Source organism: Pongo abelii, chromosome 11 (assembly GCF_028885655.2).
Source record: "Pongo abelii isolate AG06213 chromosome 11, NHGRI_mPonAbe1-v2.0_pri, whole genome shotgun sequence".
Taxonomy (NCBI): domain Eukaryota; kingdom Metazoa; phylum Chordata; class Mammalia; order Primates; family Hominidae; genus Pongo; species Pongo abelii.
Genome location: NC_071996.2, coordinates 102,794,311 through 102,923,114, shown reverse-complemented (window position 1 = coordinate 102,923,114; position 128,804 = coordinate 102,794,311). Strand labels below are relative to the sequence as shown.

The 128,804-nt window shown below is 39.9% G+C and overlaps 1 protein-coding gene across 8 annotated transcripts; it reads left to right on the top strand.

The window, feature by feature from the left end:
• Positions 1-25,425: 25,425 nt before the first annotated feature.
• Positions 25,426-117,905, top strand: FTCDNL1 (formiminotransferase cyclodeaminase N-terminal like). 8 transcript variants are annotated; one of them, XM_009237945.4, is made up of 6 exons: positions 25,426-25,838; positions 27,610-27,731; positions 30,404-30,499; positions 32,058-32,210; positions 57,056-57,241; positions 67,009-68,533. In XM_009237945.4, exons 2-6 carry the CDS (start codon positions 27,617-27,619, stop codon positions 67,443-67,445), a joined length of 987 nt encoding a protein of 328 aa, XP_009236220.3. In that variant the 5' UTR covers positions 25,426-25,838; positions 27,610-27,616; the 3' UTR covers positions 67,446-68,533. The 8 variants fall into 8 exon arrangements, with proteins under 8 accessions (XP_009236220.3, XP_009236219.3, XP_024099248.2 ...); XM_009237944.4 differs by having other exon boundaries at positions 25,426-25,857; XM_024243480.3 differs by lacking the exons at positions 57,056-57,241; positions 67,009-68,533 and adding an exon at positions 117,609-117,905.
• Positions 117,906-128,804: the final 10,899 nt, after the last annotated feature.

Genomic DNA, 128,804 nt, shown 5'->3' with positions numbered 1-128,804 from the left:
ATGATCCGCCCGCCTCGGCCTCCCAAAGTGCTGGGATTACAGGCGTGAGCCACCGCAGCTGGCCTGTTAAATCTTTTAGAAAGGCAAATTAGAGCAGAGAACCCCTACCCCCACATCTATTACAACCTGGTGCCCCATCACCTGGGTCCAGGGACCATCTTCATTAAAAGTTGTCCTTTGTGCCTTTCTACTCCAAACTCACAGATTTACAGATTTAAGAGATGGGGCCCTGGAATCTCTATTTTTAAAATAATTTCCGGGGTTATTCTTAGGCACAGTAAAGTTAAAAAAAAAAAAAAATTAAGCCACTGATCTAGCTCTGCCTCCTAAGATAGCTAAGGAACTGATCCTTTCTGTGCATATACGATGTGTCTAATATCGTGCTCCATTTTATTCTTACATAAGCATATTATAGCCAGTCAGGAACAAAATGACTTTAAACACTTGCCCCCAGGCATGGGTGTAGGAGCATGACCGAAGTTCTATACTCATAGTTGTTTATTTTTTGAGACGGAGTTTCACTCTTGTTGCCCAGGCTGGAGTGCAGTGGCACAATCTTGGCTCACAGCAGCCTCCATCTCCCAGGTTCCAGTGATTCTCCTGCTTCAGCCTCCCAAGTAGCTGAGATTACGGGCACCCACTACCACACCTGGCTAAATTGTTTTTTATTATTATTTTTAGTAGAGACAGGGTTTCACCATGTTGTCCAGGTTGGCCTCTAACTCCTGACCTCAGGTGATCTGCCTGCCTCGGCCTCCCAGTGTGCTGGGATTACAGGTGTGAGCCACCATGCCCAACCTCACAAGGGGTTTTTAAGGAAAAAAAAACCTTCTAAGTTGTTTAACAAGAATTTACATTAAAATAACATAAGCTATTGATTGGCTATACATCATCCTGGTATTACAAATTCCAGGAGCAGAAACGTAAAGACAATGGATGAAGCAGCTAGTCAGGAACAAAATGACTTGAAACAAATGCCCTCAGGCATGGGTTTGGGAATGGGGATTGGAATGACTGAACTCCTATTCTTCTCTCTGGGCCTGATAAATTGTGCATTCCTGACATGGCGTAGACTGCTTTGAACTATTTTTCTTTTTCTCAGTACATTCATTGCAATAAAAAATATAAATATTGCAGGAGCACAGGGAACTTTATCCCAAAATATGGCACCCTGGTATGATGAGTATTTTGAATTAAAGTGCCTTAGAAATCAACAGACTCTGGAAAAGACTTTTCTCCTATCTACATGAAGACCAGAGGGACTCACTAAGGAGAACAATTGTTTTTTCTTTCTCTCCCCATTATTTCTTTATTGCCAAAAAGATGACCAAGAATGTAACCACACCTGAACACATTTTTTCATAATACCTGTCTCTCAAGTTAATCTCTACTCCTAGATCATTCATTCTCCCTAATAATCAGTTATCATCCCTCAACAGAATTTCCTATATTCCCCATCTTCCCTCTCCTTTAAAATAAGGCTATATAGGTATTTGGGTTCCACTGGAATATGGGGTAATTACTCTGTGGTTCTCCTCCATGTGAACATTAATAAATTTGTAGGCCTTTTCTCCAATCAATCTGCCTTTTGTCAGTTTATTTTTAAGCAAATCTTTTAAGGTCAAAGAAGTGTTTCCTTTGCCCCTACAGGATTATAGAAAACATTTTGTGTTTCAGTGGAAAACTGCATTGTCTCTAGCATGCCCTTCTGGGTTACTATTGGATTCTAGCCTTGTTCATTGTCATTGAGTTGTTTTGCAGCTCTCTGTAGACTATTATTCATAGGTTTGTAGATCTGTCCTGTCTGTTAGTGACCATGGCTGAAATTTTAAAATTGAAAACTGACTTAAAACTTACCAGTTCATGTCAAAGTGCTGTTCTCTTCCCAGTGGGTACAAATTATTGATTTGAAATAAAAGTAGACAAACAAACAGAAAAGACTAACAAACCAGATATTCTGTCACCTCTCACCCAACAGAGACAAGATCTCCATAAACTTTTTATTTGTTTACAGAGATCACCAAATAATCTGACAATAAAACCAAATTCCCAATGGGAAATAATTTATTAGCCATATAGAAACCAAAACTAAAGTCACCCTGTAGCAAAATTTAAATGAGAAAAACAGAATCTGTTAAAGCTTAATGGGTTCTTCTTGCCCAGTGCACAGGTAAAGCCAATACACTGAGACAGTGGTGTTGCAGCAAAGAAAGAGTTTAATTATCACAAGGCAGCCAAACAAAAGAATGGGAGATAATTTTCAAGTTTGCCTCTGAGAATTTGTGGGCTACGGTTTTTCAAGGATGGTTTGGCAGGCAGGGGGCTAGGGAATGGGGAACGCTGAATTGTTGGGTAGGGGATGAAATTGCAGGAGTGTAAAAACTATCTTCTTGTGCTGAGTCAGTTCCTGGGTGGGAGTCACAAAACCAGTTGAGTCAGTTTATTGGTATGGGTTATCAATCTGGGTGGCACCGGTTGGTCTATCATAGTGTAAGGTCTGAAAAATGCCTCAAACACCAATCTTAGGTTTTACCTTAGTGATGTTATCTACAGGAGTAATTGGGGAAGTTACAAACCTTGTGACCTCCAGCTACATGACTCCTGAGCAGTAAGCAGTTATGAAAAGACAAATTATGAAACAATGCCTTGTTAGAGTAAAACTACATACATCTTAGCAGAGGAAACAATGCCTGGCTGGAGTTTAACTATGCCTACATCCTAATAGAATTCAGGCCTCTACCATAATTCTAACCTTGTGGCTAATTTTAGTTTTACAAAGGCAGTTTTCGTCCCCAAGCAAGGAGGGGGTTACTTTCTTTTTTATTATTATTGTTATTATTATTATTATTTTTAGGTAGAGACAGGGTCTTGCCATGTTGCCCAGGCTGGTCTCAAATTCCTAGGCTCAAGGGAACCTCCCACCTCAGCCTCCCAAAGTGCCGGGATTACAGGTGTGAGACACTACACCCAGCCAAAAGGGTTAGTCTTGGTAAAAGACTGTTATCATCTTTGTTTTAAAGTTAAACCGTAAACTGAATTCTTCCCATAGTTAGCTTGGCCTATGCCCCGAAATGAGCAAGGACAGTTAGCTTGTGAGCTTAGAAGCAAGATGGAGTCAGCTATGTTAGATATCTCTGTCATAATTTTTGCAAGACCTCATCTCTTTAAAAAAATAAAACCTCTGTAAGGAGCTCTATTCTGACTGGCTTATAGAAATAACTGAGTTCTTATATAAATTGAATATTCCTAAAATTCCAGAAAATAAAGAAATTGAACTTCTAATACTTTTAGTATGCTAGATTTAAGAAGTATTTTTTACTGCAACTAACTAGGAAATGTTTTAAGAAGTCAAATTTGATTGGGTGCGGTGGCTCACACCCGTAATCCCAGCACTTTGGGAGGCCGAGGCAGGCAGATCATGAGGTCAAGAGATGGAGACCATCCTGGCCAACATGGTGAAACCCCATCTCTTCTAAAAATATAAAAATTAGCCGGGCGTGGTGGTGCGTGCCTGTAATCTCAGCTACTCAGGAGGCTGAGGCAGGAGAATTGCTTGAACCCAGGAGGCAGAGGTTGCGGTGAGCCGAGATTGTGCCACTACACTCCAGCCTGGCTAACGAGCGAAACTATGTCTCAAAAAAAAAACAAACAAACAAACAAAAAAAACCAAGTCAAAGTCACATAATTTAGGTAAATCTTTGCTAAGCAAGGCTAGTTTAATATTTTTGGTTTAATAAAAAAAACAGCTATCTTCTATGATTTATCAGTGTTAAGTACAATATAAGCATCAATTTTTATTCTACTTGGGTGTATTCTTTCTAAACTTGTACAGGTTTACTGTTCAAATAAGCTAGCACTACTTCTACTTAATAAAGTTATAAAAAATGTATATGTATTTAACCAAATTGACTCATTGCTCTAACAAAATTTTATTTTAGCAGTGATTATGTTTCATAGTATGTCAACTTGGAGATAATTTCCAAGATCTATTGATAACTTAAAACCTTAGGCTGATGTTAAATTGAATTAATTAATGGCTATTCGTTGAATGCCTAGATAATTTGTAAGTAAGATTGAATACTATAACATTGATTATTATCTATTTTTTTACTTGTTAATTGTTTATTTATCAAGAGAGAAATTATTTCTCAGCCCACATAGTCATGTTTCATAGTTCAGGAACACATGTCAGTGACAAACTTCTAGGTAATTTAACTCAAAGAAATTCTTCATATTCCAGAATTATTTTGTATTATAAAAGATACCAGCCTTCCTTATCTCCTTAAAATCTTTCATGGAATCATAATTTTTGTAGAAATGTGCACATGTTTCCTTTCTTGGTTCAACCACAGCAAACTTATATAGAGAGCCCCAACCCCCAGGAATACAATGCTCCAACAATATGAAATTGCAGATGTTTGACCAGAAGGTCACACATCTGAGGTTTCATCAAAGCACTGACAAGCCATGGCAGTTATTGTCCTTGATAAGTACATCAGCCTCAAAACCAGTATCCTTCCTGGATGATAGAGAAATGGACAGCACCTACTAAGCATACTTTTAAGAGTGTGCTTTTGCTTCTTATTTTTATATGCCACAGAGAGACAAACTTGGGGTTTCTTACTGTGTTCATTTTTGCCACCTTGAAAATTTGTATAAAGTATGGCTGTAGAAAGTTGTGTTAAACGTTTTCATGAACTCTGCAGGACTGCAAGGATGCTGGTGTGTAATATGGTTGTCCACCTCTTTTCCCTCCCACTCCCCAATTTTCTATGAAAATAGAAATTACGGCCGGACACGGTGGCTCACGCCTGTAATCCCAGCACTTTGGGAGGCCGAGGCGGGTGGTTCACGAGGTCAGGAGATCGAGCCCAGCCTGACTAACACGGTGAAACCGCGTCTCTACTAAAAATACAACAAATTAGCCGGGCGTGGTGTCGGGCGCCTGTAGTCCCAGCTACTCGGGAGGCTGAGGCAGGAGAATGGTGTGAACCAGGGTGGCGGAGCTTGCAGTGAGCCGAGATTGCGCCACTGCACTCCAGCCTGGGTAACAAGAGCGAAACTCCGTCTCAAAAAAAAAAAAAAGAAAAAGAAAATAGAAATTACTTAGGTTAAAAATTATAATTAATGTATATAAATGAGACAGTACCTCGGAGCAATAGTTTCAGAGAAATACAGTTGACCCTTGAACAGTGTAGGGGTTAAGGATACTGACCTACCTCTCAGTAGAAAATCCACATATAAATAAATAAAATATAAATATATTTTAGAGACAGAGTCTCACTTTGTCACCAAGGCTGGAGTGCAGTGGCACGATCATGGCTCACTGAAACCTTCACCTCCCTGGCTCAAAATCTCCTCCTGCCTTAGCCTTCTGAGTAGCTGAGGCGCCACCACGCCCAGCTACTTTTTGTAGAGAGGGGGTTTTTACTATGTTGCCTAGGCTGGTCTCGAACTCCTGGGCTCAAGTGATCTGCTTGCCTTGGCCTCCCAAAGTGCCAGGATTACAGGCATGAGCCACTGTGCCTTGCCTGTTCTAATTTAAAATTTAAAAAAAGCAAAAATTTTTTAAATTTAAAATAAAGAAGATGAAAAGGACATAGGTCCATTACTAAAATAATTATTTCTGGTTCCATGGTAACATTTTAGAGACAGCTTTGCTATGTCAAAAATAAAATCAGAGCTTTACGGGATGAATAATACATTGAGACAACAGAGGGACTTTTTTTTTTCAACATTTCCAACCAGGTCTCTGACTCTATTGCAGCAAGTTAAATGTCCCATGTCTGTATAAAGTACTCCAGCAGATTTAGGATTGGAATGCAAAAATTACATTGTAATGCTGAATAAAACTGGGGCTAACGTGAGGAAATATGAACTCTTGGAGGAAGTTCAAGCATCAACGAAAGTAGTCATGGAATTGCAGTTTGTTATTATAATAGATACTTAGAAAAAAATGTCTTCTGAAGAATGAAGGTGAAAAATCCTACATTCCCTATTCTAGAAGTTGAACTACTGTACCTAGTTCTGTTGTGACAGAACGTATTCCCAGGTTTTAAATGTTTTCTCCTTCTTTTCCTTCTCAGAGGGACGGCATCACAGGTGTAGGAGCTGCTGTTGTCTTTAATCTATTTCCATTATATGTTTAGGGGGTGGGGGGAGTAAAGAAGGGTTAGATTTGGGAACCCAAAGAGACAATGAAGAATCACACAGGGTTTTGTTTAAAAAAAAAAAAAAAAAAAAAAGGAAAATTTAGTGTTTCATAACTAGATAACCAGTTTTAAAGTGTTCTTTTCTTGTCACTACATTTTAACGTAAGATGCATTGAACAGACCTAAACAGGAAATTGAATGGTGTAATTTAGTGAAATAAATGCAGGATTAAACTGCTGCATACAGAAAAAAATACTACCTACATTTTCCTAAATGTTCAGGTTTCTAAAAATATATAGGTATAACTTTAATTTTATGAACTTCATAGGTTGGATTTCCTGCCTTTTTTATTTCACATAAATTCACCAGGGAATCTAGAGGCAGTCTCTGAAGCTATTAGGGCTACTGCAAACCATCTCACAAAGATTCCATTTAAAAATCTTCCCTAGAGGACAAATTTAGTGAAAGTTCAGTTTATAATTTGCCTCCTGAATAATGCCAGAAGACCAAACTGACCCTGTCTGAATTCGATCCTTTAACTCAGTGATTTCTCACCTGAGCTTTGGACCATTTAATAGTGCTTTAAATACTTTAGCAAGGCATTCATACACTGTGTTTCTAATCAGGGAAACATGCAACAAGATCTGTCCTTAAGCTGTTTTACTTTGCCTTATAATGGTCTCCATTTCCTTTCATGCAGCATTATCTTGATGAATTGCTGTTTTTAAAGATCACCTTTTGCCTGGAAAGTGTGCAATAGATCAGGCATGATGAGGGTTTGTGTGGAGGCTGAGATTTTGGTCAAATTTTGTATAACCCTATTGCCTGCTGTATTAATATACCATGCGATTCCTGAATTTACTCTTTGTTTCTAGTTTGTATACTGTATATTTTAGCAAATTTGACTGGGTGGATTCTTCCAACAATAAAGCATATTTAGTAGCTAAACTAGGACTAAAAATCATACAAGATTATCATACTCCAAAAAAATCTGTAGAGTACTGAAACTGTTGAAAGAAAGAAGAAAGAGAGAAAGGAAGGAAAGAAGGAAGGAAGGAAGGAAGGAAAGAAGGAAGGGAGGGAGAGAGGGAGAGAAGGAGGGAGGGAGGGAGGGAGGGTAGAGTTCTATAAGTCAGGTCACATTCCTTGAATTCAAATGTTAATTATTCCCAATGACAATTACTGTGGTAATTGATTTATAGAGGTATGTTAGGATTTGAATCACCTACATTTATCCCTAGAAATCTAGCAATAGTTTAAAGAAAACTTACATGGTAATTTGTCTGTACTTATTGCACTTGGAGGAACACTTAAAAAACACTACACATAAACAAAAACAAAGCAGGCACATCACTGTGGAGTACAAGTTCCTTAGAGTGACAATACCAATTAGTATGAAAACAGCAGTGTTGGCTCCACTGAGGACTACCATTTCTTTAAAAGCAAAGGAGCAATTTAGAGGAAAGCTATCAAAATTAGTCACCATATCAGTGAGTTGATTGTTAAATAATGTCCTGAACTGACTTTGAAATAACACATGGGTATAGCAATGTTACTATGTAGGGCAAATGGTAAAGAAACATCTTCTGAATTCATTTTAATTTACCTTACCTTTTCTTTTTTTGTCAAGTAAGTTTTTCATTTTTTTCATCAAGAAGTCAAGAAGCACCTGTCCCTCTGTTAATTTTTTTACAGTATTAGATTTACACCTCTATTAAAGGATTTCAAAACTGCTTTGTAATTATTGAGAACAGATCTCAAGTTCTCATTTAAAAATAAAGTTAATGTCATGCCCAAAGTCATGGAGAAGTTTAGAAGTGGTGTTTAAAATAGAAATTTAGACTACTGACTTGAAATCCCATGCTCTGACCACGAGACCACACGCCTGCCCAAAGATACTTAAAATTTTTACTGAGCTATTCTTCTTTGTAATTAGATGCAGTGATTAGAGTGTCTTTTGCATTACTCTGCATTTTTCTTTTAAGTCAGGGTTGTAAGCCACATAGGGCACTGTCCTTTACAAAACTAAACAAGGGATTTTCAGTTTTGCAATACAATCTCCTGATATTTGTTTATAGGTTTCACACATCAAAAACAATGAAATCTGTAATTTTTCAAATTACAATTCTCTCATTCTCTAAGTTATGTGCCTATGAGAATTTGCAAATCTTTTGAAGAGAATGTAATCTTTATGCTTACAAAATGTAGGCTTTCATATTTGGGTGCAATTACAAATCAAGGCCTTTTTTCCCCATAATAATCAGTTTCTCAAAGTTGTGGGTTTTCCTCATTTGAAAATAAATTAATGGGAATTTTAAGTTATAATTCATCCAGCTATTCCATCTTTTGAATCTTCAAAATTAGAAACCATTTATATTCTCAGTTCCCAAAGGAGAAATGACAGAAAGTGCTTTATATCGGAGCATGTAAATTACAATTTTTTTTGATTGGGAAAATAAAAATAAATAGTTAAAACTAGTTAAATTTAAATTAAAAAAGAGAGCTTTTATGTGTCTGCTCATTGTTTTATGTTTTTCATTACAGGTATGTACTGTGTGACTTAAATATTGAGTTTATTTTTATCAAGTACCTGTCAAGAAAGAAAGTCAATTCTGAAACAGCAAAAGCTCAAAGTTCTACAGATGGCTTTCAAAGGAATTTGAATTAGACATCATTTGATGTTGCAAAAAACAATGATATCTTTTATAGCTCTAAACATCAGTTTTTAAATTAGAGATTGATCTATAAAGGAGCTAAGTTTGCATAATCATTATTCATTTTAAGATAATAATATATGATAGGTACTAAGTTATATAGTAGTTTTGTGTAGAGATTTATACATATTTTCTGATTGCCATCATCACATCATCTAATTATTTAGAAATTTCATTTTCAGAACCTTGGATTTTGGACATAGAGCTTTAAAAAAAATTGTACTTTATTTTGAGATGAAAATATGGTCATTCACATTTCCCCAGACCTGCGTGGAGCAATCTGCAGGGTGGGGGTGAGATTTGGGAGTAGAGGGGAGGTGGTAATAGACACACACAAAACTTGTTAATTGCTATACAAGAAGCATGTGCTTTAAAAACGACAATAACAATCACAAAACCAATTTATCATTGTTTTACATATTTATTTAGTTCACTACTATGGGCTTTTTGTTGGGGTTTCCCAGAGGGAAACTAAGGTAGAATCAGGAACAACACTGCCCACATACAAAGGGGGAGTCTTCCAAGTAGTAAGCCCCTGCCTCTTGATCTCAGCTCTAGCAAACACACTGAAAGGCAGGCCCTTTGTCTAATTTGCTCAACACTGTACCTCTGTCATCTAGAGCAAGAAACGAAGGAATGGATGAATAACAAAGAACAATGATTCCTTTGGATACCTTTTAAATCATGTTACCAAGTTAACATTAATATTCATAGATAGACTGAAAGTGTTGCCACGGATCAGTGAGTGACGTAGGAAGTCTACACATGGAAGGTATAATACTTGAGAGAACAAAGTCATGGCTGGGGAAATGGCTCTCTGACAGTGACCACTTGGGTAATCTGAACTTTTCCAAAATGGACATAAGTCATGGAAAGAACAGTGCTCTATTCACTTCAGAAACCTCCCCTTGAATGTATGTGTGAAATATGATAGCTGGGCTTCCTTTAAAATTATACTTTGAAGAGCAGGGTAGAGAGGACAGGAAAATTAGATGAATTAGAGATGCAATAAAATTGGCTTCGAGTTAATAATTGTTGAGATTAGGCATGTGGGATTCACTTTGGTGTTTGAAATTTTCTGTAATAAAAAGTCAACAAACATACACATCTCCACTTAAGAGCCTGACATAATAAACATTTACACTGCTTAATGTGTAAATATAGTCTAATCTTAGAAAGCACTTCTTACATAGATTAAGAACATTTAAAAAAAGTTTTTCTTCATGACAAAAAAAAATTGCTTTCAGCTCTAGATGCAACAAATCATGATAGAAATTGGTACTAGGCTGGGTGCCATGCCTCACGCCTGAAATCCTAGCACTTTGGGAGGCCAAGGTGGGTGCACTGCTTGGAGCCTAGGAGTTCAAGACCAGGCTGGGCAACATGGCAAAAACCTGTTTCTACAAAACACATACACACACACACACACACACACACACACACACACAAAATTAGCCAGGCATGGTGGCAGGCGCCTGTAGTCCCAGCTACTCAGGAGGCTGAGGTGGGAGGACCTGAGCCCAGGAGGTTGAGGCTGCAGTGAGCTGTGATCACCACTGTACTCCAGCCTGGGAGACAGCGTGAGATCCTGTCTCAAAGAAAACCTCCAAAAACCAACCAACCAACAAACAAACAAAAAACCCACAAACAACAACAACAACAAAAGAAACTGATGTCATTATACATCATTAATATCAGGTTTTTAATGATCTTGGGGGAAACTAAGGAGCTATGCATATTACTTATCTTTATGCAAAGTCTGCATGATTCTCAGCACATTTTTGTACTCACTTGGACAAGGGCTGAGCAAGTCAAGGAAAGTTATTGAAAAAGAGACCAAATAACCACCATGTATCTCAGTAATTCACCTGCTGCCAACCATCTGCCAAAAAGACGTAAGTGCCGTCCTCTTGTCAGGTGGTAGAATTTACCATTTCATAATGTTTTTATGTGATTCTCATTGCTTGATCACAAGTCAGATTTATTTATCATCTAAAATTAATCTTGGATCCTGGCTTAACAACCTTTTAATGATTTTCTAGTTCTCTTAAAGTCTTGTTCCTTAACACGGGATTGTGTATTTTCTTGCCTCTTTAGAAAACTTTTTTAGGACTCTTTTAGCTTGGTGATTTGTGACCTCATAAATAAATACTAGTTAAATGAATATTAGATAATTAGTGTAAAATGAGTTTGACTTTGAATTGTCAATTATCTTTAGGTACAATCATTAGTGCGGTGATGCATTCAAATAAGAGTTGATCAAACAGAGTAAAGGAGGTGATTTTTCTAGTCCAATCCCCATACTTTCCCACTCAAATGATAACTTCAAGATTGATTTGTGAATGTTTGGCATGAAAGCTTAAAAAAGACAGCTACATATTATAGGGTCCTAAAGGCCAGGAATTATTTCTCTGTAAGTACCTTTTTCATTTTCTCACAACACCTAATAGTTCTGTAGCATAGCAGGCCTCAATGCCTTTCTCTGTAATAATTACCATCACTACCACCAGACGTTCTGATATGAAAATACACGGTTCTAACCTTTAATAGTGTAAATCTGAAATTTTAAAAGCTAAGTTGTTATTGAATTAAGAAAATATAAAATGACATCAATACTAAGGCCAAAAAAACCCTTTAATAGAAAAGGTCAAAATTAAGTGAGCTGTTTACTTAAAATGATACTTTGACTCATATTCATACAGTATATTTTGTAGAACCCAGCTGACCCTCCACCCCAAATCTATCTACTTGCAAAAAGAGGGGTTTATGATTCAAATGCTATAGAAGGAGGAAATCTAATTTTGACCTTGAGTCAAACTGATGCCAAAAGGAGTTTATGGTTTTCTCTACTTTATAAGCTGTAATTGCAAATACAGTTTCCTTCATCTAAAAAACCATTCCACCCTGAAATTTTCAAACAAAAATAGTTTTCAGAAACATTGGCAAAAGACATCTTCAAAGGAAACTAACTAGTTTGAATTAAAAGGAAAGGGAGGAGAGAGATGGTGGATTTTTTTTTTTTTTTGATGGTGGATATTTTTAAAGGGATTATGTTTTCAATATTTTGGGCACAAGATATCTAATTCCTATTTTTTAAAGCATTTCTCATTTAAAATTTAAAGTAGATTAGTAACTTAAATGTGCTTAATTTGTAAATAAGATAAAAATAGCAAAAATGTGTATAAGATAACTTTAAGAGAAAAACAGTAATATAAAATCCTTTCTCTAAATATTAAGGAGAAACAAAGTTATCAGTAAATGCCATGAAATACTGAAATATAAGGGTCCATATCATATAATTAATACAAATGTAGTAATGGTATGAAATTTAGTGACCAAAAGTATTTTTGACTATTTTTATCAGAATATTTGACATTATAACTTCATAATAACTTTAATTTCAACAAATAAATTACGTTAGTTGCCCCAATCCTGTTATTATGGTGTATGTATAGGTTAAACTTAAAATCCTAACTAACTTTGAGATTAACTGACTAATCACCTTTGCTGCAACTATTGGCTAACATTCAACATAAGACATGTTAGGTTTCCAGTTTTACAAAGTTAGTATAATATTTCAGTAGATGAGAGGTTAGGGTAGCGCATTCAGTGGAAATATCATTGCTTCTTACTCCTCATCACAGCAGGTTCCAAACTTTAATTTTCTCACTCCTTGTAAACACATGACTCTTTTCTTTGCATTGCCTATATATACATAGTTTTTTTTTTTTTTTTAAAGTTCTCACACCTACTTTTGATTCCAGGGATTATTGAACATGGACTTTCATCACCAAAACCATATTTGACTGAGGTAGCACAAGGGAACACACTGAATTAGTCTCAATATATTTTGAGTTTGCCTTTGAATTAAATATATCAAATACAGAAATGGAAACTGGAGACATCTGAATCTTTGAGGTATCTCAGATATTGGATTGAAAGTTTGTCTTTTAAATGGCCATCCTAATGTTAAGTTCAGAGGTTCTTATTCATTTCTAGAAGGAAATAATTAAATACATTTTTTAAAAGGAGCTGGAAAAAATATTCAGAGAAGCATAAAATCTTCTGAGAAGTGACTGTGTCAGGACAGGCTAAAACAATAGGCTTAGAATGGTAAAGCCAATTTCTGAAGTGATAGCCCCAAAAAATCCTGCCAAAAATAAATTGACTAACCAAGCCAAAATAAAACAAACTCAAAACAAAAACAATCAGAAAACAAAGGTAACGTTTCAGAATTTTTGAAGTTATAACAGCCACTGTGAATATCCAATAAGACATATACCATGAAGTGAGACCGAAAGTTATTTTGATTGTGGAACCCTTAACAGGGTAAACGTTCTGCAGGCTCTCTTCAGGAAAAGACAAAAGATGTATGCTTACAGTCTGTAAAATATGTAAGATACAAAAGGTTCAGAGAATTAGAAGCTGATTTTAGAAAAGTAAGATTAGGTGAATATTCTCTGAAATTTGAAGAAAATATTCACAAATAAAATGGAAGTCTTTCTGATGTGGTATATGTTGAAAATAAATGGTATTAAGAAAAGTTTAAAAACTTAAAGGGTACTTCTACCTTTGATCACTAGGAGGGAAAGTTAGAGATGGTTTTGTTAAGTCCTTAAATGTGCAGGGTGACACTACTCAAATCATTCCCTAGGGCCACTAGCAGAAAGAGAATATTAAAGTTGGGCTAGGCTCCTACCCAGCAACACAATTCATAGAATCTTAATCTGTTAAGCTGGAAAGGACATTAAAGAACACCTAGTCCAGCCGCCTCATTTGACAGATATGGGAACTGAGATGCAGAGGGGCTGAGTCATTTGTCCAATGTTATGCACTTGGTGACAGGCTGGAATACAAGTATGGTTTCTTAATCCCTGGTCTGAAGTTTTTTCCACTATGGAATATTGACTAATCGGGGGCATCTCTATGCTTACTCAAAGCCAAAAACTATGTTATTCATAACGTGGATTGCCTTCTTACACAGGTAAGTGGGTTAAATAGAGCTAAATGCCATTACAACTATTGTGATTATTCGAACTGGCTGACTTGGTCTACCTGCTGGGGATCTATCTTCAACCACAAAGACCTGCAAAGGAGTCCACTGCCAAAGTAATATTGTTACTTTGGGGTCAAAACAATTATGTGAAAGTTCTTGCAAGAAAAGTTATCTTTTAGACACCCTTGTATTCTTACTATTTGCCTAAATAATGGTACCTTATCTTAGAGAAAAATGGAGCTTAGATACCCAAATACGCTGGGCTGAACTCAGTTGGCCATTCTTAATGTTTCCATGTGGAGAGATGAGGAGATAATCAAGGAATAGAATCTTCTAGTATATGGCTATGCTTAGTTTATGTCATGAAGAAGAGAAAGAGATTGTCTATCAGGATGGAAAATAACAAATGAGAATTTTAATCAATTAAACATTTTGCCTATAAAATTGAACTGTAATTATTGACATATCCGTTAATAGAAATGCTTTTTTCCATACAGTAATCCTATGCAGGCTACTGGTATGGTCCTTAGCATTTAATGCACCTGGTATTTCGTGATAAATATTTACTTTCAAGTTAGAAAGAAAAAACTCACATATTTAAAAAAAGAGGAAGGTACTTCAAATCCATTACATTTTACATCATTTTCTTTCTATTTAATTCTTCTTTTAGGTTTAGAATAAGTGTATATCAAATACATTTTTAGGCCAAATTCCCAATGGCTAAGTATTGGATCAACATTTTTTGGAGGCTGATGCTAGATACCAACACAGAATGAACTCCTTAGATATAATACGAAATGTGAACTGTAACTGCAATTATGCTTATATAATAAAAAACTTAGTAATTAGATTTTAAAAGTTTGACATCATGGTACAGGAATGAATATTCATATTATTGTCAATCTATATCCCTATTTCTCAATTTAACAGCTTAAAGATTCTTATTTGTTTTCTGTGTAAGCTTACCAGCTTTCACAATCTTCCCTAATTTTGCAACACTGCTCTTCCAATACTTACAGCACATAAGGAAATTTTAATTCTAAGTTATATCTGTACATTCAAAATGAATATTCAAATATTAAACAGTATATTAGGATGACCTTTCTTGTTGGCACATCCCTTCTTTGCTGATTGTACATGGTAGTAACCTATAAAAGACACACATGATGATGACAATGATGTAGGTTTGTGGCTATTTGACTTTTCAAAGGCCAAAGAGGAAGCTGTAGTTGAAACCAAACAGTAAATCTTGGCCGAATATAAAAATTAAAGTCAAACTTCACTACGTCTCTAATTCAGAGTTTGGTAGAACATTTCAATAAACACAACTTATTTTTTCTTTATATTCTTTTCATCCTTTTCTGAAGAAATAACTAGACATTTTAAACTGAAATCCATGAATTCCTCTGAGATCCACAAGATGGTGCTATAAAGTGGCATTTAGAAAATTTTGACAAACCATATGACATCTAGGAGCAAATACTTATTAGGCACCGTCAAATAAATATAATTTAACAATATCAGTACAGAAAAATGGTATTATTAAAAGGCAATAGTAAACTAAATTCGTTAAAATAAAGGCAGTATACCTTTACTCTTAATGTTGTTTTTAAATATTCTGTCTCATAAATTATATTTTTGTTGACTCTGTTTTCAATCTCGGGTTTTAAGAATATTTTGTGAGAAGATTAAGAATTGAATTTGGATCTCAACAAGGCTAAATCATATTAGAGAAAGTACTGGACTGAATTGGAGACCAATCCCTGCTCTCCACCTGAATTGCTGTAACCAGTCTTCTTTCCATCTCTTCCAGTGGTTCTCAACCAAGGGCAATTTTGCCCTTGGCAGGTCTTTGGCAATGTCTGGAGACATTTTTGGTTTTCCCAGCTGCATGGGTGGGAGTGGAGGGAACTGCTACTGGCTTCTAGTGGGTAGAGGCCAGGGATGCTGCTAAGCGTCCTATAGTGCACAGGACAGCCCCCCACAACAAAGAATTATACTGCTCAAAATATAACAGTGCCAAGGTTGAGAAATTGACCTATTCATTCACTTCCTTGTCGTTGGTTTGTTTGTTTATTCATTAATTGGTCCACATATTCATTCACTGATGCATGTACTTATCCACCATCAGTCCATGAATTCATTCCTTCAACACGTTTTTCACAATGTGCCTACCATGATTCAAGACTGGACTAAGGGCTGTAATGGCTCATGCCTGCAACCGCAGAACTTGGGAGGGCAAGGCAAGAGGATTTCTTGAGGCCAGGAATTTGAGATCAGTCTGGGCAACACAGTGAGACTGCATCTCTAACAAAATTTTAAAAATTAGCTGTGTGTGGTGGCATAAGACTGTAGTCCCAGCTACTTAGGTGGCTGAGGAGGGAGGATTGCTTGAGCCAAGAAGGGCAAGGCTGCAGTGAGCCATAATCATACCACTGTACTTCATCCTGAGCAGGAGCAACCCTGTATCTAAAAAAAAAAAAAAAAAATACAAAGATAAGGACTATCCTGTTTCTATTGAATCTGACAGGAGAGAGAGATGCTTATGAAATAATCTAAACAATAATATGATGTGATTAGTGTTTCATTTCTAAGTGTAAGATGTTCTAGGGACAAAGAAATTATTTAATGAATCCTAGGAAAGAGGATAGAATTCAGGAAGTCTTCACAGAGATGGGGGTTGTTTATTGGATGGGTGGGTGAGGCCACGGAATGAAATTTTGAGCAAAGCACAAGCAAAGCCAGAGACATGTAACAGTTTAAAGTGTTTGGTGAGCATGTACTCTTAGGGTATGAAATTAGAATGAGGAGGGTTGGGAAAAGGAATGGAGAAAATACTTAAACAATTGAGCAGGGCCACTCTGGGAAGGGCCCTGGACTTCATCCTCCAGGTATGTAAAGTTTAAAACAGGATCGGGGGCAGTGGCTCATGCCTATAATCCCAACAATTTGGGAGGCTGAGGCCGGTGGATCACTTGAGGCCAGGAATTTGAGACCAGCCTGACCCACATGGCGAAACCTATCTCTACTAAAAATACAAAAATTAGCTGGGTGTGGTGGCACAAGCCCATAATCCCAGCTACTCGGGAGGCTGAGGCACGAGAATCCCTTGAGCCTGGAGGCAGCGTTTGCAGGGAGGCGAGGTTGCAGTGAGCAGAGATTCTTCCACTGCACTCCTTCCTGGGCAACAGGGCAAGACTCTGTCTCAAAAATAAATACATAAATAAAATAAAATAGAAGAGTGATATTAGACACGTAATAATTACCCTCTTTAGGCCTGGGTTTCATACCCTTAATGTGAGAAACATGTCAGGTTTCCTCTAGCTTTTAAACCATGTTTTATAATTAGACAGTCAATCCATTAGATATATTACATACTGTATACTATTAGATTTATATTACAACTTTCAATAAAATCACATCTATAAAGAACATTTTTTAATATATAAAAACTGTTGTCACAGACATTTACTTTCATTATTATGAGCAAAATATTATATATTCCTATTTAAATGTTTGGTGTTTGTTTTAAGGCTGGACATACTTGAGTAGATCAAGTTATTCTGCAGAATACAGTCTTCCAGGCCAGGCACTTTGGCTCACGCCTGTAATCTCAGCACTTTGGGAGGCCGAGGCAGGTGGATCACGAGGTCAAGAGATCAAGACCATTCTGGCCAACATGGTAAAACACCATCTCTACTAAAAATACAAAAATTTGCTGGGTGTGGTGGTGCGCACCTGTAGTCCCAGCTACTTGGGAGGCTGAGGCAGGAGAAGCACTTGAACAAGGGAGGTGGAGGTTGCAGTGAGCCAAGATCGTGCCACTGCACTCCAGCTTGGCGACAGAGTGAGACTCCGTCTCAGAAAAAAAAAAAAAGAATACAGCCTTCCAGTTGGTTTATTACTACGTCAATAACTAATCGAGGTGCACCCACAATAAATTTTAAAAATATTTTCCCCTCCAACTTCTCTACTCTTGTACATTTATCAATACATTTTAGTCTAATTAGATACAACTAGTTTAGCAAGTTTTATAGTTTGAAAAATTACTTCAAAAGTATTAGTGTTTTACAGAAATAAAACTGTGGTGAGTCCTTTGTGTCTTACATTAATAAATAAAGAAAACCTGATATGAAAAGTTGTGTGGGCCAGGCGCAGTGGCTAATGCCTGTAATCCCAGCACTTTGGGAGGCCGAGGTGGGTGGATCACGAGGTCAGGAGATCAAGACCATCCTGGGTAACATGGTGAAACCCCGTCTTTACTAAAAAAATACACAAAAAAATTAGCCGGGCATGGTGGCGGGCGCCAGTAGTCCCAGCTACTCGGGAGGCTGAGGCAGGAGAATGGTGTGAACCCGGGAGGTGGAGCTTGCAGTGAGCCGAGATTGCGCCACTGCACTCCAGCCTGGGCGACAGAGCAAGACTCCGTCTCAAAAAAAAAAAGAAAAGTTGTGTGAATTTTTTTTGAGTAAAATCAGTAGCAATAAAATGAATATTTGATATAATTTGATTCCGATTTACAAAATGTATTTTCATTACACATTTTGATTATATGTTTTTATATTTGTAATTTAAATTTGGCTTTAAAATATGGGTGGCTGAAGCCACTGCTATACACAGTTCTGTAGTCATTCAGAAGTTAAGGTCACAGAATAGAACAAACGGAGTAACATGAGATATAAGTAAAAAAAAAAACAAAACAAAACAAAAAGGTGAGGGTGCAGAGAACAAAAATGGCCCCCATATCTAAATAAAATACAGAAAACCCAGAAATCTCCTATAAGGAACACGTCCATCCTTTTGCCCAAAATAGAGAAATGAAAATACTGATGTTTAAAGTCACAGAGGTATTGGGAAGGGCAGGGCTGTATTACAGTCTTCAGAATTGGTTAATGATACAGTAACTGAGCCACTTTCATTCTTGCCTGTTGTTTGAACTATAATTACCTGCCCTATTTGATTGCATCTTTTGGAATCCTCCTTCCTCCTTCCCCCAAATCTTGATCGCTATGGTTTCTATACCACATTTCCTCCAGTATTAATTCAAGTCTTTGATGGAACATTTCAGATTTGAATATTCATCCATATTTATTTCCTCTGCAGAAATTAAGACCCATCCAACAATTTACAAAGCAATGTGGATTTTCCACAGCACTTGCTTTTTTTAGACAGGGTCTCACTCCTGGGCTCAAACTATCCTCTTACTTCACCTCCCGAGTAGCTGGGACTACAGGCGAGCACAACCATGCCTGGCTAATTTTTGGATTTTTTTTTTTTTTTTTTTTTGTAGAGATGGGGGTCTCCGTATGTTGCCCAGGCTGGTCTTGAACTCCTGAGCTCAAGCAATTTGCCCGCCTTGGCCTCCCAAAGTGCTGGGGTTACAGGCGTGAGTCACTGTGCCCAGCAGCACTTGCATTTTGAGACCACATCATAGATCTCTTTTCGAGAGAGGGTTAATTGTCAAAAGATAAGAACATTGTATGATGTTATAAAAAAGGGGTTCAAGCCCAAGAAAAGTGTTTGAACTAGTTCGTGGTTTTGAAGGGACCTTAGGGTTCACGCACAGGCTGTGGAAGAAGCAGATACAGGGTGGGTGGGGGGCGAAAAGTGCAGGACGGTGGGACACCCAACTCTCCACCCTAACCCCCTGCTTCCATCAGCCACTCTTCTTTCATCTCTGTTGTCCTATTTCAGGTGAGGTGTAATTTTTTTTGAGACAGGGTCTCGCTCTCCCAGGCTGGAGTGCAGTGGTGTGATCACAGCTCACTGCAACCTTGACCTCCTGGCCTCAAGCCATCCTCCTGCCTCAGCCTCTCCAAAGCTCTGAGGTTACAGATGTAAGCCACTGTACCAGGTGGAGGCAGAATTTGAACAAAGGGTTATGAGGAGATGCCAGATGATCTCTAAGGTCCCTTCTGCCCTGTAGGGGCAGGGAATTTTTGTTTTCAAATCTTTGACATGAGCAGAGACCTTTAAGCTAAAAGAGTTGAATAATAACTGAGAGACACAGGATAGGATAAAGAAAACTTGTAGGCCGGGCATGGTGTCTCATTCCTGTAATCATAGCACTTTGGGAAGCTGAGGCAGGCAGACTGCTTGAGTTCTGGAGTTCAAGACCAGCCTGGGCATCATAGCAAACCCCGTGTCTACAAAAAATACAAAAATTAGCAAGGTGTGGGAGCACATGCCTGTAGCCCCAGCTATTAGCCAGGTGTGGTGGCATGTGCTTGTAGCCTCAGCTACTTAGGAGGCCTAGGTGGGAGAATCACCTGAGCCTGGGAAGTAGAGGCTGCAGTGACCCATGATCAACCACTGCATTCCGTCCTGGGCAAGAGTGAGAGTCTGTCTCAAAACAAAAATAAACACAAAAAACCATGTTAAAAAAAAAAGGCACCAAAATAAAATTTAAAAAAAAGAAAAAGCACCAACAAATTAATCTTTTCCCCTTCTTCCTAAGAAATCAAATATTTTCTATTTAAATGTAATGAAAAGGTACATTCAAAAAAGTTAAATTCCTTCCAACACTGAGCTATGTAGTAAAAACAAACTAGCAGGAAAACCTCAGTTTGAGTGTCCTACAGAGACAGGGCTTGGAGATCTACCCAAAAGCAGAACTGGTTGTTTCCACAAGGAGCTCCTTTTCAAAAACAAGTGGTGCCTCTGAACACCCACCTGAATTAGGACGTGGCAAACAGGACATGCAGGCTTTTGTTCTGGGTCTCTGATTTCTGTGCATATAGGACCTTCCCCTCTTGGTGTTGGTAAGAGTTGCCATTCATTTGCATATACACAGGGACATTAAACAACAACAGCACTGCGAAGGTGTGGAGAGCACGACTGGCCATTGCTGGACTGACACAAGATGTTGGCAGTTACTGTTCACTGGTTGGCACTTTTAAGTAAATATTTATTGATAAAACCTCATAAAACAACAAAAATTCACGTTACTTAGGGGAAAATGTGTCTAAGCATTCCCAGCATTTTTTGAATGTAATGATACATTTTGTGAATTTTAGTAGCTTTGGAAATAACCTTAATGTTGTCCCAAAAGTTAAAATAAATTTTCAGCAGAAATTCAAAGTCTGTTTTAGGAATTGTTTTTCATCTGCAATATAACTAAGAGTTATGAAAAAACAGCTTTGGAGAGAGGCTCTAGGAAACACTTCATTTCATCTGCATTATGCCCAGGTTCCTTAATAAAGGAAAGCACAACTGAATGACCACATGGAAGGTATAAAAAGGCAAAGAATGAATTAAGGGGCAGGTGGATCATAGACTTTTAACTTTTGGCTAGTTACATGAGATACTCCAGCTGTGAATGCATAGCAAGTGATTCCATTTTAAGCTAATAACTATGCTTACATTTTAGCCTACTGGTCTTTCTTGAAAGAGACATTGGCAGACTAAAGAGAAAGAACCCAATCCATATTGTGTAAAGGGAAAGTGATTTCAAAAATATTAAGGTGAAAAATGAATTGTTAATTTTCAAAATTCTGTGGTTCCCCACACCCCTCCTTCATCCAGACAAAAAAGGGTAGTGATCATTTTATGTAATTAATACACAGGTGTGTGGGGAATGGAGGTGTTTCTGTTAGTTGCTGTCACTTTTTTCTGGACATCAAGCTCCTTTTCTTCGCTTAAATCAATAGCACAGCTTCTGTCACTCCAAACTAATAATGGCAGCAGTGAAACCGATTTGCTATTTTAGAAAAATGACTAGTAGAACACATATTTCATAATATCACATGATAAAACAATTTAAAATTCACAGGTAATTAAAAACACTTCACTGGCCTATAGTGACAACTAAGATCACTTTAAAAATCCCTCATTTATCAGACTACATTTATATGAAAGGAGAAATAAAATCTTTTCATGTTCCATGAGGGAAGAAGATAGAATGAAGTCTGACACAGTGCAAAAATGTGATTAAAGTGAAACAAGTTGCAATAAGAATTAGACTTCTGTCTTTCTAAGGATAATTCTCTACTCGTGTTTTCCTGAACACAAACCAATGAAAAAAAACATAATATAGATAGTATTAATTAGAAGGATCTTTAAAAACATTTCAAAATTCTGCTGCACAATAGGAAACCTAATTTTCATACTCTGAAATGTATCAGGTACGTAAAGTTGATTCTTTTCCTAGTTCCAATAAGGTTTTGCCTTCTTTTTCTTCTTCTTTTCTTTTTTTTTTTTTTGAGACGGAGTCTCGCTCTGTTGCCCAGGCTGGAGTGCAGTGGCGTAATCTCGGCTCACTGCAAAGCTCCGCCTCCCGGGTTCACGCCATTCTCCTGCCTCAGCCTCCTGAGTAGCTGGGACTACAGGCGCCCGCCACCACGCCTGGCTAATTTTTTGTATTTTTAGTACAGACAGGGTTTCACTGTGTTAGCCAGGATGGTCTCGATCTCCTGACCTTGTGATCCACTCGCCTCGGCCTCCCAAAGTGCTGGGATTACAGGCATGAGCCACTGCGCTCGGCTCTTTTTTTTGAGACAGAGTCTTGCTCTGTCACCCAGGCTGGAGGGCAGTGGCATGATCTTGGCTAACTGCAACCTCCACCTCCCCGGTTCAAGTGATTCTCGTGCCTCAGCCTCCTGAGTAGCTGGGATCACAGGCATGCAGCACCACACCTGGCCAAGTTTTGTATTTTTAGTAGAGACAGGGTTTCACCATGGTGGCCAGGCTGGTCTCAAACTCCTGACCTCAAGTGATCTGCCTGCCTTGGCCTCCTTAAAGTGCTGGGATTACAGGTGTGAGCCACTGTGCCTGGCTTGCCTTCTTTTGAAATAAATTGGCTGTCTCCTATCTATGGAAGTCTACAAACTCTTGAACAGAGTATGAATTATATGTCTCCACTGGCCTGGAAATTTCTACCCTTGACATTGTTGGTTTTGTTGCCCATTTTGGGGGGCAGAAGAGAGGATGCAGGCAGGGTGGAGTGGCACAGTTTCCTCTCAGGCCTACAATCAGAAACACGTTGGCACAAGGGGACAATCCCAGGGCCAGGATCAGGGTGAGGTCCGTGAGGCTGAGTCGAGAGGCAAGTGCAGGGTCGGATCCTGTTTTTACTTAAGATTTTGATATTTTGTTCACCACATTTCTTTTCTGCATTAATTTTTATTTTAAAAAATGTTGCATCCCTGAGTTTTTTGGCACCTACTTACATTTTGTGCCCAGGGTGGATGCCTCACTGACCTCACCCTCATCCTGGCCCTGCTCAACCAACACCTGGGCTGTGGGCTCAGGTAGATCTGTGAGGCCACAGTGAGCACAGCCTCTCCCTTTTACCCTCTTCAGCTCAGATGGGTCAGGAAAGTCTCCTACGAGAACTAAGTTCTCCCTGCTTGCAAAAACGAAAACAAAGGGTAAAGAAAAGTGTCCTCTTTGTCTAACAGGAAGCCAATGGGAGTGTTACAGAACAGCAGTTGTAGATAGAACTGACCCATGGGAGTTTCAGTTGGTCTCTATTCCAGGGCTATATCTTTCTGGACAGGAACCATAATGAGCAAAAGAACTAATGCCCACAAGGTGAATTTAGCAGAAGAATCAAGGAGTCAGAATAATACATTAATTCAAAAGGTAGGAAGACTCCCTCCAAAGAATGCTAAGTTAAATAAAAATGAGAGACTTGAGATACACACACAAATGTGACATAAAGCTCTTTTATGTAGTGAAATGGGCAGGATTACATGTGGTACACCTAAAGTAACCAATGGTAACTTTCCATTCTTGAAGAGAACAAAATAATACTTTCAATCGTATCGCTAAACTTCTTATGGGACAGGTTGGTATGCGTCTCCTTGTATTTTCCAAAAATACATGCTTACCCTCCTCAGGCAGGGGCCAGATGCTGCCCCCCACAAAGCACACTGGGGCCCTGCTTTCTCTCCATTTGGGTTTGAAGTGAGTAGAGTGGAGAAAGGGATGCTTTCAGAAATGTTATCTTACTTAATGCCCCCATAGCCTGTAGCTCTGTAAGGAACAGTCTCACAGGGAGAAAGAGAGGATTAGGAGCCGTGGGGGAAAAAGCTTTCCTTCTGGCAGTTTCTACAGCTAGAACTATGAAGCCCCCAGGTGTCACACTGTTTTCTCTGGAGGAATATGATAAGACTAGATGTAATGTTATTACGCTGTCTCATTTAGCAAGTAGTATCATCCTCCGATTGTTTGGAAAGGTGAAATACAGGGGATTCTGGTTCTTTGCCCTACCATGGAAGGAACATTTGGACACCACATTACTTTTTTTGGAAAACGGAAGCTAAAGCTAGAGGCCAAAAAAGCTCTCAAAAGGGAAGATGAAGAAAGTTAGGAATATTGGTCTGATTAAACAGCTCTCAAAATTATCTAGTGAATGCTGACATTAGATAGGTATTGGTCTTTAGGTAATAACATGGGTATGTATCTACTTTATGCATTTCTATGCAGATTTAGTAGAAAAAAATACCTAAATATATACTTAATTCCATAGGATCCCAGTGCATTTTGAGGATTTAAACAGATAAGCCAACCTCAAAGGGACTGATTCTTGCAACTAAAACACAGACACCTCTGGAGTGAAATGTGGCAACAGTTTGACAGGCATAGCAGTAGCTTAGGCCAGAAAGGATTTATCCAATTAAAATTATGGGATGAATTTTGGCTGGCAGAATGTAATTACCAGCCTTGGAATGGATCCAGGATCCTGAGGTTAACACCCCTCCTCTTGCCAACAACCCTCCTACCTGCCAACACTCCGAGATGGAGAAGGCTGGATCTGACATAATCGCACATAATACTGTTGTGACATCTAAGTACAATGATGATGATGTGAGAAGCATCATGAACCTGTTTTTTTTAACACTCATTATGTTACTTATTTTTATGCCACATTAGGCTAGAAACCAAATGTCCACATAAATGTTAATTTCCTCAAATCTGTGTTTAAAAATTATAATTAGAAAATAAAAAATAGATTTAAAAATTAATTTATTCCGTCAAAGTAGTTATTTAGTGATTATTTCACTACAGGAACAAAATTGGATCAAAATGGTGACATTTAATCCTTGCTACACGAAAAAAAAAAAAGCAGGTCCTGATTTTTTGGAAGCGAAATGTGTTTTCAAGGTTGAGTGGCCTAGAAAAAAAGGAAATGCGGAAGCCTGTTTCATATTCCTTGTAACTTTGACTAAATGGGTATGCGCAAGGACTGCTTTTGTCCCGGGGTGGGTCCAGTTCACAGTCACGGGGGGCACTAATCCTCCAGGAGGGGATTTACCAGAAGGGTGTGTGTGAGTGCGTGTGTCCCTTCCAAGGAAACCAGAGAAGAGCCCCCTGCTGGTGCATGATCAATAGGCAAAGACCTGATCATTAGATCCCAATGCCCCTTTAAAATCATTAATTGACTAGAGAATTGCGGAGGGTCTGGCGACACAGAAGAGCAGACGAAAAGGCAACACTGAGAAAAATCTGAAGCGTTCAAGGACGCCAGGCACGTGGTGCCGGGTCAGGGAAGGAGAGGCAGAGCCAGCCCGGGCGGTGTGCGGCTGGGGTGGGGCGCGCTCCGGGCGTCCGGGAGGCGGAGCCGGCGGCGGAGGCTGCGCGCGGGCCACGCGCGGCGGCGACTCTGGCTGGGTGGCCGCCCTGCCCCGCTGCCCTGCCCCACCGCCCTTCGGCGTTTGCAGGTCCGCTCCCCTCCCAAACCGCAGAGCGGCAGGCGCGGCCACTGGTTCGAGAGCTCGGCCGGGGCAGCGCAGCCGCCGGCCGCCCCTCGCTCCCAGGCGCCACAACCCCGCGCCCTTGCCGCCGCTGCGTCCCGCGAGACCTGTGGGGAGGCCGGGAGTCACTTCGGGTTCCCTTTCAGCCCACGTGGTCCTGGGACACTCCACCCAGGAACCTAGTCGGCACTGCGCAGGGAATCCCAGCAGCGGGGTTCTGGCCCCAGCACGCGTTGCGGCAGCCTGGCGAGCGTCCTTGCGGCCTCCAAGTGCCGGTGGGGTGCGTGCGCAGGGGGCAGGTGAACTGCTGCACTTTGCACTTGCTGAGCTAGGTTCTCCGGGGGTGGGGAGGCGCGGGGGCGGGGACGGCCGCGTGTTTGATCTATCACCAGAGGTCATCCAATAGTAATTGAAGGATGAGCTGGGAGAACTAGGATCTCCCTGTCCCAAACAGAGTGTTTTGGGGGGCTTGCGTTTGGGTCACTTTCTGAGTCTGATACTGCCACTCATTTAAGCTTCGCTGTGAAGGTGAATTTTTCTAACACCATCTTTGTGTGATTTAGCTGTCCACAGGGAACCAAAATGTGGAATGAGAGGATGAAACTAATCCTTTCTTTTGCACTGTTAGGGGTTGCCATAAACACCATTTGTTAAAAAGCATAATTATGTTGGGAAAGTGCCTGATGAGACAATTAAGCTGCATAAACACACTGAAAACAAATGAAAACCAGAAGACGCCCACACCCCTTGTGTAAAGCAATTTTTTGTTTACATAGAAACGAGAGGTCTGGGTTGCTTTATTACAACAATGTTATTAATATCTAGAAAAATCTAATGACAGAATTTTTATGAATTTTCAGTGATGAGATGATGGACATGATATGAAAACCTGCCTCCAAACGTGAGCTAGCTACGAAGCCTGAGCTCTCTCTAGGTTAAGATGATTAGGCCAACGAATGATCCTGGCGAACAAGCCAGCGGATTTATTGAGGGAGAACACCATTATTTGCACCAGAGCACTTTTAGCTTAAACTCTAAAGTTTAAAGCTTGTCTCAGAGTTAGACCACTGTGGTTGGTATCCCTCACACAGGGAACATTACCTGTCAGAAAACGACCCTCATCAAATATTTGTTGAATGAATTCATGAGGGCCTCATCTATTTCAAAAGAGACCAAAGTTATGAGGTCCTGAACTTGAAGAGGGAAATTATTTTCTTATTATTTTAAGATGTTTTAATTCCTTTAGATCATGAATATCATTTGAGGTATGGAAAGATGAGTCAAAAATGCTATTCTAGAGTACTAAAAAGTATCAAAGCAACCTCCAAAACCTGTATAATTAATTTTCAACAAAAATCACATTTTTGATATTATTGAATAATATATATCAGAATATGTGTCATCTTTCAAGTTACAGAATTTTGCAAAAAGACTTTAAACTGATTTAGAAACTTGGGTGGAACAAGGAGGAACTTAGACAATTGTCATGTAAACCATCCAAATGGCTTCCTTATTTATTTGTATAATGTCCATGGCATGGCCTGGACTGTATAAATAAAGTTTATTTATACAAATAAACTTTCATTTTTGCCACAAGAATTTCTTTTATAAGAATCCACATATTAAATAATCTTCCTCATTTCCTTTTTCTGCATTTCCCCAGTAAGTCTAGTTTAACAACAACAAAAAAAACCTATTTGTAAAATAGTACAGACCTTGAAAACAGAGATAAGGCTAAGGAAAACTGTGCTTGAAATGGGATAACATACTTTAATGAAAAACTTTCACTTACATGATGGAATTCACGCTGAGGACCCTGCCAGGTATTTTCCAGTGTCGTTACAAGGTTTATATGTATGTGACCATGTACACGTGGTTTCTTATTTTAGTCAATCTGGGGATTTTATGCTTTAGAATTTTTCTAGGAATGAAATAGTAAAGTGCTCATATTATGACTGCTTCGTTTCCAACAAGTTATGATTTTTTTATAGTTAAAACATGAAAATATGAATCAACTCTAGAGACACAAGAAAATTTTTCTCCTATTCCAGAAAAATCATGTCTTCTTCCAGAGTGGGACTCCGTTTGGCTGCCTGTTTACTAAACATTTCAGAAGCCAGAAGAAAATACATTGTTGAGAACATAGCAAAAGCAGCTCTTCTTGACAAAAATGGTAGGAAAAACAGACAATTGAAGCTGAATATTGTAGTGTTTTGATAATTTAGTAATTTTTGTACTGTGCACACTGTGTCTACAGAACACTTTTCTTTCTTTCTTCCTGAGTTTTCCTCCTTGCTCTTGAGCTGTTGCAGCTCTGCGCAACTCCAGGATACTGAGATGGCTCAGTTACTCAGATGTGCACATATGCTCTTTTCCAAATGTCTGCATACGCTCAGCAGCGCAGCTCTTAACATTTGCGTGTGAATCTCTGAGATGCGTGTTGTTCAGGATATTGACAGGCTCCTGGGGAGGATGTATTTACATAAAAGTATAATGTTTCCCTCATGGGTTGTTTATTTGATCATTAATAGAATGAGCACAATCGTACCTTATGCTTTTTATTGAGCAGGTTAAATGAAAAATAAACTTGCCAAATACCAACTACTTTTCAAAGCACTCCTGCCAGCAAAGCCCATGCAATCATTACAGTATTATTATTTCTACCCTCTTTTCTCTGTATAGACACTGTTAGGGAAGTGCATTTAAATGATGCGCATAAGATCACTCAGCAATTTGGTGACAGAAGACTGGAACTCATGCCTCCTTATTCCCTTGGCCAGTATTACTATGAAAGATACTGCTCTTTTTTCACCCTTCTTAAAATGTTCCTGTGATGACACATGGTTAGGTATTATTTGTCTTTACTTTCACACACACAGTAACACACACAACAGTGTATACAATCATTTAAATAGGATGCTGTTATTAAATCAGTAACTTTTTGGCAACAGGTGAAACCAGCCCTAAAACATTTCAGACAGTAAATTTTAATTTCCGATTGTCATTTTTAATGTGATTACTGCTTTTCATAAGAAAGAAGTGTTTTCCCCCAACCCATCTTAACTGTGAGCACATTTAAGTTACTGTCTTGCAACTTTGCAGGAGCTAGAAATGTCTGAAAATTCCTGATAATTGCTGATAAGAAAACTCCTTTGGAGTTGGTATGCAGCTGTGATTTTGCATGCTTTTTGTGGAAAGAGCCAGCTCGGGCTCTTCATTGTCAGAAACAGTACATCTAATGGGATTGGGTTGCCTGTCTCTGTGATTAAGTGAATGTGCAGAGACATTTGTGGAAGACACACACTGATGGATGCCTGGGTCTCAACTCACAGTTTTTATCAGCTTATTAGTGGCAGCAGCTCAAATGGAATTATAGCTATTATACTCCATTACAAATACCAAACAATTTACTTCTGCTGAGATTCACACTGACAGCTCCTCTTGCCAGGAGTAATTTTTTTTCTATATGCATGCTTAAGAAATTGCAGGAGAGAGTGTTTTATTCTTTCAGCATTTGATTCAATTGAACCATATGAAACTGAGAATAAAAGCTTTTCAGGAGAAGATTTAGGATGAAAAAAAATTAAATCATATCTCTTTTCTTCCAGGAGTTAGAGTATGTTGAAAAACTACATAAAATAGGAGGTTGCATGAACTTGTTCTTACTTCATCTTTTATAGTTTTCAAAATGCAAGGAAGGTAGTACTAGTTAAGAAAATGAACCTTTTTTTTTTTTTACAAATATTTTAAAGGCATTTATTTTTAAGTGAGTGGAATAAAACTATATAAACTGTATTTTTTTTTTCTAATTAAGCAATGTGAGCACATTTATGGCCTAGAAAGGTCTTAGGTAAAGGAATCTGGGTAATAAATTTTAGACCTACACCAGAGCAGGACTCTACAGATGCTCATTTGGCCATGAGTGAGTGACATATGTTTATCTTCTCACACTATTAAAATTAATAGTGTAGGGCTGTTCTAAGCTCTGTAGTTCCTGGGTGTAACTTGTTTTTCCTTTCCTCTGAAAAGATTAATTGTTAAGCTGCCAGGGGACAAGGAGACAAGGTATAATAGCATAACCAAAGGTTTAATTACCGCCTGAAAACTTTTGTTCTTCACTTTGAATTTGCTTTTGTAGGCTTAAGGGGGACTTTTAAGGAGCCTGGACCATGCTTGTAAACTTCAAAAATAACTCTAGGGTTATGTATGGCTGCCACACAAGGGAATGTCAGCTTTCTCCTCCAGGTTACACATATTCAAGAGAGTCACAAACCACCAAAAGCTGGAAGTTGTTAACATCTGAAGGCTGTTGGTGGCCTCGGAAAAGGAGATGGTGGACTCAGAACAGTTTCTAATGGACAGGTGCATGCATCTCAAAAACCTCTGCTCTGGGCACTAATTGGTCTATTCTAGTTTTACCAGATGTCAGATCTTGACCCAAACAGTTTAGTTTCTGGATTTTGGAAGGAAGTATTGACAAGGCCTAGGTGATGAGATTGATAAGGAACAGGATTTAGAGCCATATGATTTGGCTATTGAAGAAAGAAGCTACCATCTTAGACTGAGTTAAGGGAATTTTGGTAAATTCAGTAGCAAGTCCAAAAGAGCGTCTCTTATAGACATCAAAAGCTTGTGTCTGAGCTGAGACATCTGGTTATACAATAAGACGCTGTAAGAAAGGTGGACATTGCCTCTCATGAATTTCATGTTTATTCAATGTCACTTCCAAAAGTCACATCCCAGAATTTTTCCACTAAGCTAAATTTAAATATACCAGAAGAAATAAACTATTAAGGTTTTATCACAGAAAAAAATTCTTGCACTTCTGTCTTGTTTTCTTTACAGGAAAGAAACATCCTCAAGTGTCAGTGCTCAATATATTTTCTGATCAAGACTACAACAGATCAGTCATTACAATAGCAACTTCTGTTGATAAGTTGGGTAAGATTTCAGTTTCTTTCTTTACATATGTGTCTTGTTTTTGGTGAGGGGTAGGCTTCAGGTAGACCTGAACATTCTCTAATCATTGATTTCCTCTGTAAATCCGAATACTCCCCTCTATTAAGTAAAGAGTCTACCACAAAACTACGTTTAATCATTTTTCTGAACATGTAAATCTCAAACAGTCTCCATTTCCTCTTTGTTACAGTGAACCTTGGGGTCCAAGATTTCATGACTTTTTTTTTTTTTTTTTTTTTTTTGCTGAAGATGATCACATATCCTTTGGGGTTAAGAAAAGACATCTTCAGGTTTTAGCCTGTGAAGTAATAGTGTGGAAGTCAGCTTTCATTTCACTGCTAAGCTGGCATGGAATAAAACATGCTAAGCAGTGCATTCTGGGTTGGGAGCTTGAGATCTGGAGTTGGGCCATGAGTTGACATGTCTCATAGGGACATTGTAAGGTTTAGTAGAGAGCTTACAGATAACTTCAGCAAGCATAGGACAGATTATCTTTTTTTTTTCGAGACAAGAGTCTCACTCCATTACCCAGACTGGAGTGCAGTGGCCCGATCTCAACTCACTGCAACCTCTGCCTCCGGGGTTCAAGCAATTCTCGTGCTTCAGCCTCCTTTGTAGCTGGAATTACAGGCACACACCACCATACCTGGCTAACTTTTTGTATTGTTTTCAGTAGAGACGGGGATTTGCCATGTTGGCCAGGCTGGTCTCAAACTCCTGACCTCAAGTGATTTGCCTGCCTCAGCCTCCCAAAGTGCTGGGATTATAGGATTGAGCCACTAAGCCTGGCCTGGACAGATTATCTTGAATGTTGTCTTAATAAAGGATAAAAATCTGCTTTTTCCTCTATTGCTAAAATGGTCATACTGTATTACTAATGAAAACTCAGAGTAATATCACAGAACTCTTAGGTGTCTATAATATGCATTTAGCTATAATAATTCAATGAAAATATAATTAGTAGATAAGAGCAAAACTTAAATAAGTAAGCTTTAAAAAATTTATGTGAAAAAAAATGTGTATGTTTGGGCACAGTGGCTCATGCCTGTAGTTTCAGCACTTTGGGAGGCCAAGGTGGGAGGACTGCCTGATGCCAGGAGTTTGAGACCAGCCTGGGCAACATAGCAAGACTCAGTCTCTAAAAAATAAAAAATAAAAAAAAATTATGTTTATTTATCGATTTTAATATAATTACTCATAAGTCATTCTGAAAATAAGGAATTTGATTAGATTAATTGGAGACAGTTGAAAAAATTTAAAGTAAACAATTGTAAAAAAAATCAAATAGTATAAGACCAATAAATCTTGTATAATTCTCCTACTTTGGGGAGGAAAAGGCTGGAAGAAATGTCAAGTTTTATGACTATTGGGAGGTGGGGTGAGGGGAAAGGTTAGATTTTGTATTTTTCATTATTTTGGACAAAAAGTCTTCTATACAGATTACAAAAGAAAAGCAACTAGTGGACCAACAAAATCATAGCTTTTTCTTTAGATGCAGTTGAAAGCTGAATGATTGTTTTTCACAATTTTGCATTTTTAGGCAGTTCTGTTCTGGCTGCCTGCCTAGAGGCCTTCCAGGCTATCGATATGGAAGTTCAAGAGGGAATCCACCCTTGCCTGGGAGCAGTGGACCTGATTCCGATTTACCCTCTCTCTGGTGTCACAGTGGAAGAGTGTGGAGTGGTGGCCAGAAGTAAGAGAAAGTTTGGGGTTATGTGTTCTTTCTTACTGGAAACCATTTTTACAAACTGAAATAGCTTGTGAGAATCAAATCACTCCTCAGTCCCTGGGAAAAGTTGATCTTGAAGAACTGTATCAACAATACACTCTGTGTTTGTGACACACCCCTCCACTTCCTACCCCATGACATTATGGAACACTAAATGTTGTGGGATATGGCAAAAAAAAAAAAAAATCAATAATTTTATCCCTTACAAATTCACAGCAGATCTTGAGGAAACAATAGTAGTTTCTAGTAAGTCCTTTAGGCTCTTCAGGGCAGAATGATGGTGTGTTTTGCCTATCTGTGTCCTATTTTCTTGAGCAGGGGTAATGATGAGGTTGAAAATCCACTTAAATGTTAACTCTTACCCATTTTTCCTCCGACTTTTTTTTTTTTCCTTTTTTCCCTGTGCACAACTCTCTCTAAGATTTTCTTTAGAGCTGAACTGTCACTTGCATGATTTCAGCCCCAGGGGTAAGGTTAATTTGGAAAAATTTGAGCTATGTCACTTGAGGTGTTTTTGAATTAGGCAAATTGGGAGAAAAGAAAGACCTTTTGCCTGGACTGTCTAACTGTACCACGGTTAATTACAAGATGCAGAGGCTTATAATCTTCGGGGAAAAAAAAGCCGCCTTAGGATAATTGCATTTTTTTCTGTATGACCTCAGAAATCCCTCTATGATGTTGCCTCATTTTTAATTAATGGTGAATTGTCTAACATTTGGGATGTAGATTTGGACTGTAGCTGAGCTACGTTAAGCACCAGAAATAGGAAATGAGACTTGCTTCCAAAGGAGTACCTCACTACTTATGCTGCATTTTATGTGACCTGACAGTTGAAGGGTTATTTCCAAGGGAAATCTTGGCCCCAGACTTGCTTTACGTTTTATCCAAGAAAGAGTTAAAATTCAGCATGGGGTGGGTGGGGAAATATGTTCCACACAAAAATGAAGAGTTCAGAATTGTCCAGACCAGAATAATGATTTTAATTGTCTTCAAAACAATTATGGACAATTACATTAAATATCAAATTAGCTAGTACATGAAGTTCTTCATTACATCAGGACTGGTCCACCCCAGATGTTCATCCTGTGTAGGAGACAGTTGAGAATCAGTGAGTCTGGACACAGGATTTCTCCCTTCCCTTGCCCTTTGCTTCATTGGCAGCTACTGTACCTCATGATTTAAACATGGACATTTCTAATTAAATGAGAGCTCAGCTGCATTCTTGAACTAATTTATAACATTTGATTTGAAATGTAATAGCTTCAATCTTCATCTGATTAAAAACAGTCCTATACTGTACATGGTTACTATTTTGATGCTCTAACATGCAGTTTTTATTTTTACATTCCCTTTTCTACACAGCTGTTCATCTAATATCATCCAAATTTTTTTTAAGTTTTTTTTTTTTTTTTTTGTAACAGCATGCTCAGGCATTCTTGTGAGGCAGAAGTATTCACATTCTAGGATCCCGCTGTTCTTAGAACAGTGAAAGGATGTTTTTCCCTAGCATAAGGCTTTCCCAGAGAAACCAGCTTTAACATAATAATCAGCTAACTTTCTCTGGACAAAGGGCAATAAATAGCATCCCAGTGACATAAAAGAGTTGATACTGATATGTGTAATTTATGTATACTTTGTATGCAAAAATGCTGAATAACATATTTCAGAACTTTTTAATATCAGCTATAAGTTTGCTTATAGCTTCAGGAAGAGGTTCTTAAGGTGGGTCCAGGAAGAGGTTCTTAAGGTGGGTCCAAAGTTGATATTCAGAGGATTTATAAATAACTGTCAACAATTTTTGCAAGTTTTTACGCATGTGCATTGTGTATATATACATAGAGACATACACTCACACATAATTTTAAACTAAATTATTATTTTAGTTTGAGGACTTTTAGAATAAAGGGAACAGTGATGCAGAGGCCCAGAGGTGAGGGCCGCCTGAACTTCAGCACCTGCAAAGGACTTCAGTATGGCTGCATGGAACTTAGAGGTGGGGTGGGATGGGAAAGACATTCCTGGGAATGTTACGAAATGAGGCTCAAGAAGTAATCAGAGGCCAGATTATGAAGTTTTATTTTTTTTTAATTTTTTGAGATAGAGTCTCGCTCTGTCACCCAGGCTGGAGTATAGTGGTACAATCTCGGCTCACTGCAACCTCTGCCTCCCAGACTCAAGTGATTCTCATGCCTCAGCCTCCCAAGTAGCTGGGACTACAGGTGTGCACTGCCATACCCAGCTAATTTTTTTTTTTTTTGTATTTTTAGTAGAAATGGGGTTTTGCCATGTTAGCTAGGCTAGTATTGAACTCCTGACCTCAAGCAATCTGCGGGCCTCGGCCTCCCAAAGTGCTGGGATTACAGGCATGAGCCACCACACTTGGCTAGATTATGAAGTTTCAGATGTTAGGTTGAAGGGTTCAAATCTTGTGCTAAAGGCAGTGATAACCACTGAAGTGTTTTAAGCAAGAAAACTACATGATTGGCTTTCAGTTTTAGAAAGATCACTCTGCTTGCATGATAGAGAATGGACAGGAAGTAGGCTGACCAGTTTGGAAGGATGATATTGGCCTAAGAAAATAGAGTATGGACAGATTCCATGGGCTGTTGCTGGTGAGGGACAGAGCAGTGGTGGGATAATGTTGTAACTTAAAATGACAGAAGAAAGGAGGTTTGAGGGAAAGAGCAGGAATACATTTTTTTTTACATGCGGTCATTTGACCGCATGTAAAAGGTTGGCAGAGGTAAAATAATAATAATGTTCTAAATGATTCATTGTGAACAATGTTTACATAGGTATAATAATGTAACCACTATCTGTTGGCCCAAATTTTAATATAAATATATTGAGAGGATGGTTGGTTATACAGTTTAGAGCTCAGGTGAGATGTAGATCTAGTCTATATTTATTTAAAGCTTACAGGTTTTTCCCCCAATATTTTGGACATTGGTTTTTATTTATTTATTTATTTATTTTTTGAGACAGAGTCTCGCTGTGTCACCCAGGCTGGAGTGCAGTGCACGATCTCGGCTCACTGCAAACCCCACCTCCTGTGTTCAAGTGATTCTCCTGTCTCAGCCTTCCCAGTAGCTGGGATTACAGGTGTGAGCCACTGCGTCTGGCTGGTTTTCATTTTCTATAAAAACTCACAATTGATCTATTAGGCTACATCCCATTTTTATCACTGTTAGGTCTCTAAATTTGTTTTTTTTTTTTTTTTTTTTAAGACAGGATCTTGCTGGGTTGGCCAGGCTGGAGTGCAGTGGCATGATCTCGGCTCACTGCAACCTCTGCCTCTCTGGTTCAAACAATCTTCCCACCTCAGCCTCCTGAGTAGCTGTGATCACAGGTGCATGCCACCACACCTGGCTTATTTTTGTATTTTTTATAGAGACAGGGTCTTGTCATGTTGCCCAGGTGGGTCTTGAATTCCTAGGCTTAAGTGATCCTCCCACCTCAGCCTCTCAAAGTGCTGGGATTACAGGCATGAGCTACTGCCCCTAGCCAGGTCTCTAAAATTATTTCCTTTCCTCCTTCTCTGTCTTTGCTTTTTCTTCCTTCCTTCCCTCTCTTTCTTTGTATTTGTTTTTATCAAAATGATACAGGCATGTAGCTAAAAATCACATACTGTAGGGGGGTTTATTCTAAAAATTCTAAGTACCTATCTAACCCCCTTTACCTCCTGCCATACACACACTTCAATTTCCTTCTCCTCAGAGCCAGCCGAGTACTTTCTACTCTTTTACCTTATTGATTTAACTCTAGATATCGAAATATTACACTTACACTGGTATGTCTTGGTCTTTCAGTTTTAGGCATTATCTATTGACTTCTCACGGCGGAATATGAAAATTTAGCTTCCCCTTACCCCACCTCTCATCTCTAACACACACACACACACAAACACAGACACACACCACTCACACTTCCCAATCTTCCAACCTCTCAATGTATTTATATCAAAATTTGGGTCAATCGTTAGTGGTTACATTATTATAACTATGTAAACATTGTTCACAATGAATCATTTAGAACATTATTATTATTTTACCTTTTCTGCATAACTTTATACTTTTGCTGGAGTTGGTCATTATCTTTTTGATAATTTGTTTGCTTAGTGTTTTATATACTTACCACTGGTTTAGCTCCAAATTCTCTGTCAATAGTTACATCTCTCCATGCATTCAGATAGAACACTTCATTCATTCATTGAGGGTTCTATCAATTCCATCTTCTTAAAGAAGTATCTTCTAGAATTCTCTGACCTGTTCCAGTTAGGACTAGCTGCCCTCAGTGTGTAGAGGATAACTGTCTTCATAGGATCTCCCTCAGCCATCATCATGACTTTCATCTTTCTCCATGTTGGATGCCCTGGTCCTCAACCTGAATCCCATGTCTTCTCTTTCTCTTTTTTTACTTTCTTGGTTTATGATGTCGTTTTGGTGGAACACATCCTTTAGTAGCTTTCTGAAAAAAAATGAAGTACATTGTTGACCCTTTGCATGTCACTTCACACTGTCTCTCTCTTTTTTCTTCCTTCCCTCTCTTTCTTTCTTTTTGTTTTTATCAAAATGATACAGGCATGTAGCTAAAAATCACATACTGTAGAGGGGTTTATTCTAAAAATTCTAAGTACCTATCTAACCCCCTTTACCTCCTACCATACACACACTTCAATTACCTTCTCCTGACATGACATGAAGGTAAATGTCACGTTACCTTCACACTGAATTGTTAGTTTGTCTTGCTATAGAATTCCGGGTTAGAAATAACTTTTCTGTAATTTAAAGATGTTGTGTCACTGAGTTCTTGTTTCCACATTGCTATTGAGACTTCTGAAACCATTATGACTCCTTATTTTTTGTATGTGACCTTTCATTTCTCTCTGGAGGCTTGTGAGGTCTTTGCTAGTTTCCCAGTATTCTGAAATTTCCCTGAAGTGCTTTTGTATGGGTCTGTTTCCATCCATTATGCTGGATACTTGGTGAGTCCTTTTATTCTTTGAAACTGTTGTCCATCAGTGCTGGACAATTCTTTTGAATTATTCCATTGATGATTTCTTCCATTTTCTCAGTTCTTTCTAAAAGCCCCATTATTTGGAGATTAGAAGTCTTTTACTGGTCCTCTACATTTACTTTCTTTCTTATTTTCCATCACTCTATTTTTATAACACTTTGTGGCAAATTTCGTCTACTTGCTATCCCAGCCTTCCATAAGTTTTTATGGCTTCTATATTCATTTCCAAGTGCTTTCATTTACTCTGTAAATGTTCCTTTTATTTTACTTTTCAAGAGAACATCCTGGTTTTATTTCATGAACGTATCATTAATGGATCATTTCGGTTTCTTCTTCCTGCATAGTCTCCCCTCACCTTGTCCCCTTCACCCTGTTACTTTTGACTGTTTTTTTTTTTTTTTTAAAGGCTTTCCTTAGATGTTTGATGATGCCTGGTTGGCTGCTTATTCTGAGTGGATGCTAGAAGGCTGAATGGACACTCCGAGTATGCAGGTGGGGTTTGCCAGCTGTAGGCTGACATGGCTGGGTCGTTTCTTTGGGGAACTCATACTTCAGTATTTTTTTGGCCTTTCCTCTTGAGCTGTTCAACTTCCCCAGAGAAGGATCTTCCAGTGTCCAGCCTGGAGTGGAGACACCACTGCCAGTGTTTTAGAAGCTGAGTTGCACAAAAGGGCTGAAAAAAATCTCAATGTTTAGATTGTCAATATAAATGTTCTTTTAATTCCTCTTTTTTCATTTCTCACCCCATCCCTCAGCCGTGTCCATATTCCCCAGCCCAGACACCTTGTGTTTTACCTTTTACATATTCTGCCAGGGTGTGGCAGGGCAGGTGCCTGTCTGTGTGGATCAGGGATGGGCTCTGACCGTTGCTGAAGCCGACTTCCCACCTATCTTCCGGTTTTGAGCTTCCCCTTTGCCTTCCCTCCCAAAGTGGGGCTGCTGGTTCTGCCCTCTATCAGGCGTCTGTGGGATGCATCGGGTGCTTCTCTGCTGCTCCACTTGCTGCCTTGAGTCTGCCGAATCACCTCCCTCTCATACGTTTTCTCTGCAGCTTCCAGTGCAATTGCCTCCTCTTTATTTCTGTTTGTTTGAGTTAATGCTTGGGAAAAAAATTTCTTTACCATTTTTTTGCCGTGGGGTTTTTGGAAGAAATGAATGTAAACATATGGATCCACATTTTCATGCTTTCCTGGAAGTCCCTACTTTTCTTGGCGATTTTAAATCATCTTGGATCTTTCAGGAACAATGCATTCACCTCACTTGGAATCATTGGTAAATTTTCAGGAGTATTCTTCTTTTGTCTGACTTCTACTCAGTATTGAAGATATTTAGTCTGATTTTCTGGACTTCTAACAAGTTTCTATAGACAATTTCTCTGCAGGATACTGTGGACCCTGATGCTTCTTGTATGTGTTCCACGTCTTCCTCACTCCGTGTTTTCACATGCTGGACCCAGTGTCTCTGTAACATGACCCTGTTGCCTGTTTACACACAAACTTTCATGAGAAGGATTGAGTGATGATAGAGGGGAGGGGTCAGCACAGAAGATTCTTGGGCAAATTCTCCCAGTGCCTTGACAGTGAAAATAGGCTTACCTACCATGTAGGCTCATAATATTCAGCTTCAAGAGTCTAGACCATAGTTAATGAATTTTATAAATGATATGGAAACTTGCTTTTTGTTTCATGTCATTGATCAAATGAATGTTTGCACGATGCCATATCAACTAAGGTCATTATTTAGAGAACTGGAAAGATAAATGCTAGCCATGTAAGTTACATGAATAAAGAAATAGCTCTGGCATGATTGATTCTTATTGTTTTGATTTAAAAAAAAAAAAACATTAAGGACTTTGATCAGAATGATCAGCCTTGTAGATTTTTTTTCAATTATTCTTATGACTTGGAGGATGTGTGCCATGACACATTCACACAGCATCAACACTCCCATGGTAGTCTTGAGACCCTTTGATTACCTTATTACAGATTGTCAAAACATGGGCTGATCTGGCAAATCAGGAACAACTTTTCACTTCAAGAATTTCTACTCTGATTCTCCAGTTGCTATGGAGATTGTCTGATAAAACAGTGTTGGATTTGGTTGAGATCAGTCAATTTAGATGCTGGGTTCTGATATAGTTCTAACCACCATCAACACTACCCTCATTGCCATAGCATAAAAACAATAGTTGATTTTACAAATGCGTGTAAACATATTTAGGGCATAGCATTTAGTTGGAGAATTACAGGAATACTGCCACCATAGAAAAATCTGAGAAAACAAGGGATTGTGCATTGGGAAAGTACTTAAAACATTAAGATTGATTTCCAGTGACTTTAGTACATTTTAACTATGAAGGAGAGTTACCGGGTTGCTCATAAATGCATATTGCCACAGGCTGAATAAATGCAAGAGAAGTCTAGCAACCACTGTAAAACAGAGGTACTAATGAAGAAGGAAAGGCCAAATGGGAGAACTGGGATAAACAAACTTAATCTTCCATGACCAGCAGTTATGGATGAACCCAGCCATACTTGAAAAAGCTGCACTCTTTTCTCTTACTATGGCTCTGCTGCAACCTGCAGTGCGAGTGAGTGAGCAAGTTAACCCCATTGGGCAACACTTGACCTGTGGGGGACCAGAGCTGGTAGATAAATGCTTGCCTCTTTTGTCCCTGAGATGGACAATTCTGAGGCCTATCTTAGCAGGATTGAGTCCCAGTTGCTCACAGCTTGATACCATACCCTGGTATTGACTTTTACTCCTTCCCTGTATCACTCCTCCTTTTTTTTTGAAACAGGGTTTGTTTTGTCACCCAGGCTGAGTGTAGTGGCACGATTGTGGCTCACTGTAGACTTGACCTTCCAGACTCAAGTGATCCTGCCACCTCCGCCTCCCGAATAGCTGGAACTACAGCATGTACCACCATGCCTGGTTAATTTTTGTATTTTTGTAGGATGGGGTCTCCCTGTGTTGCCCAGGTTGCTTTCAAACTCCTGGGCTCAAGGGATCTGCCCACCACAGCTGGCCCCCAGTCTCACTCTGGATATAAAAGCAATAGGGTTTATTGAAATATTGACAAGTGTTTGGGAGTGGTGGCTCATGCCTATAATCCCAGCACTTTGGGAGGCCAAGGTGGGAGGATTGCTTGAGCCCAGGAGTTCAAGACCAGCCTGGGCAACATAGGGAGACCTCGTCTCTACAAAGAATAAAAATAAAAAACATTAGCTGGGTGTGGTAGTGTGTGCCTGTAGTCTTAGTTACTTGGGAAGCTGAGATGGGAGGATCCCTTGAGCCCAGGAGGTTGAGGCTGCAGTGAGCCATGATGTGCTACTTGTACTCCAGCCTGGGCAACAGAGCGAGTCCCTATCTCAAACACAAAACAAACAAACAGAAAAAGAAATATCAACAAGAATAAATGTCTTATAAGAATCTCCTAATTGGAACAAATGAGGGGGGTACATGAAATCCATGCGTCCTGACTATACACTTCTTGTGATTGTTTCCCAATCTAGAAGCCACAGGTGAGATTTACAGTTAAAAATTAGGAGCCCCCTCCCCGGCTAACCACTTCACCTAGGTAAAAGGTCTCTTAAGACACTCAGTGTTAAACCAGGAGTCATTGTGGGAGGCATCAAACATTCACCCCTTACTAACAAAGGGAGCCCTGGGGGGCCTCAAAGTTGAGGGGTTTTAGGTTTTCTGATTTTCAGTAGATATCTACAACATTCAGAGTTTGGTATTTTATATGATTACTGATGGTGTTTTAGAGATTGTGATCTAGTAAGGGTTTATAGCTGGTGACTGAATACTAGGCCCTGGTATTTTTGAGCACAGGCCCCATAACCGTGGAGATGTTTTTCCTGAATCCCTTTTCCTTTTATCTTTCCTTCCTAGCTTTTATAGTGGCTTCCAGTGTCAAGGCCACTAGGATTAGAAAACTCTGAAGAAATGATATAATGATGTTAATGACGTTGATGGACTTGTAGGTTAAGTGCAAGTCTCTCCACACCGTCATGCACCCACCAACCCATCCACCTGTTCTCTATTGGTAGAGTAAGAGTGTGCTTCTCAGGAGACTCACAGCCTGCAATAATAATGACAACAATGTATGATGATATTACAATAATTACAGCATCACTAATTAATTATCGTTTATTATGTGACTATTAAAGTTACATAGGTTGAATAATTCATTCTCCAATTTTAATTACCTAAACATACATAGTAAGATGATATTTTGAGATACTAATTGTTGTGCTTTTCTTTTCCCCATAGCCTGTGTGGGACTGTCTGAGTTACCTACCTTGAGGGGATTATAGGATTGTTATAGTGACAATGCAGAAGTAACAGTGTTCATGTTTGATTGATTTATTTATTTTAGAGACAGGAACTTGCCTGTTGCCCAGGCTGGAGTGCAGTGGTGCAATCCTAGCTCACTGCAGCCTTGACCTCCTGGGCTCAAGTGATTCTCCTGCTTCAGACTCCTGAATAGCTAGGACTACAGGCATGTATCACCATGTCCAGCTAATCTTTAAATTTTTTTTTGGTAGAGACAGGGTCTTGCTATGTTGCCCAGGCTGGTCTGGAACTCCTGGCCTCAAGTGATCCTCCTGCCTTGGCTTCCTAAAGCTCTGGGATTATAGGCATGAGCCACCACGCAGCCAGAATTTTTGACAATCGAAAGCAGAGGCTTTGGGAAAGCAGTGCACAAGGTTTATATAGCATAGCAACGAAATTAGAGAGTAGAGAAAGAAGAAGGTCACTTCACTCCCTCCCCTCAGGGAAATAAGAGTATTGGGGTGGGTTTAAGAGGAGAGCATGACAAATCATACATGTCTTCCTTTCCCACATTTGGAACCAGTCCCACCGAAGAGAAAGGCAGATGAGAAATGGAGATGCTACAATAACTTTATTACTGATAAAACTAGTATTGGCGGCTGGGCCTACCCTACCAGATAATTAGACTAACCCAGCCAGTCACAGGCAGTACCGGGCAGCCAAGGCCTGAGGCTGGACAGCTTTATGGCAAGGAGGAGTGGCCTGGAATGTGTGTTTCCTGCTGAAAACTAGCTCCTAAGAAGGAAGAGGGAGGCAGGGTGGGCCTGTGCACATCCAGTTTCTCTCCCAAACTTCCCATCAGAGAATGAAAGTTAGGAGGGAGTGAGGCTGGTGTTTTAGTTTACTAGGGCTGCAGTAACAAAGTACCACAGTCTGGGTGGCTTAAACCACAGAGATTTATTGTCTCACAATCCTGGAGGCTAGAAGTCCGTGATCAGGGTGGCAGCAGGATTGGTTCCTTCTGAGGGGTGTGAGGGAGAACCTGTCCCATCTTGGCTTGCACTTGACCTTCATGGTCACATGGCATTCTTTCTGTATATTGTCTGTGTCCCAATTTCCCCTTTTGATGAGGACCCCAGTCATATTGGATTAGGGACCCACCTATTGTAGTGTGACCTCATCTTAACTCATTACATCTGCAATGACCCTATTCCAGAATAAGGTCATATTCTGAGGTACTGGGAGCCAGGACTTCAACATATGCATTTTTGGAGAACGCAATTAAGCCTGTAACAGACAGCAAGATGAGCAGAGCTCTCTTCATGTGGAAGAAAACATCAGTAATGGGTGGAAAGCATTTTTCTCCAAAACATAGTTGAAAGAGGTTGGAGAAGGGTGTGTGGAAATGGTCGTTATCTGAAAGGTGGGGACATGAAAAGGGGGAGGGCAGGACTTGACTCCTTTGGGGGGCAAATGGTGAGAGGTAGTGCCAGCTTTGAGACCACTGAGAGATTATTGTGTGTTGTCTGTGGCCAGCAGCCAAGAAGAGGCTTGAGAGCTGAACACACACAAGGAAAGCAAAGTAACTCATGCAAAGCATGTTTGCCCTTTTGAGGAGCACCGAATAGGTAGAAGAGCCAAGTTAACTCTTTGTTGCTGTGGGGAGTAGGCTTAATGCTGAAGGCTATTTATACATTGCTGATACGTTATCCAGCAGAAGGATTCCCGGCCATCCCCAAGACTTTGCTGTGACCCATCTGAACTACTCTTTGGGGGAACCTTTAGCATCTCTATAGCTTCTCTGAAAGAGAGTGAGAGGTCCTTAACAAGCGGCGAGCAATATATGCAAGTGAAAGGTCAATACCAATTCCACCCACTCAGGATGTATATGTGTAGATCTGCCTGTCAGTCTCTGATCAGCATGAACTAACAATAACATCACATTCCACTGTGGTTAGACAGGGAAGCAAGATGGGAAGTGGGCAGGATAAGAATCTGAAACTGGACACACTGGCTCACGCCTGTAGTCCCAGCACTTTGGGAGGTCAAGGCAGGTGGATTGCTTGAGCTCAGGAGTTCCAGACCAGCTTGGGCAACACTGTGAGACTTCATCTTTACAAAAAATTTTTTAAAAATTAGCCAGGTGTGGTGCTGTGTACCTCTAATCTCAGCTACTTGGGAGGCTGAGGTGGGAGGATTGCTTGAGTCTGGAAGGCAAGGCTGCAGTGAGCTGTGATGGTGCCACTGGACTCCAGCCTGGGAAACAGAGCAAGACCCTGTCTTTAAAAAAAAAAAAATTAGGGAGCTGAACAATCTGAGTTCAAATCCCACATCTGCTACTTGTTTGCCAACTGGCTTGAGAAAATTTTTTAATCTCTTCTTTTTCAGTCTCAAAGAGTTTTTGTATCTGGAAAATGGGAGAATAATATCATCCTATCAGGATGGTTATGATAATCGATGACTGTGTAAAGCCCCAGGTCCTCTGCCTCCTACTCGCTGTCATTATTTTTAGTGATTCTCCGTTGCCTTGTGGAGGGGGTACAGAGCAGTTGGAGCCCAGGAGAGTCCCTTTCACCATAAAAAGAGTGGATCCCCCTTTTCTGTTTTGTGTAGCAAGATTCCGAATAAGGTACCTTCTGAGAAAAGGGATTGCACAGCAAGATGTTAGAAAATCACTTGAGCAAGAGATGTCTGAAGTGCTTTCAGCTCTGAAATTTAAGTTCTATAGCAAACAGCTTCTCCTTTATCAGTTCTTCGTTTGTAAAATGATATTCAGTACCTATTTCAGAGAAATATTATGAAAATAAATGGAGACGTGTTTGTGAACATCCAGACAGTCTTGGAGTGCCTGTTATGTTTCCATTTCCTATAGTAAATGCTATTGTGACTTTTAGAGAAGTATAACAAAGTACCTTCCCCCAACAAAACTGAGGCCATGAAATCTGTGTATGAAGCCATTAGAAAGCACCACAGGACACAATAAAATGAGTTATGGAGTAGAGTATAAGTTAAATATGTTAGGCCACTCAGGAAAGTATAATTCTTTAAATGAATTATATCACATCTGCACAAAGTGGTAAATATATCAGCATATGCCCTACAAAGGAATAATAAGCTCTGTATACATATCTCTATGAAACTATATGTTATATGCAAGGAAATAACAACCTTTTTGGATTATTGGTTATGAAATATATATGTAAAATATGCCCCAAATTCCTGATATACTATATACTTTCATGAATACTTATATCTGTATCTCCATGAAATTGTATGGTATTTTAAGAGTTTGAGTGCACATTATTTTTCTGTTTATAGGGAGGAGAGTAGATAGGTCCAATTTTTTCATTCCACAGCTGGAAAGCAGACCTTGACACATTAAGAAACTCACTTGTAGTTTTTTCTGTCAAGACAGTAATAGAACAAAGAATCCTCACAACCATTTATTTATTAGACCTTGCCTGATTTTTTAAAATTAATTATCTGTTTCAAAATTTCAGGTACTACAGTTAAGGTTAAAATTCACCTCTGATCACTACTCTCATTCCTGGTTCTCTGAATGTCCCCCTGCCAAGTTATGGTAAGAGTATAGCATGTCCCAAATCCAGAATTTTCTACATGCTTTACTTACATACATGTATAAACCAATAAATCCAATATAGTATTGCTTGTATATGTTTGTATTAGAAATGCTCTTATACTATAATTTTTTCATTCAGCAAGATAGCTTAGAAATATATCCATGGTATTACATATAGTTCTATTTCATTCTACCTGCTATAATTATCATAATATGAATATAACACATTTTGTCTGTTCTCCTGTTTGTGGACATTCAGATTGTTTCTTGTTTTTCCTAGATCAAATAATGCAATGATGAACATTCTTGAATAGTCTCTCTTGTGCACAAATGCAAGGCTTTTCCTAGAGCAAATACAAAGGAATGGAATTGTTAGGTTAAAACATTTAAAAATGTTTTTTCCAGATTAATTTTACATGAAAATCAAGTAAGTGCTTATCTTGACCTCATTTCCATAATAAAAAAGTTTTTTCTTTGCATTTTATTTTTTACTGTCATGCCAATAATAAACTGACAACTCAGAGATGCAAGTGAAATGTTTCTTAGCAAGGCCTGTTCATTTGGAGGCATCGATGTTGTTATCAGCCTATCGCGGTTTTTAAGTTCGTCCTTTTGAAATGAAACATGATGGAGTAAACAGTAGCATCCAGTGATGTGCAGTAGAGTTTTGTTTCTTCCCTTAAATTGTTTTCTGCTACCTCAAGAAAAAACAGGCAACAGAACGTGTCAGTCGAAATGCAATTTAGGAATTGCACTTGATCTCATTTTTCAGCCTGATGTTTCTGCTCTTTCATCATAAAGATCAGCTGCATTTTATTTTTTTCAGTCCCTTAGAATAACATCCAGTTCTAGGCAGCATGTTTAATATGCTTCTCAATGATGTTCTAGCACAATAAATTTCTGTATCTCGTGCATGTGTACATATGGTAAAAATTTCTTCAAGTTCTAGCCATGTGGGGGAGGAATATTGCGGTCGCTTTGTTAATGCAGTGTTTGTGTTGGAGCGGTTAGGGCCCCGCGCTTTAACTCTCAGCGCTGGGCGTAATGAGACGGCTTTGATGGTGGTGTAAGAGTCTAGTGGGATGGTCACAGCTTCACACTTCAAAGCAGAGCATATGGGACGAATACTGGTTAGCTTTGTACTCTTTGGGGATGGTTGGGAGACAATTCTTAACAGCTCTGTTTAATGAAGACATTGGAAAAGAAATGTTCTATCTTTAAAATAATTTTGAATTGCAAAGAGAGAAATTTCCACCACCCCCCTTTCATAGACTAAACTAAGAATAATTTTTCCTAGTCTGCACTTAATTAGAGGCAGTGCAGCATCACACTGCTATACTGTATTTTCAAATGCCACTCTTTTTAAACATACTGTAGCGAGATTAATCGGCTAGTTTTAGTTTATGTGCATGAGTTTAGGCAAAAACTTTTAGGGCTATCTGTCTTATCATCTGAAATTTTTATGACTTCTGGTAGAGAATTTTACCTTCTTCTCATTAAAAAATATGAAAGTAAAACATCAACTAAATAAAAAAAAACTTGGCTATATTAACAGCTATACTAAAACTAGAGGATGCTTGTAAGATTTTAAGTCTAGCACCCAGTTTAATTTTTAGATTTTGAGCTTTTTTTTTTTTCTACTTGATTTGAGTCTCAGGTGATATGGGTTGGAAAATGCTCTTTTTGATTGGTTTGTGCTTAGGGAAAGGTTTGATACTTTTTTGAGTATCATTTGAATCCAGATTTAAGAATAGTAATGAACCATGCATTTATGCAGTAGGTCACAGAAAAGAGAATTTAACTTTTCCTAGAGGAAAGGGAATGACAGACTTGAGGTCTTTTTTCTAAGTTCTGCATTTTGGCTGGCATCAGAAATATAACAAAACGAATGAGTTGTATTCCTTGAGCTGCTGAAATGCAGTTCTGTTTAACAATTCAATTTAAAGTCCATTTATATCAGTAGTCCTAAATTGCTCCTGAAAGAAAGAAAAGCAGAAGGGAAAAGAATGATATTAAATACCACTGTAGACAGATACATTTAATTAAGCAGATTCTTAAGTCCTGAATTTATGTACTACTTTTACTGTGGTATATTCTTAATAAAATACTACATTTTAGCCACAATTATATCTGTTATAGGTTTAGAAAAGACATTTGTGTTATGAATATGAAGCTTAAACTTCTCATTGCACTGAGAAACATCTAATTGCATCGATTCTCCTGCAAAGAGGAATATAATCAAACTCACAGAAGTCTCTAAAGTTAAGCCTGAAAAGAAAGTGCTAGATATTCATATTTAGAAATGACTAAAAATTATTTTATAGCAAATAAGGTCAGCCAAACATGAAGGTTAAAAAATATATATTTTTGAAGAGCATTTCAGTATTTCCTTAAATCAACCCTTTTAGAATATGACCAGAGAAACCGGAAAGGGCAGAACCACTGACCATAGCGGTGGGAAAAGCTTCTTAAATTGGGGGAAAAAAATAACCTAAAAAATAAATTGGTCTTTTAATAAAGAGTGATTTAGGAAGCTGCAGTTTTGTTTTGCCTGTTTCAAAACTGCATGATGGCATTATGTTCTTTCTGAACAGGTGATTCATATATATGCCTTGTCTAAAGAAGCTGATCAGCATGGATATCCCACAGGTACATGTGGTTTTGACTGCCGTGGATATGACCACTACTCTAAGGACAGCATAAAACGTTAACACGACTGTGGAAAATTGATCCCATGGTTTCTTACTAGGAATACAATATGTTCTCGCTGGTGTTGAACTCTCTTCTTGTTTTGTTAGCAGAGTGACTCCTTACTCCCATTTGTTAGTTTAGAATGGACGCTGATATTCCAGGTTTGCAGCGCCAACATCAACAGAGTGCTTAGGAAGCAAAGTCAGTTCATTCAATTTGATAAACCTTTATTGAGTAACTAGAAGGCACTGCCTTCTGGGATTTTGAAACTCAGAATGGAAAACAAAAGCTCAAGATTATTTAATACAAGTCTATTAGATTTGATACTACCAATAAAAACAAACAAAAGCTGTAGAATATTCTAACACAAGAATGGGAGAAATGAATTCCAGGAGAGGGAGGACACAAATATGAAGCAGGAGTTAATTCAGGAGTTTGGGTTTCCTGGGACTCTTTCACAAGCTTAAGTTTGGTTCCACTGTAGAGGGAAGTGGAACAAACAGCTAAGAGAGCTACAGTGAGCAGTGGCTTTACAGCAAATCTGAACAAAACTATTGCTTTAAATGATAATGCCACTTACTTGAAAACTGATGAGAGTTTTCCACAGGCTTGAGCTTGAAGTATTCAGAATTATTATCTTCTTTAAGAGGCCAATATGATTTGCTTGATGTGGACATTTGAAGTTACAGGGGATGATTTTTATGCAGATTAATTGAGAAAATCAAAATATAAAATCAAAATTAGCCATTTTGAATATACAATTCATATCACAAATAAAATAGCTTGGTAGTAAGTAATTCTCTGACTAAATATGAGATTTTTTTTGAAACACAGGCTGTCTAAATTTGTTTTCCAACAAAATTACAAATACCTACTTACTATAGGCCCTTGGATTGCAGTCATTAGAAACACAAATGTTATTTCCTTGAATATGAAGAGGGTATTGTATTGTCTTTATTGCTAAATATTATTTTGGCCTTGGTTGTCTCTTCATTGTAATGAGAATAATGTAATATTTCATTTTCTTGCTTCATTAGAGAACAAAAATCAAGCTTGATTTCTTCCATGATGAATTTATGTAGATGACAGAATGGAAGAGGAATTGTTAAAATATAGGAGCATTCCTAGTAAGTAGGAACATGCCAGCCTAGGAGGGTATTCAGAACTCAGCATTCAAAACAGTGGCTTAGGCTTGCCAAAGGGAAAGGGAGCTATTTATTGAGTTATACTCTGTACCAGACATTGGGCTACTTGGTTTTCTTAATTTATCCAATCTCTATCCATCCTATGGGGTAGTTTCTTTTTCTTTTTTTTCCTTTACTTTCTGTTATTTTTCTCTCCTTGCATCTCCTTCATTTTCCTTTGTTTTTAGTAAATAATTTTAAAGCAAATTCCAAAGATCATGTTATTTCACTCCTTCATAATTAATATACATCTCTAAGCAATTCAAATATTTTCTTACATAACTGTAATGCCACCATCACACCCAACAAAATGATAATTTGATGATACCATCTAATACCCAGTGTATAATCCAGGCAAATATCTCTTTATAGGGGCCTGTTTGAACCTAGATCTAACATGGCTCATACATCACACTGACTGTTGTATCTCTGAGTCTGTTTTGATCTAGACCAGTCTCCCTGTCCCCCCAAATCCCCCAGTTTTTTCCCTGCCATTTACTTGTTGCAGAATCTGGGTCAGTTATCCTATAGAATTTCCACGTTCTGGATCTGTTTGCTTCCTTATGGTGTCATTTAATTTGTGTCTTTATCCCTCACATTTCCTGTAAATTCTGCTAGCTCCAGAGGTCTGATTAGTTGAAGTTTAATTTTTTTGGCAGGAATTCTTCAAAGGTGGGCTGCGTGTTTCACACTGCATCACACCAGGAGGCTGCAGTGCCTGGGTGTCTCACTTCTGGTGATACAACCATCAGCTGCCTTTGATGTTGTGAAGTTCCTAATTGACTTTTCAGGAGGGTTTCATCCATTCATAATCTTTGCCTAAAACAATCATATTTTTAGGTGCTGCAAAATTGTGATTTTCTAATTCTATCATCACTTCCACATTAATTAGTTGGATTTTTTTCTGTTAAATTTTTTTCTCATCAGTTTGGACTGTCTAGCTACCGTAAAATACTGTTCATGCAGGAAGGACAGGATAAATGCTTATTATTATTTATTGTTTTTTGAGACGGAGTCTTGCTCTGTCACCCAGGCTGAAGTGCAGTGGCGCAATCTCGGCTCACTGCAACCTCCGCCTCCTGTGTTCAAGTGATTCTCCTGCCTCAGCCTCCAAGTAGCTGGGATTACAGGTGCCCGCCACCACACCCAGCTAATTTTTGTATTTTTAGTAGAAATGGGGTTTCACCATGTTGGCCAGGCTGATCTTGACCTGTCGACCTCAAGTGATCCACCTGCTTCAGCCTCCCAAAGTGCTGGGATTATGGGTGTAAGCCACCGTGCCCAACCTATTCTTTTTTTTTTTTTTGACTGAGAAATTTCTAGATAAGGAATTGGTGATTTAGAGAAAGGTTTTTTTTTTTCTTTCTTTTCCATTTTACAGATAGAGAGGTTAAGACTCAGAAATGTAAAGTAAATTGTTCAAGATCTCCCAAATAGCTATTAAGGAGCAGAAATGGTATTCAATCCTATACTTTCTGGACTTAAAAGCATATGTTGTTTCCACTAAATTAAAATGCACCCCTGCCCTTGAATCTCCAATTGCAGACAGCTGGGGGTTGCTACCACAAATACCTCCCAGTGCTTTGCCCTTTAGGAACCAGATTAAAGAATCTCCTTTGTAAGCATTCTGCCTATATAAACTTAGGCAGTGCTATAGAACTGTAGCTCCAAATGGAGGTGCTGGCCTGGGTAGGCAAAGAGCTGGGCAGGGCCAGGAAACATGTATTTAGTAGGACAGGTTTTTGGGCATCACAGTTTGTGCTTTTAGGCTACTGCAGCAGCCCAAATGTGAGTTACACTAAGTTATGGCTGGAGCACATACATGTGACCAGAACAATTTGGAGAGTTGTCAGAATTTAGTTCTAACCTTTCCTAAATATTCTCCCATTTCTCATGCCACCTTCTCAACCATTGTAGATTTGAGGGGAGAATTTAGCTTACTGCCTGTGTTAGTCCATTTGCATTGCTATGAATGAATACTCCAGACCTGGTAATCTATAAAGAAAAGAGGTTTATTTGGCTCATGGTTCTGCAGGCTGTACAAGCATGGTTCTACTGGACTTCTGGTAAAGGCTTAGGAAGCTCTTACTCATAGCTGTAAGGCAAAGGGGGAACAGGTGTGTCACGTGGTGAGTGAGGGAGCAAGAGAGATGCTGGCTCCTTAAACAACCAGCTCTTGTGTGAACTCATAAAATAAGAACTCACTCATTACCATGGGAGGGCACCAAGCCACTCATGAAGGATCTGCTACTATGACTTAAACTCCTCCCATTAGGCCCCACCTCCAACACTGGGGATCACATTTCAACATGAGATTCAGAGGGAACAAACATCCCAACTGTATCACTACCTAAACATTATCTTGCAATTCCTAAACTTCAGTTGACTGTATCCCTGGCATCTAGCCCCACCCCACTCCAGGAGCTGTGGCCCTTTAGTATTGGCTTACCTTGCTCGTTGTGACTTTATTGCATTTTTTTACAAATTAAAGTTTTGTGGCAACCCTGCATCAAGTGACTCCATTGGTGCCATGTTTCCAACAGCGTGTGTTCACTTTGTGTCTCTGTCACATTTTGGTAATTTCACAATATTTCAAACCTTTTCATTACTATTATATCTTTTTTTTTCTTTTTCTTTTCTTTTTTTTTTTTTGAGACACGGTCTTGCTCTGTCACCCAGGCTGGAGTGCAGTGGCATAATCATGGCTCACTGCAGCCTTGGTCTCCCAGGCTGAAGCAATCCTCTGATCTCAGCCTCCCAAGTAGCTGGCACCACAAGTGTGTGCCACCATGCCAGGCTAATTTTTGTATTTCTTGTATAGATGGGATTTCACCGTGATGCCCAGGTTGGTCTCTAACTCCTGAGCTCAGGCAATCTGCCTGCCTCAGCCTCCCAAAGTGCTGGGATTACAGGCATGAGCCATCATGCCCAGCCACTATTATGTCTCTTATGGTGATCTGCGATCAGTGATCTTTGATGTTTGGGGTGCCATGAACCACAACCACATAAGAGATAACTGATAAATGTTGTGTATTCCAACTGCTTTATCGACTGGCTGTTCCCCCATCTCTCTTCCTTTCCTTGGGTTTCCCTATTTACTGAGACACAATAGTATTGAAATTAGGCCAATTAATAACCCAACAATGGCCTTTAAGTGTTCAAGTGAAAGGAAGAGTCTCACATCTTTTATTTTAAATAAAAAGCTAGAAATGATTAAACTTAGTGAAGAAGGCATGTTGAAAGCTCAGATAGGTCAATAGCTAGGCCTCTTGTGCCTGTTGGCCAAGTTGTGAATGCAAAGGATAAGTTCTTGAAGGAAAATAAAAGTGCTACTACAGTGAACACATGAATGATATGAAAGCAACACAGCTTTATTGCTGATAATGAAGAAAGTTTTAGTGGTTTGGATAGAAGATCAAACCAGCCATAACATTTCCTTAAGCCAAAGCCTAATCCAAAGAAAGGCTGTAACTCTTCCTCCATTCTGTGAAGGGTGAGAGAGCTGAGGATGCTACAGAAGAAAAGTTGGAATCTAGCAGAGGTTGGTTCATGAGATTGAAGGAAAGAAGCCCCCTCCATAACATAAAAGTGCAAGGTAAAGCAGCAAGTGCTGATGTAGAAGCTGCAGCAAGTTACCCAGGAGCCTGGCATCTCTAGCTAAGAGCAAGGATGAAGGTAGGCTGGCCACGGTGGCCATTTCTGTAATTCCAGCACTTTGGGAGACTGCGGTGGAAGGATTGCTTGAGCCCAGGAGTTTGAGACCAGCCTGGGCAGTGTAGTGAGACTCTGTCTCTACAAAAAATTTTAAAAAAAGGATGAAGGTGGCTACACTAAACAGATTTTCACTGTTGATGAAACAGCATTCTGTTGGAAGAAGAGGCCATCTAGGAGTTTCATAGGCTAGAGAGAAGTCAATGCCTGGCTTCAAAGAACAGGCTGATTCTCTTGTTAGGGGCAAATGCAACTGATGACCTTAAGTTCAAGTCAAATGCTTATTTACCATTCTGAAAATCCAAGGGCCTTTAGGAATTGTACTAAATCTACTCTGTCTGTGCTCTATAAATGCAACAACAAAGCCTGGATGACAGCACATCTGTTTACAGCATGGTTTACTGAATATCTTAAGCCCACTGTTGATACCTACTGCTCAGAAAAAAATATTCCTTTCAAAATATTCCTACCCATTGACAATGCACCTTGCCACCCAAGAGCTCTGATGGAGATGTACAAGGAGATTAATGTTGTTTTCATACCTGCTAACACAACATCCATTCTGCAGCCCATGGATCAAGGAGTAATTTTGACTTTCACATCTTATTATTGAAGAAATACATTTTGTAAGGCTATAGCTGCCATAGATAATGATTCCTCTGATGGATCTGGAAAAAGTAAATTGAAAACCTTGTGGAAAGGATTTGCCATTCTCTAGAATGGCATCTATGCCATTAAGAACATTCATGATTCTTGGGGGGAAGTCAAAGTATCAACATTAAGAGGAGTTTGGAAGAAGTTGATTCCAACCCTCATGGGTGACTTTAAGACTTTAGTGGAGGATGTGGTGGTCACTGCAGATGTGGTGGAAATAGCAAGAAAACTAAAATTAGAAGTGGAACCTGAAGATGTGACTGAATTGCTGAAATCTCATGATAAAACTTGAATGGAGCCCAGCAAAGTGGCTCACGCCTGTAATCCCAGCACTTTGGGAGGCTGCAGCTGGCGGATCACTTGAGGCCAGGAGTTCAAGACCAACCTGGCCAACATAGTGAAACCCATTTCTGCTAAAAATACAAAAATTAGCTGGGAGTGGTGGAACACACCTGTAATCCCAGCTACTTGGGAGGCTGAGGCATGAGAATCACTTGAACCTAGGAGGCAGGTGTTGCAGTGAGCCTACGTCACGCCAGTGCACTCCAGCCTGGGTGACAGAGCAAGATGCTGTCTCCAAAACAAACAAAAAAACCCAACAACCAGAGTGGATGAGGAGTTGCTTCTTATGGATGAAGCAAAAAAACAAGTTTCTTGATGTGGAATCTACTCCTGGTGATGATGCTATGGACACTGTTGAAATGACAACACAAGATTTAGAATATTACATAAACTGAATTGATAAAGCAGCATCAGAATTTGAGAGTATTGTTTCCAATATTGAAAGAAGTTCTTACTGCGGGTAAAATACTATCAAACAGCATCACATGCTACAGAGAAATTTTTGTGAAAGGAAAAGCCAATTGATGCAGTAAACTTCACTGTGGTCTTATTTTAACAAATTACCGCAGCCACTCCAGCCTTCAGCAGACATCAGCCTGATCAGTCAGCAGCCATCAAGATCAAGGCAAGAATGTCCACCGGCAAAAAGATGATGACTTGCTGAAGCCTTAGCATTTTTTAGCAATAAAGTTTTTGGTTTTTTTTTGAGACAGGGTCTAGCTCTGTCACCAAGGCTGCAGTACAGTGGCATGATCTCAGCTCATTGCAGCCTTGACCTTCCAGGCTCAAGTGATCCTCCCACCTCACCCTTTTCAGTAGCTGGGACTACAGGCATACGCCACCACACCCAGGTAATTTTGTTTATTTTTTGTAGAGATGGTGTCTCACTATGTTGCCCAGGCTGGTCTCAAACTCCTGATCTCAAGCAATCCTCCCTCCTCAGCCTCCCTAAGTGTTAGGATTACAGGCGTGAGCCACTGCACCTGGCCAAAAAAGTATTTTTAAATTAAGGTATATATATTGGTTTCTGTAGACATAATGCTACTACACACTTAAGAGATTACAGTATAATATAAACATAACTTTTATATGCACTGGGAAACCAAAAAATTTATGTGACTTGCTTTATTGTGATATTTGCCAGCGATATTTGCTTTATTGCTGTGGTCTGGAATCAAATCCACAATATCTCTGAGGTATGCCTGTACCTTAAAGTAGTGTTAATGAAACAAGAATCACTTAAGGCTAAAATAAACTTAGGAAATTTTCTTGGCTTTATGGTATCTACAATACCAGGGACTTCTAATGCTGAGTCCCTACCTGACTCAGAGAAAGAACATTTCCCAGGCTGGGCGTGGTGGCTTATGCCTCTAATCCCAGCACTTTGGGAGGCTGAGGCAGGCAGATCACTTGAGGTCAGAAGTTTGAGACCAGCCTGGCCAATATGGTGAAACTCCGTTTACCAAAAATATGAAAATTAACCAGGTGTGGTAGCGGGTTCCTGTAATCACAGCTACTCTGGAGGCTGAGGCAGGAGAATCCTTTGAACTCAGGAGGCTGAGGTTGCAGTGAGCCAAGATCATGCCACTGCACTGCAGCCTGGGCAACAGCGTGAAACTCCATCTCAAAAAACAAACAAAAAACCAGGCTGGGCATGGTGGCTTATGCCTGTAATCCCAGCACTTTGGGAGGCCGAGGAGGGCAGATCACAAGGTCAGGAGTTCAAGACCAGCCTGGCCCGCATGGTGAAACCCTGTCTCTACTAAAAATACAACAACAACAAAAAAGATTTAGCCGGGCATGGTGGCATGTGCCTGTAATCCAAGCTACTTGGGGGGCTGAGGCAGTATTGCTTGAACCCAGGAAGCAGAGTTTGCAGTGAACCAAGATTGCACCACTACACTCCAGCCTGGGCGACAGAGCGAGACTCCATCTCAAAAAACAAACAAACAAACAAAAAACCACCAAAACCAACAAAACATTTCCCAAGACTTTTTACACCCCAGTGGTACCCAGTCTTTTTTTAGTGTCTTCCACATTTCGTTTCCTCCATTAACATGGCAGCCTGAATTAGAATTAAACAAATAATACACCCTGAAATTGCAGTTGGGATGGTCTCCTATGCTTATTGTGGCCAGAGGTCTCATCTCAGCCCTGATTTTGATGGTCCATGATATGGAACAAATGAAGAAGGCCTGCACTCCTGCTGTCCCAGGCCAGCACCAGAATTCCCTAAGCACCTACATTTCGTATGTCAGACAAAAATGTATGCCATCTCTGTGCTTGCTTACAGGGGACTGTAATTAGCTCCTAGAAAATGAGCAGAGGTCCGGTGAAGGAGTAATCTAGAAAAGCCCAGCAATTCTATATTTTGCCTTGAGAAGATAAAATCATATCCCGAGAATCCAGATATGAAGAATGGCAGAGGAAGATGAAAAATGTTCTGTCATTTAGAGTAATCTCCGATTGTGTTTAAATATTAGGCTTCCTTATATAGCATCTGGCCCAGAACTGTCCACTAGAACTTTCTGTGGTGATGGAAATGTTCTTTGTCTGTGCTGTCCAGTATGGAGACCACTAGCCATGTGTGGTTAAGTACTTGAAATGTGACAAGTGCAACTAAAAAACTTCATTTTTCATTTTTTTCTTTTCTTTTTTTAGTTTTTGTAGAGATAGGAGTCTAACTATGTTGCCCAGGCTGTTCTTGAACTCCTGGCTTCATGCTATCCTCCTGCGTCAGCCTCCCAAAGTACTGGAATTATAGGTGTGAGCCACTGCCCTGGCCCATTTTATTTAATTTTAATCGATTAAAACTTTAGTTCTAGAGATAAATCCTAATTAAAATTTTAATTGATTAGAATTAAATTTTAATAGCACACATAGCTAGGGGCTACTGTATTAGACAGTGTGGTTACTGGCCCTTGCCCTCCTAACTTTTTATACCTTCTAGCAATATTTACAAGTTAGTGCTATTATAACATTGTTCAAAAATTGAAGGCACCAGTTTCATTAATCCTACATATACATTTCCACAGTGAAATTAGATTTGTAATGGGTTAGAAATTCAAGCCTCCTTGTATCAAGGCAAGCTTTTATTGTGAGACTAACTTCAATGGAGCATTCATTATGTTTAAGCTTTGATGTTTAAAATTTGTATAAATCATGTGCTTTAGTGGTGATTGTTGCACAACAGTGTGCAACTTCATGCCACTGATCTGGATACTTAGAAATGACTAAAATGATGAGTTCTATGTTAAATATGTTTTACCACAGCAAAAAAATTATATGCTTTGGTTTTTAGAATTTGGCTTGATTGTGGTTTTCTTTGGTTAAAATTCCCTCTGCCACAGGCCTTGCTGAGGATCTGGTGCTGCATGTTCCTGGCTGCAGCGTGTTTCTCTTTGGCGAAGCTGACCTGCCTGAGAAGCGCAGTCTTGTCCAGAGAAGGAAGCAGCTGGGCTGGTTCACGAGGAGGGATTTCAGTGCTCTTCAGCCTGACCTGGGAGCTGCCCCTGCCCGAAGATGTGGTTTAACAGGTTCTGAGCATGGTTTTTGCTTCGCTCTGTTTTTTTTTTTAAACTTGAGGTCCCCTTTATGAGTCACACCCTCTTAATGCAGGAAGAGTTATAGGGGTGGCTAATTCTTGAAATGGGTGAGGCTCTCCTTTCTGCTGTTACTCTCACCTGGGCCCTTTTAAGCTAACCTGTGAGCCTAGAAGCTCCCATCAGGTATTTGATGAGGGCCCCCAGAAGTGATATTCAAGATATATCATTAGCCCTGCAACGTGATCACTGATGAAAAGAATGCTCATAGCTCCTGGCACTAGGGCACGGTCCTGGAGGCCCCTGTCTGTGAATGGTGTGGGGTGTGTCCTGGGGTGTGATGGAGACACCTGGAGAGTGAGGACTTAGGGAGAGATCACTTCTAGCTGGTAGGAAGGTCTTTCAATACTTAAACATCAGTGTAGCCAAGTTGGTGCTTACAGCTGGAAATCAGTTCTAGAGGAACCCTGGAAAAAAACCTTTCTAGATAACGGACTTCTAGAACACAGAGACCAAAGACTGGGAAAAGAAACTATTTCTTCCCCTGGCTCTCATCAACTTTTGCCTCTTTCTGCTGCTCCTGCCCTCACTCCCTGCCCAACCCCTAAGGGATGTGTCAGGAAAAGGTGGAACTCCTCTCTGTTGTCTGTACTTCCACCATCCTAGTGTCACTTATTTGAGTCTTAATTGTTTCATTCTCAAACATCTGTTGGGCCACAAATTGAACCATGTAAGGTCACATTTTGATGGTCAGTCAGTAACTTAAGCAGTTACCAAAATACTAGATATCCAAGGAGCGAGAGGTGGGTGAGCATTAGAAACACATTTCTCATGGCACAGCTTTGCCAAAGCCCTGCAGAATCATTTACACATAGGTCTTTGGTTACTAGCCCCTGGCACAGAATTCTGATCTTAAACAAATATTGCCTATAATCAAGTAGAGCAATGCAATTAAAAAAAAAAAAGGACAGGTTTTGGGGCCATGCTGAAATCCCGGCCTTGCTATTTCCTTGCTGTGTGACCGTGGTTCCTTGGTCTCATTATGCATCGGTTTCCATATCTATAAAACGGACGTAATAATGTCTCCCTCTCATTATTGTGAAGTCGAAATGATGTCTGTAAAGTGCCCAACACAGTACTAAAGGGCCATTTTTTTCTTCCCTATGAAGATGAGATTTAATAAAAGTGATATTATAAATGTATTTCATTCAACATTTTGTTATAGAAAAAAGGAAGAGACTGATTGCTCTCTGCCAATTTGAACCTCACATATTTTCCCATGATTTGTCTCACAAATGGAGAAGTGTAAAGTTTTATGACTAAATTTTCAGAAATCCATTTCCTGGTTTCTAATTTGAGCGTCCCTAAAGACTGAAGAGATTATACCGCAGATGTAGTCGCTTCAGTGCCAGGTGGACTGGTATTGCAGTCAGGTGGACGGGAATTAGACATAGGTATACTGCTGTGAGATCATTAGGTTAAGCAAACACTTGAATAACTTAATTCTCATTTTTGTAGTGCTGTTAGAATAAATGGGTCGATATTTGGGAAAAACTTTAACCTGATATAAAAAGCATATGTGAGTTAAAGACCAAATGCTAATATTATCATTAATTATGTTTAGTTTCCTAAGAACAAACTTGATATGTAGTTGTTTAAACTAAAGGGAGGATTGCTTCCCAATCTGATCTATCACCTGCCTGTGGTTGGATAATCTGTGTCTCTGCCTCATCATTATCTATTTTATATTGTTTGATTTGAAATGGTCAACACATTGGGATTTCTGATTTTTTCTTTTTCTTTCTTTCTTTTTTTTTTTGAGACAGGGTCTCATGGCATTTGCCTAGGCTGGAGTACAGTGGTGCAATCTTGGCTCACTGCAGCCACAACCTCATGGGCTCAGGTGATTCCCCCACCTCATCCTTCCAAGTATATTTTGTAAAGACAGGGTTTCACCATGTTGCCCAGGCTGGTCTCAAAACTCCTGGACTCAGGCCATCTACCCGCCTTGGCCTCCCAAAGTCCTGGGATTATAGGCATCAGCCACCGTGCCTGGCCCATGATTTTATTCTCTGTTTTTACTCACATGGAGATCTGTAATTTACATAAAAAATTTCATAAAAATCTGCAAATCCCAAGTTAAAACATTAAGATGCCAAAATTGGCACAACGAATGTTTAAAGATGATTTTTAAAGGTAATATTTAATACTGGGGAAGATGTAGTTAGAGACATTTACAGTGTTAATGATAGTATAAATTGGTATAAACTTTTTAGAAGTGAGCTTGTGATATGTACGAAGAGCTCTAAAAATGTATATAACTGCCTTTCAGGAATTCTAGATCTAGAGATAAATCCTAAGGAAATAGTAAAAGGTGTATGTACAAGTATGTTTATCAAAGCATTATTTATAATAGCAAATACTGAAAATATGGAAATGTTTGCTATTTGGGTATGTTTATATAAACTATGGCATACTCAAGCATGATGTTTTAGAAGAACTTTCAGACATAGAAAATGCAATCTAATGTAGAGAGAATTTTCAGTTAAATTAGTTAACGAAACAGATATTAAGTACCTACTATGTGCTAAGCAAGTATCACCAGCAGGCAAAATAGAAGTTATGTGTCCTCAAAGACCTTACATTGTAGTTGGAGAGGGGCAAAGAGACAGACCATAAATAAAAGCCTTAATAAACAAATGAATTACATAGTACATTAGAAAATAACAAGTGCTACAGCCAAAATAAATATTGAACAGGACAAGGGCATTAAGAGTTCTAGAATGGGGCCATATTGTGATTATAAATGGAATAATCCAAATTAGACCTCATTGTAAAGGCAATATTAGAGCAAAGACTTGAAGGAGTGAGGCCACTAGCCACATGGAGATGTGGAGGAGAGTTTTAGGCAGAGGGAATAGCCAGTGGAAGGGATACCAGGTAGTATAGGCAGCGTGATCTCAATATTGTAAAATATATATGTACATATTTTGTTTGTATTATATGTAAGAAAAACATTTTTAAATTCTTAAAGCTTCCAACGTATTTTCATAATATCTCTAAATCAATCCTATGATTATTTCCATCATCTTCCCTGAAGGGTAATTAGTAAGATTTATTAGTGGTAAATTTTATAAAAGCTAAGTTTCAGTGCCTGTATTCAGATTATATTTGATGGTATATTCATGATAAGAAGGGAAAAGGAGCACAGCTTTTCCCCTATATGCCTTTTTTCACTGGTACCCATGACCAAGGGTAGAAACCTTAGCTTGTGGAAGAAACAAGAAAATTACAGTTTGCCAAGTTTGGGCAGTCTGTTTGTCTATCATTTAGTAGGCTCAAAGCAGGTGCTAATAGCAGAAAAATAAAGTATTTCAAGGAGGATCAGTGAATAAGGGATGTGAATAAACAATTAGTTTCTAATATTCCTCACACCAGATAGTGGAGTTTAAGACTTTCTACTAAAATATTAGGTTACCTTAATTGCACATATTCTTCCTTAAAAAATAATCCAGAAAGAAGTAAATTGCTTTCTTTCTTTCTTCTTTTTTTTTTTTTTTTTTTTTTTTTTTTTTTTTTTTTTTTTGAGATGGAGTCTCGCTCTGTCACCCAGGCTGGAGTGCAGTGGTGTGATCTCAACTCACTGCAACTTCCGCCTCCTGGGTTCAAGCAATTCCCCTGCCTCAGCCTCCCAAGTGGCTGGGACTACAGGCGCGTGCCGCCATGCATGGCTAATTTTTTGTATTTTAGTAGAGATGGGGTTTCACCATGTTGGCCAGGATGGTCTCGAACTTCTGACCTCATAATCTGCCCACCTTGGCCTCCCAAAGTGCTGGGATTACAGGCATGAGCCACCGTGCCTGTCCATAAATCGCTTTCATTTTTTGAAGCAATATCTACTGAAGTAGAATTTATAACACCTGTTTCTTTAGGGTAGAAATGTTATTCATCTAATTTTTCAATGAATTTGGTTCCCAACAATAGAGATTTCCCGCTTGTTTAAATTTAATTGGCTTTATATATTTTTCTAACTGTTTTTTGGTTATGTCAGTGTTTCCTAACATATTTTTCCCTCCCACCAAAACAGAAAACCCTCAACACATTGTTGCTATGTTTATGTTTTTTCCTACAAAAATTAAATAGAAATGATTGGCGCTATCAACTGTACAGTATAGTCAACAATCCAGGACAAATTAATTTGCACAGTACCGGAGAGGAAGCAGAATCTATAAGGAAACAGGTTTCTGTTTTGAAGTTCCCAAAGAATATTATAAACAGAAGAGAAAAAGAAGTGAGCTCAGAAATGATTAACACCCACAGTCAGTGCCAAACACACAAAATCTTTTAAGCCAAATTCCTTTGAAAAGTTTGTAGTTGGCCAGCTTGTGGGGAACATAAATAAGGGCAAAGCAGTAATAGTTGATACTTTTAGATCTATAAATAAATACTTTATACATATATATTTAAAACCCTAAACATTTATGGGGTAATTTAAACACTGCTCTCTGATATGTTGTATGAATGGCCTGCATGTATGCATCATTGTTTAAAAATGCGGGGAAAATTCTTTGAACTGTAGTTTCATATGATGCCTTAGGAGTCAGAGATGGAGGTAATTGGTCCATCTTGGAATCAGGGGCTTCTGTTTAGTTATTTAAATGGGTTGCTGAGCACTTTCCTGCTTACTTCTTTCTACTATAAATAAGAAATGCATCATCAGGCACTTTTCTTGACATTGAATACTCCAATTTACTCCACACTAAAACTTTATCTGGTATTTGAAAAATAATTTCTAGTTTTAGAATGAGTCTCGTTTTAAGGAGCCTATTTTTAAAAATTATTTGCTGATGCTGGGTAGGAAGCCTAGTTGGGATGATGAAAAATGAAAGTCTCAATGTGTCACTAAGCATGTAAACTGTAATTGGAGCATGAAGGACTTAAGACTTTGCCTGAACTCAGGGAGGGCACTGTTCTATTATTGAAAAACCTGAGAGCAGGCAAGTTACTTGAGTTTCCCTCTTATCTGGACTAGCTTCATTATGGGAGGTAAATTTGTACCTATGTTTGTAATCTCTTCTGAATTATTTCTACTCTGAAAGATTTAAAGTCAATAGAATGAGGTTCACAATGCCTCGCAGAGCAAGGAAACGTCATAGCCATTTTACAGAAAGAGAGCTGAGCAGAGGCAGTGTCCTGTCGAGGTGGAACTTGAATTTGGACCCACGGGAGTACTTCCTAGCCCTGTGGCACATGGTTCTCACTTAGCTTTCTTTTCTGTGGATTCAGCCACATGGACACAAGTCCTGCATTCTTCCCGCCATGGGAGCATTGGACTTAGCAATTATGTTTGAGTTTTATGGCTTTAGTCATCAAATGTCCTGTTTCAGCTGTGGTTTCCCTTTAGTGCATGGTCTAAAAAACTTAAAATACCAATATATAATGATAACTAATTGTTTTTGGTATAATAACTGTTTATGTTTTTGAACCTGAGTTCTGAGTCTGGTTGCCTTGCTCTGTTTGTTACTCTGAAGCAAAGTCCACATTTAGGCTAGGGTTTTACCTTATTTTAACTTTCTTCCTGTTTTTATACTCAGCAACCTGCATGGTTCCTGGCATTCACCAGGTTTTCAGTAACAAAGCGTTTTTTTTTTTTGAGACAGAGTCTCGCTCTGTCACCAGGCTGGAGTGCAGTGGCAAGGCGATCTCTGCTCACTGCAACCTCTGCTTCCTGGGTTCAAGTGATTCTTCTGCCTCAACCTCCTGAGTAGCTGGGACTACAGGCGCACGCCACCATGCCCAACTAATTTTTGTATTTTCAGTAGAGACGGGGTTTCACAATATTGGCCAGGCTGGTCTCGAACTCCTTACCTTGTGATCCGCCCGCCTCGACCTCCCAAAGTGCTGGGATTATAGGTATGATCCACCGCGCCCAGCCCGGTAACAAAGTATTTAATGAGGGAGTTGAATTGGTTGAAAAGAATCTATTTATTCAAACTGTAATGCAGTCCACAAATTTGAAGTTTTCTCTTTAGATATAAAAGTGCTAAATATCCTAAAACACCATCCCAGCTCTCTCCTCATGCATGCTTTAATACTGGCCACCAAAGAGGAGTATAATATAATGAATGGAACTTCTGAAGACACCCCTAAACAACTTTGGCCCTCCTAAAGTGAAACTCTTTTCTGTAGAGTTAAAATATATAGAATCCTTTCACCTTTAATTGATTAAAAATGATGGTGCCTGGAACTATTTTTGAGAATAATTTTGATCTAAAGGGAAAAAAAGTACATGTGTTTCTTCTGAGTGCTGCTTTTCCATTTTCCTAATGGGCTCCTCACTATTGTTTTGTCTGAATGCAGTTTTTTATTTGTGTTATTCCAGACATGGTCCTACCACAAGCATCTTTAAACCAGACATTAATAGCATAGTTCACAGTCATTACTGCCAGTGCTCAAACACAAATATTGCATTTGTGTTTGCAAAAGCTACACATCAGATGTTAATTAAGTGCATTTGGTTTTTTTTTTTTTTTTTTTGCTTAAACAATCTGGCATAAAGAGTTTACATCCATATCAGTTCACCGTAAGGTCTCAATATCTAAATCACCAGCCATACAGTATATGATAAATACAGTGTTTCCACACAAGAAAATAGCAGAATTGTCAGGGAAACATCAGGCCTGTTATATTTCTCTGTGAAATAATAGCAACTGAATCTCAGTTTCTTTTTCTTTTTGATAAAAAAGTATTTAACTAGGAGTAAACACCAATATTTAGAATGGTAAATTTTTCATTAAAGCACACATGAAAAGTGAAATCATACCAAAGATTTTTTTCCTTGTTTTTAGCTTGCTTCAGGGCGTTGTGACAGTTGTGTTGGAAGAAAACTGGAATTTCAGCCTTGCAGTGAGGGGATCCATGCTGCCACCAGAGCAGCCGAGTGCCAATCTGCGGGAGGCGGGAGTGGAGCAAAACCGCAAACTGAGAAACAAACTTTCACATCAGGTTTCTAATTTTAGAGCAAAAAGTGGAATTACTTTAATTATATGACATTTAACTGAAATACGATTTGCTGGGATTAATTATCTCTCTCATTTAAAATACCTTCTTAGTAGGTTTAAATTAACATAAAAAATCAAATTCAGCATTTAAATAAGGTCAATGGGACTGCTGGATTTAAACACAGAATTTGATTCAGTATAATTGGATCACTGTATTGGTTTTGACTTGGAAGGATTAAATGGAGGAACTTGGAAAAGCGTGAATTTGGGCAGAAAGAGAAATTTTCTCTTCTTTCTTTCTTCTTTCACCCTCCAAATGAGAGAAGTTTCCCCACCTTGGAGAGGAAACTACTACCCTGATTAGGTCAGAAACATCTCAGATTCATTAAGTGTCTCTGTTTTATCACTACTTGAATAAGAAATAGTAATAAAACAAAAATATTGTGTAACTAAAGCTTACTAGAAGAATTTAAAATACATGTAACAAGGGCCTGTTTGAAAAATGATTATTCTGTGTTAAGTGATTACCTCTTATTTTATTTAAAAGCATATGAAAGTTATTTCTGATGTTTTATTTTGCTTAAAAAAATGAACTTTATGCTTTTGAAGGAATTTTAAAAATAAGAGTTTCATTTCAATCAAGTAAGTTGCTGTTGGGACACTGAACAGTGTACATGTCGTGTTCTTTATTGAACTCTTGTCCTTAGGGCTTATGTCTAAACTTACTTTATCTTTAATAATTTATCTTAGGCAATGAGTTCTTTTATAGCAAGAATGATCAACTTTGGACATTCTACTAACAAGGGGAAGTTATTAGACACGTGATGGTAGAGGATGTCTTGGAATTTGCTGGGTGAGGGATTCAGGAAAAGTCCCAGGACTACAGGGATGGAATGACCCATGTCATGGGGAAAGCCCCAGGTCCATATGCAGGAACTTCCTTTGAAAGTGACTTGCTCCCTCAGGCTGATGAATTGTATGTGAATAACTGAATGTGACTGGGCATATCAAAGCTATGGGACAGCAAAGCATAATGGTGAAGCACTACAGGCCTGGTAAGGGTTTTGAATAGTTGTGCTGATGTAACCCCCAGTGTTATATACTCTTCAGCAAAACCTAAGTGTGATCCAACTATTTGTTGGAACGATGGTAAAGATATTACCATTCCTTGAGTCAAAATAGGATATGTACACTAGATTTTAGGACATAAGACTATTTGTAACATGACTTATTGGGGGGTAAATGAGAGAAAAATGTTTGGAAGTTTTCTGTTAAAGAGTGGCAACATTAACATTGACAAAAATTCCAATTATACTCTGTGCAATGTTAAAACTGATATAATTCTTAAAGATATTTAGGGTAAGTGATTGGGACATGAGATGATGAGAGAGAGATGTATTGACTGTTAGGAAATTTAATTTTTATGAAATCAGCATTATGGGGAAATACTGTAATCTGATTCATTCCTGCAGAATTCCCAGGAGGAAGAGGCCCAGCCTCGGGAGTTGAAATGTTTCATTATGTACATATGTGGGAAAAAGATGAAATGTGGTTTCCGTGTGCTGATTTTCTGTAAAACATCTATTAGTATGAGAGTAGCCAGGCTAGGCAACAAAGCCCCCAAACCATCGTAGTCTAGGGAAAAGTGAACCCAGAAGGCGTTTCTCTGATGGATACTGACATCAGGAGCAATAAGTTTGAAAGTAGCAAGAAAAAGTAATGACGGTAAAATAATGTTGAAATAGTAGCTAAGGAATGATCACATGTTGAAGATGAGGTCAGTCCTTTATTCCTCATCAATCCCTGCTTAACTTTGCTTTTAGAAATGTAAGGTTCCCCAAAAATGAGGAAACTGCAAATGTAAGCTTTTTATACCAATGCTAATTTAACCAAGTTGTCCATCTTATAGTGCAAACTATAATTAGAGCCACACTATTTATGTAATGTGAGCTGCACCATCCCTGAGACAGGGAAAGGCGGGACATTTGCCCTTGAGCTCTAGAGTAACAGGGCTCTAGAGTGGCAATGGCCATCTCAGCCTCTTGTAAAGCTGGGGATGGAAGAAAGAGGTGCCTCTAACAGGTTGTACAAAGAGAAAGGCACGAGGTTTATAAGTCTGTGTGAGGGGACTCTTTTGTCTTGTTTGGCTCCAAACCCTGCCAAATTCACATCATCACAAAACATGGGAGTCCCTTTGCTCTTCCCAGTTCCAAGGCTGTTTGTTAGTTTTTAGTGACCTCTTTCCCTAATTAAGACTGCTTTTGAGATTCATTTTAATCTGATATTAACCTAATTCAATAATGACAGGAGTTTGTTTCGGAGAGAGGGAGTGGTGGGTACAGAGGTGTGATTTACTTCTGTCTCTGAGACTCTTAGGCCTGTCATTGAATTCCAGCCGCCATGGAGATGGCCTTGGAAATGAATGAAGGTCCAAGGCCTGTTGCTGCTGCTGATGCTTAGCTCTTAACCATGCTTTTCTTTCTCTGTTGGTATTTTGGAAAGTTTGAGCTCTTTTAGGAAAAAAAAAATCCTTCAGATAGTTTAGAGTAGATAAAGTTACCTGATTATAGCCTAAATACTTTTGTTATGGAAAAAAATATTATCTTTAGAAAATTCTGAAGTTGACAATGAGGAATATTTGTATTGTTTTTAAATAAAACCGAGTAAAGGAAATGCCTCTGATTAAAACTGGCTGATGAATAGAATCGTCAAAACAAGGCTTTTGTTCTGCCTGATTAACATGCTTTTCTAATGATTTAGGTGTTGGTGCCAGCCCGTATGTGATGAACTGCAACATTACCATAGATTCTCAAGACATGTCTGCAGGAAGAGAGATCGCTAGTGCCATTCGGGGCTCAAATGCAAATGGATTGAAGGGTGTCCAAGCGATGGCTTTTCCCCACGAGGGAAAAATTGAAATAGCCTGCAATGTGGAGAGTTTTGATGACCAAGAAGCTGCAGAAATCTCAGAAGACTTCCAATATGTGTCTTACAGTGTCCTTGGTGACCAGTTTTCTTACGTATCTCCTCATTACATAGAAACTCAAGTTAAAAAGTTGGCAAGTGATTGGGGAATTGGTACTAAAGGGAGAGCATTAGTTGGATTTACACCGCAAGAGTGCAAGAACTGTGCTGAATATGCTATAAAGGAAAATATTGGGGAATTCTGGAAGATTCGGGGAGGTGTTTTCATGTGATTCAATCTAAGGCTTCACTGAAATTTTAAGGAAAATTATTAGTCATTACAAAATTTTCTTTTGGGCAGTGAAGATGTGGAGAAACTACAAAGAGCTTAGTTGCAGCCATGTGTTGGAAAATTGAAAGCATTCTTTGTTCAACAACAACAAATGTTCATAGATTATCCTTAATTACCTTATATTTCTAGTCATCGTTACAATTTCGAGAGAATCTACTTTGTATCATGTGCTAGTAACTTGTGAACCTTAGAAGCTCTTCTGAATCAACTGGGTAAAATGGCCATGGTTTCTGAACCGTCTTTCATTATTATGAGAAAAAAAGATAAAATGAACTTGATTGGATTTTCCTGAATGAACGCTCAAGTTCCATATTCAACTCTCATTTTTTGAGTAATTGCTATTTTATTTATTTATTTTTTTGAGACAGGGTCTCACTCTGTCACCCAGGCTGATGTGCAGTAGTGCAATCATGGATCACTGCAACCTCTAGCTCCTGGGCTTAGGCAGCCCTCCCACCTCAGCTTCCCAAGTAGAGGGGACTATAGGTACGAGCCACCACACCCAGCTCATTTTTGTATTTTTTGTAGAGACAGGATCTGATGTGTTGCTCAGGCTGATCTCAAACTCCTGGCTAATTATTCTTTTCATATATGCATTTAAAAAGATCAAGACTGGGTACAGTGGTTCATACCTATAATCCCAACACTTTGGGAGGACAAGGAGGGTGGATCACTTGAGCCTAGCAGTTTGAGACCAAACTCAAACTGGGCGACATGACAAAACCACATCTTTACAAAAACTACAAAAATTAGCCAGGCATGGCGGTGCACACCTGTAGTAGCTACTTGGAAGGCTAAGATGGGAGGATGACCTGAGCCCAGGAGGTTGAGGCAGGATCATGCAGTGAGCCATGATTGTGCTACTGCACTCCAGCCTAGGTGACAGAATGAGACCCTGTCTCAAAAAAAAAAAAAAAAAAAAAAAAAAAAACCCAACCAACCAACCAACCAAACAAAAAATCAGATACTAAGTGACTAAAAAATGGAAGGGTTACCAAAAAAAAAAAGAAAAAAAAAAAAAAGTCAGGTACTAAGTGACTAAAAAATCAGAGGGTTACAAAATATAATCTCTCTTTCAAAGCATGATTGTTCATTCTTGCCTTACTACTTTTAGGGTGATCTGCTGCTCATACACCAGATATTGAATTTTGAAATGTTTATATAGGGAGATGGCATGATGGTGTTGGGCATAACTTCAAGGAAGTACTTATTCTTTTGGAATTTAGATGGAAAGTCTAAAGGTTTAGAGAACATACTGTTTTTGAGCAAAGAAGGGTATTGGCAGAAGAAATTTTATTTGAAAGAAATTAAAATTTGTAGCCTTTTTGCATACTAAAAGAAGCTGTTTGTCAATGATGGCAATTTTAATTAATCCTTAGTATTTATATTGTTCTAGTATCAGATGCTTCCCATAAAGCACAGAGAAATGAATTTTTCCACAAATTGAGTTTAGCAGGAAAGACTGTGGTCTTCTTTAATAAGAGCACAAAATGTGAATTTATTTTAAGGAATTAAAGAGTTTGGCTGGGTGTGGTGGCTCATTCCTGTAATCCCAGCACTTTGGGAGGCCAAGGTGGGAGGATCACTTGAACCCAGAAGTTTGAGACCAGCTTGGTCAATGTAGTGAGACTATCTCTATTAGAAAAAAAAAAGTTTAAAAAAAAAGGCTGAACTCAATCTTTTTGTAGGATCCAGTGATCTAATTTTTTTTACTTACATTTGATTCTTGAATCTGATTGCATTTATATTATTCTGGAATTCCAATTCTGTGTGTGTTTTCTCTGTCAATATGATTACAACGAAGATGGAAAAGATGATGGACTAGGTATGGTTTTTAGATGTGAGGAATTTTAGTTGCTCTGGTGAAGAGAGAAAATGCTGTCCAGTTAGACCTGATAGGTCTGTCTCTCAGTCTCTGAGAGGTGAGAAGCAGCAGTGCCCAGATCTTGCCTTGCTTTGGCAGAGGCTGTGTGGCCCGATAGAAAGAACAGCAGACAGTGGTTTGGAAGGCTTGAGTTCAGTCCTTGCTTTTATTTTTCATGTAGCCATAATTTCATTAGCTATGAAACAGGAAAAATAGTTCCCTCCCCGACTAGGGGAATAAATGTCTATAAGCTGTAATGTGAAAATGAAATGTATTATTAATAGTTTTTCTAGGTCTATTCTAGAGCTTTGCTTTAGTTTTGAGCATCAGTATTAAACAGATGAGAGGGGATAAAAGCACATGGTGCCACTGATTCATATTGGGTTGTAGGAGGGGTTGATTCATTTGCCAGTTACCTGAATTAACCTCTCCAGGTTTCTGTCACAGCATTACAGGCTGCTGGCTTTGAGCAAGGCCTATTTAAAACCAAACATCCTTTTAATGGGTACAGTGTGTCATTTGGGAAGATGAAAAATGTTCTGGAGATGGATGATGGTGCTTGGTTGCACAACAGTGTGAATGTACTTAATTCCACTGAATTATACACTTAAAAATGGCTAAAGTGGTAAATTGTATGTTATGCACATTGTGTTTGATAATTAAAAAAGAACAAAAAGTATGTATTTATCCCACAAAAGTTAAGAAAAAAATACAAAAATCCCCTCATATCTGAATAAGATAACTTTACTAAGTCCATTGTATTAGTCCATTCTTGTATTGCTATAAAGAAATACCTGAGACTGGGCAATTTATAAAGAAAAGAGATGTAATTGGCTCATGGTTCTGCAGGCTGTACAGGAAGCATGATGCTGACATCTGCTTGGCTTCTGGGGAGGCCTCAGGAAACTTACAGTCATGGTGGAAGGGGAAGGGGGAGCAGTTATGTCACATGGCCAGAGAAGGAGCAAGAGAGCTGGTGGGGAGGTGCTACATACTTTTAAATGACCAGATCTCACAAGAACTCACTCACTGTCATGAGGAGAGTACCAAGAGGATGGTACTAAACCATTCATGAGAAATGCGCCCCCGGTGATTCAGTCACCTTTCACCAGGCCCCACCTCCAACTGGGTATTACGATTGAACATGAGATTTGGGTGGAGACATTGATCCAAACCAGATCATCCATATGTTCTAAATAAAATGTTGGCAAATTTCTATTATCTACTAATAGATACAAATATGTACGACCTATTTTTCCCTTTTAAAATCTATTATGATGGACTGTAGTGCTCCAGATGAGGTTTAGTTAATGGTTTAAAATAAAGTTGATTAAATGTGGCCTTTGATCCAGCTATCCATTAAAAAACAAAAACTTACATTTTTATTACAAATAAATAATTTTATTTTTCTGAGATAGAGTCTCATTCTGTCACCCAGGTTGGAGTACAGTGGCACAATCTTGGCTCACTTCAACCTCCACCTCCCAGGTTCAAGGGACTCTCCTGCCTCAGCCTCCTGAGTAGCTGGGATTACAGGTGCACATCATCACACTCAGCTATTTTTTTTTTTTCCAGTAGAAACAGGGTTTCACCATCTTGCGCAGGCTGGTCTTGAACTCCTGAGCTCAGGTGATCTGCCCACCTCGGGCTCCCAAAGTTCTGGGATTACAGGTGTAAGCCACCATGCCTGGCCAATAAATAATTTTTAAAACAAGCACAGACACACCTCTTACTTCTCATTCATATTTGAATTTGTCTTTTCTGTCTCTGTTCCCCTTCTGCCTTTTAGAAAATCTGAACCAGCTGTAAATTGTGGAAGGTGTTCTGGTGGATGGGTACACTATCATCAGCTCTTCCTCTGCAGGAACTGGCATAAGTCACTGGGATGCATCTATAATAACTAAGAAGGATGATCCCATTGGCTTGAGAAAACCTGACAAATGAACTAACAAATACCCCGACTCATATGCGGCTTTTCTCAGATTGGCCTCTTAGAAGCAGCCCCACAGTTTGTGCCCATGTTTCATCAGTATTTGTTTTTTAAATCTTACTACAAGGTGGACAATGTATGGAATATGTGCTTCATAGCTCATATTTAACCTCCCTCCTTTCACCAACTGTGAAGAGGCCAAAATTGATGTGAACAAATAGACTTTACTTTCTATCAGCCCCTTTGTGTTTTTATTCTACCCAACTTTAAACTTTAACTTTTAGTTTCTTAAAAGAGGGATAAGGAAAGCAACAAGCTAGGCTATGAGGTGATAAGGTTTTGTGTGTGGGGTGCGGGGGAGGGGGGGAGTTGTCATTGGTTTCCAGCCTAAATTGGGGCTTGACTCCCGATAAATTAAAACTATTTAAACATTGGGAGAGGGGAGTAAGTAAAATATAACTGAAATAAAACAAAAGGGAGGTAATATTTTCATTTCTTGACATAATGAAAAGCCTTGCTTTGTAATTGGTTTGTACTGTCTTGGAAGTGGCGTCCGTGGTCAACAAAGGACCACTCTGTGAGAGATCTGCAAGGAATTTATCATTCCCCCTGGCTGAGCCAAAGCAGGCTTGATATACAGTTTTGTTTCGTATAAATATTCTCATGTTACTGTTTATTCTGTGGGAATATGAGGATCTCACTGACAGGGTACATGCTCCACTGCCTTGCTTTTAAAGGCATTTATTTGACTCTGTTGTTTGTACTTGCCCAGAAACTTCAGAGAACAGCCCAGGAACTTGTTTGATAAGCATCCAGACCATGCTCCCGAAGTATGTTGTGCTTGGGGGGTTAGGAAAGCTTATTGTTTTAAGCGAGCCTGCACATGGCCTCCAAGGAGCCCATTTTTCATAGATAAAACAATTAGGACACCCTCAGCAATCTCTTAGAATGCTTCTCCAATGTGTAATAAAATGTCCTGGTGAGCAGGGCTCTGGTTGAACTCAGACTGCCTTTGGATTACTCTGCCACTTCTTTGTTTGTATTTGCAGTATCATGAGGCAAATTAGCGTATTGTGAATTAAGATGTGAGGTACAGACCTAAACATGGGACTAATTTCTTTCTACATTTTTAGTATGGGTGTTAACCTATTATCTCTCAGCTCTGCATTCATCCTTCCATATACTTTTTTTTTTTTTAAGACAAGATCTTGCTTTGTTACCCAGGCTGGAGTGCAGTGGCATGATCATGGCTCTCTGCAGCCTTGACCTCCCAGGCTGAAATGATCCTCCCACCTCAGCCACCCAAGTAGCTGGGACTACAGGTGCACACCACTACACCCGGCTAATTATTTTTTATTTTATTTTATTTTATTTTATTTTATTTTTTGAGACAGAGTCTTACTCTGTCGCCCAGGATGGAGTGCAGTGGCGTGATCTCAGCTCACTGCAACCTTCATCTCTTGGGTTAAAGCGATTCTCCTGCCTCAGCCTCTGGAGTAGCTGGGATTACAGGCACACGCCGCCATACCCGGCTAATTTTTTGTATTTTTAGTAGAGATGTGGTTTCACCATGTTGGTCAGGCTGGTCTCGAACTCCTGACCTCAAGTGATCCGCCTGCCTCGGCCTCCCAAAGTACTGGGATTACAGGTATGAGCCACTGCGCCCAGCCAGTTTTTTTTATTTTTATGTTTAGTAGACACAGGGCCTTGCTATGTTGCCCAGGCTGGTCTTAAACTGAGTTCAAGCAGTCCTCCCGCCTTGGCCTCCCAAAGTTCTGGGATTACAGGCATGAGTCACTGCACCTGGCCCCATACTCTACTTTCTGATACTGGGACTCTGCAAACCACATTTCTTCTTTGCCAGCCAGTTCCCTATTAGGCTCTGCCAATATGGAGTCTTGGACTGTGGAGGCTGCAGGGGTGGAGGATGGTGAGGGATTGCACCTTCCTTTTGACCTCCTGTTTCTAGAAGCCCCACTTCAGCAGTGACTCTTCACCTTGACAGTGGCTCTTAGTTCCAGGCTGCAGCTATTCTTTCCCCCCACCCCCCCCCCAACACTTTTCAGAGCTTGCCTTGTTGCACTCCTCAGAAGCCCCAGCATCAGCTGGGCAGTGCCACCTCCTCAGACGCCTGAGCTCCAGCTCTGCAGGGCCTCTCCTTTCAGCTTCTAGGCTCTGAGGACCCCTGCCGTAGTGAGTGGTGCTGCCTGCAGTTACAGCTCTGTGATCCCTTTTTCTCTGTTTTGCTTTTTAAGTTCAACAACTGTTGACAATTTTTTTTGTGATCTCTTTTGAAATACTTAGTGTGGTTTCTGTTTTCCTGATTGGGTTCGGACTGGATTCTGTCAGAAACAAACATCAGCAGACCCAATGGGACTGGAGGAAATGGAGAGGGAAAGGAGAAGGCAGAAAATATTCATTGTGAATATAGCTCCTAACACAAACAGCCCACGCATGATTACTCTCCTTTTCTTCTCATTCGCACATTATTCTCTTATCTCACTGTCTTCTTCTTGTCAAATTCGCAGTTCCCTTTGGCGTTCGTGCTATTTTTTCCACCAGTAGGGAGTCTGAATGATGACTTGAGGTGAGGGTGGGAAATGCCATGGAAAGCCATTGGGCCAGGTTTTCCAAAGGATGTCTTTTGCGTAGTAGCATATTCCATCATTTAAAATGTAAACTAATGTAATTATATAATTTAAAAAAGTAAAGTCTTTTGAATCTTATAATAGTTACTTGTCTTTCCTTGTATAGCCATCTTTACCTGCCATGTAGATAATGCTTTTTATCTGGCTGTAGGCCCCCAGCCAAACGCCTTTCCCAAACCTCTGGGTACCACACTATCAACTTTTTCTCAGGAAGCCCCGTCTGAAGCCAGTCAGTTTCCTAACTTCTTAGGTACCTGTATCTCCGTGAAGACTAACTGCTTTGAAAAAAGTAATTATATGGATGTAGTTTAGCTAGGACCCATTGTTACAAAACTATATTGTTTCTAGTACGTATAAAGGATTTTCGGTAACTGATTAATATTAATCTGTGTCTATCCGAAAATTCTTCTTAGTAGTTCATCTTCATGATATCCACTCTGTTATTTCACAAAGATAAAGGGAAGATAAAATAGCAAGATAACGGGAAAAGAAGTCTTGAGTGAACCCTTTTGGCATCATTATTTGTAGCTATCTTTTACTGAGTACCAACTAAGTATTAGTTATTACATGATTTTCACAACAACCCTCTGGAGCAGGTGACTAGAGTAATAAAATTCCCTAAGTGCTCTTAGCTTATTGGGTCAACCAGGAACCTCCTCCTACCATATCCCATAACTGTGGGTTTATACCACTGCCCTAAACCTAAACAGTACCCCTTGGGCTGGGCATGGTGGCTCATGCCTGTAATCCCAGCAATTCAGGAGGCCCAGTCAGGAAGATCACTTGAGCTCAGGAGTTCAAGACCAGCCTGGGCAACATAGTGAGCCTTTGTCTCTACTAAAAATAAAAAATTAGCCAGGCGTGGTGATACACGCTTGTAGTCCCAACTACTCAGGAGGCTGAGAAGCGAGGATCGCTTGAGCCTGAGAGATCAAGGCTGCAGTGAGACATAATTTTGCCATTCTAACCTCAGTGACAGAGTGAGACCCTGTCTCAACAAACAAAACAAAACAAAACAAAACAACAATAACTTTGGACCCACATTCTCAGGTCTCCAGGCCTCTCTTCCTAGGCCTGATGGGCCTTCACCTCTAGTTTGTTGTGTTCCAGTTAGAAATTGTACATCCAGTTAGTTGACTGACCCCTCTATGGCAGTTTTATAGGATGGTCCACTCAGGATCCTGAGACTTCTTCCAGATCTTAGGCCTCTCTCCAATACTTCTGTACTCTTTCCTCGTTTAAAATTTCTTCCAGATCCTTTTTTTTTTTTTTGAGACGTCTTCCTCTGTCACCCAGGCTGGAGTGCAGTGGCGTGATCATGGCTCACTGCAGCCTCAATCTCCCAGGCTCAAATGATCCTTGCACCTCAGCCTCCCGAGTAGCTGGGGTTACAGGTGCACACCACCACAGCTGGCTAATTTTTTAATTTCTTTTTATTTTTAGTAGGGATGAAATCTCAGTCTGCTGCCCAGGCTGGTCTTGAATTCCTGAGCTCAAATGATCTTCCTACCTCAGCCTCCCCTCTGTCTTTTACTCTGTTATCATATTCTGAGTTCTTGCCCATTTATTCCTTTTTGTACCTGAAAGAACTATTAGCTTCTAGTTTTGTGACTTCCTTCCCTGGACTGTCAGCACCTCCTCTGTAGGACTGTGCATTTTGTGCTGCTAGGCACAACCCTCTCTCATCAGGTGGGGAAGTGGAGGATGAACTGCACATCCCCAGATTTCTCCCAGATGAATTTCTCTGAGTTGGGCCACAAACTTGCTCCAACTCATTGGGAGATGCCTGAAATCACTCCCAATATCTTGAAATAGCCAAGTCAGCCATAGGACCCAGAGTAGTCCCCATCAGTATTTAAATCGGAGGAAAATTACCACCAGGCGAGGCCAACACTGCTGCTAGAACCAGGATGGATGTGGATTGTGCAGCCCATGCTCCAGAACTCCTGGCTGGCTAACCATGCAGAGTCACCTGGTCATTTCTTTTACTTTTAATTCACATCCCTACGTTTTATGCAATTTTAGTGCATGGACTTGACACATTGACTTGTTACAGGGTTTTATTGATGTTGTTTGTTTTGCTGGCTAGACTGTAAAGTCCCTGAGGATGAAGCTTCATTCATAAATATTTATTGAGCTCCTACTGCATTTCAGCAGGAGCAGATTTATCATTATCCTAGTGATACATAAGATGTAGGTGCCCTCACTTTTATGGAGACTTAGTAAGGCCTGGGTAATATGTTCACAGGCCCTAGTAATATGCTTACATGGTTGTATGATTTTGAAAAATGTACACAAGTTAGATATTTTAGGCACAATCTGTTGAAACTGCTGTCTCTTCCCACCTCTATTTCTTTGTTATATGTCCTTTCGTGATGAGTGGCAGTGGAGCAGCTAGTATTGACTTCATGAACTTGCAACCTGTGCAATAGCACAGGGTCCTATGCTTGCTTCAATGTTCTGTTGTTACTGTCAGGAAATTCTGAATAATTTTTTTCTTACTCTTTTTTTTTTTTTTTTTTTGAGATGGAGTCTTGCTCTGTCGCCCAGGCTGGAGTGCGCTGGTGCGATCTCGGCTCACTGCAAGCTCCGCCTCCCGGATTCATGCCATTCTCCTGCCTCAGCCTCCCGAGTAGCTGGGACTACAGGTGCCCGCCACCATGCCTGGCTAATTTTTTGTATTTTTAATACAGATGGGGTTTCACCGTGGTCTCAATCTCCTGACCTTGTGATCTGCCCACCTCAGCCTCCCAAAGTGCTGGGATTATAAGCGTGAGGCACTGCACCCCGCCTATTCCTTTTGTTTGAGACACATTGTAACTCTGTTACCCAGGCTGGAGTGCAGTGGCGTGATCTTGGCTCACTGCAACCTCCGTCCCCAGGCTCAAGTGATCCTCCCACCTCAGCCTCCAGAGTAGGTGGGACCACAGGCAAGTACCACCACACACCCGGCTATTTTTTTTTTTTTTTTGTATTTTTGATAGAGATGGAGTCTCACCATGTTGCCCAGGCTGGTCTCGAACTCCTGAGCTCAAGAAATCTGCCCGCTTGGGCCTCCCAAAGTGCTGAGATTAGAGGTGTGAGGCACTGCCCCCAGCAGCAGGGACCCATATTTTCATTTTGCACTGGGCCCCATGAGTTATATGGCTGGTTCTGGGAGTGGCTCTGGACATTTTTGGACTCAGATAAAGGAGAAGTTGAGTTGTGAATATTTGTGTGGTTCATAGTCACATCCGTGTGTAGTGAAGTCATTACCAGCTCTTCCAGTGTAGGAACGGCTCCCAGGAGTACTCCTCTTGCCTTCTGTGATAGCTCACTCAGTGCTGTGACTCACAAAGCAGGGCCAGAGGAGCATCACAGGTGAGTGTGTCCTCTGGTGCCCAGCATCAGAAGTATGTAAGAAGTGGAGGAAAAACGAGGGTCAAAAGCTATGGAGCCAGAAGCTAATCTGTGCAAAATCTTTCTAGTTATTGGCAGCACAAGGTTGTAAGCAAAAGATGTGGTTTTTAATAATGTCCATCCAATACAGAAGCTGTAGCTGCACTTATGTATATGTTGATGTAGTATATACAATTATAAGGACACCAGATTATTTCATTTTTTATGATAATCATAGGAAACAGAATTGATCAGAATTTTTGTTTCTAGAGGAACAAATCTGTGGTATAGCTATCAAGAACAAGTATGTCCCATGGGAATTTGCCTCTTGGGAAAGTTGTATCCCAAACATTAATGATTAAAAACACATTTCTATCAACCATTCTAAAAAAAAGGAATGAATTAGTTTTATATTCTGTTTATATAAAATGACAGATTACCATCATTTGCATAGGTGACAAAAGAGTAGCCATAAAAATGTGGAAAACATGTATAGCACTATACAGATATGTTATTTTTCTGGAATTCACAATAATTATAGTATTTCTCTGCTTTAAAAATGTATAGTTTGTTGTAATTTATTTTCTCATTCTAAATTCACTTACAAACTTATTTTTGGGTTATTTTTTAATGATGGTACTCAAAATGGTGTAAGCTTCCAGCTTCACAGAACCTGGACCTGGCCGTGTGCTGAATACATGCCGAGCATTTGGCACATCTATTATTTTATTTAATTCTCACAACATCCCTCTGAGAGCAATATTATTCCCACTCTACAGGTACAGAAACGGAGGCTCAGAGAAGTTAAGTAACTTCCTTGAGGTCATATATCTCGTAAGTTGCAGGACCAGGTTTCTGTATAGGTTTGTCCTTTCTGAAGTCTATTCTTTTACCCTTTGCTCTCCAGTTCCTAGAGTGACATTGTCATTTCCTCAGAAAAGTCTCCTAAGATCGCCAGGGTAGGTTATACGCTCCGTTATGCATGTCCTTTCTTTCCTAGCTCACGTCACAATTAACAAATTACTAAAGTGATTATACTGTGATTAGAAAGTGATTATCCTGTAACCTCCATGGAGGAAGCTGTCTGTTTTACCTACAGCGTGGAGACTCTGGGTATTCAGTGAATAATTCATTTAGATCTACTAATTTTCAGAGGCACCTTAGAGCAGCTTCTTGCCTCAGGCACTTTCTTTCTCACCTTTCCTTCTGCTCAGCAAAGGAAGGGTCTGGGAATGGCAAAACATTCAGGCTCAGAATTAACACCCAAGAGTATTAGGGTTGTGCAGCTGATAATGTAGAGATGTTATCATTTATACATTCACACCTTCATATGGATTGCCTGGTACCAATTTCAGGTACCAGATATCTATGGGTGTGGGATATTCATGCCAAAAAGGTATCTGTTACATAGTTTTATATTTTTGTAAACTCAGTCATCTTAAAATGGGAGAGCACCTGTGTTCAATTTTCCCTGGAATGAGCTGCTAAATTCTCTTGTACTCTTCACTTCGGATGAGGTTTTCTGGATGACACCATCTGGGAAATGTCACTTTGATTAAAGTAAATATGCAGCATAGTTAACACTGGGAGCCTATTTGAATTTCTCTAAGTAGCCACATCTACAGAAGCAGAAGGCAGCCGGCTCTTTGGGCTGGGAGAACTTGAGAGAGATGCGTTCCACGGTTTGGTGTCAGTCGAGTGGCAGTGTGTGGCCAACTAAGCTCTGAAGGATTTTGTGTATTTTCCTTTTCTTACCATTGGGCTATTTTTTTTCTTTTCCAGTTTATTTTGACACGAAGAAGAAAATATATAAAAATAAAAAACTCAGCTTTACGATTGCCAAGTTTTTCTTTCAAACTAAGAAAAGAAACCAGTTGTTGAAAAACATGATGAATGGCATCCTTTGTTTTATTTTCAGCGTAGCACATGAGGGCACTGCCATTGGAAAGGGGCCATATTCCCCAGGCAGGAGGGAACCCTGGGCTGAAAGGCGGCCTAGTGATTTTGGAGGCTGGTGTGTCAGGATTTCCTCTCAGCTGTTACAAATATCTCTCTTCTTTCCACAAGATTTCCTCACAGACTCGCCCCCCTCCCATTCTTCAGGCATTCCTTGTGTTTTCAACACTTGCTACTGATGAGGATGTCATCTATTTGTAAGAAAACGCCATTGATACAATGTGGGGCTTTCAGCATTTACATTGTGGTTTTCCTGACTTCCACAGCTATTGACTTATTTGGCTGTGGGATCATGTATGGTTGAGGGCAACAGTCAGTAGTTGATGTGTAAGCAATCCGTAAGATTGTTAGCATGATTCCTGCTCATTGTTGTCTTGTCACCAAGTGGTTTGGGAGAACCAAGGGGAGAGAGAGTCTGACTTTCTTGTTCTGGAAGTCAACCTCAGGGCCCTTCTGATCTCTCTCTGCCGCTCACATGGTGGAATGAAGAGGAAGGAATGGATGAGAAGAAGGGTCATGCTACTCTTTCAAGGAAGTGAGGGAAATGTCTCAGATGCCTTGAGCTCATCCTCATGTGTCCCATGAAGTGAAATCTAAAATTGCTCTGAGGACGTAGGTGAACTGTACCTCCACAGAACCTGTAGCACTTTCCCAATTTGGAAGCTCCTTCTGAAAACTTTATGCGCTTTGGCTGGGGTATTTAACTCATGTATTATAACTTTTGTTTGCAAGGGTGTTTTTCTCACTAGACTGAGATCTTTGAGAACATGGCTGTTTTATTCCACTTGGTAATTCCAATACCTGGTCTCAGAAAACTTTTGCTAAAGAAATTAATGTACCAATAGCTGAGTTCCAAGCCCTGGTGTTAAGTCAGAACTAGACAACTCTCTAGGTATAGATGGTTTAATCATTTATCAAGTGACTTCAGGTTCTGTTGCATCAAGTTGAGTTACATTTGTAAGGGACAGTTAAAGGAAGAAGCTGTTCTGAACTTCTAGGGAACAGAAAGTCTGGCTCAACTTATGTGTGAGGCTGGGGAAAGAGGGTAGAGACATCAGAATTCCTCATGAAGACAGACATCAAATGACTGGAGAATGCAAACACCTGACTTACTTCCTGCAGAAACGCCAGTGGGAAAAAGTGTGAGTTGGAGCTCCTCATGCCTCTTCCTGTTGTCTTTACTCTTAAATTCAGGTTGTCTTTTAAATGCCCCATGATCTACTTGTAAACTCTTTAAGCAAAAACGATGCCAGGTTCTGTTCTGTGGCTACCAGATTGGAGCTTTTCTCTCCCGGCTTCATTCAGTTAATTGAGCTGTGCTGGAAGGTTCAGTAATTTATTCTATGGAGTCTTTCTGTGCAAACAATTCCAGGCTGAGGGAAAGAGACTTAGCTGAATCTCTCAAACACTTGAAATGCAGAATTTATGTTTTGGAAAACACCAGTGAGTCAGTGTCCTCAAATGTAATCAATAAAAGACAGTCTCCATCATCAGCTTTTCATTAACTGAGCTTAGAGTTGCCTCCTTTTATTGCTTTTTACATGTTTACAGTATCTCATTCTTTCCTTGATTCTGGATTTTCACACCATATGGCCACATCTTTAAGTCATTTTTCAGCTGCTCTATTAAATAGTAAAATGAGATTCAGAACAGATTTCTTTGATTTTAAAATAGCATTTTGGGTGTGTGACTTTTTTGTAAATAGAAAAAGAATTAAGGCACTCAAAAGCATGAAATTTCAGGTATTTCTACCCAGACAGTGTAATATGTAGCTTTCTGCTTACTTAGAATAAATATATGTTTATCTCGTGGAATTTCACCTGCTGCATAAATGGATTCATTCATTCTGCATATTGAAATTCATTTCTACTTAAATAAGATTTAGACTCCACTGTTGCTAATGAACATAGATTGAAAATGAAATTGAAAGTATATCTTTATAACTATTCAATATTATACTGTATTTCTCATTAGAAATGATTGCTATTGCTTATAAGCATCCATACTACATGTCAATAATGCTCTATTGCTGTAATTGTGGTGGTGTTTCTACTATTTGATCATATAAAAGGTGGGATTCTTTTATGTTTTACTTTTTTTCTGGGTTATTTAGTGGTCAGTTCCTTGAGAAGTTGCAAAGGAGAGATTTTTGACTGCCAACATTTGGATCTCACAGTTTAGAGCTGGTCAGTGAGGGCTGAAGGCATATAGTCCTACAACTTAACACAGTTTGCTTTGTAAAGGGTTACACATGTTTAAAAGACTATTAAGTATTTACTACTTCTTTTCTGAGCCAGAAAGGACATGTTGGTGTAGATTGTATGGGAATTTTTTTTTTTAAGGATACTACTTAAGAAAAGGAAACCACTGCATGAGCAAATTTTGTAATACGAGTAAATTTGCCATTGATCCAGACTTTAGCAACAGGGACTGTGTCAGTCACAATTAATCAGCTTATGAGTATGTGATTCAGAATCTTCAATTATCCTTTAAAATCTGGACATCGACTTGAAGAAATGACTGGCCTACAGTTGATTGTTTAAAGTTAAAACCAAGTGCACTCAACATCTGAAAGGTCAATAGTCTCTTAATTGTAATTCAATAAAGTCAATTTAAAGTGGTATACAATTTGTGAGTGTTATAATTACAGTTCACATATTTTTGACTTCAGTGATGGTACTGTTTGCTAGAGAAATATGCTTCAGTTGAGGATAAATCCATTGGATGTGTGTATTTTGATGGCTATCAATATTTTAAAGTTCATTGCTTAATATGATACATAGGAAGATAGCAATTTGGAGCAACTATTCTAAATAACTCAGGTAAAATTCTGCTTTTTCTTGAACTATTCTGGCATTATTCATTGTTTTATTGTCACCATGATAAACTTGCACAAAATTTTTAAGCAACAGTAACAAAAAATTAAAACCTTGTTTTAAATTCTGTTTAAAATTTAAAAATCAGAATCACTTCTGCATGTTCTATTGTATTTTTTTCAATAACATATATCTCTAGAAGACATAGTTGGTATCTCCCAATCTGTTTTATATCATTTCTAGAATGTAAAGATTGTCTCTGAAGCCAAAATTAAGAGCCTGCTATCCTTTCCACATAGCAAAAATCATCACCCCTCAGCATGTACTAAGTATCTAAAACTTGGTGGTGGCAGAAAATGTATAGACATAGTGCTTTTACCTAAGAGCTTGAAATTAAGAGAGATAATAGCATTTACTGAGAAAAGAAAAGGAAATATGGATGACAATGAGATATAGACAGTACATTGACAGATCAGAAAGACAAACATTTCTCAAAATCTCCATTGTCATTTTCAGCTTGGAGGTCAGCACAGAGGGCCCCCCTGCTCCTTGAATGAGATCCACTAGGAGTTTTGGAAGAAGTACCAGCCTTCTGGTGTTTCCAGATCACTGCCTGGCAGAAAACAGTTTATTATTTTGAGAAAATTACTTATTTAATAAATATTTGTTGATCTACTGTGTGCCACTCAGGGTTATAAGAAACAGAGCTGTGAATAAGACGAAGTCCCTGCCCTTAGGGAGCTTGCTTTCTAGTGGCAGGAGACAGGCAGTTTACAAATAAAAAGAAATGGAAAAATGTTCATGTGATGTAAGTACCACACAGAAATATAAAGAAGAATAAGGAGGACGTTTTTGTAAGGTGTTCAGGAAAGCCCTCGTTAATAAGATGCCCTCTGAGCAGAGAGAAAGAAAGAACCACGTGTTTGTATTGGAAGGAAAGTGAGGCATCGAGGCTCAGCTGGAAGAAACCTGCAATAACTCCTCCCTCTAGCCACCCTGTATTCAGCCATCACGTCTGATCTAGCCTAACAAGTGGGTAAAAGACAAATTACAAGATTACTCAGGTCAAAGGGTCTCTTATTCTCCAGTCAGTGCCATACTGGAAAAGTAACTTTATCAACTACCACTTATTGAGTGCCTTGTATGTCAGGCATTGGGTTGGGCATTTTGCAGCAGTCCACGTCAAATTTTTATTATTTCCTTTTCTCTAATAGGGAAACTGATGCTTAACTGAAGTTAAATGACTTTCTCAGGCCCACATGGCTTTGAATGATGGAGCCAGAATCTGACCTTGGGTCAGTCTGACTCCAAAGTCCCTACATGTTGTTGCCTCTTCAAGAGGGTAAGGTGCCTGGGAGGACAACAACTTGAATGCATTGTTATTATTATTTAGTAGTAGTAGTATTTGAGACAGGGTCTCACTCTGTCACCCAGGCTGGACTGGAGTGCAGTGGCGTGATCTTGGGTCACTGCAACCTCTGCCTCACTGGCTCAAGCAATTCTCCCATCTCAGCCTCCCAAGTAGCTGGGACTATAGTTGCGTGCCACCATGCCCAGCTAATTTTTTGTATTTTTTGTGGACATGAGGTTTCACTATGTTGCCCAGGCTGGTCTCAAACTCCTGGATTCAAGTGATCCACTTGCCTTAGCCTCCCAAAGTGTTGGGATTACAGGCATGAGCCACTGCACCTGGCCATGAATGCATTATTGTTAAAATATCCTCAGAATGTGACAAATGTTAATGTTCTTAATTTAATGAGAATGGCTGAGTTGTTCTCCAGGAAAAGTCAGAATAACAAGTGGCTACCAGCCTCTGATTGGATTCACTGAAAACTGCAAGGTTTTGTACCATAGAGAAGTAGAAAAGTGGTTATTATCTAGTATATTTGGAATCTTTGGGCTACTGATCCGCATAATCCATCACTCCTTTGTTCCTTCAAGTGAGAAATATTTGCTTTGGCCACAATGCTTTTTTATTTTTAAACTTTTGTGTAGGAATGCTGGTTCTTCTATGCAAATATTGCCAGCCCACTATTATGAATAAAAACCACCCAGTTCCTTTCAGGAGCATTGGAAATATATTAAAAATTTTCTGGCTCTTATATTTTCCACCAGTCGGTACTCAAATAGATAGGATTAATAAGATTAATATCCATTACTATTCATCCAGAATTATAAAATTTCAAGGTATCTGTATTTTCAATGATGAAATTTAGAGTATTTCTATCCATCTAAGACACATCAGAGTCCACTAGGGTGCTGACTCATTTGAACATCAACATATGGAAAAGTGATCTTCAGGTGGGATAATTAGAAATGCAGCTTTTACTCTTTATGCCACCTCTTTCTACGTTTTGGTCCTACACTTTGAACTAACCTTGCGGAGAAAAAAATGATAATGAAGTGAAGTACACGTATAATGAGTATCTGTTAAAATAATAGCTCTGGAAAGAAACTAAAGTTTAATGCAACACAGGAATTTTCCCTACTTTTTAGCGGATTCACATTACAGCTGGTCTTAGGTCATGGCCTGGGTGGTTGTGAGTTCTTGATGTCAATGCCGTATGTTTAAGAGGGAATATCAATCCGATAGCCATTTTCTTTACTCATGTGTGCTATGCATTTATTGTTACACTGGGACTCAGCTTTTTTAAAAAAATGTAAATGTCTATACCAAAAAATAGTCTTAGATTTTTCATTGTCTTGATCAAATCATGGTTAGCTTTGAAGAATGGATGATTTTGTGGTGAAAATTCATAAGGGAAAAATGTCTATATAAATGGACTGCACCAAACTTCAAAATACTTTTTATTCCTTTGTTGTTCTCCAGTTCGGTTTTGGTAGCCTTATTATGACTCTTTATTGATGATGGGTAGTCATATATATTTTATGTTTCACTTGCTTCTCAAGTAATGCCCTCTTCCTCCGTCTATTCTCAGGAAATATGAAACTAACTCTCAGAGGGTTTCTGTTGAAGACTAGACAAGAATTAAGCCTTGGATTATTTATCCTTTATTCACATCTCACCTACTTTATTATTTTTCTGATCTCATGTATTATTTCCATTTCCACTCATCTCATTATGTTTCTAAGGGAACTTTGGGTATAAAGATACTTGCAGGCAGTTAGAGATGTTAATTCCATATGTATAAGAGCAGCAATTAGCATCAAGAGCTGTTTCTAGTAGGAGGAAGGAACTTGGGTCCTTGTGGGGAGATGAAGACAGACTCATTTCACCACTTTCCCAGAAGTATTTTGAGGTCATTGTTTTTGTGTGTATGCTCCCTAATCTATCCATTAAATAGAAATCAGAAAATTATACATTAATAACATATTTGACAATACAATGAGAATCTAGAGGGGAAAAAGATATGTTCCTTAATTTAACCAGTATTGATGGTTAAATTACTTATGTTTGGTACTAGCGTATTTGGAAATTAAAAAAATAGCACCCACGGTTTCTGTTTAGGATCTTGCTTTGGATACAAAGGTTGCACATATGGAGTCATTAGAAAGCAATTGGAAGCAGTGCAGAGACACGAGGAGATAAATCTCTATGCTGGGAATAAGTGGACTGTAGAGATAAGAAGTCATCAGAGGGAAATACTGTCAGTTTTGCAGGAAACACAGATTAGTGAGACGGGTGAGAATATTAAAGATTGAGGTAACATGGGCAAGAGCACAGAATGGGAAATAAGTGATGCGTGAGTGGGTAGTTGGTAGGCATGTATGTAGTCAGGCACGAAAGGTACAGAAATGACTGGACTTTGGTTTTGCCCTGTTTGCTCACAACCAAACAGGGAGAAGAACATACAACCCCCTAAGTATAGTACCAGTGGTAAGGACAGAAGGGAAGAGCAAAAAGTCCTCTGCTGGACAGTCAGGGAAGGATCCTCAAAGGAGGATGTAATATTTGCAGGATGAGGCAGGGACTTTGGAAGGGTATAGCAGATTTGGTTGGATAGAAGTGGGATCTCTGGTGAGAAATAACCTTCAATGTACCTTAAAATCTAGTATCAATTATTTCTAAATTTACCAAAACACCTACTACTTTAGGAGACTTGATGGCACAATTGCTTTGGGGCTTCATATTTCAAATATTTGTGAAATTTGAATCATTAAGAGTGATAGAAAAATAATTTTTCCAAAATTTCATCTCCCACCATTTGCTTTTTATTTTCAACAAAATTTACTGTGATTTTTTTTTTACACATAAAATTGAATGGAAAAGGCAAAACGGAGGAGAAGGCAAAATTCATAGTGGAAAATATGCTATATTATTTATTTACATATTATTTTCTTCTAAAGGGGGTAACATAGCTAATTCTTTTAGTACTGTTATGGAAATTAGCTCATGTAAGTGACGTAATTTATAAAAGGTGATACTACATACAAATGTAGTATATACTATAGCGGTAGTATATATAAATAGGTCATGTGCGCATATATATATATTTGAATGGGGCACATTATATTTGCTTGTAGTCTCTCTCATCACTTTGTACTGCACCATCAAAAATTTTTCTTTATACTATTAGTCCTTTGGAAACACAGTTATCAAAGTAAACAAAAATAGATGGCCTTGACTGCATAACATTATATGGATTTAACATAAATTTTATATTGTGTACAATGACACTATTAAATGTGTTAATACAACACATAAAATGACCAATTCTCTTTAAATTTTGGTGTTTAGCATATTTGTTTTGATTGTACGTGTGGGAGCTGTGAGAACAGCTCTGCAAAAATACTTTGCAAGTTACCATAGTGACTAAATTGTAGTGCTTTATGATGTTGTCTTTCCCCTGGGTCTTAATTCAGTTGCATGCTTTTTAAATCATAATTTAATAGTTGACGTTTACATTTTTCTATTTTTAAAAAACTGTATACACACATACAGGTTTATAACTTTACTTAAATGTATAATTTGATTATATTACACATTCTTCAAGTAAAATGTTACTTTTTCCTTTCTCTTTTTGCTGGGTTCCCAGATCTCTTTTTTCTCCTTTTTCTTCCCCCTCTCAGTGACCCATGTTGACAAATGGTATCTTTTAATTTTTTTCCTCTATTTTCATACAATTATATACAGACCTATATATGCATGTACAAAAATAAAGCAGGATTTTTATAAGCAGGATTTCATGGAAATAGTTCTGAATTAATTGATATGTAGTAGTTCCTATTTATTCCTTTTAATGGCTTCTTAATGTTTCATGTTGTAAATGGGTCATAATTTAATCACTTTGCTTCCATTTTTTGTTCTATGAATAATGCTTTAATAAACATCACAATACCTATGTCCACACTTGCCAGTGGTGTTTTTATGTCTGTGGGATGGGTTTTAAGAAGTTGAGATTGCAGCGTCAAAAAGTATATTATATATTTTAAATTTTCATAGAAATTGAAATTACCTTTTGAAAGAGCTGTAACACATCAAATTTATACCTAGCAGTATTTGTATCTTTATCCCATGGGTCTGCCAGCAGTAGGAATTAAATATGATTCTCTTTAATTTTTGCCACTCAATTAAGTGTAAAGTAAAATTTCATTGTTACTTTAATTTGCAGTTTCCCAACTATTAGTGAATTTGCTGGTTGACAATTTGGATATGTTTAAAGAATATGTTTGCCAAAAAAATGTATTTATTTAAGAATTGCCTATTCATATCCTTGTCCATTTATTTGATTTTTATCCTTTTCTTATCAAATTGTGAGATCTGTTTGTATATTACAAAGATACCCCTTTGTATATCAACTCTGACACTTTTTTTTTTTTTTTTTGAGATGGAGTCTCGCTCTGTCACCCCAGCTGGAGTGCAGTGGCACGATCTTGGCTCACTGCAACCTCCGCCTCCCAGGTTCAAGCGATTCTCCTGCCTCAGCCTCCCGAGTAGCTGGGACTACAGGCACACGCCACTGTGCCCAGCTAATTTTTGTATTTTCAGTAGACACAGGGCTTCACCATGTTGGCCAGGCTGGTCTCGAACTCCCGACCTCAGGTGATCTGCCCACCTTGGCCTCCTAAAGTGCTGGGATTACAGGCATGAGCCACCGCGCCCAGCCGCATTTTTTTTTCTTATAGCCACTGTCTCTTTTGCCTTTCAAGTGTCTTATGCTATACAGAAATTTTAATTTTTTGCATAGTCTTTCAAAAGTGTTTTAGTATAAAATTATCTAAGTCTTTCTCTTCCCACCCTCTTTGCTTTCATAAAAGCGAAAACCTTGTCAAAATTCTAATCAAAATGACATTACATTTATATAACTGATATTTTTAAATAAAATTAAGTATTCCAACCAAGAACCTGGTATATCCTTCCACTTGCCAGACCTTATTTTATGTCTTCAGCAGAATTACGATCCTCTTTATGCAGGTCCTGTATCTTTCTTGGAAACTTTATTCCAAGTATTTTATTTGTTGCTACTGTAAATATAATATTTTCCTGTTTTCCATCTCTAAGTACTTCTATGGAGAAAATATATTGATATTTAGTATTTATCTTATATCCAGCTACCTTGTCAATTTTATTTATTCTAAAGGTTTTTGTTTTTTAAACTTGAATTTCTTGTGGGCTTCCTGGGCATGGATTCATGTTACCAGTGAAAAGAAGTAATTTTATATCTTCATTTCCAATTCTCATGCAAGCTATTTAATTTTCTCCAAAAATCAGAGATAATATTAAATAGTAATGAAGATACTGGGCCTACTTGCTAAGTTCCTAATTTTAATTAAGATGGTTGTGATGATTTACCATTTAGAAAAATGTATGTGCTTGCTTTTTCATAAATATTCTGTGTTATAAGTTGTGTTCTTCTATTACTATTATTTTTAATGTTTTTAAAATAGAGATGACTACTGAATTATATCAAATAACATCTTGGCATTTATTAGCATTTTCAATAATTCTTCTCCCTTAATGTATTGATGTAAGGGATTATGTTAATGTATTTCTTACCATTAAACCATCTTGCATTCCTGAAATAAACTACTCTTGGTTATATCATATTACTCCTTTGGGATTTTGCTGATGTTTTGCTTAGTATTTATAGTATATTCACTGTAAGATTAATCTATGGCTTGTTTTTTCATTTTTTGTGTTACCATCTTTCATAGGTTTTGGTGTAATTGCTGTAATATAAAATAAATTCAAGAACTTTCACTTTTTTTCTAGAGTCTGAAATAATTTAAATAAGTTTACAACTATAACGTTTGAAGATTGGATAAAATTGCCCCAGTGACTTCTTTTTTTTTCATAATGATAGCTTTCTTCTATGGTAATTTCCATATTCAAGTTTTCATTTGGGTAATTTTGGTGACTTATATTCAGCTATGAAATTATCCATTTATTCTAGATTTTCAAATTTGTTTTCCATAGAATTACACATAGAATTCTCATAATTTTTAATCTCTTCTCTGTCTGTATCTGTTATACATCCTATTGCTCTTATTTTTAGGATCTCTCCTTTATCTTTAATCAGGCTTTTGAGTCGTTTTTTTTTTTAAACATCATTTTATAATCTTTTCAAAGAAGGAACTTTTTATAATTTGTTTATTCTTTCAGACTTGGGGGTCTATTTTATTAATTTCACCTTTTATTATTATTAATTCTTCCTAGTTTAAGTTTACTTTGTGTTTATTATCCTAATTTTAAAGAGGGAATATTTAATTCTTTAATTTTTAGCCCTTTTTTTTTGTAATAGCAAACAATAAATTTTTCTCTGCAAAGATCTTGCTATATCTTATAGGATTTATTATCCAAACAGTTCCTAATTTCTCTTTCTATTTTATTCTCAGGATTTACTTCAGGCTTATTTAAGAGAGTGCTTTTAAATTTCCAAGTTGTTGAGATCATTTTGGCGACCCTTTTGTTATTTACTTTTAATTTTATTCTACTGTGATCATAGAATATGCTGTGCTAAAATATCTACTAAAAAAAATCTTCCCCTAGAATTTCTCTTCTTCCCTCTCTTTCAGCTAGAATGCAGATATGCCAGCCCCTGCTTCATGCCAAGGGCACAGATGCCTTTGGGGAGGGCAGAGCAACAAGATAGAAAGGACCTGGTCCCTGAATAGCCATATGGAAAAAACGGCATCTTTATCAGGACTGCTCACTTAAGCACTATTTTGTGAAAGAAAAATAAGCTTTCATCTTCTAATATTGTTTATGTTCTTTTTCTTATAGCATCTTAGCCCTTAATTCTACTCTTATAAGCCTTATCTGCAAGCTCATATTCACATTGCCTTTTCATGTTTTGGTTATTATTTTCAATGCAGAAATCCAGTTTCTGCATGGAATACAAATCTGCAGTGCTTACAATTCCAATTTTGCATTTAGTGCTAATGACACCATCACCACAGGGATGCAGAACAAAATTATGTCCTCGGAAAAGTACGTGTTCATATACATTTATGTATTTTATATTTTTACTTACATATAAAATATTAAAACTGACTGTGAATTTATACTCTGTTTCCTTCAATCTAAGATGCCATTGACTCTAGGATTACAGTCAAAATATTGCAAGTCATATAGTTGACATTTGTATTTTTTCCCCCCATATAATGTCTTCGTCTGTGACACCAAGAGCTGTGGCAATGTAGAATCTTTTCAAAGAATGCTTCTCTCTTGTCTCTGAGATTTTCTTTCAAACCTCTGACACGAGTTCTGCAAGTTTTTATATTGCATGTATGTGGTAGGTAGAATATTGTCCCTTCCCCAAAGGTCTCAATATCTTAATCCCGAGAACCTGTGAATATGTTAGGCTACGTGGGAGAGAAAATTAAGGTTGCCAGGCCTTGGAGTGGTGGCTCATGCCTGTAATCCCAGCATTTTGGGAGGTCAAGGCAAGTGGATTACTTGAGCCCAGGAGTTTGAGACCAGCCTGGCCATCATGGTGAAAACCCGTCTCTACTAAAAATACAAGAAATTAGCTGGGCATGGTGGTGTGCACCTGTTATCCCAGCTACTCAGGAAGCTGAGGCAGGAGAATCGCTTGAACCTGGAAGGTGAAGGTTGCAGTGAGCCAAGATCATGCGACTTGCACTCCAGCCTGGGTGACAGAGCGAGATTCTATCTCAAAAAAAAGAAAAAAAAAAAAAGAAAAGAAAAGAAAATTAAGGTTGCCAATCAGCCAACCTTAAAATATTAAGATTATCCTTGATTATGTGAGTGGGCCAAAGGAATCACAAGGTCCTTAAATGCAGAAGAGGGAGACAGTAAAGGAGGTCAGAGTGATGCAATGTGAGAAGAATCCAGATGCTGCTGCCGACTTTGAAGCTAGCAGAGGCCATAAGCCAGGGGAAGGGGGCAGCCTCTAAAAGCTGAAAAACGCAAGGAAACAGATTCTTCCCTAGAACTCCCCTAGAACCATAGCAGAATGGAGCCCAGGTGACACCTTGATTTTCACCCAGTGAGACCCACTTCAGACTTTTGAATCCCAGAATTGTAAGATAACAAATTTGTGTGGTTCCAGGCGTTATGTTGGTGGCAACTTGTCACAGCAAGTTGCCATAGAAAATTAATACAATGTGCAGGCAGTGCTAGTGTTTCAACACTGACTGCCGGCTAACAGCAATTTGAAGACTCACCCTAATCTCAAGACATTAAAATATGAAAAAATATGTACTGTAAATTTGATGAAATATGGTAAATGTATGTTAAATAGGTATCATAGGAAGGACCATTTAGAAATTGTAACAGTGGACTCAGTCTTGTGTGATACTCAGAATCCAGTTAGACATCATTTTAATATCTAAAGTAATTGTGTCACTCCTAAATAAGAAAAAATATGAAAAGAAAGTGGAATTCGATCAAGTTCAAAGGTTTTTAGTAAGGGCTAGGCAGGAAAAACATGCAAATACCTTAAAAGCCAAAGAAATGTAAACCTCAGTCAAATGATGTGGCAACCTGGGCTAAGTGACACCCCCCTTTTAAGGTTCTGAGGTCCCCAATATATATATATATAAACAGGGCTAAGTGACACCCCTTTTTAAAGTTCTGAAGTCCCCATTATATATATATACATATATATATATACATATATATATATATGTATATATATATGTATATATATATATGTGTATATATATATGTGTATATATATATATAAACAGGGCTGGAGGTAGCCCCAGACAGTGTTCATGCCTGTGGTCACTACACACCTCCACAATCAGGGTGAACACAAAGTTGTTTAGGACGGGGGTCCTCAATTGCCAGGCCACAGACAGGTACTGGTCCACGGCCTGTTAGGAACTGGGCCACACAGCAGGAGGTGAGCAGCAGGCAGGCAAGCCGAGCATTACCGCCTGAGCTCCACTTTCTGTTAGAGCAGCGGCAGCATTAGATTCTAGTAGGAGCACGAACTCTATTGTGAACTGCACATGTAGGGGATATTGGTTGTGTGCTCCTATGAGAATCTAACTAATAGTTTCATCCTGAAACCATCCCCCCTGCCATCTGCCATCCATGGAAAAATTGTCTTCCACGAAACTGGTCCCTGGTGCCAAAAAGTTTGGGGACCACTGGTTTAGGACATCATTGTTCTTTTGGTGACTAAACAACATTAAACTCAGTCAAGTGAGCCAGGCATTGTGGTGCACACCTGTAGCCTCAGGGAGAACCTGTACTTGGGAGGCTGAGGTGAGAGGATCACTTGAGCTCTGGAGTTTGAGACTAACCTGGGCAACAGTGAGACCCTGTCTCTAAAAGACAAAAAAATTCAGTCATGTGAATTGCTGCCAATAATAACTAAAACTTAATAAAAATGTATTTTGAAATAATATCTACAGGTTACAAGTAAAAAGGACTACAACTTAAGAATTTGGAAGAGTTGGCCGGGCGCGGTAATCCCAGAACTTTGGGAGGTAATCCCAGAACTTTGGGAGGTAATCCCAGAACTTTGGGAGGCCGAGGCAGGCGGATCGCGAGGTCAGGAGATCGAGACCACGGTGAAACTCCGTCTCTACTGAAAATACAAAAAATTAGCCAGGCGTGGTGGCAGGCGCCTGTAGTCCCAGCTACTTGGAGAGGCTGAGGCAGGAGAATGGCATGAACCCGGGAGGTGAAGCTTGCAGTGAGCCGAGATCGCACCACTGCACTCCGGCCTGGGCGAAAGAGTGAGACTCCGTCTCAAAAAAAAAAAAAAAAAAAAAAAAAAAGGAATTTGGAAGAGTTTAGAGACCCTGACAGAAAGAAAGGTATGTGATGATATATGACATTTCATATCCCCCATGTATGAGATCATGAAAACACTCAAGAATATGTCTAACCAAACAGTGAAGAAAGCAGAACAGATAACTCAAGTTAGGGAAGATGAAAGAGCAAATGGGGTGAGCAACAAACCTTGTCACTTCATTATATAGTTGGGAAATCCTAATTTTTAGTTTCAGGGGAATAGAATTAAATACTCTTACTATTTTTGTTCAAATGAATCTCAAACTTCCCCAGCAATTTGAGTTAACTGGGCATGTGTTCTGTGTGTTTTAAGTGTTCTCAGGCTACAAATCCCACTTTGATGGAGTCTTGAATGCTGTAGGCTATCCTTAGGCCACTTTTCTAGAAGCCCCTGTTTCCCCAACTCCTGGAATAGTTAGTTGCTGATAACTCACAGATGAGTTTCTCCCCAGGAACTGTCCCCAGCCAGAGAGCTGCCTTACCCAGGCCACACTTCCTCCCCGGGGAGAGCCCACATCAATGACTGGCTGATGTATGATACAAAGTCCCACCTCAATTGGGGCAAGTCTGAGGGAGAGTGCCAGCTCCAACAGCTCCCAGTGAGATGACTGAGGCCTTCATAGCAAATACATGGCACTGAAACTCCTCCCTCTGCCCAATCCTGCTTCCCTCACCCCGACAGGTATTGTTTTTGAGAATCCTCCCCAATAAACCTCTGGCATGCAAATCTCAGAGCCTCAGAGTCTGTTTTCCAAGGAACACGATCTACAACAGGGATTTTAGAGCTGAATCCCATGGCACAGGGTGGCAGCAAGGACCCCCATCATTGGTGTGAGACAGAGCACTGATAGCCCCTGGTATACAGTCTTGGCGCAATTCCTAATCTTTACCTTGTGCTGAGGAGGGATTATACATAGGTAGACCAGAATGCCCTGCTGGAGGAGTATCTCAGGCATTTGAAAGTAGTAATTACAAGGACTTTGGAATCAGATTGCTGTTGCTGGGAGCCTTTAATACATTGGAGCGAGACAAGTTTGGGGATAATCACCAAGAAGTCCTGCTTGGTAGCATATAAAGACTCTTTCATCTCCTGTAAATGGAGGGGAGAAAAAGCTGAGGTTCAGGTCCTAAACTTAATTATAAGGGTAGTGAGCCATGAAAGAAGATTAAATTTTCAACCCTTAGGGGTTGGCTACCCTGAAGTTAGGACCTCAATTGGGAAGGGGAACCTGAGACTTGAAATAGGGACATGTGGAATGATGCACTTATCATCTTGAATCTTGAATCCCCAAGTTCCTCTGAAGTCTCTGGTCTCACTCCTCCCCATCAAAAGCTAGCATTGTAGCATGGTTGAACATGATACAAAATCCTTTTTCTTTTTTTCAGCACAGAAAGACCCCACTCAGAAGGTAACACACTTGGCTGCATGGCTTTAGACCAGTAACTCACATGATGAACAATGTAATGTGTCTAGAGAAGTGCTGGGCTTGCTGAGGGAGGAGGAGAATTGTGTCCTGAAGGTGCTGCTGGATCCACCTAACACGGCTAGGCAGGAGCCAGGAGAGGCCGTACAGGACAGGAGCCTGTCCTGTAAGTGCTGGAGCGATGAAGGTGGAACATAAATCTGGATAAGGGAGAATTTATTGATATGAGCACTCTTCTGATATAAAGGATTTAAAATCCTGACAGGGTCCCAGAAGATGGTGCTAATACCTAAGCTCTAGGAAGCTTGAAGATAATGATGGCCCATACCATGTAACATTGAAATATTAGAATTATGACGGCCAATAATTGAAGCGTGGATCAAAAGACCCAAAGATGTATATGAGAATTTATTAACATTGGTGTCATTAAAGTTGGTATACAACCCCCCACTGCTAAATTCGACTGGCTTAAAAAAAAAAAAAAGACCCAGAGATGTAGGCATACTAAAGTAGATATTCTACATAGGGCCAGAAAACTCACCAGCCAACCATGTTATGTGGGCTTGGAGAATACTTGTTTATTATATAATGAGAAAAGTACTGGTAACAGGCCATGACCTTGCAGTAAAGCTTAGTGGCGCCTTCTATTGTCTAGGGCTGACAGTAGGCAATACTGCTTCAGAACCAGGCTCCCTGATGGCCCTGTATGATAGAATGCAGAGCAGGCACCATTATCATCATGAGTAGCAAGTCAAAGTGATATCCAAGAGTGCCAAACCTACAGAAATCTGTAGAGATGGGCAGTCAGCAAGAGGGCTGCTTATTCTATACAATCAAAAGACGTCAAGAATGGATGACAATATGTTAAGGATGACCACCCCAAAAAAGTCATAGTCCTTTGTCTAATTTATAGAACCGAGTTTTTAGACATGGAAGCCACTGACTGAAGGAGAGGCTGGATCTGAAGGATGAAGGACCCTGCAAAATCGTGAATGACTATAGTATACAGTTATGAAACAATGACGGAAGAGGAAGTCCCAGACATTTTGAGGACTATTGAATAGAAGTTATGGGCTGAAAACCGAGATAGAAACTTGCTGTTTTAACATGGCCCCCTCTTAGGAGGATACGTGGAGGCCAGGTGAGAAATGGAAGAGTTCTGGTTCAGGTCCACCAGTCCCACAAACCCACTGGGTGAGCATCTCTCTAGTCCCTCGGTATATTATTGGAGTGGACATAACTGCCAGTTGGTAGGTAGAACTCCCACACTGAATCTCAGGACTGTAGGTTAAGAACATTCGCAGTAGAGAAGCTACATGGAATCCTTTGAAACTTTCCCCCTCAATCAAAATAGTAAATTGAAAAGGGTCACAAAAGAACATAGTGGGGTGATGGACACGTTCTGTATTTTGATTGCGGTGGTACTGATTACATTGATTCATACATTTGTCAAAAAGTCATCAAACTATGCACTCAAAATGAGTGCATTTTATTGTATGTAAATTATTCCTCAATAAAGTTGATAAAAAATATCATTTTGCCCAAGCGTGACAGACATTAAAGAAGTAAAGAAATCATATCTCTAATTCAATAGTCAGCCTCCTGAAAAATCCAAATGGATCCTGGAGCATGAGAGTGAACTATCACAAATTCACAAATAGTGGCTCCAGTTGTAGCTCTTGTGCCAGTTGTGCTGTCTTTGGTAGAGCAAATTAACAATACCTCACAAAGGCCGGGCGCAGTGGCTCACGCCTGTAATCCCAGCACTTTGGGAGGCCGAGGAGGCAGGATCACGAGGTCAGGAGATTGAAACCATGCTGGCTAACACGGTGGAACCCCATCTCTACTAAAAATACAAAAAAGAAATTAGCCGGGCGTGGTGGCGGGCGCCTGTAGTCCCAGCTACTCGGAAGGCTGAGGCAGGAGAATGGTGTGAACCCGGGAGGCGGAGCTTGCAGTGAGCTGAGATGGCGCCACTGCACGCCAGCCTGGGCGACAGAGCGAGACTCCTTCTCAAAAAAACAAACAAAAAAAAAGAAAGAAAGAAAAAAAAATACCTCACAAACATGGATGTGACCATTTGTCTGCCAAATGCGTATTCTATTCTATCTCCTTCCACAGGAAAGAGAATCAGACATAGCTCACACGCTTTGGAGTGAACAAGAGAATGTATGGTTTCTCCCTAGGGCTATATTAACTTTCCCACCCCCTGCCATTCTGTAGTTCTGAAGAGATATGAACTGCCTAGATATTCTACAGAATATCTTACTGGTCTATTGTGTCAATCTATTGTGACATTGTGCTAATTGGATTGGATGAAAGAGAAGCACCAAGTAGGTTCAAGGCTCCAGAAAGTGGAAATAATGCCTATAGATGATTCAGGAGCCCATTAAATTAGTAAGTTTTATAGGGTTTCTGTGGTCTGGGAGATGACCTCCGAGGTAAAGGAAATGTTATTACATCATATACCTCCTGTCAGTAGGAAGGAAGCACAGTGCCTGAGGAGCTGCTTCAGATTTTGGTGGTAGCATATTCCATGCTTGAGAATATCGCTCTTAGAGAAGAATAAATATGTACATATAGGTAATGGTTTATATCCTGGCTGTTCGGTCAAATGCCTGGAGGGAGAAATACTGGATAACCAAAAACAGTGAGGTCTGAGTAAGAGACATGATGGACCTATGGGAGTGCACATGAAGTAAGAGAGCCTTGAATATCATACGAACATCTATGTGGAAGGAGAAAGTCATCAGCCAGCCTCTGACACCAGTCACTTGGTGCTGGCACAATGGGCATGTGAATAGAGTACATTGTGGCAGAGATTGTGTGCTTCCTGTCTCTGTAATTCTGGGCATTATGGGTTAGACATCTTGGTTCCCTAGAGGAAGAGCACTTCCACGAGGGGACACAAGAGAACAGCAGGCACAGAAAGAAGTGACTCTTCTGGCAGGGTCATTTGATCCCGGTCACACCAGGAAAGGGCAGAGGAGCTGGTACTTAACAGTGACAGTGGAGAATGTATTTGGCACCAAGGCAATTTGCTGTGGCATCTCTTGGTATTCTCCTGCCCACTTGTGATATCAAACAGACAAGTGCAGCAGCCATGCCCTAAGCTAGGGCTCAGAACCCCAAAAAATGAGGTTGTGTGCTACTTTGCCAAGCTGTCTAGATCAGCAGAAGTGCTACCTAGGGACAAAGGGAACCTGGATTAGGTAATAGAGGAAGAGATGGGCAGGTTTTGAGACCAGCTGCAGAAGCAGGAAGAGAAGCATGGCAATTCATCCCTCTAGTTTTCATCTTTACTTTTTTTTCAGGAAGAGACCAGCGAGAATCCTGGAGAAACTGATCCCAGAACTTGTTACATGAAGCACATGGGGGTGAATGGCCTAAGGGTGGACTGAGGTGTGGGGCGCTGCCAGATTCCAATCAGCATGAGGGACTCATTCCACAGTCTGCTGGGAGTGCTGGCAGAACACAGCTCTCAACAGAGTCCCTCCCCAGGATTTGCCCTTGGTCAATTTCTTCTGTGAGGCAGGCAGCATCTAATGGTGGACTCAGGGATATAATGGCCGAGCAGCCCCTTGCCTCATCCTAGTGAGGTGGGCCATCTGGGCTCCAGAAGTCTCTGTAGAGCTGGATAAGGTCTTTGCTGTGGCTGCATCCTAGTTCAGTTTCTCTGTCCAGTCTTGCTTCCTTCACTCCACAGGCACTCCTAAGAGCACCTCCTGCACACCAATCTTAACCACAGTCTGTTCTCCAGGGAACTCCATGGATTGCTATTTTTCTTGCTTTTTATTTCATCAGGGCTAGCTGTCGGCACGTGATGAGAGGTGGTACTTTTGCAGGTAGTGAAAGCAAAGTGTCTCATTTTGCAGGCTGTGGTCCTCTGCTGAGCCCCCTGAAAGAAGCCCTCAGTTGTCTTGCATGTTTATTCTTTCAGAGTCAAGGAGGATACAGTCTGGCTGTTGAGCTCCTCTTAGGAGCGAGGACAACCCCATACACTTAGGACTGATGTCACTATCTCCATCTCAAGCACATTTGCTGGAGGCTGATGTCACCCTTCTCACCGCAGTTCCCTGCCCCTACCTGGGGTACACAAACCACACTGGGCCATGGTTTTCCAGGTTTGATTGTCCTTATGTCCTTGCTCCAGAACCCCTGACATTGCTCTCCAAGATTGGTGCAATCCCTGGAGGCACATTGCTTTTTTGCAGGGGTTCTCTCCTCTAAGAGTGTAGGGGAGCCCTTTGGTTCAAGAGAGGCAGATGGATTGAAATCATGAGTGCACATGTGGAAGGTGGAGGGGGAGCTGCATTCAGGTCACTGTGTTCCCAGAATCCTCTCCTATTTTCAGTCTTCCATTTTGCTTTCTGTTTCCCCATTTGCTCTTGAGATGACTTGTTTGTGTGCTGATTAGTTTGTGTGCTGATCTTCTGTATGAAATAATTGTCAGGTCTAGGTAACTGGCAAGGACACTTACACAATTGGTCCAGTAAATTTGGGAAGTTTAGCTTCCTTGGTACAGTGAATAACTCTTCTAGAATGTGTTTCACTTCAACTTTATAGTTCTAGCTAAAATTTTACTTGAGCAAATATCAATAAAGTCTTTTGCCCAGCCGATAGAGCCAATTTATAAGAAATATTGTCTGTGTATAGTTTGAATATAGTAGTGGATATTTCATTTGGATTTCTCTTTACTTACATAATAAGGAAAACAGGACTTTTAAGTGTTTATTTTACCTCCAATTTTTGCATTTCAGAACTTGGAGAGGTACATTTTAAGACTGAGCAAATCTATCAATTCCACTGAGAAAGGCTTCCCTGAGCTATTTATTACTCATGCGCTTTATAGAGCATTACAGTCAGTAAATATCCTTTGCCTGTCACAAGAATTTGCAATTATACTAGAATGTCATCATTTCAGGAAACTATAAAGCAATGAACATGTTTATTTTCAGCCACAAAAGGGAAAAAATATCCTGAGAACCACATTCTCTTGGCAGTTTGAGGCATTTATTAGAAAATCTGTAATTTCTTTTTGTAATCCCACACTCAGTGGGCATACCCTTTAATGGAGGTATGTCAAGTCTGCAGAATTATATGGTACATTCTAAACTTGCTTTGCTGGGAAAATAGGACTCATGGCTGAATTTATAGGCTTGTTGAGCTCACCACCCTGCTGGCTCCCTAGAAGGAGGAATTAAAGTCTCCTAATGGCTTAAAGGGGCCGAAAGTGCTCGCAGGTGCCCTTAGACCCTTGGAATGGTGGGCACTGAATTTCAGCATTTGTATTTTACCTTAAGGAATGTGTTCTCTGCAAAATAGATGACTTCAGGGATTTCTGCGTAATCCCACTGAGTAGAGATTGTCATCATTTTTCTGTGTTTCTACCATGTTCCCAGTTTTTTATTCCTCAATACCTAGAAATATACTGACTTTCAGGTGTTTGCTCCTTCAAATGTGCTTTCAGAAGGGAGAGAACAAGAATCATTGAGGTGTTAGCGAGATAATGCCTAGTTCCTCTCTAGACCTAAATATGTATCAGCTGGCCACATTTTGCTTGCTGATTGTGATCTCCTAAATTATTCTTCTTTGTGTATGGTGATAGCTTCAATTGGGACCAGACTTCCTGTTTTGGATTACAGATTGAATGTTTTGGACCTCCTGTTTAAGTGGCAGGTGTCTGTGGTCAAACCTACTTTGGTTAATGTTTCTTCCTCTTGGTCCTCTACTTCTACCGTTATATTTTTTAATTCATTAAATGGAGTGAAATCTACATTTTCTTTTGAAACAGAGCCTGATTCTATTTTTTGATATCTTTTAAGCTGCACCCCTTCTTCTTGCCCTTGTGCCCCACATTTACACATGCAAGATAAGAAATCCTGCATGCTCCCTCCTTTGGCGCTGGAGGGAGGTTCAGGCCACATGAACCTCTGCCCTGAGTGGGAACGTTCCACCCCCTTGTCAGCCAAAAATCCCTAAGCAACCTCTTTCCCAAGCTCTCTCAAACCATTTTTGGGTGTGCTTTAGAGTCACCCTTTTCCCCACAGAAAGCCTCATTATGTGAATGTGATGGTTAATTTTATGTGTCAGCTTGGCCATAATATCCAGATATTTGGTCAAACATTCTTCTAATTGTTTCTGTGAAGGTATTCTTACGATGAGATTAATATTTACATCGGCCAACTTTAAGTAAAGCAGATGACCCTCCATAGTTTGGGTGGACCTCATCCAGTCAGTTGAAGACTTTAATAGAAAAAGACTGACTTCCCTTAGAGAAAAGAAAATTCTGCTAACAAACCACTTTCAGATTTGAGCTGCAGCATCGACTCTTCCCTGGGTCTCCAGCCTACTGGTTGACCCTGCAGAGTTTGGATTTTCTAGCTTCCACAATTCTGCAACCTAATTTCTTTTCTTTCTGTCTTTTTTTTTTTTTTTTTTTGAGACGGAGTGTTGCTCTGTCACCCAGGCTGGAGTGCAGCGACACGATCTCGGCTTGCTGCAACCTCCGCCTCCCGGGTTCAAGAGATTCTCCTGCCTCAGCCTCCCACTTAGCTGGGATTACAGGCGCATGCCACCACACCTGGCTAATTTTTGTATTTTTAGTTGAGACGGGGTTTCACCATGTTGGCCAGGCTAGTCTTGAACTCCTGACCTCTGGTGATCCACCTGCCTCGGCCTCCCAAAGGGCTGGGATTACAGGAGTGAGCCACTGTACCTGGCCTCAATACACACACACACACACACACACACACACATATATACACATCTGTGTGTGTGTGTATATATATATACACACATACACATATATTACACATGTATATGTGTGTATGTATACATATGTATATATATACACGTATGTGTGTGTGTGTATATAGGGAATATGTAATCATACACACACATCCTATTCATTCTGTTTCTCTGGAGTATACTAATACAGTGATTAACAAACTTTTCTGTACCTTTTTAGTGTTGTGTGTGGAATCATCAGTCTTAATATCTGAACCCCAGTTTGGGTGGGGTCCACCCTCTATCTACAGAGTGTCTACCACACCTTTAGTTTTAGCATATTTTGCTTTCACCTGCCAACCTTCCCTTGCACAGTTGACTTAGGGGTTGTGTGCAGTTTTGGTAATGTGAGATGCAGAGGAGGACCCAAGTGGTACCTTTGATGCCAAGATGTTTAGTTAAATCCCATACCTGTGCAGGCCACTTTCAGTGCTGGACTAGATATGCCATTGGATAAAAGGCAGCATCTCTGCCATTTTTCATGGGACATAGGCTGTTAGAATGATTAATTGGCAACACGAGTACAGTAGAGTAGTGTGATTAAAACTGAGATGGATGTTGTGAGGTGTTGTTTTGGGGATGTATGTAAGCCTTAGCTGAATTGTTCTTGTTGGAGCTAGATGTCAGACATCTGTTCCCTTGTTCTCATTATATGACAGATATGGCACTGAAACCTAAGGTTCTTTGGGCAATATCAGTTTCTGGCTTTCCTATCTTATCTCAGGATTCCAAGAGACCGTGGCCACTTAAAAGGAGATCCTGGCCAAGGTGGGTGGATTATGAGGTCAGGAGATTGAGAACATCCTGGCTAACAAGGTGAAACCCCATCTCTACTAAAAATACAAAAATTAGCCAGGTGTGGTGGCAGGTACCTGTAGTCCCAGCTACTCAGGAGGCTGAGGCAGGAGAATGGCGTGAACCTGGGAGGTGGAGCTTGCAGTGAGCTGAGATCGCGCTACTGCACTCCAGCCTGGGCAACAAAGTGAGACTCTGTCTCAAAAAAAAAAAAAAAAAAAAAAAAAAAGGAGATCCTGCTACTGTACTAGCCTGCTCTGAGCCCCGGTTTCTTTATAAACTAGAAATGATCCTTATTTCATTGAGTGGTTGTGAGGGACAAATGAAGAAACATATGCAATAGATTAGTACGGAGCCTGGTACCTATAAGGTCCTCAAGAGGTACTCATTTCATTCGCTTTCTCTTTCTTTTTTCCTTCTTAAGTTCCTTTCTTTATGTTCTAAACTAGGTTGCGGGAAGAGGGGGAACAGTGGAGAATGAGTAGATATTACTCAGTGCTACCATTATTAGCAGCAGCTAGGCACATGAGCATGGATATCTGGAGCAGAAAAAGGAAGACTGGAGTCACTGACTCAGATCTAAGCCACTGATTTCCCAAGCTGCAGGAATGTTGGAGACTGAAACTGTGCAGCTGAGTCCCCCACAGGAAATTGCTCCTGGCCTTAACAGAGTTGCTTCCCTCAAGTTTTCATCAGTTCCCAGGGAAATGACTGGTCAGTGTAAGGAAACAAAGGCCAGCCTCCTTGCCTCAATTTGGGCCAACTCTGATGGGCCGTTACATCTGAAGACATCTCAAGAAGTCTGTGGGGGATTGGCTGAGTCTGCTACAACAACATTGTTTTCAACTTTTCCTTCTGCTTAATATTACTGGCTTCACTCCCTCACACCTATCACTCCTGAGCATTCTCTAATAAACGTTCTCCAAAACAGGGGTTGCAGGCTTAGAATCTAATCACCAAAACATTTGGTGTCAGGAGTGGTTGGAGAACGCAGACAATGAATGTGATTTTGGAGCTGCATTACCTGCTGGCCAGCTGGCAATATGGAAACTATTGCTGGTGCCAGGTGAAACATGGAAGATCCCTGGCATTCTATAGCACTGAAACTATTATAACTTTATCAGTGGTGAACAGGGATGGGATAGCGGTAGAAGGAATGCACTCAAATATCTCAGGGTTTGTTAGATTCTGAGGGGACTGGTACTTATGAGGATGATGGAATTGAATGGCTGCTGTGGACTGCAATCCCATGCCCTGGAGAAAGACAGTGAATGCCTTTGAGTCAGTAATCAGTAATTTAAGAGATACTGTGAATGTCAGAGGAACTCTTTGGGAACATACAAAGAGATTCTTATCTCTATGATCAAGGAGAGAAAAACCTGAGGGTCAGTTCTAGGCCATAATTTTCAGGATGGCAAAGCTCCATAGAAGGTTGAAGTCTCAGATCCAGAAAGTCTATCATGTCAAGGCCATGTTCTGGTTGGGAGTCTTAGAAAGGGGATACCTGGGTGGGTGCACTAACAAAAACCCTTGAAACCCCTTTTGCCTGGAACTCTCTGAGCTAGTAAATGTTCAAGGCTAGCATGCCCACCCCCTAAAGCACCCACCATTAAAAACTGCAGAGGCCCGTGCTTTTTAAGACAACATGTACCCCTCAGGAATTACCTCCACCACCCCTCCTGGCCTAGTATGAGACAAATGGAGTCAATTCCAACATATCTGTCCAGGAAAGAGGGAGCCTGCTAAGGGAGAAAAGGGACAATATAATAAATGAGCTGTGAGACCTGGCCACATAATCCATATGGGACTGGATCCTGAAGATGCTGAATTTGTAGGGCAGAGCATGAGGTTGGGTAAGGGAGAGCATATTGATAGTGGACCACTGTCCTAGTCTACAGTATTTAATGCCCTGACAAAAACGCTGGTTGCATTTGCACCGTCTGACACATAGCTAGGATGGCTCTTGGAAGACTGGAGAAGGTTATGACCCACACTAAATAGAAAAGCCAGAACTTTTGTGTGGAAGATGGTAGAAAAGGACCAAAAGGCCCCAAGGATGAGTACATTCAAGAATGGATGTATTACGAAACATTGCAAATGCTCCCAGCTGACTACATTCCAGGGACAGGACAGAGGACACTCTATTGACTAAAGTGATATGAAATGCACCACTCAGAGAGGGACCAGCATCACTGAGAAGTTCAGTGGAGGCTTTCTCTGTAAGCTAGGGACCTGCTGCTAGAGAACTGGGCTCCCTCACTACAACAGGGATGATGGGATCCTGAAATCATAAAGGCCAGGCGGTGGTGCTTAATATCAGAAGCGAGATGCAATGCAATTATCATAATGAATAGCAATGTCATAATAGTAGTTGGGGGGATGTGACCCACATAGAGCCATGGAGATGGTTTATTGGACATAGCAAGATAGATGGACAGTCATCAAGGGAATCACTCAATCTATACAATTAAAAGAAATCAAGGAGGCTAAGTGCAGGCATCCCTCTAAAGAGTCACAGTCCCTTATCAGTGTCTGGACATGAGCCACTTCTCAGACTGGATGCCACAAATTGAGGGAGAGGCCAGATCTCCAGGAGGAAGGACCTGCAAAATCATGGCAAATATATACGACAATGACTCCTACAGATTTTCCCCAAAGGGACCTATGGCCATTTATTCAGGTAACCTTACAATGGGGAAAGAGTAGTACTCAGACACTTGTGAGTACTTCTAGATACAGGGTCAAGGTAGCACTGATACCTAGGGAGCTAAAGGGTTATTGTGGCCCTCTCCTAAGAATGGGGGTAGATGGGGACTGGTAATAAAATGGAATCCAAGCCTAGGCCCGACTCTTAGTGTATGTTTGTGTATACGCATATATGTATAGTTGGGATATATATGCTGATAGCTAGTGAAACCCTCCACATTGATCCTTTGGCTTGAGAGTAGAGTTATCATAGTGGGGAAGAATTTGAAACTGTCCCCACCCCTATTTCAACAAGATAATAAATAAAAGGCAATGTTTTGTCTAGGGGAAATGGCAGCAATTAATACCAGCCTTACAGGGGTAGTGAGCCTCATCATATCCCCATTAAATTAATCAGTTTCTGGCCAAACAAAAAAGACAAGAAAACCACAAACAAACAAAACAGGTTAACAGTTGACTTCTGCCAACTCAACCAGGTAGTAGCTCCACTTGCAATTACTGCGCCAGAGTAGTATCTTACCCAGCCAATGAACACAGCTAATTATTAATACAGGGTGTGTGGCTACAGATCTGGCAAATGTGCTCTTTCCCATCTTTCTCAGAAAGGAGGAGCAGAAGTGGTTTACGTTCACATGGAACAGACGACAGAATACATTTAAGGTCTTATCTTGAGGCTATGTTAACTCTTCCTTTTCTGTGATAATATAATCTGAAGGGACCCAAATCATCTGAATGTCCTGAACGTCATCACATTGATCCATTATATTGATGGCATTGTGTTCATTAGACTGGATGACCAAGAAGGGGCAGATGTATTGGAGGCCTTGGTAAGACACATGTGCTTCAGAGGGTGGGAGATTAAACCCCACGATGATTCAGAGTGTGGGGTCATGGGGAGGATTAGGGCTCCTGTGTAGATATACAGCATACTGACATTTACTTAACACCTACTATATGTCATATCTTGGAAATGTGTCCCCTGCTCTTTGGGACCCTGACAAAGAAAACAGGAGTTAAGTGCTCAGAAAGAGGAAGCCCAACGTGTCACAAGATGATTTCAATTACAGCAGTTGTCTCCCTTATCTGCAGTTTCGCTTTCCGAAGTTTTGGTTACCGTTAGTCAACGGTGGTGCAAAAACATTAGACGGAAAGTTCCAGAGATAAACAATTTATAAGTTTTAAGTTGTATGCTACTCTAAGTAGCGTGATAAAAATCTCCTGCCATCCTGCTTTGTCCTGCTCCAGATGTGAATCATCCCTTTGTCCAGCATATCCACACTGTCTATGCCACACGCTCATTAGTCACTTAGAAGACACCTTGGTTATCAGATTGACTCTCACAGTATCGCAGTGTTTGTGTTTAAGAAACCCTTATTCTGCTTAATAATGGCCCCAAAGTGTAAGAGTAGTGATGCTGGCATATTGTTATAATTGTCCAGTTTTATTATTAGTTACTGCTGTTGAACTCTCATTGTATCTAATTTATAAATTAAACTTTATCATGGGTATGGTATGTATGTATAGGATAAAACATAGTGTATACAGAGCTTGGTACTATTAGAAGATTCAGGCATCCACTGGAGTCTTGGAACATATCTCCCATGGATAAGGGGGGAACTAGTATATTCTAATTCTACTGCTTTAATTGTAGGTAGTGTTCTCTTAAAATCTAAAAGACATACAACACCAATTCTCTACAAGAAAATCATAACATTGCTTGCTGTCATTGGGTGGTATGGAAATGATCTTTTGCCTAGAGTTTGTAAAGAATCTTTTACTTAATGAGCTAAATGACCATGAATAATACATTTAAATTATGACATACTTTTCCCATTTACCATTTGCTTTTGTTCTTTTATACCATAAGAAATTAATGAGGCTGAGAGTGTTAAACTGTGTTTTATGTATTTAAAATAATTATGATTAAGGGTCTTTTACACATGTGTATTTATCATGAATTCTTGTTCAAAGAACTATTTTTTATGGTTCAAGAAGTAAAATTAATTTAAATCAGCAGCTAATGCACAGTTCTCAATTCCATGAGTCAACTGGATACTGCTGACATTTTTATATGGAGCCTCCTTTAATGTAATAAAAAGTATGGCACTAAATGGGGTCTGATATGGGAAGGGGTAGAATACTCATTGTCTGAAACCCACATGGCAATGTTCTGGGTCATGTTGTGAGCCATAGGTAGCACTCCGTTGGCTTCATGTTCTCTATTGTCTTACAGTTGACTCGTAGTGACAATGGAATGGTGTCATCAGTTGCTAATTTTTACATTCATATGTTGCAAAACTAAGGTGGCTAATCCATGAATGCACAAGCCTGTAATTCTCTATCAGAATAGAAAATAAAATTCATTATTGCATGCTCAGAATCCCTAACATAAGCCAGTAAAAGCATTACAAGGAAGTTGCCTTCAGTGCTGTATACATGTACTGTGAGCTTGTATTTGGTCTGAGCATTCAGGACTCCAGGGCTCAGCCTCTAACAGGGCTGGATTCCTTAGCAGAGTAAGAGCTTACAGCTCTGTGCAGCTCTCTCTGTGCCTCTGCTGGCAGCCAGGTGCTCCTTGTAGGACAGAGTATGTAATTATGAATATTTTAAATGTGGGTAGTTGATCCCTTTTCTATTCAGCATGTAGCTGTGAGTGAAGCGGCAGACAATGGCCAGAATACTCTTTGTGTTTGCCTGAATTTATCTGAGCATATTGAAGTAAAGAGCCAAAGGGCTCTATTCTTCCCTTCCCAGATATACAGGGAAGAACAGAATCCAGTCTTTGTCTGGGTGGTTAATTTTTAAAATGATATGTGAAGGATAATGCGTGAATAACTAACAGCCCTGGGGGGCTCAGGAAAATTGTATTTCACTAGGAGGAACAAATATATGCTGCTTTTGAAATGGAAGGGCTATACTAAGGATTCAGATATGAAGAAGTAGGTTTTTTATAAGAAGATATTGAGATACAAAAAACCAGTATCAGAGGCAGCAAGGAATGTAATAAAAATATTCTGGCTTTGAGCCCCAGATGTGCCACTCACTGACTATGCAATGTTGGACTTTAGGTCATCTCTCCAAGCCTCAGTTTTCTCATCACCACAATTGGGAGATTAGGCCAGATTATCTCCCTGGTTCCTTCTTAGTCGACTTACCTGTGATCCTGTGACATGCTTTCTTAAGGTAAATGTGCAGTCACACCTCTTTTCAAGGTGTGATCGCCAAGGAGTGACTGCTACAGCTCAAGAAAGATTTTTGTTGAGTGCCTAATGCTGAGCCAATACAGGATCAAGCAGTAAGGGTATAAGCAAAAAAAGTTATCAGCTGTACTGGTGGTGCTGAGATGAAGAAGAGGCCTGAAACAGAGGACAAATTGGGAGCTGTAGAGTACGAGCTTAGAGAACATCAGATGGGAGACATCAATGTAGATGCACAAGCATGAGGATGAGATTTGAACGAAAATGTGAGCTGAGGTTTAGAGGATATATAGGATTTGGGTAGGTTAAAAAAAAAAAAAAAGAATAGATCATTCCTGGTTGGAGGGTGAATCAGTCAGGTTCCTTGTAGGAAACAGATGATTCAATCAAACTGGGTACTGATAATAGTTTAGTAAAGAGGTCATTTACACAGGTGTTGCCAGGGCTGAGGGAAACCAACACAGATGGTGCTGTACCCTGGGCTAGTGACAGTGGTGAGCGATGACCACCCTGAAATAACAAGGGGCAGGCATGGGGATCACATCCAGACCTGACTGAAGGGAGGAGAAGCCTTCAGTAGAAGGATTGATGGAGACCAACAGATTGCAAACTGGCAAGCAGGAATCGGGGAAAAAAATACCCAAATCTCTTTCTTCTCTCTCCTTGCATTAGTCTGTTCTCACACTGCTACTAAAGACATACCTGAGACTAAGCAATTTATCAAGGAAAGAGATTTAATTGACTCACAATTCCACATGGCTGGGGAGGCCTCAAAATCATGGTGGAAGGCAAAGGAGGAGCAAAGTCATGTCTTACATGGTTGCAGGCAAGAGGACTTGTGCAAGGGAACTCCCATTTTATCAAACTATCAGAGCTCATGAGACTTATTGACTAGTAGAACAGTAAGGGGGAAACTGCCTCCATGATTCAATTATCTCCACCTGGCCTCACCCCTGACATGTGGGGATAATTACAATTCAAGGTGTGATTTGGGTGGTAACACAGCCAAACCACATCACTCCTTCAATTTTTTTCTGGTAGATAGTGAAGGTCAGCACCTGCGGGAAAGGATGAAAAATGGATCTGAAGAAGCAAATGGAAGAACTCAGCAGAGCAGATGTGAATGCTCACAGAGATACAGCTAGAGACCAGCATGAATGGTGGAAGTCTCTTGGTAGAGTCTTGCAAGTTGGGAAGAGGAATCACACATGTTCTGCCCCTGGGCAGTGTCCCCTTGATTGCAGCACCGTATTAGATTGCTGCAGGAGTGTGGGTGTGTGTGAAAGAGCTTGCAGAACACCCCCTAACATTCCTGGCCATGGTGAGGGTGTCCACGATGCCCACCCATCCAAACTTTTCCTTTGTGGAAAGACAAACTTAAATAGCTCCTCTCTTCTCATTCTTACCTCTGATCTTAGCAGCCAAGTACATGCTAAAGAGAGAGGGAATACTGGAGCCTCAGCAAATAATGATACAAGTAGAACTCTTGCTTTTCCCATGAGAACTCACCCTGGTAAGCCTCCAATGCTCCATTTCACACCTTGCTGTCATCCATCTAGAACTTGCCTTCTCTTGGCTTGTCCTGGCACACCAGGTACCTCTCATTACTCTTTAATTGGTCTGCCTTTCCTTCCTTATTCTTCTTTCTGATTTCCTAATTTAAAAAAAAACTAATCTCAACTATGGGAAAAGGGGAAATGTCAAATACAAAGTTTACCTTCTTCATGATTTTGCTCTGGGCCATTAAAACTAACTGGGGTTGTAGATCCTTTCTTCAGAAAGGCATTGAGATGACTGTAAAATGGCTCATTTGTCTGGAAAGTAGTAAATGTAATAGTATATAAAAACATAAAATGATGTAGAAGACTTCTTTACTCCTCTTTGCCCCTTTAATCTAGTAATAACTCATGGTGGAATATGTGGTGTTCTTATGAATATAAGAACCTCGTCTTAAGCATAAGAACCTCATATTAAGAATTTTTCTGCATGCAAATATAAGAACCCAATGCAATCTTTTACACAGGATTGATTTTTGTTTTTGTTAAGAATTTACAACTTCCAGAGTATATTTTGGAATCAGTATAATTAATTCCCATGTCTTACATCGCTTTTCATATTTCTAAAAGTCTATACTTTCTTGAGAATATGTGTAATGCGGCACAATACTCTTCACTGTCTGTATCATACTCTGCTTATCAAGCCTAGAAAATGGGCTAAATGTTAAATATGTATGTTTCAGGTTATACAGAACTCAATAATGTCAGTTAATTGAGAAATTTCTTACTTTGTCCTTTTAATTCATTGAAATAAAACTTGTGCTGTGCTTATCTGGAGGTTTTAAAAGCTAGATTGTGCAAAACTCATTGTCTTAGTCTATTCCTGTTGCTATTGCAAAATACTTGAGACTGGGTGATATATAAATAACAGAAACCTACTTCTCACAGTTTTTGAGGTTGGAAAGTCCAAGATTAAGGCGCTGGTAGATTTGGTGTCTGGTGAGGACTTGCTCTCTGCTTCCAAGACCATGTCTGTTGCTGCTTCTTCTGGAAGTGACAGATGCTATGTTCTCACATGGTAGAAGAGAAAGAAGAGGTGCAAGGACCAAGCAGCTCTCTGAAGCCTGTTTTATAAGGATATTTATCCCATTCATGAATGCAGATCCCCCATGGCCTAATCACCTCCTGAAGTCCCTACCTCTTAATACCATCACCTTGGGGTTTACATTCCAACATATGAACCTTGAGGGGGACGCATACATTTAAACCACGGCATTAACTAATGCAGTTCTTTTATTGTCCTTAAAGGTTGAGTTAATACCAATAGATGAAAGTTAATTCAAACGAAGCTGTCTCAAATAAAGTAAGATGATAACTGGAGGGATTCAAGTAGAAGCTGACTGTTCTTGGCTGTTGTGAAATGAGAGGATTCAGCTATTTAAGAAAAGATTTGGCTTCAAGGGCTTCTAAGCCCTGAGTTCTCAGACTACCTGAAAACTGAAACTGATAAGCTCACTCACAAAAACTCACGAGAAACATGGTACTTGGTATGGAAAAGAATCTGTTTTTTCAAGAATCTTTTTGTTTTCTAAAAGATTATTTGGCACTTTACTTAGAAATTTTTATAGAAAATCATTTTGATTTTATAAACTTCTTCTCACCCTGGCGTTGTCATCTTGATCAAATATAACTTTTTTATATTGGGGTCTTTTTATTATTAAATCCTATTTGTATCAGAATAGCTTGATCTCGATATTTAGTACTAATCCAAAATATTGCTTTGTTTTTTCTTACTTCCCCTACCTCAATAACCGGAAATATTGTATATTTTTAAGGGCTTTTTGTATGTTGCTCCCCACACATTTCAGTAAATCATTATTGTCTAGACACCAAGAGGAAGTCAGAAAACATTGCTGGAAGTGAAAATTCTTTAGGGATTTTCATTCAATACTAGGCAATTAAATTGGACGTATTATTGATCAATATGAGAGTACTTTCTTTACTATCTGCATACGTAGCAGTCACATCATTAACCATCAAGCCAACGTTTAAGTTCAAGGCCACATAAACCAAAAAAGCACTGTTTTGTACATAGCTACGTGATCTGTCTTTGGAAAATACTTAACACTTTACTTACAAAATGAAATATTGCATTCTATATTAAAGCCACAATTAATATGGTATGTTGTGATTATCTACATATTTCTGATTCCTAAATTATATGACAGAAACAAAATTATCAAAGTATAACTACTCTGCTCATTTAATCAGAAGATATAGGCCTAAAAATGTGTTCCTTATGGAATTCAAATCTGCCATAGCTTAAGGCAAACCATGCTGAAGGACAGTGGGTGTCTGTTCAAAGGCCAATATGGTAAGACTATGATGATGTCTCAGTTCAGTTTACAATTTATATATCCTGTCAGCTTTAAGTTAGATAATCTTTACAATTGTTTATTTGTGGCGGCTACATATTATTTCAAAATTTGTGCCTAATGGGAAGCTGTGTTAATATTATTAAAATTGCACTGTTCTCAAACCACACAATTTAATACTGTGTGCAATTCAAATTTATATTTGCACTTATAATGCCACTTTATTGCATTGACAGCACTTCCAGCTGTTTGACATTTTAAGGAGGGTTTCACACTGGCCTGCCCAGGTTGTCTGTACACTGTTGAACTGATGGGGGTGAGGGGAATGAGGAAAGCAGCAAAGATAGTGAAGCTTGATTGACTTATTTAAGAAAAGACTTATTGCCACTAGGAGTGAGGTGTGCCTATGTGTGTCGACCTGTAGTTAGAACAAACAGTGACAGAGGGACAGAGAAGGAGAAAGAGACCCAGAGAGAAAGCAGGGTGTCAAGGCAGGAGAACCACAACCACAGCAGGTGGGCTGGAGTCAAAAAAGAATGAAGGCCAGACACAGTGGCTCACACCTGTAAGCCCAGTATTTTGGGAAAGTGAGGCAGGTGGAGTGCCTGAGCTCACTCAGGCTACCAAGCCAGGCATGGTAGTGTACGCCTGTGGTCCCAGCTACTCGGGAGGTTGAGGTGGGAGGATTGCTTGAGCCTGGGAAGTTGCCATGAGCTGAGATCACACCCCTGCACTCCAACCTAGTGAGACGCCGTCTCCAAAAAAAAAAAAAAAAAAAGAATGAAGACAAACAAGAGATGTCATGTGGTAGTAGTTTCAGGGATTTCCTTTTTGCCTCCTTTTACAAGGCTGAAGTAAAGGTCCATATTATTACTACTATTTTGTAATAGACTATTCTTAGAGCAGTTGTAGGTTTGCAGCAAAATTGAGCACTAAGTACAGAGTTCCCATATACTTCTTGCTCCCCTGCTCCCAGCCTACCCCATTATCAACATTTCCCCCACAGAGTGGTACATTTGTTACAATTGATGAACCTACATTGACACATCATCATGTCAAGTTCATCGTTAACATTTGGGTTCACTCTTGGTGTTGTACAGTCCATGGTTTTTGACAAATGCATAATGGTATGCAGCCACCAATATAGTATCTTACATAATAGTTTCACTGACCTAAAAATCCTCTGTGCACTGCCTATTCATCCCTCCTCATGTTATTTTTTGATGTTGACTATTTTGGGACTGAATTCCCCCTTGCTGATCTTGAGATGGGAGAAAGAAGGCCCACATGCTCAGGTCCTAGGTGTGGGCTGTTTACCCATGAGTGGCACTGAGATCTACTATGAGGCACTCAGACCACTAAGTCTGTACTTAGATGACTTGAGGAAGCTTCACAATGGCTGTGTGCGAAGGTCAGAGAAGTCTTTGGGGCTGGGCCTAGGCAGGTCTGAATGCCTGGGTCGGGGGGGAGTAGGGAAGCGGGTGCAGGAGGAGAGCTGGGGCGCATGACACAGGGTCTTGGAAGGTCCTATTTGTGCAGAGTAGTCACAACAGAAAGCTCATCTGGATTCCAGGTTTCATATGCCTAGGGGCACTGTGGACATTTTCTTTACAGCATTCTAGTAATTCTGCTCCGGTAAAAGGCCAGAGTCCTCCAATTTCGCTGGACTCGAGGAAGAGGCAGCTTTTAATACCTCTCCAGGCATTTCACAGAAGAGTCCTGACTCCTGCACTTACTCAGAAAGCGACTTATAAGGTAGGAAGTAGAGAGAATCTGGCCAAATAACCACTGTACTTTATGAGTATTCATGTTCCAATGTGACAAAAATGAAGGCTTTGGGGGAGCTGAATCATGAATGTTAGCACAGCATATGACTTTGGTGATAGTCTAAGTGGCAGCATGGTACAAACGCTAACAGATGGCCCCAGAGCCGGGCTTCCTGGGTCCAGAGTCCAGGTCTGCTGCTTTGTCATCTGCATGATTTTGGGCAGGTTACTTCACTTTTCTCTGCCTCAAGTTTTTTTCATCGGCAGAATGGGGATAATAATAGTGCTTGCCTTGTGAGTATTAAACAAAGTAATGTTTTAGTAATTTGGTAGTGTTTTAGTAACTTAGCCATGTTTTAGTAATGTATATCCATTTGGAGATTGTCTAGTGCACAGTACGTGCCATGACAATATTTGTTAAATAAATATTCCAGGCCAGGTGCAGTGGCTCATGCCTGTAATCCCAACACTTTGGGAGGCTGAAGCAGATGGATCATTTGAGGTCAGGAGTTTGAGACCAGCCTGGCCAATATGGTGAAACCCCGTATCTACTAAAAATATAAAAATTAGCCAGGCGTCGTGGCAGGCGTCTGTAATCCCAGCTACTCAGGTGGCTGAGGCAGGAGAATCTATTGAACCCGGGAGGTGGAAGTTGCAGTGAGCCGAGATCATGCCACTTCACTCCAGCCTGTGTGACAGAGCAAGACCCCATCTCAAATAAATACATAAAATTAAAATAAAAAATAAATATTCCAACATTGTCATTTGACAGATGAGGAAACTTCTCTTAGACATAATTTACTTCAAATTTTCACAGGGATTTCGCCAGTCTGACTGTAAATCCTTAAAGTTTATAAAGTCTCTGATGCCAGAAATTTTGAGATTTTTCTTCCTGGCATTGAATAGGGGGAGAGGTTCTTTCCTACGAAACGGTCTCTGCATTCAAATCCCCAAGTTGTCTCATCCCTGGACAGGACTACCAGAAACAAGAGCTCTGGTAGATCCAGGCAGGAAACACAGGTGAGTAAGTGAGAGCTTGGGGAAAGGTGAGTAGGGAGCTGGGAGGAGGCTGAGGAAGGCTTCATTATTTCTTCTATGAAGATCCCCAGTGAACCTCCAGGTGGTGGCGGCTACATAAAAATATTTAAGGCAGGGGACCCCCTGTCCCCTCCCACCCTTGTAATACTATATCAGATGTGTTTTGGGAGAATGCAAATCACCCACATTGTAAAAGGCTCTGCAAAACTAGGTGCACACTACAGGTCATGCTGGGGGAGAGGACAGTGTGAACGCTCAGAGGCCCTGGAGCATCCAGCAAGGAGCCTGGTTTTCCTGCGTGGTCTGTGGAATCTACCTCATTAGTAAGGGTGAAACCCTGGAAACCACTGGAGCATTGTCATCTCTGCATGACGTCTCTGTAATTGTAGTGACTTAGAACCGGATGGGCCCTGAGCAGTGCTTTTTGGTCAGAAGATAGTGATGTGTTGTTACTTAGACCTAGATGTGTTGAGAAATGTCTCTTTCACTCCTTCACTTTTTTATAACTCCCTGTTTAATTGACTGCATTGAACATGCACCTCATGACAAGTATTTCTCTAAGTGATATTACAAAGCAGAAAATGTTAAGATTGACCCCAAATGTGTGCTTTTATGTTAACACTGAACCTTGCATTTTACAGGAATGATGTTGTCCTTGCAGTTTTCAGGATACTATTACCTTATCTCACTTGATTGTTATATATAACCTATAAGGTGAAATATGCTACTATATATAAATGTACAATTATATGATAGATATAACTATATATGTGATATAATATATATGACATAGGCAGATTAGTTTCTTATTGCCATTGTACAGATAAGGCACCTGAAAGTCAGAGTGTATACTATCACACAATAAAGGGTAACATTGCAAAAACTCATTCATTTATTCATAAATGAATTATTCATAAATGAATTATTCATTTATTCATAAATGAATTATTCATAAATGAATAATTCATTTACTTGTTAAATATCCATTTCTGCTATTTTACTGGGTCAACACTATCTAAGTTCTGGAGAGACAGCAGAGAACAAGACAGAAAAGACCCCAGTTTTCCTGGAACTTATTTTTCAGTAGGGGAAAGATAAGCATTAAACCAAGCTTGTCCAACCCGTGGCCTGTGGGATGCATGTGGCCCAAAATTGCTTTGAATGCGGCCTGATACAAATTTGTAAACTTTCTTTCTTTTGTTTTTTTTGAGACGGAGTTTCACTCTTGTTGCCCAGGCTGGAGTGCAATGGTGAGATCTTGGCTCACCGCAACCTCCACCTCCCAGGTTCAAGTGATTCTCCTGCCTCAGCCTCCTGAGTAGCTGGGACTACAGGTGCCCACCACCATGCTCGGCTAATTTTTGTATTTTTAGTAGAGATGGGGTTTCACTATATTGGGCAGGCTGGTCTCGAACTCCTGACCTCGTGATCCACCCACCTCGGCCTCCCAAAGTGCTGGGATTATAGGTGTGAGCCACCACACCCGGCCACAAATTTGTAAACTTTCTTAAAACATTACAAGATTTGTTTTTTTTCTCATCGGCTATCATTAATGTTAGTGTATTTTGGGTGGCCCAAGACAATTCTTCTTCTTCCAATGTGGCCTAGGAAAGCCAAAAGATTGGACACCCCTGCATTAAACAAGCAACTGAAAGATAATGTGAGATAGTAAACAATGTTAAGAAGAAAATAAAATAGAACAACTTTTGATCAGGTTCTGAGGGCGGCTTCTGAGGAGGTAAGTGACCTGAGGTGTGAGAAAAGTCAAAACAGACATGTGAAGACTTGGGACTGAGCACCCCACATGAAAGTCACAGAAAGTGCAAAATCCTGAAGACAGGACCCAGGAAGACAGCATGGCTGGGGTGTAGTGGATGAAGATGTTGGGGTTTGGGATTTTACCCTACTTACAGGCTCATAAATTAGCCTGTTACTATTTCATGGATACCAGAAGATGACATGAGCCTCCTGGGTTAGGCTCATAGCACAGCCAGCAATATTGAGCATCAGGTTTTCCTCAGTTTCCTTTGTCTCCAAAGTCCCAGGAGGGCAACAGATGGACCAGGTGGGAGGCATGTACTCAGTGAGATGTGTCCAGCTGAGAAACATTGAGATCAGGAACCCACTGCTCTATTTATGGCAAGTGGTAAGCAAGACTGCTCTTTTTGTCTTGGAGAGAGACGTAATCTCATCCAACCAGCCTGAGTCAAGGGTGGCCAGAGTCTTGCATTTTCAACGTACACAGTGAGAACAGGCAGCATGCTCAGGTCCATGGTAGATCGCCTCTGCCAACAGGGGCAGAGCATGCAGAGAGGCAGACGTGGGTTGTGCAGGACCTGATGTGGCCCTGGCTGGGATTTATTCAGGAGTGGCATGAGCCTTCATTTACCAGTTGCTGTCATTACACCACAATATTCATGGATACCTGCAGGCTTCTTACTCTGTGCAGGGAGCAGTCAGGGTCCTGGCAAGAAACTGATGGAACATTCAGAGGATTAACTGAAAGAGTAGTGAAGGGACTACTTACAGAGGCGTGGGCTGGGTCAAAAGCACTAATAAGTGAGAGCAAGTGACTTAGGGACCACTGTCACCAGAACCCAGAGAACGTGAAGCCTTGGAAGAGAGCTGCCAGGTAGCTACTGTCAGCCAGACAGTGAAGCAGGGAAAGGAATGTGGGTTGAGTGGAGAGGGGTGATGCCTCAACCACTCTTTGTCTTCCAAATACCAATCTCTCCTTCCCTTATTCCCAGTGGACAAATGCAACCAAGCCTAAAGGCAAGCGCTCTTGCGAGGTCGACATCCAGGAACCAGAGCAGGGCAGAGCAATCCACAGAATGGATCTGGGGTGACTCATGGAGGAAAACCAACACACAGTATCATTTAATTCTTTTAAAAAAGATGGAAAATTATACCGTACCCAGAATTACTAAATTCTAAGTAGAGGGTATATTGCATTTACATTTGTAAAAGAATGTTTCCCCATGTATCTTTTTAAAACTCATTTTAAAGATATACAATAAAAAGTGTTTAACTCTGTTTTTCAAAAATAATTTGTTTATAAAATTGGACTGACTCACCCTCTTATATACAAGGTGTTAAAGGCATTTGTGTTTGTTTGGTTTACACTCCAGAAGGAGCCCTGGCCTAAGGGACAGGAAAAGTAGATTCCAGTACTAAATTTATCATTAACTGCTTGTAAATGACAGGGTTGTCAATAGTCTCTGAACCTCTTTCCAGTTAACTGCTATGTTTGAATACTGCATATGATCAAGAAAGCAGAACTTTCTCTCTGTTATGGGAAAGTTGGGTTGGCTGAACTTTGTAATTAGCTTTGCCTTACTGTTTGGTTTTTAGTAGAGTGTTTTTTTTTTTTCTTTTTAGTTCTGATTTAATCAAGATTCTTCCTTACTACTCTCCCACTCCACCCCCAGAATTCTGGTTTATTCAGATTTCTCTATATCTTGGTCAAAACAAATCCAGATTCATACATGCAACAAGTTACTAATCTTTTTTAATTTTCACAGGTGATATGTGATATTGAAGATATACAGAGTAATTGACATAAATCCCTACTTTTCCTGTTAGAATCAAAACATGATATGATCATTATAGCTCATTGGCCTGACACCATCTATATGCTCAATACAATTACGAGCTGTCCGCATGCATGATTATTGTCTGGACCAGTGCATTCTGCTAGGATGGGGTGGCCATGTTGTTTATGTTCACATACTGATGCTACTGAAACTAGGGACCTAAAGATTCATTTAAATTCAGATCCCTAGAAAACTTTGGGAAACAATTTGTTTTATCAGATTTCTAAATGTTTATTTAAAAAATGAGCTTCTCACAGCCACAGCAATATTTAAAGGCAGGGTATCTCATGCGAGTCATTTGTCTTATGATGACATGTGGAAGTATTATCATTATTAACTATTTCTTCAAAGGACAAATACAGACATAGATTTAGATATACACATACGTGTTTCTGTTTATTGCTTTGGTTAGGTTTGTTAAGTGACCTGATTTTCACACCAAGACTCTTGGAAGAATCATAGCATGATACAGCTGAATGAAAGGACTTTGGGGTTAACTGGCCTAATTCCTGTTTGGCAGGTTAGGAATCTGAAGTCATGGAGGCTGGGACTCCCAAGGTAACACAGCTAGATGGTCTAGAATCCAAATCTCCTAACTCGCAGGGAGGGAGTTCTCTTTCTTAAAATTAAAAAAAAAGGAAGACAAATGTTTTCACAAATAATACCTATATGAATTTTTGTTACAAAAAAAAAACAATAAGGAAAAAGCCATAGTTTTCCTTGACCACCATCCTAATCCCAGTATTTTCACTAGAATTAAGCACATTTATCAATTGGTGTATCTACTCTGGACTTTTTGATGAGTGCTGCACACATACATACATATGTGTATATATATACACACACATATATACACATATAATACATATATATTACACACACATACACAGATTTACATGTAGAAATGTATGTTTAGAAATATATGGCTTTGTTTTGTAGTTTCTTTTTTTTAAAAAAAATTACACTGTACATTTTGTTCTTCAGTGTTTTTATGGATCCACACATATCTACCCCATTCTTTTAAACTCTAGGTTAATTTTTTGTAATATGGTAAGCCGTGGTAGATGATGGACAGTTAGCTTGTTTTCATTTTCCCTCCAGTACAAACAACGTTTTGACACAGTGCTTCTCAAAGTTTTGTGAGCATCAGAATCCCCTGAGGGGCTTGTTAAAATAGATTTTTGGGGCCCATCTCCACATACTCTGATTAATTCGTTCTGAGATGAAACCCCCACCCCATTTCCTACAAGCTTTCAGGGGATGCGTATGCTAGTGGTCCAAGAACCTTACTTTGAGTTGTGCAGCTGTTATGGGTATCAATGCATAGACTTCTTGTATACTTGTGAATGGTTTTGCATGGCAGCCAGTGGGAGGGAAGGATTTGCTGGGAGATGGGGTGTGTGCATATTAAATTTATGGATACTAAGAAATTATCCTCCAAAGTGGCTATACTGATTACAATCACCCCAGCAGTGTATGAGGTATGAGGGTCCTTGTTTCCCCCATTCTTTTTCTTTTTATTTTTTTTGGTGGGAATGGCCTCTTGCTTTTCCCTGACCACTAATGAGTTTTATCATAATTTCTTAACTATACTGGCCACCTGAATCTCCAATTCTATGAATTGCGTATTCATACCCTGAGTGTGTTTTAAAAATAAGTTATTTGTTTGTTTTCTCATTTATTTATAGCAATTTTAAAATAAATATTTCATATATTAAACCCTTGCCTGTTTTATATGTCTGAAAATGTTTTTTTTTTCCAGTTCTCTTTCCTCTATACAACATAGTTATTACTTCCCTCCTAATTTTATAATGTTACCTGAATGGTACTGGTCCCTCTGAGGATCATAAAAATTCCAGAATAAAACATTATTTTCCTTTTGGACCCTCAGCTCACACTCTGTGCCTGTTTTGCTGAATGTTGGCTAGTGATCAACGAATTGTGGAGAACTCAAGAAAGGGAATAGGTTGGGGACTTCCCCAACTCCCTTTAGCCACGGATATTCCACTGTGGAGGAGCACCCCAAATTAATTAAGGAATAAGACTCACATATGGAATTGAAATAAAGCAACCTCCATTTTGTCAAAAAGGAATTTCTGTGAGCTCCTGAGTAAAAGTTCTTCTAAGCCACTTTGACATAGGATTATTCTCTTTTGACATATTATAAACATTAAAGAAAATTTAATGCCCATCTGGACAGTTAGTTTTTGCCAATTGCTACCACCACCAGCTGCAAAACTACACTGACTACAAGCCATCCAGCTGCCATGCATACTCCGTGCCAAGAGAGAGCAAGCTGCCAACACTGCTTCAAGTGGCTGGGCTGGTTTGCAGCCAGGATTTGAGGGAGGATGTGCAGTGAAACACAGTAGTCAGGACTCGGATTTTCAATAAGTGTTATTTGTGTTTGCTTTTTTTTTCTGGTCATCTACTGTGGGAGGCTGCTGGGGACACCATCCCTTTCCTGGAAATGGCAGCAAAACATGTTGATCCTTCTTCCTCTGCCTTTTATGTACTTTCTGGCATCCTTTGCATTCACATTCTGCTTACACGCCATCATTAGCTGGAACTGCCTGGAGCTGCAGAAAATGGTGTCATCTCTCCAAGACTGGGTTTCCCCAGCTCCTAATCTCTCTCCCCATCTCTAGTGGCACCCCTTTCCTTGGATTTTTTTTCCTATTTGTTTGGCATTTATTTTCTCACAAAATAGCAAAGAGAAACTGCTTCCCCAGCTCGTGTTTTCCTAGAAGGGTTCTTATGTTCGTGTACTTGGGTCCAAGCACTCCTGTGTTATGGACTTTTCCCCTCAACAAAGAGGAGGTTCTTCTTCCTTCCTTTTAGGCACAAATCATTTTCCTGTTTAGGAGATAAATTCTCCATTGACTTCTGTAGTAGATTGCATTAGTGTTTGCCGATTATTCTATTTTCTTTCCTAGTCATGTTCTTTGTGGGAGGTTAGGTTATTCATGCCCTGCTTGTTGAAGTCAGGAGAAACCATGTGAATGTGATTCACTTTGGCCAATATAATGTGGGCAGAAGTGATGTGTGTGACTTTCATGCAGTAGTTTTGAGAGCCAGCTTATGGTTTGAAATTCCTCTTTCCCTGTGCCAGAAGAATAGCCATGTCCAGTTGGAGACTGCTCCATCAGTCTGGGCTCTGGAATGAAGAGGACACGGAACAGGGCCGCAGCTGACCCTGGATGCATGTGCAACATGGGTAAAAATAAAACTGAGTTGTTGAAAGCCACGGAGATATTTGGAAGTATTTGTTACTGCAGCATAACCTAACCTATTGTGACCGATACAACCTCCTTTCCTTTGTACATCTACAATAAAATATTCTAATCAACATATTGAGACTACATAGTAGAACATGAAATGGGAGATTTAGGAAAGTTACCCTGAAAACTAGGCAGTGCTGCTTGCCTGCTAATGTGTATTTGGCCAGGTTAACATAGGACTTTAGGGTGTGAAAAATTATAGGGATCGTTGAGCTCTTCTAATTAGGTCACTGTGTTTTGCAGTTGAGGAAATTGAGGCTCAAAATGTGAAGTGAAACTCTTCAGTCAGCCCACTGGCTGGTGGAAGAACAAGGCCCAGAGAGGAGGATGCCAGGCTCCCACCCCCACGCCCTTTCACCCACACCTTCTCCTGAAGTGTTAGCTTAGTTAACATTGAAGAAAAGATTCATAAATAAATTGAGAAGATTCTTAAATAAAATTGTTCTATCACTTTATTTAAAGTATGTCTCACAAGCTTAATAATATTTTCACCTATCCACTTTAAAATCCAGATTGTCTCTCATTACCTGTACTACTGTTCATGTCGAGGATACCTCATATTACCCCAATGAAATGCATATTTAGAGAAGTAAATTTACTGTAAAAGACAAATATAAGACTTTTCTTTTAGTCACTGTTCCAACATACCCATATTCATAATCCTTTTCATTTTACCATACAGTTGACAGTTGACTCTATGTAATTATTTTTCCAAATCAGTTAAGCCTAATTTTGTTTTAGAACATGTAAGGTGGTCAGGTCACTTCCCAGAGAGCCCTCTTATTCTGTATATTATTACTGCTTCATAATAACAGAAGCTAATATTTATGTCATACTTACTGTTAGCAAAGTGCTGTTCAAATGCTTTACATCTCTTTAAATGCTTAATCCTCACAGCAAACATGTATTATCATCCCTTATTTATAGATGAGGAAATGGTGGCACAGAAAAATTCAGTAATTTACCCAAGTTCACACCATTAAGGAGTGGCAAAGCTGGGATTTGAACCTGGGCAGCATAGCTGTACTGCTCCTGGAATGACTGTAACGATGATAATGATAAAAGTAACAATAGCAGCAGCAACCACCATGCAAGTATTAAGATACTGCTGTGTGTAGGGACTGTGTACCATTCTGTGGTCATCATTTGTAATCCCTAAACTATGTGTTTTATTAATTTAGAAAATTGAGGCTTAAAGACATGAAATGACTTGCCCAAGATCACATAAACGGTGAACCTAGAGTTCAAGGCTAGATGCATCTGCTCTCCAAGTCTGACTTTCCCTCACCTTGCCATTCTGCCTTTCATGTCTTCTCCACAAGAATGCAGTGAGACAGACTGAAGGAGTTGCTTTTAGCTGAGCAAATTTGTATTGCTTTATGTATCAAATACACTGGGTAGCTTAATAGTGAGGTCCCTGTCAATGGAAATGTAGACTCTAAACAGAACAGATAGATACCTACTTATCAAGCCAGTGATGAAGGGGATACAGGCATCAGATGGGCGTATGAACCAGGTACCCAGTAATGTCCACTCTTGCCTTAAGCTTCCATGAGGCTGCAATCCTTACTGCCTTTCTCTGGAAGAGTTGCAATCATTTCTCCTCTTTTGGAGACGTGAAATTGAGGTTCAGAGTAGCAGAGCGCTTCAGGCTGCTTAACTCTGAAGTTAGTTGTGGGGCTCGTAGTAAAACTTGGGTCCTTTAACTCAGAGATTACACTCTATATGATGGATTTCACAGTTTTGACCATCTGGTAAAGTCGTTTGCAGAGATTTCCAAAGCTTGACTGGAATTTTCTACCGCTAAAAGTGTTTAAACTGTTATTCAAAAGAAATGTTAGAAACATATATATAGTTTAAAATTATGTGTGTGTTTTACTTTTTAATTAACGGCAACTAAGGAAGCAGCTACAGAAGGATAAGGACTCACTTGGTAAATCACTGCGTAACTAAACTGCAAGGCGCGGTCATGAGGTTCCGAAGCCCCCAGTCTGTGAACAACGTTCACAGGATTCACTCTTGTCGGAAGAGTCTGCCCTTGTTTTGACCCCCACACCTCTAGGATGGGAGTGGGTAGAAAAAGTTTAAAGCCCTGGAGACTCTCTAGGAAACAACTTGTATCAGTTAGGATATGGCTTAAAATAACGACTTAAATAAGATGGAAGTTCTCCCTTTCTTGCAACTAGTCCAGGCATCAGTGCTCCTGGTCTGGTGTGGTGGCCTCCTGGTGTTAAATGGTGACCTCCTGGTGTTGAAGACTAGACTCCTCCTATCTGCAGGGCCACCAGCCCTGATATGCTGCCTCTAACCCATCCTCCAAAGTCCTTACCATCACTTCCACAGTTCAGCCCATGGACGCGGAAAAAGGCGCTAGGAGGGGGCGTGCCACTTCCCTCTGGGGCATGATCTGGAAGCTTCACACATTCCTTCCGCTCTTCCCACGACCCACAACTTGGCCCCATGGCCACGCTCAACTCCAAAAGAGGCTGGAAAACAGAGGCTGTGTTCTGGGTGTCCGAGTGCCCAGCTACGAATTGTATTATTTACAGAGGAAGTGAAGAATGAATTGTGGGGGACAATTTTCAGGCTGTGCCACACTTCTGCTCTCTCTGCTGCGTTCTCTCTCCACTTCCATGAGAAGGCCCTGAGGCCCTGCTCTATCATAGTCTGGCCAAGTCACTGGCGCATTTGCCTCTAGATAAGGGCCCAGGTAGTCTTGGAGGGGCAATATCTCCAAGGAAACACAACATTCATTAATAAAGAACTCATTAATGTAGTTTTCTTGTTAACTATAGAAAGATCCCATCATAATCCACAGTAAGAGGGTTAAATTCCCTTTTCCCTTCTCCCTGGTTTTCTATCCTCAGATCCTTGGAGGAGCTTCTCACCAGCTACTCCTCTCCCCACAAATAATCTCTGAATATTCACCCTCAAATGGCTTTCTCTCTGACCTACCTCTTCATTTTTTAGTTATGTATTTTAACTAAAGCCATCTCCCTGTAAGGAAGCATCTCTCCTCTTGAGAGGCAACAAACCGAAGGGGAGAGGGTAAATGCAGGTGTCCCTTTTCCAGCTGGGGATGGGAGTAGAAGCGAATGCTGCCCTGAATTCCCAGTGACAGTGACCACGCTTGTTCCATCACATTGGGCTCCCCATGTGTATTCTCTGATCGTGTCCCACATGGAGGTAGCCAACATAATTAAAAATATACATAAATCAAGATGATGTCATTTCTCTGTTTAAAGTTCTTCGTTGGCTTCTCATTGTACCTGGGGAAGATGCACTGTCCTCAGCACCGTCGTCGGCAGGGCAGCCAGGCTCCTGTACAGCGTGGCCCTGTCCCGTGCCTGCCTGCTGTCCCCTGCTGCACCTCCTCTCGATCTTCCTGCCTCCAGCCTCACACCTGCTGCCGCCTCACCTGAAATGCTCTCCTGCAGCTTGGGAAACTCCTATTTGTTTTTCAGTTTCTCTAAAATGTTGGCTTTTTGGAGATGCCTTTCATGACCTCTTATACCACCTCTTATACCTCTTATAACTTTATACAGGGTTGTTTCCTCTGATGGGAAACAGCAGCTATCATCACATACCTTTACATGTGTGTCTTTATTTAATTGCTGAATCTGTCACTAGAGTGTAAGCTTCAAGAAGGCAAGGCCCCGTTTCACTCCCCACCATGTGCCCATGGCTTAAGCACTGCTGGAGGATGAAAGTCTCCCTATAAGCTTCTTATTTACTTGTGGCACTTATCATCAATGAGACAGACCAATTAGATACACTGCTGTGTCAGATGAGAAAAACTAAGCTCACCCTTTCTCAAGGCTTGCTAAGCCCCAATCACTTTCATATCTCATATACTTCTCTCTCTCTCATTCTCCCTCTCTCTCTCTATCTATATATCTCCAGTTTAGTTGAAGACCCACACACACACACACACACACACACACACACAGAGAGAGAGAGAGAGAGTATGTATGTATGTATATACTGAGAGCAAGAGAGAGACACAGAGACAGAGACATTAATTTTAAGGAATTGGCTTATGTGATTATGGGGGCTGGCAAGTCCATATTCTGCAGGTTGGGGGAGAGCCGAAGCTTCAGTTCAAGTCCAAGGCCATCTGCTGGCCAAATTCCCTCCTGCTCTGAGGAGGACAGTCTAGTGTTCTATTCAGGCCTTTGACTGACTGGCTGAGGCTCACCTACATTATGGATGCAATCTGCTTTACTCAAAGTCCACTGATTTAAATGTAAATCCCATCCAAAAACACCCTCATAGAAACATCCCAACTAATGTTTGACCACATATCTGGGCACTACAGCCAAGCCAAGTGGACTCATAAAATTGACCACCACAGGGTGTAAATTTGTTCCACTCAGGGAAGAAAAAGTTTCAGTGTTCTTTTGAAAACAAGGATGGTCCCCAAACAAAGGACCTAGGTAGTATCTGGGAATGCTGTGGCGTGGGGAGGGAGAGGGAGGGCAGCCTCAGCTCCAGGGAGGGTTGGCTGTGCCCAGAAGTCGAGGCATCATTGAAGAAGGCAGAAGGAGACAGATGAGAGGGAATCACAGGGGAGGAGGCTGGGGGGGGAAACAAGAAGGAGAGAGAGAAAAGCTATCTGGGTTTCTATACTGCCTTTGGGCGCATCATTCTCTGACTGTCTGTGGACAGTCAGCCTGCCCCCTCCCTTCCTCTGTATTTAGTGATCCACCCGTGGCTCCCTGCCACTAGGTTTATTTGGAAGCAATACATAAATGTCAGCACTTAGAAGCTATGAAACGTCCTAACGGGCCCCCCAAGACTAATAAAGATAAAAAAAAAAATCCTGATTCAGGCAGCCTGATGGGCTCATTGGTGAGAGGGAGATAAAGTTTCCCTTCAGGACATTTACAATTTACATAATAAAAAGCTTTTCACCTTCTAGTCAAGGAGCAAAATTAATTACCATGGCCCTGTTACCTCGTGGAACATTTTTTGCTTAAACTGGCAGGAACAGTTTGTGAACTCTTAAATGAAGGGTAGGGGTGGGGGGATGTTAGCATAAGTCGGGGAGAGAGAAGGGGAGAAAGGCACCCTACAGCTCACTTTACAATGTTCTGGAATGGGCTTGTGAGGAGTGGGGGTGCTCTGCCTTTAACAAAGACGGCTGTGCCTGACCTGTCCTTCCAATCCATTCCCCACCAAATAATGCACTAATGATAATAGACTCAGGCAATCTGAGGGTCTGTAATCACCTCCCCTCGGACAGATGTTGAATGGACAGTCACCAGAAGGGTTGACTCGATCATAGCCTTCAGTCATGTCTTGTCCTCTTCTCTTTTGGGCATCATTTCAAATAACAAATAGAAAAGCTGGTGTTCCCGTGTCCCTGGTTCTGAAGATATATGGACAGCCTCAAAGTCCTTTGATTAGGGAACCATATTTGATATCCATACAAGGTCTCTCATTCCAAATTCATCCAGCTCTTCAGAAGGCTGACAGCATTAGCCTAATATCATTAATTATCACCACACTCCTGTGAGGGAAGCAGGTGGCCTGCATTATTTCGCTATTTTGCAGATGGAGAGACAGAGGCGAAGGGAGGTTAAGTGTTATGTCCACTTTCCACTGATGAGCTGGGAATATAATCCAGCCTCAGGTCCACAAGGTTATAGGGTCTCTCGATAGATGGGGGAGGTCCAACTGAGGGTCTTTGGAAAGCAGGTAGGAGCTGCGAAGATGAGGATGGCAAGTCAAAGCCCCCACTCTTATGAAAAAAGAACAATTATTGCTTTAAGATTCATTCTTAGCTGTAGCAATTATAATATGACACAGGATTATAAAAGGAAAAAGCAAAGGATGGCATGGCAAAATTATGTTTTTCATCTCCTTTAAGCCTGGCTTCCTATCTTAGATAAAGAGAATATCAACAGACAAGTAAGGTAGCTACTTTTATTCAAAAGTTCAGAATTTGGAGGGGAGAGCAGGATGTGTGGACAGAGTCCACCCCGTGGAAAGCCACCCATGGCGGAGTCTTCAGGGCCCCTACCTGGCTCTCTGATTCACTTTGGCTTCTACGCTCCCTCCCCAGATTTGCATTTTCTTGGTGTTTTCTAGAACCTGGTGTCCTCAAAGCTGCAGAGCATCCATATTTCTTTCTCTTCAGGCAATGATTAAGTTAAGGTCTTCTCAGAACCAGTTAGGTGGGGGAAGGGGGCAAAAAAAAGTTCAGTCAAGTTGGAAACAACCTTTTCCCCCCTGACTTTTGGTGTGTTGGGTATCAGGAAAAAATTGACCAACAGGAATTATAGGATTGAGCTATAGAGCAACTGAGATTTGCAATTTATTTATTTATTTATTTATTTATTTATTGAGACAAGGTTTCTTTCTGTCACCCAGGCTGGAGTGTAGTGGTGAGATAATAGCTCATTGCAGCCTCCATCTCCCAGGCTTTAGCAATCCTCCCACCTCAGCCTCCTGAGTAGCTGGGACTACAAGGCACATACCATCAAGCTCGGCTAATTTTTGTATTTTTTATAGAAAGGGGATCTTGCCATGTTGCCCAGGTTGGTCTCGAACTCCTGGGCTCAAGAGCTCCACCTGCCTTGGCCTCCCAAGTGTTGGGATCACAGGTGTGAGCCACTGCACTCAGCCTATTTTTTAATTTAAATTTAAATTTTTAAATTTTTAATTTTTGGGGGTACATACTAGGTGTGTATGTCGGTTACCTGAAATATTTTGATATAGGCCTGCAATGCGTAATAATCACATCAGGGTAAATGGGGTGTCCATCGCTGTGATGTCTTTTTGATGTGAATATAAGATGGAAGCTGTAGATAACTGAATTATGGATCTACACTGGAAAATATCATGTGCTGTTTCTGGTGGAAACCACACAATGCTCATTCGTGTCCTCAGAGACAGTAGAACCTAGTGAGGGAGAACTTGTGCTGCGTGGCTGTATTGTGAGCCCACCTCGGCCATGCCTGCTGGGTGCCCGTAGGCAGCTCTCTCATCTGCAAAGCGAGTACTACGAAAACACGCACCTTCTAGAGTTTTTGTGAGGACTCAATGAATCAGTCCACGCAAAATG

Bases quoted from the DNA above. Each gene is read 5' to 3' on its own strand.
- FTCDNL1 (XM_009237945.4), top strand. From the start codon at position 27,617: ATGTCTTCTTCCAGAGTGGGACTCCGTTTGGCTGCCTGTTTACTAAAC. The intron at 30,500-32,057 runs GTAAGATTTCAG...TTGCATTTTTAG, and splicing joins AACTTCTGTTGATAAGTTGG to GCAGTTCTGTTCTGGCTGCC. The intron at 57,242-67,008 runs GTTCTGAGCATG...CTAATGATTTAG, and splicing joins CCGAAGATGTGGTTTAACAG to GTGTTGGTGCCAGCCCGTAT.